The sequence below is a fragment of the Tamandua tetradactyla genome, chromosome 22 (assembly GCF_023851605.1).
Source record: "Tamandua tetradactyla isolate mTamTet1 chromosome 22, mTamTet1.pri, whole genome shotgun sequence".
Classification (NCBI taxonomy): domain Eukaryota; kingdom Metazoa; phylum Chordata; class Mammalia; order Pilosa; family Myrmecophagidae; genus Tamandua; species Tamandua tetradactyla.
The window spans coordinates 47,536,598-47,680,776 of NC_135348.1; the positions used below are offsets into that span (position 1 = coordinate 47,536,598).

A 144,179-nucleotide genomic window follows, 5' to 3' on the forward strand; every position below is an offset into this window, starting at 1 on the left:
GGCAGACTGTGGTAGATTGAATTATGTAACCCAATTTAGATGTGCTTTTTCTTAATCTTAACCCTCACTCCTGTGGCTGTGAACCCATTATAAATAGGGTCTCTTCAATTTGTGATTTTTAGCTAAGGCTGGCCTAATTGCATGAGGGGTCTTACTATTTATCGCTGCAGCCTTATAAAGAGAGGAAATTGGATTTACAGCAGTGAGCAAAGGTCACAGGGACAAGCTGGAGGTCCACGGAAGCCAAGAGCCGGAAGAAGAGGACATCACCGCATGAAAGTAGATGGAGACACAAACCAAGAAGCCCCAAGCACTGCTGGCAGCCAGCACCAGAAAACTGCAGGCTCCAGGAGAAAGCAAGCTTTGCCGGTATCTTCATTTTGGAATCTTTCTGGCTTCAAAACTAAGAGCCAATAAATTCCTGCTGTTTAAGTCAAACCATTGTGTGCTATTTGTCATAGCAGCCTGTAAGACAGAAATCTCAACATTATAGATAATATAGTAATTTGGAGCCAATAAAGTCTTTACTTTAGCTGAGAAGTGCTTTATCTCATCCAAATAAGGCCAACTGGAAAACTTTTGAGACAATTACCATATTTAGCATCTAATCAACTTTAACATTGTGTGATATTCCAAGACACTCACTACCATGTTACTAAAATGTTAATGACATATAAACAAAGACATGGAGCACAGGGAAAGTTCAGTACTAAATGGGGAAATTTCATTAAAGTATCATTTTAATTCAACGAAGGCATTGCTATATTAAAATTACTCTAGAAAACTTATGACATGCACAATTTACCTATAAATGAATCAAATCTTTAAATTTGAGATCCTAAAATATGATTTTTGTAAAATTTATCCTAGAGAATTTTTTCCTGCAACCAAGAGTACTGAAGGCCATCCTAAAAGTAGTAGTTCTTAAAATTTGAGATTGACCCTGGGAATTCCAGAAGTTGAGGAAGTTGGATGAAATGGTGACTAGAAATGTAAAGGGGAAGAAGCCAGGAAAACCAGAGGGCATCTCCTCAGACACTCTGCTTCTTTACTGCCACCAGATATGCTGCATGCTGATCCTGTCTGCCAAACGTGGAGCGTCCCAAGAACTTAAAACAGCATTATCAGAAGCTGAAACATAAAATATTAAACCAATACGGAATTTTTAATTATATGCAATTTATTGGTACCAAATAATTGAAGAAATGTGACTATATGTTAGGACATGAAAAATAAGTTTTATGCTGCATTCTCTTTTAGAATATTGTAACCGAGGAATCAGAATTTAAGGGATGATTTTGATATAAACATTCCTTTTTTTGCTTTCTGGCACATTGGAGTAGACAGAGGGAGATCCCTGAAATGTCTGAACTGTGTTCCAGCTGCCACCATCTCTGATAACAACTGTCCAGCCCTTATCTTCTCCCCTGTGGTGTGGAAACCTTGTGCTAACCTCCCTCTACCCAGTTACCCAGCGTTTCAACGTTAGAGTCTCGTGATCACTAAGGACAGTCCCTAGAGCTCATGCAGGAAGGTCTTGGTTTGCCCGAGCTGACCCACCCCACGGCCGGTTATCCTGATGACCGAGACCGGACCTAACCGAAGTGGGCCCGCTGGGCTGGCGCACGAGCTCAGACTTTCACCTCCTAGTGACCGAGACCCCTGCAGCTGTTTCCTTTTGCACGCCCTGTGACCCAGCGTGCGTCCGTGAGCGTGCGCTCGGAAGTCACATCGCTTCTAATTACACCCTCTAGGCCCCTGTGCTCGCCATCCCAGACCCTGCCCAACTTGCGTCCTGTAAAATACCCGAATCACTGCAGTTCTGCGAGACAGACTCTGGGCCGTTAGAATGTCTGCTCTCCTGTTATGCACCTGGTATGAACTCTCTCTCTGAAACCCCGGTGTCTCAGGGCTCGCCTATTGCGCGTGTTGGCACTAGAATCCATTGCCTTCGTCTGGTAGCAATGTCATTTACTGAAATTATTTCTTTTCTGTTGTATTTAAATTTCCTCTAACCTCTCAATTTAATTAATAGTCTTTTTTTCTCATTTTTCTTTGAATCTTTCTCCCATCTCCTGGAAATTATAGAAATTGGTATTTTATTCAGTCTACTACAGTATGTTAAAATATTTCAGCATATAACTTGTAAAAGAAAGGGGAGAATCAGAGGGAGAAAGGTTCTATGTTTGTTTCTCTAAGGCAGTGGCCAGGGCAGGCTCTGAGCTTAGCACAAATGGAACTCCGTTTCTGTTCCCTCCATGCTCTCCTAGGCAAGAACCAAATCCCGAACGAGCATATGGAGCCTTCGGAGACAGTGTAGACAGATAGAGTCACATCTAACCCATCAAGCTCACTTCTCATGTCAGATTTTTATATAATTACTTACACTTTAATTGCCCAACAGAAAAAGCAGTCATAATACTGTTTCCCACAAAATCATTATCTGTTATTAATTCCTTCAGGCATCAGAATGGAAGCGCACAGCTTTGGGCAATTCCCCGACGTCCTTGGTACATGGACTAGTCTAAAGTGTAGCTGACATAGATTGTACATGTTCCTTCTATGACCTAAATGTCTTCTGTTACTTTGAAACTTTACAAACTCTTCTGAGTGTTTTGCAAGCAGTGGTCAATTTTGAGAGATTTAAAGAAAAACATAGCCATCAAAATTCTCCATGCCTCTGCAAAAATTTTGACTCAGGAAGTTAAATGAAATACTTCAACCAGAAAGTGCTACTATAATATGGAGGAAACAAAGTAAAAGCCGTCTTTATGTGATGAGAAAATTTAGTCGCAAAGAAATCTTAGAAATGCCTACTAATTTAATCTTGAACTACGAGTCACCATGGCCAATGACTAGTGAAGTATCCCTCCTCAGCTTTCAGGAATCATCAAGGTAGTTTTTATAAAGTAGTTTTTGTCCTTCCGGAGTAACAGCTAGAAAAGATAAACTCCTACACACATGCGGGCGAGGGAAGGAGGTCACCTTCCTGGTGGGACCGGCTGGCTGTCAGCCACCCTCATGCTCCAGCGCGGGACTCCTCCTCCTCTAGCTTCAGCATTTGCCGCCCACTTCTCAGTTGCTGGGTGATCTCTTTCTCCCCTTTCCTTCTCTTCCCTTCCCTTTCTTTTCCTTGACTTCCCCTCCTTTCCTTTCCTTCCCTCCTTCTTTCTTTCCTTTCTCTTTCTTCTTTGCGCTTTTTTCTTCCTTTCTAAAATTCAACACATCATTTCAAAAAAACAGATTATGGTTCCTATTAAAGCAGCACTTCAGTTTGTATGAAATTGCATCAGTCAGTGGAATGAATTATTAAGATCTTATTCACACAGATTTTATCATTCAATTCATGTGGTTCTGTAAAAATCTTATCGAGTCATCTCATTTTAAAATAAAGTTGCTCTGTCATTCAATATATTAAACTCAGTATTTCATCTGAAATTCTCCAAGGTCCTGGATTATCTCCAAGGAAATAATTTCCATCTTTGTGTCATTCAATTTAAGATTGTAGTTGAAAATTACCTTGGTAGATAATCCACTCCCTCAAAAGACCACCTACCAAATAAGGATTGCTATTCTGAATTTTTTTTTTAACTGAATGAATTAACTTTCAAATCTTTATAAAAATCTTAATTAGCTTTTATCTTATCAAACTTTTGATGTTTGTATAAATGTTTATACAGGTATCTGTGTCTTTATATACTCTGTGCATATGTGTATAAACAACACACACTCGCATATGCATACTTGGGTGAAATGCTCTCTAATAGAGAAAAACGAATGAAATGAAAAATAGAGCAGAAGCCACAGCACATCACAATTCCATGGCTCTTCTCTGTTTTTTTTGTAGTCTGACCGCACTGAGGTGAAATTCTGCCAGGAGGAGACTAGTCTTGGCACCGGTTTCCTCACGAGCCTGGAAAAGGGATGCGGGCCCGCCTTCCTCTCTTTTTAAGAGACCTTTAGCTCCTCATTAACCTGCGTAATTAAACTGCCTGGCATGCGTCTCGTGCAGTCTCAGCAGACCTCCCCGCCACCTGAAGAGGTGCTTTTCATCCACGGGGTTGGGAGGGCCTGTCTGGCCTAATTTCCCGAAATAAACTCCTCTCCAGGCATCACCCCGCGGGCTTTTGCGGGCTCCGGGGTTCATGCCAGCTGCCTCCCGCACGCAGACCTCGGCTCTCAGGCCGGTGTGGCGGCGACGCTGCGGGTGGAGGCGACTCTGGGGACGGTGATCCGCCGAGGTCCCCGCCGTCCAGCAGGCCGTGCCCCCAGCCCCTCGGGGAGGCTGTGCGCGTCCAGTTCCTGCCGCGCCACCAAGACAGGGACGGAATTGGGAGCAAAAATTTACCGAACAGTTGCTGTAACAGAAGCCGTATAACCTCGAAGCCACCTTATAGTCGCTGCTGGGAAACCTCTCCAGCTCCGGGAAAGGCAAACCCCTCTCGGAGAAGCTGAACCTCAGAGTTCCGGCTGGACTGAGAACAGCGTTCTGCGCCCAGTCCAAAGCCCGGTTCTCTCTCGCCGAGCAGGTTGGCGATGGCCCGCCGTGGTCCGGTGACTTCATAAACGCTCTCTCCAGCCTCACGCGCGAGGGAGTGGTAGGAGATGATAACAACGATCGCTTTGAAGACAAAGAAAATGAGGCCCGAAGAACAGAGGTCGCCCTGCTCGAAGACACGGGACCTGGAAACTGCAGGTGTCGGGCTCGCTCACACGTGGACTCTAGATGCTGTTAAAACTCTTCAGCAGTGCTCAGAGCACTTCCCTCAAGCACAGGATTTAATGAAATTCTGGCGGATTGGCAGTGTGAAGGAGGTGGAGGGGTCCTAGGTGGGGAGCACCCTGTGCTCTGCAAAGGCTGGGGGCAGTTGACTCTGAAATGGCCTCTCAGGAAACTTGGAGCACCTGCTGTTTTGCCCCTTGAATTTTTAACAGTTAAAGCTCATGTGCTCTGAGCCCAGAGGAAGAAAATTTCCCTCAGCTAGACAACTGCGCTTGCAGCCTCATCTTGCGGCAGGAATTCCAGCCACTCCTGCCACTGCACCTCCAGTTGACGCGCGGCTGGGAGGAGAGAGAACTAATGATGCTGCTGCTCCTTTCCAGCTCCAGGAAAGTTCACAGTTCCTCTGAGGACCTGGACTCTGAAGGTGGCTGTACGTTTGCAGAGATGTGGAAATTGATGCGTAGGGAGCAAAGAACCAAAGTCAGAACCCGGGGGATCCGAGACCAGCAGGAGAACGACGTGTGAGCGGCATCAGAAGATGTTTATGGAAAGGCCAGAGGCTAAGACCTGCTGGCGGGCAGTCAGGAGCCAGACAGAAGGTCAAGGCAAGTCACTTACTGGTGAGACAAGAAGGGGTGCAAGTTCCACTCCTCAAAGAATATGGGGAGTGATCTGTTGCTGTGTATCGTTAAACTCATTGAAGACAGTACCATTCTTGGCCTTGGTATGTAGATTTTACAACTACTCTGAACACACAGCCATTTTAGTGGCCTACTACTTCACTTTTCCTGTTCCTTCCAAGTATTTGGCACATCATTGTCTTCAAGTCACTGTGTCTTCACCTTCAAGATTCTGCAAGCTTCACCCAGCAAATATAGTGACCAGGATGCCTGCATATTTATGAAATGTGTGCTCTGAGCTGAGAAAATGGAATGCTTTTATGTGATTTTTGTTAGGACATCCCTGTATCCCAACAGGATGATGTGGCCTTCAGGGTCATCAGCACCAGAACTAAGCCATTATGCTTCTTGGTGTAAATGTGGTTACTGAGGATGTACACGTTTTCCTGAGCAGCACGTTCCAGCTCTCCTCTATAAGTGCAAGGAAACTGGACTTCTTAACCCTAAGTTCTCACACCGATAGCCAGCATCTTTCAGCTACGCCATCCAGCAGAACTTCCACAATTACACATGCATATTCAGGCCAGGCAAGCAGCGCTCTCGTTAAAGGAACAGTGATAATACGGTAATTATATCATTTGCTCTACCCTAATGACCGCACATTGTGACTAATCTCAAGTCACCTTCCATTGATCAAAATTACTAACAAATGGCCAACGGACAAAGTCATGCTCACTGAAGGAACTTCTACAGGTCAGAGACTGACAGTGATTCTCAATCTGCTCTTTTTTAAATTTTATTTGATTGATTGATTGATTGATTGATTGATTTTTGGCATGGGCAGGCTCCAGGAATCGAACAGCACAGCAGGTGAGAATTCTGTCACTGAGCCAATGGTGCACCTCTCCTATTTTAATTTTATTTTTTACAATATAAATACTGTACACAATTATTTCATTGACCCTTCCAAATAGTTTCCAATCTACTGTGCTGTAACTGCCGCATTCTTTATCTGGATCCTCTTCTGACAGCTTAGTTTTGCTGTCTAATTCTAGCCGCCACAGCAAGGGGTCAAGCAGATTTTCAACTCAGGCCAAGAACTTTGATGTCCACCAAAGCTGTCCATGACTGTGAGGGTGTGGGCACAACAAAAGGCCCTGGATTTCGGATATTATAATCGTAGTCCTTGACTCTTTTCTTCCTTCCACTACTCATACCAAAAAACCCTAAGCCCCGTCCTCTCTTCACCCTGGGCTTTTCCTCACAATGACGTGGAAATGCTTTCCACTCATAAAGTTACAGAATCTTTTAGAAAGATTGGAACTGAGTGAGGTGCTTTGGTGTCTTGCCTTAAAGGAGTCTGGGGTATAACTGCTTTTCATACACCTGACCATCGTGGCTCATCGACTGATCCCAAGTCGCGACGGTAAGCTGAAACTCAGCTCCTTGTCTGAATGCTCTGGTCCGTCTACCCCTTGGTTCCCATTTCTGGGCTTCTCCAGTAACTGAATATCCTGATTTACAGTTTTGATTGAGTTTCCTGGATGGAAGGTCAAAGCAGACCTCCTGCCCTCACACCGACAGTGCTGACGCCCACTGCTGACCCTGCAGCTCTCTCGGAGTCCTGCCCGCTGAAGTGTGGCCCACACTGAGCTAGACCACTGGGTGCTTTCTGAGTTCCACTTGATTATTGCTACCTTAAGGGAATTATCTATACTTGTGAAATATTATCTTCTAATTGTAAGCATTCAGTTTGCTCTTATTATCCCCTAAATAACTGTTTTTTTCTACATGCAAATTTTCCATCTGGATACATTCTTCAGGAGTGACTCTGGGAGCATGTCGTCATCCTACAAAGCTGCATGGTATTCTAGACGCTGAGCTTCTTTTTCTCCCACTTGTAACCTTCCATGGGAGGTTTTACTCACATATCAAGGTGGAGACGCTTTTCTTTGGAAAATCTATAGGATAAACACAATTGGAGTGAGAAAATAGCCGTCTTCCCCAGGATCATGGGGCGTAGTTTTCATGGTGAGAAAGGAAGGAGAGGTAAAGCAACTGCTGGATCCTCTGGCCACCTCCGAGAGGGTCCCTCCCAGGAAGGCTGCACAGCGCAGCTTTAAGAGAGATGGGAGCTGGGCAGCCCGGGGGGCAGGGCTTGGCAGGGTCCTCAGCAGTGGTCTGGGGATGAGGCAAGAGTGCTGCCTCCCTGCCGAGAGAACGAAAGAACAAAGGATAGAACCGGCTGTACTATTTTGTTTCTTTTTCTTAGAAGTGGTGCTGTGGGAGGCGAGTTGTATCCCTTCAGTGGCTTTCAAAAGACAAAAATAAATCTTAAATTAAGGTTTAATATCTAATAGCTATTATACCATGTTTTTGAGTCTCTGGATAGTCTAGCTTTTAGTTCTTGCTCTGTAGCCAATCACTGTAAAAATTAATGACTGAATAAAATGACCAATTATTTAGCTCAAAATTCTGTAGATTGGAAATTTGGGCTGAGTTCAGAGGAAATTCTGATCCCACTGGACTCCGTATGCCTGCAGTCAGCAGTTGGTGTCTATTACTGGGGGGAGCATGTAAATGGGGCACGTGTCTCTCCTCTTGAAGGGAGAAAGTGAAAAGTCATTGCTTCTCCCATCAAGGTGTAAAGTCTATTTTTCACTTGATTATGAGTTGACCTTGTAATTTTCTTTGACCAATATAAAATGGAAGAAGTAAAATTGTGTTATTTCTGAACCCAGGTCTCAAGAGGTCTTAGATGCTTCAGCAGTCTTTTTATAGAAAACTACCTGGTACCAATGAAACACTGAGGAAATGTCATGGAAATCTGAACTGAAATTTTAGAGAGAATGCACGGTTCAAAACTGGATATTTCAGATAGAGAACCAAAATGGCACTATAATGTACTGCTTCAATAATCTAAAAAACACTCTCTCTTTTATGAAGTTGAAACTTGTCAACACTCTTTACCCAATACTCATGGAGTACCAATTATATTAAAAAGTAAGAAGTATTAAGATTGGTGTCATTCCTGTTTTGAATATTGGTACCCATTGCTGTGCTATGCTGATAGAACATCTCCCTTAGGAGATGGCTACTGCTGTGCAACTCACAACTAAGCAGGGAATCATAGGCACGAGGTGTTTCCACCATATCCTGGAGAAATTCACAGAGGGCACTACTCTGATATCCTAAGGAAAATACTTGAGTCTTGTTAAATACACCAGTGACACAAGGCACGAAAGAAGCTTATGGTCTGAGAAAATCCAACACCTAAATGAGAGATTCCAGAAGCCAGGCCTGGGGTGGTTCGGAGACCCAGCTTTATTCAAGGCATGCGGGGAAGTCTTGAATAAAGACAAATTGTTCCAAAGAAACAAAACAAATTGTTCCAAAGAAACAAAACAAAGAAAAAAAACAAATTGTTCCAAAGAAAACAGCGGCTAACACTCACATGTCAACCACAACATCTCAGGTGGGAAAAGTGATAGAAAGATGCTTGAAGAGTGAAAACAGGCCAGATAGAAGTGGGATATACTTATGGCCAAGAGTGACTGGCAGTCTTGGCAGTTCCCGTGGATGGGCAGTTCTGACTCTGTGGTGAAGCAGAGGAAGATGAGTCTCAGAGGACTTCAGGGAGCAGGTAATGGAAGGTGATCTGATTCCAGGAAATGAAGTGGACTTTAGAGCTGGAAACAAGGTTGTTTTGCCATCTAAGTGAGAACTGACAAACAAGAGCTTAGTGGGTGGAAATAAGCGGGTTCCCCAACTTCGATCAGGAAACACCCACCCACAGTTTACTCCTCCACTCCGCCTCCTCCGGTGAGTCTCGGCCTCAGTGTGCAGTCTACACTCACTGACATCATGACCATCATCAGCCTGAGGTGGGCATGATGGGAAGGCCGCTTGACCTCTGGCATTTCACGGACCCTGCCATGGAGAGCGGTTATGAGAATATCGCCTGGGGAATGTCTTGCTTCTTGATCTGGATGCAGTTTGCACATGTATAGTCAGGTTTTAAAAGTGTGTCAAGCTGTTTACTTATTTCTATATATCATATAGAAATTAAATTTTTGAAAAGGAAAGACTCTCTCCTAAATGCTTCCAACACTGAGGTATGGATACATTTGCATTTACTCTGTGTCATGAAGGGACGTCTAGTGGCAGCCTGGGATGTGATGTTATTTCCCAGAGAAACAAACAAGACCTTATAGGGTGCGCCTCTCCCCAACTGCTGGGAATGAAAAAGGAATCATGCAGACACCATCCAGCCAGGAGTGGTGAGGGGAAGGGGGAGGGACCAGCTGGACTGTAAACAGAAAGGCCCCTAAGGGGAAAATAATCATTGGGATTGTCATTGCAAAGACTGAAATCTATTTTACTAGGGTTTCACCATAAATAGTCCATCATTATTTTCCGTGAGAAGAGCAGTGACAGAGAGAAAATGGCTACATTTCCTGGCGGGTTCTTGCGAGTTCTGTCCATTCTCCAGTGGGCTAGACTTTGTTTCTTGCGCTGAGATACCACCACATACCTCAGCCGATCTGGGGCTCTGGAAATGTTCAAGTTGTTTCTCTTAAATTAAATGAACCCTCAGGAGTGGAATCGGAGGCAACAATGCAGGAAAACTGTCCTGAGCTCCCCCCTTAGAGTCCAGACCCCATAAGGGACCAGCATGCCTGGGCTGCGTACTTTTTCCCAGAAAGAAGACAGGGCAGAGGAGAACATAATTGTAGAGAGGGAAATTAAGAAGAATGAACATTGTACACTGATACTGGATAATTAACCTGTTCCTTCACAACCTCGCTGGAATTCTAGGGCAGAATGGTTCAAAGTGGATGGAAAAAAAATGAATGGGGAGAGGCAACCTGGAAACAAAAATCTTTACAATTTAGCTTTGGATCCACTTCTCACCCCAACCGACTTTATTCTTTTTAAGAGTCATAGTAATGAGACTGGGATATTGGAAAAAGCCTGGGTTTATGTGACTCACAAACCCAAGTATGAGCCCAGCTGTGCTAGCTACTGCCTGATGTAAGGCAACTTGAAATGTTTACTGTGCGTCCTGCAGTCCTCACACCCCTCTCGGCCAGTTCTCCACCCACCGATCGATGCCTGTGCTGAACCATCGCCACATGTTCTGATTATCACCTCTGTCTTTCTGAGCTTTGGTTTCCTCATCAGTAATAAGGGGATATCTTCTTTGCTAGTTACTGCAAAGAGTAAATAAAGTAATGCAGTGCTTCTCAAATTTTTAAATGTCCATTAACGAAGTCTCCATGCTTGTAGATCTTGTTAGCATGCAGATTAAAAAAACAACTTTTGATTGGAGTAACCAGTACACTCATTTTAACCACATTTAAGTATATAATTCTTAGTATCAATTATTTTCACAATTCTGTGTCACCATTACCGATATCCATGGCGTTTCCTTTCTTGTCACCTTAAAATCATCTCAAAATGGAGATTTTGATTCAATAAGTTATGGTGACCTGGGACTCAGCATTTTTAACAAGCTACCTGGTGATGCAGGTGCTTCTGAAGCATCCTGCATGCTACGGGTGATTAAAAGTAACTGCTGATCATCGTCCTTTATCGTCCTCCTCCTCATCCTCATTTATGTGAATTGCTTCCAACTGTAGCCATTATCCAACGCAACAACAAAAATACAAACTGTTGCATTATCTTAATTTATTTTACGACAAAGTTGACTCAATTTCAATGACAGTCTCTGCCCAGGTGTGTTTATTCTTTATATTACATGGCTCATTTAGTCACAGTTTTAAAAACCAGAGAGAAGGATCATTACAGCCTCTTGAATTGGTGTTATTTTTTGTTCTATCCCTTACAGTGAAGGAGAGAGTATAACCTACCAGATTACATGATTCATTGCCAGTAGCCATACTTGTTAACTTTTTCTAGTAACAAGATAGTATTGCCAATAATGATGCTAGTTATATGTATAGAAAAGAAATAATTAGTGGAGCATGCAAAATTTTCTGAAAATGGTTGTCATTTTTGGAAAGTCAACATAATATTAGAAGTTGCTTTTCCATTTTTTTTCCCTAGTGTAATGCTTAAATTTTGCATAAGTCCTAAAATATATTTTACTCCTAAAACAATTAGAGAAGAGAAATTTTTATTTGGGGTCCTTTGGCTGCCCTTGACACCCTAGAATCCTGGAACCTTGTAAAATAGAGAAGATGTTCTTATGAGTAAAGTGCCTCCTCTTAATGACAAATGTGTTTATAGTACAGTGAAGTACCTAATGAGAACAGGTTTGCCTAAGACTTAGTTATTTCTTGGCAATAAATTAGACACCCAGATACATAAGTTTTTAATTGTACTAAGAATCCAACTCTCGTCTTGTTACAAGACAAATCGGAATCGAGTTTCCAGATTACAGCATTTTATTCAGGACATCAAGAGTTTTGCTGCAGCAAGGGAGCTAGATCACTTACAAAAACAGAAGCAGCTCTGCGCTTCTAAGGATGGCAAGTAAGTTTTATAAACATCAAAATGAAGTTAGGGGTGCATGGGTGGTTCAGTGGTAGAATGCCTGCTTTCCATGTGGGAGACCGGGTTTGATTGCCGGACCATGCACCTACAAAAAAAATAGTTAGCTTGATTTTCATTGATTGAATGAGGATTTGTCCATCTGCCAGGGTAGTTTTAGGGCAGATGAGCTTTATTTTGCACTGGGTCAAACATAACTAACTACAGGCTTGATTGACTCTCTGGGCCGGCTGCGTTGGTGGGGATTTCAAATTTCAAAAGATTTCAAGAGGAAACTGAAGCAGGAGTTCAAAGGGCAAGTAGGACATGGGTTTTTGTTTCTTTGGATGGATTTTTATTTTGTTTATTTTGGGGACCCTGAGGGACCCTGGGGCTTTCAAATTTTATCAGTCTGAAAAGAGTTAAAATAATTCCATGGATGAATCGATTTGGACTAGACAGACTACAGAACAGAGTGATATCATATATTTTTCTGAACTACACAAGGGACCTTAAAAGACTATTGATTTCATGCCATAAAAACAATCAAACTGGAAATGTTTTGTTTGCTACTTGAGACGATACCAAATTACAGACTCTGACCTGGGAAGGATTTTTAGGCATCATCCATCCCAATCTCATTATTAGATAAAGGAACTAGAGCCTCCTGAGATTAGAAGAATTTGATTTATAATGAGTTTGTCGGAAACAATGCCACTGGAGAATAATGCGTCGGTTTAAATTAAACTTCTATAAACAGATCCCAGGATTTCTCTCCTTGCTATATAAAATGACTTCCAATATAGGCTTTAAAATAATTTTGTAAGTTTCCAAGTGCTGCAGGTAGAGTTTTACATTAATTATGGGATCTTCTGTGTCCTTTGAAATAAAACAGTGAAGCTCCCCCCAAACTTCTGCAGAGTAAATGACTTTTCCTTAAAATACCCATAAAGTTTATCACTTGAGTAACCGCTTTTACCGTTCTAAAGTAGTTCTGTATTTTTTCTTTCTGTTCCCTAGTACATAAATAGTGAAACTCTATGTCACTTTTTACTTCCAGGATGTAGGAGGTCAAGAGAAATTAAGACCACTGTGGCAATCAGACACCAGATGTGCAGATGGCATCGATTGATGCTGAAGAGATGGAAAAAGCCAAAACTGAACGTCATAAAATAACCAGATACCAGGAAATCAAGGAGTCCCTGTCCATATAGTCATTAACAAACAAGACCTGAGAGACGCATTGTCTCTCCCAGAAACTGCAATGGGGAAACCGAGTCAACTCCCTGGCATTTGCAGCCTAGCTGTGCACAGGAGATGGGTGGAGGAAGAGCTTGAGAAACTACATGATATGATAATTAAAAGAAGAGAGATGTTAACGGCAACAGCAAAAGGCATAATGAAGAATGATACCTTTTATTCTATGTGTGTGAAGTAGGTTTTCTCTGGTCTGATTTTGACAAATGGAAGAGTGTCTGCACCTGGTTTACCTGCCTGCCCTCCTGGATGCTGTTAAAAGCTTAGTTTTGTTGGACAATCAGATGCCCAATGCTGTTGCCTGTTGGAAGATGAGTAAATGTAGAGATTCTTAAAGCAGATTCTTCTCCACTCCTACCCCCAAGTCTTCTGATACTACTGTTTTAGAAGTCAAACAAGAATAGTAAAATAACCAGAAAATAGTTGTGGAAATCTGACCTGAAGGTAGTGAAATAAAACTTTGAAGAATGTCTAAAACTTTATAGATTGAAGTTGAGATCTGATGGGCATAGAAGAAAATTCTTTGTAAAAGAGGGTCTTAGAAGGTGGGAATCAGTGCTTAAGATCAGAAGCTGTTTCTTCATTTTTATTTTTCTGTTTAAAACAAGAAACTGCTGTAAGAAAAATGTCCTTTCAAACATGATATGTAGGACTTTCAGTGCCCGGTATCAGTTTTGACGTGGATGAGGGGTATATAAATTGTTCAACGTTGGTCTACAGAAATGGTTCAAAACCCCTGATTTCTATGTTAAAGCTCTCTGGGTGGTAATCCCTGTGAGTTACGAATGATCAAAGGCAAATTGAATGTTGAAAACAGATATGGTTCCTAATTTGAATGAGAAAAGATATTCATGTGTATTGAAAACAGGAAAGGATATAGTTTTAGGGAGGGTAAGAGTCAAAGGGATTGAACATCAAAGGGTTTCCTTAGGACTTTCCTGTCAACAGCTGGGGCTGCCTTGTAAAGATTGCCACATCTCTCAGAACTAGTTTGTAGTGATATCTGAACTTTGGTCCCAAATTGCTGCATTTCTGATTTATCTACATCCGTGATTCATATTCATCCTTTCATCCATAGAAAGATTTATGCCCTACACTCCTCCCAATTTTTCACCTGATATATCCTCCTTTTGTCAGAATTTTACAGAACAAAAGTTGCTTCCAATACTTATTTGAAAAGCTGTGATATTTTAATGGTTTAAATCATGTGAAAAGCGCTCCTCATGCACTCACAATGGTGGGGAAGCAGCAATAGTGCTCGGAACTCATCAATTCATTTGAATGATAGTTCTATTGAGAAAAAAAGAGTTGCAGACGAAGAAATCAAATCTAACTAATCTATCATAAATGTAACTATTTCCAAAGCTATATGAATGAGTATTCAGCTTTATAAAAGGTGACAAATTATCCATTCTCTATGTCTATTTTAATCCAATCATCAAATAGTGAAACCAGAAAGACACACTCCTGGTTATTATAAGAGTCTGAATTTGAGAAAAAAAAATGACATTATTTCTTATGAAGTAGAAAGCCCAAATTAACACCGGTGACTTCCTAGCAAGCTGAGACTAGGAGACAGTAGAGCCGCAGCCGGTGGGGCTGCTCATAGGGGTTGACATCCATCCAGCTGACGGACGTCAACCTGGTGCAACCATCTCTGTGCTTTGTCTTGTCGCGGGCGAGGCTCTGAGGGCCGGGGTGGAATGTGCTCTCCGGATGCACTTTCTCATCCAAAGGGTGGGGACCAAAATTTGGCAAGAAGCTATGGCCTCCCACCTGAGGGACTGTGGAGTCTGTAGATGTCCCTAATCCACAGAGAGCTCTGACCCAGCGGAGAACAATTCCCGAGGCAGGCGGGCTGTAACAGGTACCAGCAGAATGGCCACCCTACGCTTCGTAAAAACCTTTATGGAGGCGAAGCCTTTGAAAGTGAATTCCTCGGTCCCACTAGCTGCATTTATTGTCTCCACCTAACCTCCGTGTCCTCTCATGATTTGGAATCTGGGGTGGTGGAGGCGGAGAGGGAAAGGAGCCGAGTCTGTGGCAGAGGAGGAGAGGGCCTGGGATTGTACCGCAAGGGAGGCGCTCTGTGTTCCCCAGGACGCTGTGGACAGCTGGCCCCCGAGGCACACACCAAGGCCCACGGGGGCCCCACCAGTGAGTGATGCAGTCAGCTCATCTTCAGAGACGGCTGGTGTTCTAGTTCGCTAGCTACCAGAATGCTTTTTAAAAAAAAGCGTTTAAAAAAAGAACAGAATGGCTTTTAAAAAGGGAAATTCAGTAAGTTACTAGTTTACAGTTCTAAGGCCGAGAAAATGTCCCAATTAAAGCAAGTCTATAGAAATGTCCAATCTAAGGCATCCAGGGAAAGATACCTTGGTTCAAGAAGGCCGATGAAGTTCAGGGTTTCTCTCTCAAGTGAGAAGGCACGTGGTGAACACAGTCAGGGCGTCTCTCTCATCCAGAAAGGCACATAGTGAACACGGTGTCATCTGCTAGCTTTCTCTCTTGGCTTCCTTTCATGAAGCTCCTGGGAGGCGTTTTCCTTCTTTCATGTTCAAAGGCCGTTGGCTGGCGGACTCTGCTTCCTGTGGCTGTGTCATTCTGCTCTGTTCTCTCTGAATCTCTCTTTCTCCAAAATGTTTCCTCTTTTTATAGGATTCCAGTAAATTAATCAAGACCCACCTAATCCAGTCTAAAACCACCCTTGATTGAATCACATCCAGGGAGATGATCTAATTACAGTTTCAAACATACAATACTAAATAGGGATTAGAAGAAATGGCTGCCTTTAGAAAATGGGATTGGGATTAAAACATGACTTTTCTGGGGGACACACATCATTTCAAACCAGCACAGTTGGATTTGCCCTTTACCAAGCCTTAAACTTGAAGACTTCCTTACCTTAGTCAGGTTAATACTATTTTCCTGGATAATGGAAGAAATATTGAATATGACTGGGTTTCTATTTCCCAAACTCGACTCCAAATGGCCTTGTTTTATTTCACCAATCTTGTTCTCTTCTTTTTCTCTTCCTATTCCTCACACACTTGTACCCCTAAGCCATGTGAAATCAATTTTAGATCAATCACTTTAGGCACTAGTCTTCAAGTTTTATTAAAGTTATTCTAAGTCATTTCCTTATTTTTCCCTGAAGGTAAATCATTAAACAAAATGCTTTTTTGTAAGCAGTAGGAATCATTTAGTTGGCAGTGAGCCAGCTTCTGCCTGCAGTTGATATTAAGCAGCTTGGATATCCACAAGAGGGAATATAATGCTCTATAGGCCAATTCTGCCCTTACTTTGTGGTGGCATTTTACAGAAAGCCCAGCTTCCCTTTCACAGGTAAATGGTGGGTTATAGAGCTAAGTCCTGGCCTCGTGTGTCCTGACACTCCACCCCCAGCTTTCCATGAGGCAAATAGCCACGATGTCTTCTTCTATTTTCCATTGATTAGCCACACTAGCCCCACCATTCATTCCCATAATTTGGGGGGGGGAGGCGGTTTGTATGTTTACTTATTTTCTCATGAGCAGGTTTTTCTGTGGATACAAGTTTGAAGTTTTCAAATTAGTTAGGAAATATCTAGAAGTACAGTTGCTAGAGTCTACATTCAACCTTGTAAGAAACTGCCAAACTGGTTTCCAAGGCATCTGCACCATTTTGCATTCCTGCTCGCGTCCTGGCCACCTACTGATGTTGTCATGGTTTTCCATTAACCATCCAAATGGGCGTGGAGTGAAAGCTCATTGTTCTCATATGCATTTCCTTAATGCCAAACAATTTTGAGCATCTTTCCATATTCTTGTTTGTCCCCTGGCTTTATGAATTGTCCATGTTCAGATCTTTTGGACATTTTTTAATTAGGTTGTTTGCTTTTTCATTGTTAAGTTTTAGGAGTTCTTAATATACTGTGGATGCAAGTCCTTTATGAGATAAGTGATTTGCAAATATCTTTCTCCCAGTCTATGACTTGTGTTTTCTTTTCTGAACACTGTCTTTCACAGAACAAAAATTTTTCATTTTAAATAATTTTAATTTATCATTTTTTTTTCTTTCATGGATTGTGCTTTTGGTGTTGTAGGTAAAAATTCAGCTCCAAACCCAAGTTCATGCAGCTTTTCTCCTATGTCTTCTTCCAGGAATTTCATAGTTTGCGTTTTACATTTGTGTCTATCATCCATTTTGAGTTAAATTTTGTGTAAGGTGTAAGGCTTGTTAGCATGTGGATAGTCATTTATTTCAACATCATTTATTGAAAAGACCATCCTCTTTCCATTTAATTGTGTTCACACCTCTGTCAAAAAACAGGTAACTCTTTACTATTTCTGGGCTCTCTCTTCTGTTCCATTTGTCTGTGTGTCAGCGTCTTACCAATAATGTGCTCTTTTCTTTACTGTAATCTTACCGTAAATCTTGAAGTTTTAAGTGTGTTCACGTCTAAAAGGACATCTCCACTGGGCAGGCATCAGCTGAGCCCTCTGGGCTGTGGTGCCGGCTGCGAATGGGGGCTCAGGGACGCACGGTGAGAATCCAGCCTGTCCCCAGCCGCCCAGCAGCTTGCTGCTCCTTTCCCGCCTTTCATTCCAGTTTTGGTCATTTTGGAATAATATTGAAATGCTTCCTCTTATGCAAGATGCTGCCGAGGCATTGTTTCTCAGTCCTGCAGCTATTTCAAAGCCAGCACTTCTGCTCCATGAATGCTCTCTGTGTCATGACCCCTCACATGCGCTGGGGCCCATGACAATGGCTTCCCCAGGAAACGGCTGGATTCTTTATCCTGAGGGATTCTTTCTGTTACTGTTGGAACCAACAGGCTGTACTATTTACATCATCTCTCCATGCCTGGGGGAAAATGGACACTTTAGTATTAGTAAATGGGTCAAATAACCAACCATGATCACTCGGGTACTTTAATCCTAGAGTCTCAATGAGGCCATATAAAGGACACACATATCATTTCCCTTCCAAGTAAGGAAACGCTCAGCAGCTATTTTTTTCAAGAGGTAGTAGGCTTATTTCTAAATTACTTTAAAGGGTGACTGTTTAAATGTTAACCTGGGTGCTGACTCTCTCAGGGAAAGAAATAGGAAAGATGAAACAGAGAACCATTCCTAGAAATGAGTGTGTGACCTATTCCTCCTTACAGTAAATTGTACTAATTCTGCAGTTCTCTTTCTGTGTTGTGGCCCTGTTCAGCTGATAGAACTTTTCCATCCAGTGGGCAGGTGGGTTTCCTGTAGTGCCTGAAGAGGTACATTGTTTTCTTGGGTTTCCATTACAGCATCAAGCCTGGAGGGAATCCTCTGCGGTATGTCACACGGGCTGGAAGGCTGTTATCTGTGGCTTGTATTTCTACCCGAGAGACAAGTATTAACAGCCTCTTTGCAGTAGGATGACTTTCTTAAAAAAGGGGTTTCCCTGTGTATGGGTGGTTTAACCTTTCAAAATACATGTTTCTACTTAAACCACTTAGTTACTGTTTGATTCAAGAGTCATGAAGACAAGCTCTCCCGTCTTCGCCGGACCCTGCAGTGGGCTCACCTAGGTCTGCGGGGACATGCAGGGAGGACATGGTGAGTAGTGTGGGGCCTCGAGCCTTTGCTTTCATTTCACTTACTCACTGGACTTCGCCGTAACTTAATTTCTTTTGAAAATCAGCAAAAGTCTCATACTAAATGGCATTTGTGAGTTTGGTTCCATTAATAGTTCAGTTAGGATTTCATGTATTCCCGGTGGGAAGTCAGAGAGACCTCGTTGCAAATGTACTCATATGTGATGTTTATTTTTTAAACTTTTATAGGTTTTACCAATCACCCCCGTTGCTCACTGCAGATAAAGTAAGCAATTGAAAGGACACATTTAACTAAATAAATGTTATTCTGTTTGCTTTATTATTTCTAACAATTCTGTAATTATTAACTAAATTTGAGTTGTCATACGGTGGCCTTGGGATGCTGGTGTTTAGCGACCTTGCTAGGCAGGGACAGTGTTGAGACCCACACAGCAGGGCCCACTGCTTTCTTCACAGCCCTGGAAAATCATGTTGGGGGAAGCAGGCAATTTCTGAAAGAGTGTATTTCTAAGTATAAAACCATTGGGCTATTTCATTTAAATGGTCAAATTTTCCAAGGGCTATCAAAAAACAAACTTCTCCAGGTATCATTTCAGTACAAGTGGTTCAGTTATCTTCCAAGGAAGGTTTATTTTAAAGGAAACCGCGCCGGACCGTGGTAGACTTGCTGTCTAAGAGACTAAGTGATGCTGTCTTATAAGTCCTGTAACATTACATTTCTGGCCTAACCACAACATTTCCTGCAGTGACATGCTGAGCTCCTTACGTCTTCTTGGCGACGTCTGGCAACGGCTCATTGCAGCAACTCCAGAAGCCCTGTGACATCCACAGCCTGCCCGGGCCCTAACCTCACGGGCAGTAAACAATTATTTGTGGAATGGATCAATGCTAAGGTTTACAGGCTATTTGCAGATATTCTTGTCTCATCTTCTTGAGGCTATTTAAAAAAAAAAACAGAACTATAATATATTTTTTAAAGTAGCATTACCCAGAAAATAAGAAAGGATGCCCTTCATTTACTCCTTTCTTTTTCCTACTTTCTCTTCCTCTCCCTGTCCTTTTCTCTCTCTCACTTTGTCTCCCCTTCCCCAAATGGGCTCCTGCCCACGAAGTAAACATTTCATTAGTATATTGTTAGCTTCTTTTAGAAGTTTTCCATTGAAATGTGCATGCACTGTGCCTTTCCCAATTTTAATGAGATGAATGAGGCATGAGTGAGGAAAAAATCATTATTTTCAAACGTGGGATGCTGAATGTTAAATCGATTTCACCCGTTAAAGGAAACTGAAATATGTAAGTGCCTAGGGGAACTGTGGATTGGTGTGGGAGAGACAGGCAGGGTCCCAACGCCTGCCAAGGCTCTGCCTTGGGCTTGGGCTTCTGGACACCTCTTCTCCCGGCTCCTTCCCTGCGGGGTGCAGCAGGGATGGGAGGAGATGCCCTAACAGTTTTGGGAACTAATGCATCCTGTGAGGGCAGAACCTTAGGCACTCTTTTAAACGTTAACTTTTAAAAATTGTTGTTCAGTGCTTTACTCTTAACTCTTTACTAATTTCCAAGCACTGCTTTTTTAGTAAGGTTAGATAATAAAAATTTTCAAAGAAACTCTTTTAGTCACAGCTGTTGTCTCATTTGTTTTCAGCTGTGACAGTGTGGCCTTTCAGATGCAGGAAGGAGGACTGACACTAAAACAAATGCACATTACAAAATATGTCCTCAAATCTTTAAGAAAGAGGCTAGAACAAAAATGCCTTTCTACTGAAATTGCACATAGTGTGAGTAAAAAATCAATTTTATTTGAAAAAACTGTCAAGATTAAATATTACCATGTTTTTAACATTAAAACAACCTAAGAGTGGAAGTGATTTTAGTGGTTGCAAAGCACAGTTCCAGAAAATAGATACTTTGATTAATATAAGAATGTAAAAAACCTTGAGACAGAGAAACAGTCACAATGGGGCAGTATTAGACAGTTGATAGATTAATGTGATAAGTAAAGAAAATTAATCATTCTTCCTGCCATATAAATTCTGCAAGAAGAAAGGACATATTCTGTAATATAGTATTGTGTCAGTGCATAAAATACATTTGAAAGTAAGTGACCTCTTTCACAGTTTTAAATCGCAAAGATGGTGAAATGCTTCTATTTGATGTAAATAAACAAAGATAAATAGAAGAGGCTGTGGCCAGATGACTTCAGACAGATTGTGTCCTGAAATAGTAAATTCAGTACCGTTTGGTATGTTGCCATATTTACTTTTTTCTCCAATTTTATAGTGTACACTAGAACTTTTTTTTTTTTTTTTTTTTTTTACAAATCCTTTACTTGGAGAGGATGCTGTAAATTTTCTGGAATGATAACTTTTTTTTTATTGCAAAAGGAAAACAACCGTAGATATTAAATAGGGGAAAAACTATTTAGCCTAAGCGACAGTAAAGTATGCACCTCTTTTGAATTTTCATTGTAAAGAGAAACTTAAATATAAGAACAGTAGCAAAACAATAACATTTTATTTGTAATGAAGATAATCATGAACAGGAAGAATTCTCAACTTTAAAATGTTTAATACACACAAATATCATACTGCCTTAATATGGCTGGCAAAAAAGAAGACAAATTTTTAATTAGAGTATAGCTGTTTGTTTAAAAACAAGAAAAATATTTCAAAAGATAACTAAGGCAGAGCCTACTATGTGATTAGTCTGAGAGAATCTTGAACTTCACATTTAAAATCCAAAGGATAGATTCTGTATCTGAAACACAAAGTTGAGGACTAAAGCTTCACCTCAACTTTTGAATATTAGCAGAAAGCATTCATTAAAATCCCAGGCCTCAGTCTTTCATTTATTTTCACTTGAGGAACTGATACAGCATAGTTCCTTATCATTTGTTTTAAGCTGTGAAATTTTGGCCTTTCAGATGCAGGAAGGAGGACTGACACTAAAACAAATGCACATTACAAAATATGTCCTCCAATCTTTAAGAAAGAGGCTAGAACAAAAATGCCTTTCTACTGAAATTGCACATAGTATGAGTGGAAAGTCAATTTTATTTGAAAAAACTGTCAAGATTAAATATTACCATGTTTTTAACATTAAAACAACCTAGGAGTGGAAGTGATTTTAGTGGTTGCAAAGCACAGTTCCAGAAAATAGATACTTTGATTAATATAAGAATGTAAAAAACCTTGAGACAGAGAAACAGTCACAATGGGGCAGTATTGGACAGTACAATATATATGTATTTGTTAATTTGGGTATACTATCTGGATATTAAAATTTCAAGCCAATTTCTGCAAGTGTTTAGATCATAACTGTGTAATTTTTAATAATAAGAAGAGTATACTAGTGTTATTTTCAAAGTATAGTCTCTGGAAGCGTGACCTCTGTTGCTAGCGTTTGGTGCAGGTCACAACACAGTATGCGTTTTCCTCATGGCAGCTCATGATTGCTGTCATCACAGGAGCAGGAAAAATGGTGTGGTATTTATGTGGATGTATAATATCCACAAATTATACATACAGTGTACTGCCTAGATGGGTACAGGAGCTATGGATGGCATTTTAACTTCTGTATTTCATGCTCTGAATCCTAGGAAGGAAATGATGAAATGCAGGTTTGATAACAGAGTATTTACCTTTTTCCCTAGTTTTTACAGAAACTTGTGAACATCTTTTCAGCTACTAATTCAGCATTAAAATTTGAATTGTTTTTGTGCAAGGCTAACTTTTAATTTAGTTTTTACTGGCTGAGATAGATCTAAAATTTCATATGTAATTGAAAAACAAAAAAATTACCTACTTGGAAGCAAATTCTTAGTGAAAAAAAGAATTCTGATAAATTGGCAGAAAGCAGCATTTATTACCATTTCCAGTGGGTGAGACTGTATCTGGAAGAGCTGTAGGTGAGGCCTGTTCACCTACAGTGGTAGGAAAGCTGCCCAGGACATTAGGACTCGCCTGACACGTGCTCACATAAAACTAACAACACATTCTTAGCCTTGCATTCATGTCCCATAGAAATCACTCTCGACACAGTCTTCACAGTGAATTGTAAACGTTAAACAAGATTTAAATTTTACTGCATTTATTTAGAGCTTATAAGCATGTTCCAGGCAACGCTAGATAAATCACCTCACAGCACAGTAGAGCCAGAAGCTGTTTTCAAACAGAATACCTTCTTTGCTCTTTAAGACCTTCTCTTTGGAGAAGGTGCTATTGTCCCAAGTGAAGAAACTGGAGTTCACAGTTTAAATGATTTGCCCAAAGTCACTTACTTATAGGGTGTAAGCAATATATTGAGAAGACACATATTTGACCCAAATCAAGTCATCTTTCCAACATACAAGGTTGAAAGGTGGATTTGTAATTTGAGGGACTCCAATGAAGTTCTTCATGAGAAATCTATACTAAAGACTGTTTCCCCAAATAGAGCTGAATAAAGAAAGACATACTTATATTGTTTATTCCAAGATATATAACACATATGTACATGTGGATTCCAAGAATGGCCAGTTTTTGCATCATGTAAATATTAGCTTGGAGAACCCCCAGGCATTCCATGGTTCACTCTCTTCTCATGTCAGAAACAGTGAAGTGGATGCCCAGGGTGATAAAAACTGTCATCCAGGGACAGACAAGTTAGTGACCCCCTGGTGAAAGATTCTTGGTCTCCTGATTCCTGCTGAGGAATGGTTCCAAATTCAGCTCCCAAATGCAAAGTTGCCAGTTTTGTATGTATAAGAAATGCAGGTGCTCTAATGCCATTGAGCTCTAGAGAATTTGTGGTAACAAAGAATTTGACTTTATTGCTATAAAACAAGACTTCTTACAAGGAAATGGATGATAAAAGTCCCCTGATTTGACATCTTTCTCAGAAATATAAAATGGAAAAAAATATACTGTCATTTTGGGGGGGTATTTCTTTCCTTTGTTTAGCCAAATGATGTGTAGCCAAAAATCTCTTTCTTGTTCTCAATTTCCCCTGAGCCATTACTGTAAATGAGAGTGGTTGTTATTTTCCTCTCCCTCAGTTTCCCCACTTGGGAATCCACACAGTGCACCTGACGAGCATTTGACACCTGTTAGATACATCCTACTTGTTAGAGGAAATCAATGGGTGAAAACCTACAACATATGCTTCATTATTTGAGAAGCATTCTTGTGTTCTTAAAAATATTGAACATTTGCCTAATTTTGCATAGAAATTGTCTTAAATCTTTTAATAATATCTTAGTTTTGTGCACAAAAATTTAGTTTGATTTTATAATCACCTGATATGCTCTATAGTCCCTTCTTCAGATTAAGGATTTCTTTTTCTTTTTCCTTTTTTTTAAGTTTTTAAGTTTTCTTTTCCCTTTTTTTAAAGTTTTTCAGAGGTACAATAATTTTGATAGGAACTTTATTAAAGTTTATTTAAAGTATAAAAAGTAAATTAGACCAAATTGATTGTTGCAGATATTTTTAGGAAACCATATTCAAGATACCCTATTAAAAATTTGTACATTTCCATGTACAACTACCTGCTAGAAAATTTAATCTGAAACTGATTAATTCATTCAATGTTGAGTCAGCATTAGGTGCACTTCGGGCTGTGTATTAAGAACTGGGGATTCAGTTGTGAACAAAACAGGCTCAGTCTCATGGAGCCCATAGTCCAGTGAAGAAGAACGGACAAAGGAAATAAGGCTAATAAACACATATCAGTATAATGAAATTACAGCTGTGATAAGTTCTACAAACGGGAGGTACAAACAGTTCTAAATGTGAATATTAAAGGAATTTGTACAAGTATGGGAAGTCAGGAAAGATTTTATTTTCAAGACAAAGAACATTTCAGGAAGAGGTAACATCAGGTTCTAAATTCAAGGAACAGACAAAAAGGCTGATGTGGCTTCAGGGTAATGAGAGAAGCTGGAGAACACTTTAGGACCAGTGGGGAGTGGGAAGCATTGTTAGATGTCATAACGATTGGTACTAGAGATGTTAAATGGCTAATACTGAGAGAGTTCCCATGTAACAATGAACCATCGCATCTTAAACTCCCAAAGAGGCTCCTTTGAGGCGTGCTAACAGCACAACGGGGCCAACAGGGGCCTTTTCTATTTTGTAGATCTTGGTGATTATAATGTAGAGTCAGGAAAGCGTTTCCATCTAGGGGCAAGCAAAGGGGTGATGCCAAGAACAAGTGCATGTTTTGAAAAGAACATGATGACTACGAAATGGAGATCAGATTAAAAGGAGCCAAGAATGAAAAGATGCAACTCAGTGAGGATGCAACCCAATGGTCCAGGAAAAGTCAATGTATTGTGGTTTAGTTGAACAGGATGTGGGGTGAGATGCTCCAGGGTGCTACTCCCCCAGGGAAACTGAGCAGCCATGTAAAACTGGCAGAGCCATCTTCCTTAAGATTCTGGAAAACAGTTCAATAGCTACAGTAATTGAGTGAGAACCAAATCAAGAAAACAGGCTTTCAAAATGGCAGGAATGTGCTGTGCTGCTTCTGCTGGCCTTTCCCCACATGTCCCCCATGTGGGTGGAACCAGCTGCGTGACCACTGAGGGCCCCGCACTGTTCTGGAGGGAGAGGGGTAAACACTACGTGCGTGCTGGGAAGCTTGCCTGTCAGAGCCAGTTTGTCTAGTAGCAGATTGAAAGGCTGAGCCAGGAAACTCACCTCTCATCCCCACAGAGCTCACCCTGCAGCCAGAAGCAGCTTGCAAAGAGATATAACATTCTAAGAAGTAATTAATTCAAATCTGCTTGGGGCGAAAGCTAACTGGCTTTAAGACTTCCAACAGAGAGAGGATACTCAGGACGGGAGGGATTGTCTTTTCATAGGAAACACAGGGATATTCCTATTCCAGCAAATGGGGAGGTCTTAAGGCTGTGAGTGAGGAGCCCAAGACAAGATGCAGTCTCAGGAAATATGGAGGCAATCCTGCACTTCACTAGTCCCTCAGGCCAGTGTTCCGCACAGGACAGCTAAACTCTGAAGGGGAGCACCAGCCAACACAGAGCCAATTTGCAAGGATTATGGAAGGCATTTTTGTATTGGCTTGTTTATGTTAGCTCCTGGCATCCAGGGAAATCTCTGTTAAATCACTACCTGTGTATAAACTTAAAGAACAGATAAACATATCAGGGACTTAATTCCAGAGTTAACGTTTAAAATATTAAAATGTAAAGGTGACACAAAAGAAAATGTTAAACAAAGAAACAGGAAATGATGGCCCATCCAAAGGCTCAACATACCAATAAAGAAATCATCAATAAAAAGACCAAACTAGAAACACACCTGCAAAGACTTTTTAAAAAATGATCCTCAACATGTGCAAAGACATAAGGGAAAGCACAAGGAAAAAGCTAAAAGATATCAGGAAAATAATGAATGCATAATATCAGAATCTCAATAAAGAGATGGAAGTATTAAAAAGTGACCCAATAGAAATCCTAGCATTGAAGATGACAGTAACTAAATGAAACTACAATAACTGTGACTGAAGATGGTTTTAATAGCAGAATGGAGCTGGGAGAACGAAGAATCAGTGACTTCAAAGACAACACAGTGGAAATGATTTAGACCAAGGAGCAGAGAGAAAAAGAATGAAAAACGTGACCCGAGCCTAATGGAACTGTGGAACAAACCCACAAGTATTCCAATATGTGCAGTAAGGGAGTCCCAGAGGAACAGAAAGAAAGGAAGGGACAGAAGGACTCTTCAAAGAAGTAATTCCAGAAAACGTCCCAGATTACTGAAAGGCATGACCGTGCACATTCCAGAGACCCAATGAACCTCAAACAGTATAACATGAAAAGAGCCACACCCAGACACACAGCAATCAAACTGTCAAAACCCAGGACAGGGAGTCCTTGTACTGTTAAAGGGGTGAGTTCAACAAGAAGATGCAACAAATATAAATATGTGAACATTTAGTAGCAGAGTTCCAAAATATATGAAACAAATACTGACAGATTTCAAGAGAGAAATGGATGGTTCTGCATTCATAATAGGAGACTTTACAATCACTTTCAATAATGGAAAGGACATCTAAATAGAAGATCAATAAGAAAATAGAAGATTTGAACCATATATAAACCAAAAAGATCTAACAGATGTATATAGATGCTTCGCCCATCATCAGCAGAATATACATTCTTTTCCAGTGCACATGGGTCATTTGCTAATATAGACTGTATGTTAAGTCACAGAATAAAAAATAAATTAAGAATATTGAAACCATACTATGTATTTTCTCTGACCACAGTGGAATTAAGCTAGAAATCAATAACTAGAGGAGAACTGGAAAATTCACAAATATGTGGAAATTAAACAACATGCTCTTAAACTAGTAGGTCAAAGAAGAATTCACAAAGGAAATAAAGAGATATTTTGAGGTGAAAGAAAATAAAAATGTAACTTTCCAAAATCTGTAAGATGCAGAAAAAGCAGTTCTGAAAGGGAAGTTCACACCACTAAAGGCTTACATTAAAAAAGAAGAAAGATCTCATATCAGAGGTCTAACCTCACAACTGGAGGATATTGAATAAAAGACTAAACTAAACCCAAAGTGAGCAGATGGAAGGAAACAGCATAGATTAGAGCAGAGATAAATGAAGTACAAATCTTTTTTTTAAAAACACATAGGGAAAATCAATACAACCAAAATTCATTTTTTGACAAGATCAGTAAAATCAACAAACTTTTACCTAAACTGACAAGGAGAAAAAAGAAATAGTACATACGTTATGAAAATCAAGAATGAAAGGGAGGGCATTACTACCAACCCCACAGAAATAAAAAGTACTGTAAGAGAGTATTGTGAACAGCTGTATGCCAACAAACTGGATAAGTTAGATGAAGAGAATAAATTCCTAAAAACACCCAAACTACCTACACTGATTTAAGAAGAAATAGAAGATCTCAACAAACCATTAACCAGTACATAGTTTGAGTCGGTAATCAAAAACCTTCCAACGAAAGGAAGAACCAGATGGCTTTACTGGTGAATTTTGACAAACATTCCAAAAAGAGTGAACACCAATCCTGCTCAAACTCTTCCAAAAACTTGAAGAGGCGGGACACTTCCTAACTTCTTTTATGAGGCCAACATCACAAATACCAAAGCCAGACAAAAATGTAATAACTTTAAAAAGTGATAGGCCAGAATCCTCAACAAATTACTGGCAATTGAATCTAACAGCGCATCTAAAAATGTATGCATCATTATCAACTGGGATTTATTCCGGATGTGCAGGGGTATTTCAACATAAGAAAATCAATTAATGTCCTACGTATGTACCTAAAAGAATTTAAAGCAGGGACTCATACACAGATGTTTGCACACTGATGCAGCATTATTTGCAATTGCCAAAAGATGGAAGCAACCCTTGTGTCTATGGTTAAAGAAAATGTGGCGTGTACTTACAATATTACTCAGCCGTCCACAGGAATGAAGTTCCAACACATGCAACAGCACGGATGAACCTGAAGGCATCATGTTGAGTGAACTAAGCCAGACACAAAAGGACAACAACTGCACGATAGCCCTGATGTGAAGTAGTTAGAATAAACAAATCCATAGAGTTAGAAACTGGAATACAAGTTTCCAGGGGCTGGATGGAGATAATGAATGGGGAGTTGGAACTTAATGGGTGTGAAGTTTCTGTTTGGGGTGATAAAAAAGTTTTGGAGACAGATCTTGAAAGTTTTTGTAATAGCTTTTGGTAATAGGTGAGGCTAGCCAACAATACGAATGTAATTAACACCACTGAATTATATATTTGAATGTGGTTTAAAGGGAGTAATTTTAGTTTGTGTATGTTACTAGAATAAAGGTTAAAAAAAACATAGGATGAATAGCACAATCCGTGAACCTTAATGTAAGCTGACTACTACAGTTAATAGTATAATTATATTTGCATTGTGTTATCAGTTGTAACACAGGTATCACACTAATGCAAAGTGATAATGGGAGGCGTGAGTGAAGAAGGGTATATGGGGACTCTGAATTTTCTGCATTATTTTTCTTTAAACCTACAACTTCTCTAATAAAAAAGATATGAATGATATTGTCAGTGGTTTGCAAGCATTGGAGAGCACTTACTGAATACTTATTCCTTATTAGGCTTATGCTCACCATGAGAGCATTAGGCATAAAAAAATGTTTGTTTTACCCTTTAGCTCCCCGATTAATTCTTTAACTCTGTACAAGTCTCTCAATTCTACTTTAAAGAGCCAAACATGTAGAATAGGGCACGGCTGTCACCACCCTGCCCGAAGCTTTGACCCAACCACAATGCTGGCCGCACTCCCCAGCGCTGAAGGCAAATATGTGATGGAGGGGACTTCCGGATCATTAGAGATGATAAATTACGGCTGGTTCTTCAGAAGATCATACAGCTCATATCTGGTTAATTTAAGAATTGAAAAAAAATATCCAAAAACTAAAAGATCTTCTATTTCTAATTCTGTACCTTTTGCTTCACATTTCTTTCTTACCAGTAATAGCAAGGATCTCAAAAATGTTCGCATTATTATCCATGTATCCACAAATACCCCATGCTTTGGAAGTTACAGAAGGCCCTGGAAAACAGGCTGGTGACAGTTGCTGTGTGTCAGCAGAAACATTTCTCAGAGCATGGTGTTTGGTTGGCTCACATCGCTTTTATAAAAAAATTAATTTTTGTGCCTTTAGGCAAGACATTCATTCACTTGTTCACCAAGTTAATGTTACTTATTTATGTTGGCGCCTGACCCTGCAGGCTTTCAGCCACTCCTGACTGGAATTACTGCCCTCTTTACCAGCCTCCTCTTACCAACTCACACGTGAGTAACCATGCTCTCTACTCCCTCGGGAAAACAGACAGACTGACATTCAAGACCCACTGATGGCGCCTAGCTGACAGAGCACTTGTGAGCGCATTCACTTATTTCTGCCTCCAGAAGTTGAGTGGGAGAGTCAGGTTTGTTTGCTCCCTAATTTATTTATGGCCATTTTACTTTTGTTGCAGGTATATAACTTTAAAAAATTATGTAAGCTGGTAATGCATGCCTGCAAAAGACAAAAGCATTGTTGTTTCGATGCAAACTAATTTGAGTCACTTGAAACACCTAATAAAAGTGAGTTCCCCAAATTAAATCAGATGTGGGTGAGGCAATTATAAAAGATTGGGAAAATATCATGAAAATCTAAAAGCAGTCTATTTTCAGACTATTATAAATGTCGTCAAATCCGTGCTTCCTTATAAAGAAACTTCAACTTGAACTCACAGAGAATTCTCTATGGGCCAGAAAGTGCCGGCGAAGCACAGTCGGTTGCTCCCTGCATGAGAAGGAGGGTTTGGCAAATGATGAACACTTCTGGAGTTTAAGTTAAATGAATTAATGTGATATTAGTGTATTATTTTTCATGAGTTTCAGTTTTAACCTTTTTTTTTCATTCACTAACCACCTATAGGTCTCTTGACCAAAAAGAAAGTTTTTAATGTATTCTTGGATACAAAAATGTCATTTCTAAAAAGTGCTTTTATATATGTAGGTTTGTGAATATACATGTGTGCATGTTTTTTAGCATGGCATCTCATAATATCTTTATTATTTATCACATATATTGGGTACATGGCAATAATTTATCATGATGACTTAGTCCTTTCCTAGGACATTTCATCCTAAATGTTTTGAACCTAGTTAACATTTGATTTTTAAATTACTGAAGGTGGAAAATGAAATGAAAGTAAATTTCTAGGTTAAATATTAGGAGTTCTTAATCGTATGTCCCAGAGGTAAGAACAAAAATCACTCATCAACTTTAAGTCTTTTCTGTCTGAAGTAAAGTTTCCATGCTTTTGATTGCACTTATATTTTGACATATTCCGATGCTGTAACAGACTCTACCAAATAACAAACTTTCACCTGGTGGAAGAATTCTTTGGCAATTGAAATGTGATTTTCCATAAAACCTATTTTTGTGGAGTCCAAGTATAACTGGTAATACTCACACCCTACAGCCCTTGAACTGACTTTAGAAATCTAAGTGTATTAAAAGCTGTCACCACACATGGCAAAAAATTTCATAAAGTTGGGTTTACTTCCAAAAGTCTGTTTATCCTCTAAAGTTGTGTTATTTTGGAACTGTGGATTGTGTAAATTTTGCTTAAACAATCAAACAGCTTATGATCTCATCTCCCCTGATATACTGAAATCTGTCCAAGAACCCAGGACATCTTTGGGTGAGGGTCAGAGCAACAGCAGCTTCTTTAGCAGTTATTTGGGAGCTCTTTAAAAAGAGGAGGACACGGGGCAGGAGAGAAAGAAGAACAAGAAAATAAGCAAATAATGGAAACAAAGAAATGTGTTTGCTTTGATGGTGCTGTCAGCCAATGAGCTCTCACGTCTATGGTTTTAATTGTCCATCTCTTGTTTCCCAGAAATTGTTTGTCATTTCTACTTGTTCTCCTGAAGAAAATAAAATTATAAAACAGCTGTAAGTAAAAATTTATACCCTCTGGTTTTTAAATTTCCTTGGTATAGAAAAGGCAAAACTAAAACAACACAAATAAAATTTGAGCAACTAAAACAAAATTGTAAGGGGGTGCAAGGGTGGTTCAGTGGTGAAATTCTCATCTGCTGTGCAGGAGACCTGGGTTGGGTTAGCCCAAGATTTAGTTCTTACCCTGCAATAAGCAAGCCAGCTTTGAGAAAGCTGCTATTTATCCCTGTTTGGAATCTCCCATGGGTGGTGCTGATTCTAGCAGTTATGGGAGGGAGAGTGATTCTGAGCTTTGCCTGGAGAGGACAAGAACCAATCTCCTTTTCATCCTTATCTCAAGTGCATGGGTTGGGTTCCATGCACTTCCCCAAAAAACCAATAACCAACCAAACAAAAATTCATCAAATGGTGCCGCAATAATGGGATAGTCACATGGAAAAAGAATGAAATGCGACCCCCGTCATACAGCATGCCAATATATATATATATATATGTATATAAACACCTATTATCTTGAAAACTCTTATTTATTGTGAATCCCACTATTTTTTTACTTATCATCTGCTGTTTTGTGCAGTTGGGTATCATTTCTTCATTCTTCTATTCTTGAAATATTAGCTGGTCACGGCGAGCCAGATTCTATGCTGGAACTGGGAATATGAAAATAAGAAATATCTTGTTTTTGGCCTCAGAGGCTTGTCATCCAATTTTGTCAACAGGATGGTAAATTCTTTGAAGACGGGCACCTCTTTTAATTCTAGGAGTCTAAGAATCATGGAATTGTAGAATCCAAAGTTGCCATGGGAGCGACGTGTGTCTGTCCCCCAGACACAAGCTGCCCTGAAAGGTTTGCCGTCCGCAGCATGAGACAGGGTGTTTGCCTCACCCCCTGTGAGACTCCATGAAAATGATTTCCATGAATAATTCCAGCGTCCCAGGCTCTACTGTACAAATTGTCTGTACATCAGCATCCATGAGCCTCGTTATAGCTCTATGAAGCAGGTACTGTTATTACCTCCATTTAACGGGGAAGGAGAGAGGGACACAAAAAAGTTACCACCTCCCTGACTGAGTCCCTTTGAGAAGAAGGAGTGTACTTTGGCAGGTGGCTTCTCGCCTACTTTACATCATGGGTTCCGCTGCGTCTGTGGGTACAAAACAAGGCACTTAAAAAGGCAGTTTAGAGCAAAGGAAAGGAAGACAGTTCCATTATTTTTCATCCCATGACACTTCTGTACTGCCAATATTACTTAATTTGATGTTTTCTACTATATTTACCCAACTGTAACCTGATAAGCTAGACTTTTTTTCTAAAATTTTCTAGAGAATGTGCAGAGATTCTAGAAGCAATTTCAGGAGAGGGATTTCAGTGTTTAATCCACGGTAGCCTTGTTGGAATAGGGACTTGCCCTACAGTCATGCCTCTTATTTATGACAACGAGTCTTTGTCTCTGGACCACATATGGGAATTTATCTTTGACCTTTCAGGGTGAAGGATTAATGTCATGCCATGAGATAAAGGAAGAGATCTGTTGTCTTTTCTCCAACAGCTGTCAGAAATACAAATATGGCAGGTAGACGTGTGTCACAATCAAGCAGTAGAACTTGGTGAAAATTAAGCACATTCAAGACGAAATGTCTGAGCAATCCACTTGAATGGGAAAAGGTTAAAAGGATGCAGTACTTTATTTTTTCCTTTTTCTTTTCACGTTTAGAATTCAGATACAATTTGCTTTTATGAGAGTCCAACTTGTTATGTCTAACTTGGTTGTTCCGTTTGGGAACTGTTTGAAATATTTAAAATATTAAGCAATGTGGAAATGTTTTGAATGATATTTTATAAGAAATTGATAAGCCACACTCAAAGGCAACTTTAGTGTGTTGCTGTAATTGGAGCTCTGGCTGCAAGGTGTTCTCTGGGTTTGTCGTCTCAGGTACTTTGATGCTGCACATTTCCGTGTCTCCAGAGCTGTCATTAAAAACTCAGGAAGTTGTGCCCACCCCATTGGATTGATTTTGTGCTTTTGCCCAATGAAAAGGAGAGAGCACTTCAGCAGAATTCCTTCCCTTATGGTTTAATATCATCCTGACTTATACTTAGTGGAAAGATTTAAGCAGGCACACAAATATTTATTAAGCCTTAAGAAATTTGAAGCTGTTCTTTTTCTCAAAGGTTTAAAAAAAAAACGCGGCAAAGGTATCCAGAAGGTCTTATGCCTTCAGAGTTTGTTTGATTTGATTTATTTACTTCCACTCGAAAGAGAAGCCCTTTTTAATCGATGACTGTCTTTTTCTGATTGCCTCCTTTGTTATGTTCTGTTGAAAAACATCACCACCTGTGGAAATGAGAAGAATTCTAGTGAAATGGACAAACTATTGGAAATTATAATTATGACTGGGCTATTGACTCTCACATTGTTTTGACTTCTTGGGTAGAATAATAATAAGTGTAAAATTCCATCAATCAAGAGACTATTTAGAAAGGAAATACAGTGTTCAGGGAACTAATATCTTTGAGACAATACCTGGCTTGTTTCTTTCCAGTGTCTCAGAGGTATTACTAGTGAATCTTAAAACTGTAAACTTTTGTGTCTGGAAATTTCACATGCTGTTTTTTTGGTTGTTTACCAGCAGAATTCAAATACTACGTCATTTTCTAAGAAATGTCATTTTATGAGGGTTCATCTGCATCCTTATTTTAAAATATCCCTGTATGAAAATTAGATCTCACCTTATTTCAACCTTAAAATTTCATCTTATAATAGAAAATTATAGACTAGGAGTCAAATGACTTGGTGCCTTATACTGTATCAGCTATTAATTAACCACATGATTTGTCCTCTCTGGACTTCTATTTTCTCTCTTATAAAATGGTGATTTCATCATCCTTAGCAAATTCGCTAAGATCTCAAAGCCTATGAGTGCCTGATACTGTGGGATCACGTGCATAATTTTAGATCTTCTGGAAAGTCACCATTTAAAAAAAATTTTAGGATTATTAATTAATACAAGACATTTTGAAAGAAAACCTTCACTACAAGTGCATTTGATTTAATTTATTAATTGAACGTTAAAACCTCACCTTCCAGCAATGTTGGATGGGCACGTGTCCAAGCCCCTCTCTGTGAAGCGCGCGTCGTTTGCTGGCCTCTCCAACGCCTCTGCACAACTGTGCACCACCTCCTCGCAGTCCACATAAAGGAGCGGGGGCTTCTGCCGTTTTGCCTGGTTAAAAGAAGGTTGCCTTGTTGGTGGTCCAATTTCTATAACAATCCTAAAAGGCCTTTTCTTTCATCTGGTAAGTGGCTACCATGGTGGCAAGCAGATGACTTTTAAACAGCTGTCGCAGCTGAAAACAAAACAAAACGGAAAAGCTGCCCTCCCACACTATGCATGGAAGTCTTGCCAATAGCTGAGACAAATCCTCCTCAGAGCATTTTAACAAACAAATTGTTTTGGCTGTCATTACAATTAAACAGAAACTCATAAAACCCAGACAAGTTGACTTTGTGCTTCCCCCAGAGCTGAACTGCCTAACTTTTCTAATGGGATCACAGCAGTGAGTGGTTTCCAGATGCATTTGTAACATGGTGAGTGTCTGCAGACACTGGCCTGTGAAGCATCCGCAACCCTTCAAATGTCCCAATGTCAAGATTCGACCAGAAGCCCAACGTCTGTGTAATGTTTGAGCACATGCAGTGCTAAAGTTGCCATTCATATTATGTAGAAAAAATTGAGAAAGGGAAAAATTGTCCTAGCACAGTTTTTATTCTTAATTTCCTCCTATTTTAATTGTCACATTCAGTTTCCCTTGTTATCTTGAAAATCCCTGGAGAAACAGCTGTGAGGAATGTGCTCTGAGAAGAAAGCTGTCGATGGCGTTGCATCAGAGAAATCATTTCTGGACTGTGGCTAACTGAATTACAAACATGTCAGTCTGACAACTTCCAACCGCTTATGCCTTGGATGTTGGAGTTTACAACTTTCTTTTTCCTGCTCCTGGACAATTTCTTCCTGTCCCAGGACTCTTCCTCAAGTGAGTGACTGAGTCTGTGTTTACACCCAGTGCTTTCCCTTTGGTTGACACTAGGCAGAAGGCATGTCCGTGGTCTGTCTTCTCCTTACCTGGTAGGACTGAAAACAAGACATGCGGATAAAAACATGGCTTTCGATGAAAAAAATGCATTTAGCAGATGTTTTTCCCCTCCGGTGACTGACAAAATGATCTTCCCTGGAGACATGTGGTTGCCTCACGTCCTTTCTGTTTCTCTCCTTTAGATTCCACACGGGCAGCTCATAAAGCAGGGGGAAAAGCACGGGGAGAAGCTGGCCACATTCGCCAGTCAACCTGAGGATTACGAGAGGTAAGGGAGGCATCTCATTAGAGGACGTGTGTCTCTAGGAACATCCTAATTAGAGCACTTCCGCTTTCAGGGAGGGCTGATGAGTTATGAAGAATAGATTATATAGATGATTGGAACTCCATGGAATAGGTAAGGAAAAATAGCAGGTGGCCTATTTGAACATATGTACTTTCAGCATCTCAGCGGAGGTGGGAGAGGAGAAGGGAGATGAGGGGAATGGGCAGGAAGAGAACCGCCAGCGCTTTCCTTTCCTTCCCTTTCTGAGGAATCATTTAGAGTCTGCAGAGGTGAAACTTTTATCTCTTGAATGCATCAGTCTTACAGTTACATATCAAGCTTCTTTCAAAGTAAACATATAACGAAGAGGAATTTTGAGCTTTGATTCCCAGTGCGGGGGAATGTCAAAGTAAATAAAATATCTTACGGTTTTTTTTATTCCTCTTTAACATGACCTTGAAGATGTTTCAAAGCCAGCTGCACTCCACAAGTATGATCCTGGCAATCGCATTCTTTTTTTTTTTCCCTTTTGAGGTACTCCTACAATGCCATTACCCCATTTTAATTTTTCCCAAAGCAGATGGCTTCCTTTTCTTACCACAGTTATTTTAAGAAGTATAGATACAGTAAAAGCACGGATCACGTATTTGAAAATTAAAATTATAAACTTGCATGGAAAACTATTAGGATTCACGTCAGCCTCAGGTAGAGTTCATGTCAGAAGAATAAAATGAAGCCAAGTTCTCATGAAGGGCCCCTTTTACTTTAGCATTAAATTCATCCAAAAAAGGTCTCATATGTATAAATATGATCGAGCACAATCTCACCATACTTTGCCTCTCCAGTGGTTTTCAGATGCTGTTAAGGGTCTTTTCTCCATATTCAAGGCATTCAAATGTCATTATGCAAAATATTGGTATACATTAATTTAAGAAAATTAGACAATTAGGTTTTTTTTGGCTTTGTTTTGTTTTTTCCCACGTGAATAGCACACTTCCCTCTAGATGCAGCATTTGGCAGCCAAGCAGCTGCTGGCTATTAAAAGTTTCTTAAAGCTCCATTTTTCTACTCATAAAGGGAAGTGTGGGGACGTTTATGGGGCGTCAGGCAGATGTTTTAGTTGGAGTAGGACTGCATATGTGGTAAGCAAGAGCTAAAATAATCTCTTTTATGATATCATCAACATTTTTGCAATTCCTTTGGCCTCTTTATTCTTAACCTACTTTTCTGTTTTTTGTTGTTTTTTTTTTGCATGGGCAGGCTCTGGGAATCGAACCCGGGTCTCCAGCATGGCAGGCGAGAACTCTGCCACTGAGCCACTGTTACACCATTACACTTCTAACCTGACCTTCAATTAAAGTCTTTTGAAAAGCATAGCTGCTGTCCAAATTGCGGAGAAGTTATTGCCATCTTCCCCTTTTCCGTAAGAGGCAGAGGCCTCTATATTCTCTTCTATCCACATGCTATTTTGTTAGGTAGAAGAGAAAGATTTTGAAGGCTAAGTAGTGACACACAGAACATCAGAGATTGAATTGTATTTTCATAAATGGTACTATTTCTTAGTAATGTTTTAATTTAAATCATTTTTAGTGTGAAGGCTTGCAATACACATTTGACAGTTTTTCAAAAATTACATTTCTTCAAACTAATATATATCAAAGTCAAGTTGGGGCTCTGAACAACTCGATTAAATCTCCTCTCTTTCCAAATTTAGCAAGTAGCTTCTCAACCATGTGTTTATAAATTATAAACACTATAAATTATAAACACACTAAATAAAATTAACTTTTATTGGACAAATCAATTCACAGAGATTTAAGACAAGGCTTTTGGATAGCTTGTATTTTCCACCGGACTCTAGAAAGTATTAAGGAAAAGCATTTTCCATGCAACCCCACCTATAGGATAAAATCAGGCCTTCCGTTTTCAGAGGCCTTGTTTAGACAGAATGTCTAAGAAGATGTCTGTATCATCTCTCTCATTCTGTCTGCTTTTAATAAACTCTGTTCAACTCAATTCAGCAATCACTGGTGAAGCTCCTACTGTGTGCTGGGAAATGGTTAACAGATTGGTGGTAAGAATGCCAAATCAGAATTTCACAAAGAATCAACCTGCCATTTGTCTGGAAAGAACTGCTTTCCCACAGTGCATCCCATGGGGAAATGTGTATATCCTGGGACAGGAAGTCTGCCGGGCAGCCCTGTGGGGACGGCCTGTGACAGCAGGGGTGGCAGGAGGCACGGCGGCCTCAAATGCAGCCGGCCCCAAAGAGCCCAATGTGTGCAATTCCGTCCTTTCTGCAGGCGGCAGCTCTAAGGTTGGTCTATTTTTGGGAGAAGGCCCAGGATTTCTGTTGAAGACGGCTCCCCCAATGTGATAATTTCACAGGCAGATCCACGCAGGGCAGGCCCTGGGATTCCTTTACCCACTTCAGACCTATTAACACAGCCAAGATACCATGTTAGCAAAATTCCAGTGTTCAGGACAAATTGGAAATGCCAAATCACGGCTAGCTCCATGCTCCCTGACAGGGAGTTATATCAGCATGCCAGGGAGGAAACATCCGGGAAACAATGAAGGGACTCGATCTGGAAAATTCAACTTGGTTTTGGTTTGGCTCTTTGATTTCTTCATATAAGTGGATCATGTGCATTAAACGCCCTCAGAGAAGGGGTTTGCATCTCCGGGATGGTTTGCTCAGTACGTTACCCGTGCCTTCACTCTCACCCGGGTTCACTCCGACAGTAGGCGTGCTATGCTGAGAATTTGTTTGAAACAAATTTTATTCTTCAACTTTGGTATAATTTGCTACTTATATTGACACAGGGCTCTAGTCACTTCATAGGCTGAGTCTGCATTGCTTTCTTAGAGAAGATTGTCAGTAGATAAATCAATCGTCACCTCACTTTCCTATGCGACTGGACTAGAGAATCGTTTCTGTTCCACACCTCGGAAACGTTTAAATGAAAATTGAAATTCATTCTAAGATTTAAAACACCTGAGCAGCTTACCCTTTTTAGTTTCATTTTCCTCCATGCTAAGTCACACTTGCGTTTATTTAGAACACAACAGAATGCTGCTTCCTGATTGACAAACAGGAAGCTAAATGTAAATATTAGCAGCTCAGTGTAAATATTTAGCACAGTTTAGGTGTTTCATGGCCCACTGATAACACTTGAATATGGTACCACTGGAGACGCTAGGATTTATCACCAGAACCTACATCCATGTGATCTTTGTGTAGTGTACGGAGTCTTTTCACATCTATATCGAAATCTACAGTTACAGGCTACAAAGAAAAGTCAACTTCAACACATGGTTTCTGATTATTTCCAATTGCTTCTGTGTCTTATCTGTTGATGGGTTCGTTGCTCTTTAGAGGAAAAGAGCAGACCGCAGTGAGTGGCACATGGTAAGTGCTCTGAAAATGTCTGTCAAATGAGTGTATGGATGGAAACCAGTTTCGCCAATAGGGGTGCTCTACTCCTTTGATAAACAGAATACTTCTCTGATCAAACAAATTAAACTGCCACTGTGCCATCATGTTATCCCTCTCGTCTTTCTCCTTCTTCTATAATTTCCTTTATTTTTTAATTTTAAAACTCAAGCTATCAGTTAGAAATCAGTTATATTTGCATCTGGCAACTCTAAGAAGTGCCACATTTATGCAGAAATCTTTAGTATTTGTGATATATGGACAAAAAGAAAGAAAGCAAAACTCAGGTTTAATCCTGTCATCCAAAATAATTACTGACTGTATTTTTCAGCTCTCTCTCTTTATTTTTTTCCTTTAAAAATGGGGCCATGATAAAAAGGTTGTTTTGAAACTCTTTTTTTTTTCAGGTATATTATGAACATTTTTCCAAGCAGATATTAATCTATATAGTATCCAGTTATGTAGGTACATATTTATTTAACTGAGTCGCTATTTCAGACAATTAGGTTGAATTTAGTTTCTTACTATCAGGAACAAAATGGTAACAAATATATTTGTATTTAGTTCTTTTTGCAAATTCATTTTTATTACCTTAGGGTAAGTTTCTAAAAGTGGAATTGTTGAATAAAAATATAGAAAAAGTTAAGCCTTTGATATGTATTAACTGATGCTCTCAAACAAAATATCACCAGTATACCTTCCTTCAAGGAGTAAGGAGAGTAATTTTTCCACATTATTATGACTGTAGGGATATTATTCTCTATTGAACCAAGTAGTTCACTCTGATTATAGTTTCTCTCATTAAGCAGTGCTATTCTGTCACTGGAGTTAAGAACTACTCTTACTTCCGTTGCGTTACTTTCTCCATGTTCCTCCAGCCAAATGAGACAAACTATTTATAATATTTTTCAACTGTCGATCTCACCATTCGTTATGTTTTTTCTGACCCCCTCACTCCTAGAGCTTTCTGTTGTTCCCTCAAATCCGGGATGCTATTAGTTGGTCTGCAGTGCTTTTTTCCCAAGAAATTTCTTTAGTACCTCATAACTTCCTTTCACCAACCTCCGTTAACGAATTGCATTTCCCATATTCCAATGTTAGTATTTTCTCCCTCTTTCTGTGGGAGCACATTCTCCAGTGGTTTCTTAAGAAAACATGATGAGAGGCGAATAAATTCAGTCTGTGCACACCTGGAAATGTCTTTTCTCCTATCCTGCTCATGATTGGTAATTTAGCTGAATATAGATTTTTATGTTGGAAGTAAAATAAAATTTCCGAATGCAAAACACCATCTCCTAGTCTCCTATAATGAAAAGTTCGATGCCATTAAATTTCTGGTCTTTCATATATAATCTTCTTTTTATGTCTAGAAGTTACTAGGTTCTTCTCACTGAATACGGCATCGTGAAATTTCATCCTGGGCTCCTCAGCAGTTTGTCTGTTTTTAAATCCTTACACAGGGCACTTGGTGGATCCATTTGTTCTAGATCTTGATTTTTTAAGTTTTGAAATGTTTCCTGTATTAATTCTTTGATAATTTCTTCTTTTCTGTTCCCCTATTCTGGGACCCTTATTGGTGAAACGTTGTATATCCCCGCCTGATTCTCTTTTTCCTCTTTTATTTATTCTGTAGTTTTGCATTTTTATATTTCATGGTGGGGTGGATTCCCTTTACTTCCTGTTCTAATCTTTTATGCTGTCTGATTCAGTTATAGTTATATTTTTAATTGTCAAAGATTGTTTTTTCCTGATGTTCTTTTTTACTTTCTTTATATTAATTTTATTTCATGAATATGATTCCAATCTCCTTCTCTTACGATGTCACTATGGGTTTTGTTGTTTATTTTAAGTATTCTCCTCTTCCTTTGTATTATTTCTTTCTTTCTTGGGGGGGGTGCATTTTTCCTATGTTTTTTTGTTTATTTTTAATTTGGATTTTTCTTCCAGTTTGGGTTTTTTGGTTTTGTTTTTTCTTTTAACGTATAGTAACCCTTGACTGACCAATCAGAGTTTAGACTGGGGCACTGAACAGTTAGGAGCTATTTTATGGGATGGAGCTCTGTGATAGGTGTCCAGAGGAGGGAGAGATTCCCAAATGTACATATCATCGGATAGTTTTCCTAGTGAAGATTTTTCCAATTTCTGGTCGTGGAGATATGACTGGTTGTAGTATTTAGAGCAACAGCCGGGTAAGAGATCTCAGCCCGTCACAGTCCAGCATGCGGAGTCTCAGAACCCTCTCCCCGAGCCCACCCTCCTCTGGGCCTCCTGTCCCGAGCCCAGAGCTTTGGGTGTCGACTTCCCAAGAGAAGAAGCCCCGGGGCGTTAGCACCAGGGCCCGGCTCAGGCGGTGGGCAGCCTCCGGGCGGCATGCCTGGGCCTCGAGACCAGGCCAGCCGTGGTCCCTCGTCTCCAGCCTCCGTTTCCGTCCTGCCTTCTGGGAACCGGCACCTGCGAGTGCTCAGCCCCTTGGAGAGTGCATGCGCAAGCTGGCCGAATTTCTCGTCGGCTTCTGTCTAAAAACATTTCGGTTTTCATTTTCTTTGCTGTAGTAAGTCAGTTACAACTTTTGCTTTTCTTCTTCCAAAAATTTGTTGAAATAAATTTCATCCAACGTTGTCTCCTTTTCCATTCTCTTTGTCTCATAATTTAAAAATATAATGGTTTAATGGTTTAAAATAATAATGGTTTAAAAAATCAGTTTCTTGGGATTTTAGCAGGGTTTTGAAAAAGTTGAGTTAAATTCATGTGTTTCTAAATCTGTTTATTATTGAAATACAGCGTATTAAGAACAATTTTCAGAATTATTTTGCAAGCGAGACAGTGTTTAAAATTATGAGAGCTCACGTTTTCTAATATTTTCAAGTTAGTGGTTAGAATCTTGGTAAACCATCAAGTGGGCTAACTTTCAGTCACCCTCATGGAGTGTTGGCTTGTCTCATTTAATGCTTTGCACCTGGATTCCACTTGCTGACCTCCGTATCTCCAATCCTGCTTGCTTATCCTTCACATTTGTCTGGAGGACTGTTCTGGTTTCCTAGCTGCTGGAATGCAATATACCAGAAATGGAATAGCTCTTAAAAAGGGGAATTTAATAAGTTGGTAGTGTACAGTTCTAAGGCCGAGATAATGTCCCAGTTAAAACAAGTCTATAGAAATGTCCAATCTAAGGCATCCAGGGAAAGATACCTTGGTTCAAGAAGGCCGATGAAGTTCAGGGTTTCACTCTTAAGTGAAAAGGCACATGGCGAAGAGGCGAGGGTCTCTTTCTCATTTGGAAGGGCACGTGATGAACACGGCGTCATCTGCAAGCTTTCTCTCTTGGCTTCCTTTCATGAAGCTCCCCAGGAGACGTTTTCCTTCTTCATTTCCAAAGGTTGCTGGCTGGTGGACTCTACTTCTCATGGCTGTGTCGTTCTACTCTCTCAGAATCTCTCACAGTCTCCAAAATGTTTCCTCTTTTTAGATGTAATTCAATCAAGACTGGTTGTTAAACTGGATTAGATGGAGACGTGTCCACCTAAATCCAGTAAACTAATCAAAACCCTCCCGAATGGGTGGAGGCACATCTCCACCTAATCCATCTTTACAACCACTCATGATTGAGTCACATCTCCAGGGAGATGATCTAATTATAGTTTCATACATACAGTGCTGAATAGGGATTAGAAGAAATGGCTGCCTTTATAAAATAGGATTAGGATTAAAACATGGCTTTTCTAGGGTACATACATCCTGTCAAACTAGCACATTGACTTAAGCCAATTCCTTATTTTCAGCCTCTCTAAATCACCTGGCATAGGTGTGTGTGTTCTATTCAACATCGATTTGGGTCTTGTTTTATAAACCACAGTGAAAATCTTGTTCTTTGAATAGCTGAGTTTATTCCATTTACATTTGTTGATATGACAAACACTTCCTATTTCAATTATGTCTTATTATTTGATGTTAATTTTAATATTAGATTTACTATTTTTCTTTTTCTAGTTGGTCTTTTTTCCCTTCATTTGTATTTAAGAAAGTTTGTATTTTTGTTCTAGTGGTTGCCTTTATGTTAATAACTTTTTTTTTAAGTCCCTTTTTAAATTAGTCCCTTTTTCTCTATTTAGGTTTCTTCTATTTGTTTTTTTTTTTTTTCAGGTTAAAAATAACCTCTTCTGATTCCTATCTATAACCTATGAGCTTATTCTACTTTCCATTTTATCTCTTCTCCAGTGTTTTTATTATTTTTTGCTTTGTCCAAACATATATCATTTGGATAAAAATTCTTCATACATCTTCTTATTTTTAGTCTTGGAGATACTTTTTAGATTTACTGTTTTAATATTCATCAGTTGTTCTTTTGTCCAGTTTCCCCCGTCATCACGTAGTAGCTAAAACTTGGCCTATCGAAGATCCCATAGGAAGTGCTCGTAAGTAGAGAATGCCCTGGGCTCCTGGGTGTTTAAAACCATTTTCCCTGAGCTTCAGCACAGGTGAAGGCTGCTTAGGTGGATGCTAAACTTATACTAATGCTCTCTTTCCTGAAATACTTGTCAGTAGACTTCTTTGTTGCCTTGGCATTGTTGATGTTGCTATCAAGAAACTTGTAAATTCCCTGGTGTTATTTTCCTAGATAACCAGATTTGTTCTTCTTTAAAACGGAATCATCTTACTCAGCTCTGAGTTGTAACTGACAATTCAAGGCCAGTTTTCCATAGAGCAGTCCAAGCCTTCTCAACAGTAAGATTACGGTTTCACTCTTTTTCTATGAAGTTTTTTTTAATTGTGGCTTTAATTATTCTAGTTCATTGTTTTGTTTTTCATATTCTAGAGAATCCGACTATATGTGAATTGAATACCTTTTGCCATTCTTTCATATCTGTCACTTTCTTACTGATCTTATTTAACTTCTTAGTTTTATGTTTTCCCTCAACTCAAAGTCTCTGACTATATAAGCAGTCAAATGAGCATTCCTTGGATACTTTGAATTTGAGATGCTTTTTTACCTTTTTTTTTCAATTTCTTTTCTAAAGTTGGCCATATCTTTTCTTTTAAATTGTGATTTTTTTGTCCATTTCTGTGCTGGGTTTTTGAATTTATGATTTATGAGGCCATATAACTTTACCTGTGAATATTTCAGGATGTGATTCTAAAGGATAAAAATTTCTTTTTAAATGCATGTTCACAGCACCATGATCATTCCTAAAATATTTAACAATAATTTACAATCTTAATGTCACAGAATATCTGTCCAGTCAGTGCTCATATTGCCCAAACAACTCATTTCTACTTACAGCTTATTGAACTGGAATCCAAAATCTCAACTAGTTGATCTTTTCACCTATGAACTCTTCTCATCTTTTTTTTTTCTTACAATGTTTTTCTCCTTATTAAAGAAACTTGGTAATTTGTTCTGTAGAGTTTTCCAATTTAACTGACAGAATTCATGTTGTATAATTTAATATATATTCTGCTTTCCACTGCATTTACTGTAAGTTGCTCATTAGATCTCAAAGCTTGGTCAGATTCAAACTTTATGCATCATTGGGCAAGTTTACTTCTAAGTCATGGTGTGTATTTAATGTTTGTTTGCCTCTTTTTTTGTGATGCTATTAATTAACTTCTGATGATAAATCTAGATCCTTAATTCAACAGTTGTTTAAAAATGGCAATAGAGTATTCTAATTCTATCATTCTTTCTGTGTTTTTTATGAGTACAATGATAAATAAAAACTTCCACCATCAACTATTTAACTATCCTGAAATACATAGTATACAGGACAAATACTCAAATCTTTCCCTTGATTTATCTGTTGTGTTTTTTTCAAAAAAAACAGAACTCTTTTTCTGGGGGAGATTTTATTGATGTTCCTCTCCCACTAGACTCCATGGTTTGTTCCTTTTTTTTCCAACCCAGATGTTAGCTGACCTGCTGTGGTCTGGTGGACAGGGCTAGCTGGGTTGAGTTTGGACTGCAATCTTAGTGTTTTCTTTCTCTGAGTTATGCTACAAGTGCCTCTTACGGATTTCATTTGCTCTTCTTGACCACAAGGTTTTATGGAAGATGTTTAGAGGAATTTGGATTAGGCACCTACCTAGAAGTCCAGCCTATATACTGGGAAGTAATACCCCAGAAAACTGGAAATTCGTTTATTATCAAAAATAAGATTACTAAACCAGGTTCAATTTAAGACTATTAAAAATGTCCCAGGGCACAAGGGTTTATTTGATCTCTCTATAGTGGTAATCCTTCCTTTCTTGATTATATGGTATAGTTTATTAGAGAACAGTGAAAACACTTCCCATCAATGGCTCAGAGTAACTGACATGTACTCTTTTGAAAAAGTAGAACAAAACTCAAAAACAATATTGTGGTTGAGAGTATGGAATCACTGCCTCAGTTCAAGCCAAACAAACTTAGTTCTGGTATAGAAAAAGTTTTGCCTTAAAAAATTTTCAAATTGCAAACATTTTTTCTTTACTTAGAGGCAGTCATGTAAAATTAGGTCCAATGCTATATAATACCAAAAATGGACTGCTGACTTGTATTTTATAATAAGAAATATACTGTAAGGAATAGCTAGGACTGTTTTTGGTTTTATTTATTTGTTGTAGCAGCATCAATAAATATGTATTGAATACGTGAATAAAAATCACACAAATTATGTAACAGATATTTATCTCATCACATCTGGGGTCAAAAGGCATAGATCTTGATTCTTCTGCAATTATTTTATGGAGCCTCAGAGATGCAAATGAATGTATGAGAAATACCATAATATTATTGTTCTGAGTTCACAAGATTAGTGTGGAATCTTTTAATCCCCTCTGGGCTCTCTCCTCCTTCCACGTATAATGGGACTTGGTTCGAACAGTTGACCTCACACCTGGTCTGGCCTCGTGTTCTCGGGCTCTTTGCTGCCATCAGCTGCGCGCGAACCATCTTTGCCCCCACCCCTTCACTCTGCAGTGCTTATCTCAGAGGTCACTTTATTAGCTTTTCTCTGATTTTCCAGGGACTTTTTAATGTCTCTCTGTGATTTAAAATTTTTGCTTCTTAGCTGTCAAAGCCTGATGCCTTCCTTATGTTCTGAGTTAGGGTGCATCATTGACCATCGGGTATTTTTTATGATATTAAGACTGTTGTTCTCTGAACTTCAGAACAATTCTTTGAAGATTTCCTTCTTTTCTCCCTCATTGTCAGAAGTTAGCAACAGTGACAACAAAAAGAAAAACCCAAAAGACTAAAACAAAACAGAAACTTGGCCATATGGTAAATTCTCAGTAATGTGACCTTCCATGACAATTTTTTTTTCCAGTGAGAAGGTATTCCTCCACCTGAGTACCTCTTCTACGCTATTAGCTCTTTGGAGCTAATTATTTCTATTTTGAATCAAAAGGTTAAGGTGCAACCCTATGAAGATGAAATTAGAGGCAAACTCCCCAAAGACAACAGAGGTAGCTCTGTACTCTCAGGGACTTACCCCAAGAAAAACTCAGCCTCTGCCCTCACCCAGCATTCAGCACCTTTACACACATAAACAGCAAAATGCTGGGGAATGTGTCTATGACATAAATAATTTGTAGGTTATTATAGGGAGGAGGTCATCATTACACTTAAATTCCCCACGAAGGAGGGGAGCCCAAGAGGAGATAACAGCATTGTCCATACTGTGGAAGATTAAATGAGATAACACATGTAAAGTGTTCGCCAAAGGCTTACGCTGATTAGGATTTGCATATGCATCTATGTTCTCAACACCTGTCCTTGGGAGTCCAACAGATACACCAAATAAAAAACCCACAACCAAGCACTGAATCTCTCTAGTTACCTCAGGGGCCTCGCTCAGCCTCCTTGTTTCAGTAAATGACAACTCCATGTCTCCAGCAGTTTAGGCTCAGAGAACTCAGAGGCATTTTTGAGCTCTCTCTCTCTCTTTCTTTCTCTCTCTTTCCCTCCCTCTCTCTCTCTGCTCTCCTTTTGCCAATCGGTCTCTCTATCTCTTTCTTTCCCCTTCCCACAGGCTAAATTCAAGTTTCATGCAGATCCAACTTTTTCTCTCCACTTCTACCATACCAACTGCTCCAAAGACTACCATCTTTGGCTGGGTCAGTGCAATGATTTCCTAAGTGCACTCCCTGCCTCTGTGCCCTACAGGTCACACCCAGGAACCAGAATGAGCCTCTCAAAACATGCCACTCCTTTTCACAAAACCTCTGCATTCTCAAGAGGAAGCCAAAGTTTACAGGGTCCCCAAGCCCTCCTTGAGTCTCTCTGCTGTCCCTGGCGTATCTGTGCAACCCCGTCCTCACTCCCTGTACGCAAGTCACGGTAGTCTCCTCGCGTTTGCTGGAGCCGCTAGGTATGCTCTAGTGTGGCCCTGGCACTGCCCCCCTGCCCGAGAACTCCCTCAGCTAGCTGCTGTACCCCTAAAACTCCCGCAGGTCTTGTTCACACATCACCTTTTCAGTGAACCCTAACTTTGATCATTGTTCTAGTTTGCTAGCTCCTGGAATGCAATATACCAGCAACAGAATGGCTTGTCAAAAAGGGAATTTAATAAGTTGCTAGTTTACAGTTCTTAGGCCAAGAAAATGTCCCAATTAAAACAAGTCTACAGAAATGCCCAATCAAAGGCATCCAGGGAAAGATACCTCGATTCAAGAAGGCTGATGAAGTTCAGGGTTTCTCTCTCAAGTGAGAAGGCACGTGGTGAACACAGCATCATCTGCTAGCTTCCTCTCCTGGCTTCCTGTTTCATGAAGCTCCCCGGGAGGTATTTTCCTTCTTCATCTCCAAAGGTCACTGGCTGGTGGACTCTGCTTCTCGTGGCTGTGTCGTTCCGCTCTGCTCTCTCTGAATCTCCTTCTCTCTCCAAACTTTCCTCTTTTATAGGATTCCAGTAAAGTAATCAAGACTCACCTAATCCATCTTAACAACCACTTTCAATTACATCACATCTCCAGGGAGATGATCTAATTACAGTTTCAAACATACAGTACTGAATAGGGATTAGAAGAAACGGCTGCCTTTACAAAATGGGATTAGGATTAAAACATGGCTTTTCTAGGGTACATACATCCTTTCAAGCTGGCACACTTATCTTATTTAAAATTGTAATCCCACCCCAACTCCGATTCCCCTTAGTTCACATCTTGCTTTGCCCTATTTTTAAAATAACACCTATTACCTCATAAAATCTTACTTAAACAAACTGCTACAAATGGGAAAGAGAAAAGATACCCATAAAGAAAAATTGGTCAAAAACCAGAACTGAACAATTACAGAAGAGGAAAAAAATGAATAAAAATGATAAAAATCATGAGTTACTAGGAAAAGACAAGTTAAAACAACAATAGAATATGCACTGTTGTAAAAGATGTCAATAACATACAGGCTGAATTTAGTTGGAGGAAAATAGAAATTCCTACACAGAGTTGTTAGAAATAAAAATTCCAATAACCAAGTTGAAAAGCAATCTAGAAGCAGTATTAAAAATTTAAATGTTCAAATATTTTGTCCCCAAAATCTAATTTCATTAAATTTATTTAATATAAATAAAAGGCCAATATATAAGAATATAGAGAGACATGTATTACTATTACGGCCCTGATTGTATGACATTAAAAAAATTAGAAACAACTTGAAAATCCATAATGTGAAAAGATTATTCAGCTATTAAAAATAGCTGGTTAGAGCTGTATGTTCAGATCTGGAAGGATGCTCAGAAAATGTAAAATAAAGAAATAATACCATATCTTAATTTAGATAAATAAATGATCAGAGTAATTTTTAAATTTTCAGAGTATTTTAAAAAAGGAAGAAAGGAAGCAAAGAAAATTCTATATTTTCACAAATATGAATACTTATATTTTTATGAATAGAAGAAAAATACGGAAGATGTAATAACACTAATTATTACAGAATACGAATCTTATTTACTTTTTTAACATTCTTTGATGTTTATCTGTTAAAATGGGTATGCCTTTTTACTGTAAAAAGTTCAATAAAGAAAAAATTTAAAAACATTAGCTATTATTTGAAAATACCTCAATACTCAGAAAAACAGTCAATTTATGTATCACATCAGATGACCTAGGTTTTTACCTTAATTCTACCAAAAAAATGTGGCATTTGAAATCATTTATTTGATTTCAGCATTGGCGCTGCTCTACGGCAGTTACATCCTTTACTAAGGGGAAAGCAGCCGATTCTGGGTACGTGGCCGCCGGATGCACGGATGAGCGCGCTGGGCCCTCCCCTGTCCACAGCTGGCAGGGGGCAGCGCACACAGCCGCTCCAGGGCTGTGATGGCAGGTCCAGGGCTCTTTTCATCACGGCCCATAGCTTGGGCAGAAATGAACCCAGAGGGAAGCATCACAAAGTAAAACTACTCCTTTGGATCTGCTAGGCGAGAGCGAAAGTAAAGGTCACTTTTTAGTAAGAACCTCTGAATCTTAGCAGAAGTGGGGCCGTGGGTTGGGGAAGAGAGTGGGAGTTAAGGTCAAGGGGGAATTTGGTGGGGCGGTAAGTGCGGTCACTATGTGGACGGGCCCCGCAGCTCCCAGCGGACGCCTCTGGATGGGGCGGGGCCGGCAGGAGGTTTTGGGGTGTGAGGAAAGTCCAGAAAACATGCTAATCGAACGTTCCATGGGAGGGACAGCCGAGCTGCCGCGCTGGTGCACGTGGGGCTGCGAGGGGCCGCAGGAGGCGTCACCCGGGAAGCCGCCGGGACGGCGGGGCCACGGGGCTGCGGAGCGCGCACCACGTCGTGCGCTCCACCTCTCCTGTGCTCGGAATACGTTTCTGAGCACTGTTTTATGTGCCGCAAACAAACAAACAAACAACAACGAGCTCTCCAAAGCCTAACTGTCCTTCACTGTGAACAATGAGCCCCGTGGTTTTTGCCTTATTTAGAGCTAGAAAGTTCACAAGGAATGTTCTAGAGAGCCCACCGTTTCTTTATGAAATACGCCTCATTTCCACCTGGCTCCGCCTCCTGCCGGCCCCGCCCCATCCAGAGGCGTCCGCTGGGAGCTGCGGGGCTGTCCACAGAGTGACCGCACTTACCGCCCCACCAAATTCCCCCTTGACCTTAACTCCCACTCTCTTCCCCAACCCACGGCCCCGCTTCTGCTAAGATTCAGAGGTTCTTACTAAAAAGTGACCTTTACTTTCACTCTCGCCTAGCAGATCCAAAGGAGTAGTTTTACTTTGTGACAGAGCTTCCCCCTGGGTTCATTTCTGCCCAAGCTAAGTTATTTTCCAGGCTCTGTTAGCGCCCAAGCAGAGCGCTCAGAAGGCAGCTAGGCTGGGGCTCCAGACATCTGCTGGATAAAGAGCAGCAAAAAGCACTCTGAGCAAGGAAAAAAAAGCTATTGGGGACCATACAGCCACGGTACCTGATTGCTGGCAATGATACCTGGTCATCAAATCAATAAATTTGGCAGTGAGTGGTTAGCTGTGTTTCTCTTTGAACCAGCTTGCTGGGTCATAGCGAAAGGACACCTTCTAATCAGCAGTTTGAGGGTAGCTAAAAAGAAAAAGAAAAAGTGCAGGTCTGGGCATGTGCTCAGGAGTCTCTCCATGCTTCTAGAGGTCGCCAGCGACAGCTGCCAACTGCCAAGTCTTTGTGTAAAGATGAAAAAAGTTGCTCAGAGGTGTGGAAAACCCCTTCAGCCTGACATATTCTAGTTAGCTACAGTTTTGAGAAATTGGGTCTAAATAAAGACGGCTGAGGGCCCTCCTAAGGAGTGTTTGCGAATCTTGGACTGTAAAGTGTCCTGTTCCATGTTGAAGGGAATGTGACATTTCTGTAGCGTCTTCTTCATAAAAGTTCTGCAGCTGCCCCAGTGAGCCCGTGGCTGTGCCCTCTCAGGTGTGGCTGGAGTTTCCCAGGTAGATGAGGACAAGGACAGAGGAAGTTCTCTTGACCCATCCACATCGACCTGGGGCAGTAAAGCAGCCAACTGCAGGTGGCCATGGAGCTCAGTATACCCAGAGAAGAAACGCTAATGCCACCCCAGGCCAGGCAGGCCGGGTAAGGGCTGCGCCTCTGGAAGAGTCTTCAGAGGCGCAGAGTGACCAGAGCCACCGTGAGTCCATGTGGCCCCTTTGGGTGGTTTAGAAAAAGGCACTCTCTCTTCCGGATGTTTATAGCCCCCCACTGGCTGGCCGGGGACAACGGGAGGCCACACACAGCACAGCCCCAGGCCTGCTGAGCCACATGCCCTCCCCTCCAGCAGCCCCTCAGTGGCACTCGCTCACCTCCTCTGAAGGCACCTCAGAAAAATCAAGGTCCTTCCACCCAGTTATTATCTGAGGACACTGCAGGGACGCTGGGCCTCTGGGCACGGATTTGGAACTTATGATCGACCTTCTCTCCTCTGGGCACGCGTCTCCTGCTCGGTGCAGCTCAGCACACACCCTCAGTTCCAGCTGCTCTGGCAGTAATTCGGGGGTGTAAATCAGTCGCGTTACAAGCCTCATCTCACATCTCTCCGCCTGCCCTTTAGTCAGTGGTTTCCAGTCGCCACTTCCTTTTCCAATCCACTGACCCCTGCTCATGCCAAGAACCTTGGCACATTTCCTTCTTCCTTCCAGCTCCTTCATCCTGGTATTTCCAAGCTACAAAAATAGCAACATTCTTCACAGGCCTAAAGCCCAACTTCTTTTACTTTTCGATGAAAACTGCTGTCTCAGCCACAACCAGGTTTGTTGGCAGCTTCCAGCTCAATGCCCTGTAAATACATTCCTGAGCTCTGCCCAGCTCTCTCATTTACCCCGCACTGATTCCCTGAGGTTGTGCCCATCCCTTCACAAGCACTTTCCAGCCTGCCTTTTCCCTGGATTGTCCCTAGATTTTTCTTTTCCTGTTCTTTGTTTTGAGCTATTCCATCTCTTCCTTTTTCTTACCAGGGCCTTCAAGTAAACCTGCTATGTGACATCTGCGTGCTCTCAGGACTTGTTGTTTGCGTGCTTGTTTTTTATTTTAGAGTTTCATTTAACTTCCTCTTAATTTTTGATAACTTTGTACCTCTCCTGTCACATATACCTGTTTTAAATCATTCCTTTAAAATTTTAATACCTTGCCCTCTCCCACAATTCATCATTGCTAATAAAAAAATTAACTTACCTAAGAGCTATATGTATGCTTAATGGCACGAAATACTAAATGTTCATCTGGAGTCACAGCTCAGACTATGGTTACTTTAGGGGAGAGGCTGTTCTCACAATACGTTTCCTGATTTTGTCAGCACCTCTCTGAATCTACTTATATCACCAGCCTGATGTACCAACTCCTTCACTTTACTGTAAGGCAGTCAACCTCCTCGATCAGTTTATCACTAATCTTCCAACCTGTGCTTGCTAACAAAGTTGCCTGCAGATGCACTATAGGTTTCTTAAGAAACAGAAAAATGCTGTCATTTTCATTATTTTAAGATATCCTGAATGCAAGCCCACAGGAGCTGGGATTTTTGTGTCTTTTACTCATTGATCTATTCCAAGCACCAGGAAGAAGACCTGCCTCGTAACTGACATTCAGTAATTATTTGTCCAATAGATGAATGGTAAAATTAGTCATTTTAAAATCCTGCTTTTATCTCATAGCATTGTGGGGGGTGAATTCATAAGCAGTGTACAAGGCCTTGAAAACCTTTTTGTAACTGTCAGTTTGACTCACAGGTATCAGACCTGTATCTGTGAGCTTTCTTTTCTGTCAGTGCAAATCCTTACAACGTCACGTGCTACTTTTCTTTCTGTTCCCACAAGTGTCAGCATCTTCCCTGCAGCTATTCCTTTTGCTTTAGCGTTTTGGTTTGAAAAGTTTTCAGTGTCATTACTTACTTTCCCTTTCAGACAATTTATTTAAAAATGAACAAATGAAGCCTCTTCTAGCCCAATTCCCCAGAGAAGCCAGATATTTAATTTCACTCAGAAAGAAATATGTCAATTATCCATACCCTTAATTCTTTTCTGGAATATGTGTCTAAAAACACAACAAAAACTTTATGTATTTAATCGATTTTTAAGTTGCCTTTTGCCTGTAATCTTAATGAAGAGTTCACATGTAAGTTTATTTACATGTATGTTTCTTCTGTAAAGAGAAATCTTGATTTCTTTCCACAGCTTAAGTTTCTTATACTGTAATGAATCTACACCATGACCTTGCACTGCTCGAGTCTTTGATTTTCCTGTATGGCTCTTATTATTATTAATGAGAATAATATCTGTAATCTGCATTTCTCTTTCGTGGTGGCTGATGTATTTTGAGCAAGACTCCTACATTTGCCTTTACATATCTTTGTAATTCATAGATGAATCCCAAGTTGTGTTTATGTGGCTTTTTAGCTAGGTTTAGCATGGGTCCTGTGTGTATTTGAACCAATACCGAAATCTTTAACAGTAAAGCAAAATCCACAAGTTTTCCCAACTCTTAACATCCAGCTGCTTGTCCTTTACGAGTTCAACTCGTGAATAAAGAGTCTCACCACTTTTTAATTGATTTGGCCCTCTTTGGTATACTTAAATACAATGTATTTCTAAAGCTCATTAAGTGTCATATGTTAAGACTATTTGTGTTTGTTATATTTTAAATTGAATTCTTATATCTATGAATCTCTTATGGAAAGAAAGGTAGTTAATACTTTGATAATGCATTAGTTGGAGAAAGTAAAATATAAGATTTGGTATACGAACAACTCCAATTTAAAAACATATATGTACATAAAAATGTATTTATGCTAATTTTGTGTTTATGCTATTTTTTACATTGAAGCTGTATTATTATGAAAATTATTTTAAACACCTTCATTATAAAAGATTGGAATACTTGCTATCCCTATTTATTTACTTAGCCGGCCTTTGTTGAGACTTTCTAGTTATTCCTACATCGTTTTGGCACGAATGTACATTTGTAAGCAATTATTAATTTCTTTCAACTTCAAAACTACATACCTTTCCCTGGGTATTTTATAGGCCCTTTTTCTAAGCGTCTCTGGAGTTGAGTTGGTGGCCGCTGGGATCTCCAGCACCGGTCGCCCACGCGTCCTGCCGTCCGCGCCACTCTCCGACTTTGGCTCTTCGGGACCGACAGCCTCGGTGCCCTTGTCTTCCCCCGCGTAGCGATACTGGCCCCACCGGCGCTGTCCGTGTGTCCCCTGCCCTCCTGCGGCCTGCGCGACCCCGCGCAGGGCGGAGGGCGCTGCGGCGTGTTGGGGCCGTGGCCAGGGCCCCGCGTGGGCAGGGTCGTGGCCAGCCCCTGCGGAGGGAGGACAGCGCACGCCTCTCCTCTGCAGGACCCGCTGCTGGCGGCCGCCTGTCCCACCCCCGCCTCCCCGGACCCTCCTCCCACCTCCAGGCGGCCCTTCACCCCCTTTTCTCTGGAGTGCCAGCCCCAGTGAAACCCTCCTTTGCTGCCAGGCCCCTCCGTAGGGACCCTCCCAGCCTCTGTGCAGTTGCAGAAGTGCACGTACGAGACAGGCTTTCACGTGGGTCGTCCACGGAAGATGCAGGAAAAGCCGATACATCAAGTCTGCTTTGCTGGCTTCTCCCGTGACCTTGAAAATCCCCATCTGAATTCAATCATCTGATATTTTATACCAACTCGGGAGAGCCCAGTGGCTTTTCCCCCTTTTCATCTAGGAGCAAATGACCCATTTTCAATATGTAAAAATAAAGAAACTAGGTCCATAATCGTTTTTATAGCTTGTGTTTCTAAAAATAATATTGTGGTAAAATCCATTTTAAAACAGGGGGTGTTCTCTGATGCCCTCACATCATTGTTTAATTAAAAAGGAAAAGAAAAGAAAGGAAAATAGTGATGAGTGAAAGAAAAATATCCCCTCCAAGATACATTTCTTTCTGGAGCCTCATCCAAAACCATGAGAATGCATTATGGGTTGGTTCTCAAGTTTAATGGAATTTACTTAAAGAAATGTGAAACAAATATTTGTTACATTTAATGACTAGACATTTTTCTGAGTTTTTCCATTGTGCATGGATTTTAGCACTGACCCACGTTTTCCAACGGAGAATTCTACAATCTGAGGATTTTTACAGACTTTAAACAATTATCATGAGAAATCCACAGGGAGGCAAAATGCCAGCTACTCAGATGTAAAGGTGAAGATATTCGAGGGCTAGGCGCTTGGTGATTTTATGCCGTGTTTCTGTTTGGTGGGTGGGGCTGACGGTTTTCTGGGAGTCTCAGACCAGAACAGACCATCCTGGTAGCTGGTCCCGCAAAACCTCCTCCTCGGGGGAAGGAAGCACTCCGTCACCTTAGTGGCTTTGATATGTACTAACTTCACAAATCTGCAAAGATTTACTTGTCTGTCTCTTAGTTCCTACTACATTGTGAAATGTTCATTTCCTTTTTATAGAAGAATTCCTACATCAAGCATGAAATAATTTATTGAGTTAAATTTTAATTTCTTTTTCATTTAATATATAAAGTACTGTTTCTTTCCATTTTAAAATACTTTCAAATTTGCTGAAATGTCTAATAAGCACATGAAGACCTTTGTTTTTCCTGGGCCATTTAGAACTAAGTTGCCACTGGATGCTATCGTGTGCATTTCATACAAATAAATATATTCTTCTACATAACCACAAATAACCACCAAAATCAGAAAATTAATATTGATACAATATTATCAGCTAACCCTCAAATCCCCCTCAAGTGTGGCCACTCCACCCCTTAATGCCTTTCATAGCATATTGATCCAATCTGGAGTCGATTAGTTTTCATGATTTTAATCTCCCTCAATCCAGGACAGTTTCTCAGTCTTGGCTTGACTTTCCCAACCTGACATTAAAAGATAGTAGGCCCGGTTTTGTAAACTCTCTCTCATTTTGCTTTTGTTCAATGTTTCCTCATAATTAGAATCAGGTTACTCATTTTTTGGCAGAAATACCACAGAAAGGAAGCTGTGTTTTGTTTTTAGTGTATCCTGCCAGATGCTCTTAATTGGGCTTTGTCCTATCACAGGTGATTTCGACCCTGGTCACTTGATTAAAGTGACACCTGCCAGAGTTCTGCATTGGAAAGTCACTCTTTTTCACATTGTGTTCACTTAGAATTGGGGGGATGGTACTGTGAAATTATGTAAATATCCCATTCCCCATCTAAATTTCAGCCGCAGTGTGAGCAGCTGTTGGCATTTCTTGGTTGAATTAATTTTTACAATAATGACTGCCAAATTGTGATTTTTCTAATACCATAGTTTCTTCTACATTTGGCCTTTCAATGTAAGGGAATGTTTCCTGCTATCACCATTTACGCTTATTTTAGAAAGTTTTATCCGTATGGATTAATGAACTCCTACTTTAATTAATGAGTTATAATGCCTTGTCATCATTACTTATTTGGATGTTCAGATTGTCCCATACTTTGCCAATTCTTTGAATGCTTCCCGTTTTGAAGTGAAATCAATTCCAGGTCTGTCAATTCCACATCTGTGTGAGCAGCACGAAAGGAAAGGAAAGGTCGTGGTTGGCACCATCTTTGATACTATCTCATCAGTAGAGGGGAAAATACATTTGATGTAAGTTATTACATAAGCTCCCAGCAGTGATTGCAAGTTAGAAAGAAGCATTGTCACTTTATTAAATGTATTAAATAAGTAGAACAGAGGAAGTGAACTACCATGATTGCATACGCACACACCACGCATTCTCTCCTTGACTCTCTGTCCCCCTTCCTCCAGCGCAGGCACACCGAATGAGAAGAAACTCAAAACGAAAAGGAACAGAAATGTGAACACCATCAAAACTTTTTTCTACCTGAACTGAGTACAGAGTTCCCTCTATAGGCCACATTAAATCAGTGCAGTATATCCAAGCAAATGAACATATTTAAACCTCTCTCTACAGAAGCGTTTCAGAAACAGTTCTCATTAAAAACATAGAGTTACCCTGCACCTAAAAACAGCTGACTTTCTCCCCCATATTTGACACCATCTTTAATAGGTTTAAAGCAAGAAATCCAACAGAAAGTTCTTATATGGAAAATACTTTATATTTTATATTACACAAAATACAAATATACATGGATAATATGCATAGTGTACACATACAAGATATTTTTATAATGGCGTATATAAATTTGATTCACTTGATAAATGCACTAGTAAGCTAGAGGGAAGCATTAAGATTTTCTCACCATAAGATGAGGAAATATCTTAAATTGTAATATATTAGTTTATGAACTTTGCTAAAACTATTATGAAATCTCCTAAAAGTTCCACATGAAGGAATGTCTTCAAAACTTATTCTCCTTATTTTCCTAACATTCATAGACCAATCTTCAGATTGTGAAGCTTCCTCCCCTTGCAAGTATTTATTTGTCTTTATTCCTCCTTTGTATATACTCCCGCAATCAGAAAATCCTGATCTTCTGTAATCATTTCTTGAAACAAATTCCAATAGATGCAAAAAAGATCATGTTTAAACTGGTACTTAATTGATTAAATAGAAAATAAAATATTTCTATTATAAAAATTTAAATATTGCACTCAAGTATATGGTTTCTAAAGAGTTTAATATCTCAGATATAGTCATTAAAAGTACTAATGATCTTTGTTAAAATTTAAAAGAACTTGAATACAAATTATTTTGGTAACCCTGTTCTTTTTTAGAAAAAAAATGTCATTTCAAATATTTGTCCCACTGTAATCCAGTTTTAGCAATATTGATTTGAGTAAAAAGAATAGTTCCCAGGTGGTATTGTTCCATTATTTTATGCTATTTTAACTTAAATTCATGGTCAGTAAATAAAAAGAGACAGTCTTCCCATCCTTCTTGGGGAATATCACAAATTGAAATGTTTTCTGTCCACATCCAAGTAAAGTAGGGATTTGAAAAAATCATTTTCAAAGCTTAAAGGGAAAACCCTAACTGCACCAAGGATATTTTTATATAAGATGAGTCCTCCAGACCTAAATGATATACTTTACTTCACTTTTTCAACATAAACTCACCTGTGAAGTGCATGATTTAAATATTTATATGGAAATGCTTATTTCCAAGAATACTGGTAATAAAATATATGATTTGTTGTGCATGTTAATTTCACTCTCTTCCAGATGTTCATTACAAACCTTCCATATAAATATACTTTTCTCTTCAGGACCGTGGTGCTAAAGCATTAGCCACGTAATTCAACAGTTAGAGTGTGTCAGTGTTTTCCTGAGCGACAAACAGGAGCTTAACCTTGTTCATGATACTGATTAAGAACTATATTTCCTTATTACCTGGATCTTTAAGGTTTTTCACTTTTCATAGGCTCTGTTTCTTCAAGAGAAAGGAATTTTAAATAAATAACAAAACAATCTTGATAAAACTATACCATACTAAAACAACAAGAAGAAACACCAAGGAATCTACCTGTCATTGACCTACAAAGCTATTAAGCAAAGTTCTTCCCGCGTCCTTGTCAGAAGGTGGGGTTTTGTATAATTTTCAACTTTTTAATAAGTGGTAGAGAGAGAAGCCATGTTTACCGGACCTCTAGGTTCTCCTTTCTCTTTCCTGCTTCCTGCAGCAGCGGAACTTGCATCTTACCATACCTTGGCCTTCGGGACTCACCCTGCCCATGAGAGCTACTGCAGGGTCATTTTTCTCTTAACCAGAGCTCAAGGTGGATTGTCAGGAGACAGTTGCAGCACTTGCCTTCAGCTAAGGTTTTATCCTTACTCATATTTCTTCTTGAGTGTCTACCTGACTGTAGAGTGAATTCTGGGGAACTTGGAAAGAACTTCTGAACTCCAGAATACGTCCAGAACCTTGCTCGCTAGTCCTGAAACTGTGGCTTGTAGCAGAAAGGCATGTCCTCTGTCACAAAACTCAGAACTGTTCAGTCTTCTTCAGTTCCTTTTTCCAGACACAAATTTATTAAGATTGAGGAGGGAAGAAGTGACACATGGGTCCAGTGGATGGAGTGCAGCTCAGGTGGACAGAGGAACAACCACCGAGACTAATATAAGCTTCACCCCTTTCAACAGCATCTTGTACCCTGTTAACTTTAGCTCCAGATGTTCTTGACTATTACTTCTTGTCATACATTTAGTAATGGTAAGCAAGCGAAACCTGCCGCTGCCTCTGTGGGGTTTATAATGTAATGGTGAAAACATGCAGCTAACATATAATTGCAATAAAGTGTAATAAATTGCATAACGGGGGAAATGCAGGCTGCTATGGAAGTACGTAGGTGCAACGTCTCACCCAATCTAGGCTTTGCTTTCCCTGAGGAAAAGTCACACGGTTTACACAGTGTGTTTTCGTAGACCCTGTGTTCTGACTCAGTCTGTTACTCTGCCCATGAGATTGCTGAGCTCACGCAGAATAGTTCCAATAAGTAGGTCAAAAACTATCTTAGAAAGATGCATGTAGAGGAATGTGGTTTGCTCCAGAGCTCTGGCCACCTTCCACTGGTGCATAAGCCAGCCCCTGCAGCCCCCCTCTATCTCTGCTCCATCTTTCGCCTCTGCCCGCATGCCGCCTCGATGTGTGACCACAGCAGATTTGGCTCTGGTGTGTGGCATCCATGCAGCAACCTGGCACATCACAAAGGCAGAGAGGAAATGAATGGTGATCCAACCAAGAAAGTAGATCGAGGACAATGTCAGGATGCTTGTTTTTAAGAAATAGTCCCCAATCTCTGGGCTTTCATTTCAGACGCACAAAAACAAACTTTTAGACGCTTATTTAAATTATTAAACCACATAACCTTGGGTAAAACTCTATAAATATTCTTTCTTGCCCAAAGCCGATACTACTTTAAAAATTCTCTGAGCAAACCTCTTGTCTTCTACCTCCTAAAGCTACAACTTTTGAAGTTCCCACTTACTAAAATAATTGAGACAGCAGAAGAACTTATTCACCCGAAGCATATATGCAGAGACTAATTTCTTTATCAGGTATTTTGTTTCTCCTAAAAATAGCCAGGAGCATACTCAGAATACTAATCATGATAATAAAAGGCAAACCTAAAAATGACAGCTCGACTGCACTTTTCATTCTGTATCTTTGAGCATCTGGAAGCATTTCCAATGCAGAAGTACCGGCTCTAGATTTCTCCTTGTCTCATACTTGCAAAAGTGCTTTGTTCCTCGGAACCTCCGAGAAGAGGCTTCTCTTAGCACTGAAGATCAAAGCGGAGGCTGTGACCTTGGCATGGCCTGGGCGGAGCTGGGGGTGTTGGAGGCGGGCTGTGCAGGAAGAGTGCAGAGCTCTGACTCTTGCCCTGGCTTTGCGCCATTTAGCCCCTCGGAGCCCCCTGACTCTGTCTTCTAAATGTTGGAGGGAAATTACATTGGTCTTTAAGTTATTTCAGAGACATCAGTTATCTGTTTTGCCTAGTGAATGTAATTGTTTTTTTTCAGGAACCTACACTGTTTGTCAATACTAATGAGGCAACTTCGCACATAACCATAAAAAACATGTTTTGTTTTGTTTTGTTGTTTGGGTGGCATGCTCACTGTGAATCATTATTGTCCACTAGAAATTCCGTGGTTGGAAAAAATAGATATCCAGAGACATTAATGTATAATTTTCAAAAATTTAAAATCCTATTATAAATATAAAATGAACATTTACCCAAGGTTTTATTCAACTCATTAATGAAAGAGAACACCAGAAATATAGTAAAGTTCATCAGAGATCAATTAAAAGCTAGCTATTGACAAAGCAGAATAAGACGGCTAGGTTAGAAATGTTTGGGGTTATCTTTTCTATGGGACAAAGAACTACTAGTTAATATGTAACTTCAGTGTCTAGAATCTAATCAACTAGTGAAATTTAGATCATCAAATAGTCCTTGAAAGAAGCTGTTAAACAATGACATTGAAAGAATGTTCCTTGCTTTATTACTTTTTCTTGAAAATGTAATAAAAGTATGAGAGCTACAAAATACAGTTCTGAGCCATTCACCTCTGTCCTTGCTCTCCTTGGCTGCTTCCTAGGGTCACTGTGAAGTTTACCCAGTGGTGGTAACGGGAAAATCATTCCCACATCAATACAACTTCAGCACAACTATTTAGAAAGCAACAAAGCTTCATTGTCACACTGGCTTTACCCATTGTCCTACCGGTAAATTCTAGCTCATATTAGTAGCATTTTTGTTTACTTTCTATGCTGGTATATCCTTGTGAGTGAACAGTAGGAAGTTGGAATGACAGTGAAAGACATGTGTATCACTGTGAGCTTAAAAGAAACTTTGAATAAGTCAAGAGCCCCAGAGGGATTTACGTGGGTTTCCTTCAATTCTGTCACTGTCTTCTGAGTGAACCCTAGGGGCACTCTTATTCAAACAGTATTACTTCTCAAATTCTCTGCTCACTCTCCGCTAAGGAGACCACCTCAAGGACTTTAGTAACAGTATTTGATGTAAAGTCATTTCTGAATTATCAAAGTTTCTCTATGGTCAAAAACAAAAGTGAGTGTGTACTCTTAGACAAAGGAAGCCACAACAGGATTGGACTTTGAAGCGGTCAGTCATGGCAGTAACTAACGTTGGACCAGTAGCTCTTACTTTCTGGCAGGTCAAGAACTTAACAAAAACCACGGATCCTTTCTTTCTTCAAGAAGAGACAATGAGCACATAGCACCTGTGTTATTATCTATTTGGTTTGTTTGGGGTGCTTCATGTACCCCCGAATCCCATCCACGGCCAAAGCCCTGTAAACCCACAAAATAAGAAGTCACATGAAACGGTGACATGAATGGATGACCTGACATCCATATCTTGTCTTCAAACCTGTCCTGATATCTGACTTCCAAAATCAGCTATATTTCAGTTGTAGTCACCAAAAGACTGTTTTCTTTGAAATGGAAGCAGGAATCCATGGCAGAAATGCCTGTCAAAATGGAAAACCCTAAAGCCAACTACTTTGAAATAGTGCAGTGTGTGGTCCATACCATAATACTGTATTCCTAAAATCACTGGCCGTCCAATCGTGGAGTAAAAAGTCATTAACTTCGGAGTCCCACCCCTGCCCTATCCCTTATAAACCACGTGGCTTTAGAGCCGTTCTTACCTGCAGAACAAAGGAGAGTAATGGGGTCACTGCAGCCACAGCTCTCACCTAATCAGCCGAGGCGATTCAGAGAACAGATCCCAAGGGGAGGATATTATATAGAGTCACAGCAAAATCAGTACAAGGATTATGTAGGGTTTGTTCTATTTGTATTTGAGTTTGGTGGCGTGTTTTTCTTTTTTTAATCTGCAGACTGTCTCAGGTCATAAAGTTAAGGTCAGAGAATAACTCCATTGGATGCAATTATTTAGTTATCTAAAGAGAAAAGCAAGGTTACTAACTCTAATTCTGCCTCTCAATTGTCAGAATATTGAGGAGAGGTAAACCTTGATAAAGATTACTTTTACTTGTGAAATATGTTTTAGAACAAATTAAACTTCATATAGCATAATGATTTCACTAATCAAAAAGAATGTAGCAATAATTTCATCCACTAAATTCCTACATTGATTAAAGAATAATCTAAATAAATTTTCTAAGAATGTTATAAAAAACAAATAGGTGATAGGGTTATCTTTTATCCAAGGGATGTCTACATTTTTGGATTATCTTTTGAACCAAAATGACATTTTGTTGTGAGTTTTAAGGATTTTTCTTTTCATCTCAGCAGTATACTAAATGTTTGGCTCCTACTTTCCAGACATTTGTTAGCATGTTTGCTAACGGGCAGACCCTTAGCATGATAAGTGGTATCACTTATTGAGCAGCTACAGCATGCCTGACTCCGTGCTCAGTGCTCTGCATGTGTTAGCACTAGTCCTGCCTGCACCCTCACACTGTATCGTTATTCTTCTCCTTTTACAAAGCAGACTGATAAGGGTCAGAGAAATTAAAGAACTTCACTGCAGGGCTACCTGCAGCTTGTTGGGCCATGAGGATTTACTCTGGACCATTAGTCTGTATTTTTGGATGACATCACACGTGGGACATGAGGCACAGACATTTCATGGCCTGAAAGAAACAATACATATAATATATTTCTCTCTCTCTCTCTACATATATGAAGGTCAAGGTGCATTATTAGGGATCTTTGATTATAACATGCAGAAACTACGTAAAGGTAACTAAGAAAAGAAAAAGTGAGAGCTCATCATTAGAAAGCCATGGGCAGTTCACAGAGTCCGAGGGCTAGAATTCAGCCAGGCCCGGGACAAAGCTGATTCTGAGCTAGGACGTTCTCAGGGTTCTCTCCACCCTGCTGTCCATTAGCTGTCTTCTTTGTCCTCAGACCTCTCTTCACTCAGAGGAGCATCTGCTGGCCAAGCTGGGTCAGTTGCTGACTGTTGGGGTGGTGGGTCACCACCAAGGAAGCAAGGTCAACGGGGAGGAAGCTGGGCAGGCCCCGGCTTCTGCAGGAGCCACGCTCGGGCAGCACATGCCACACAGACGTATTAAATCACCCAGCTACATGCTTTTTTACTTGGAGATAATCCTAAAAAATACACACGCAAGACCCTCTCCTCTGACCAAGGGGTGATTTTTAGGAGATGGAAGGCGAACAAGACAAAAGCCATGTAAACAAAATCACACAATAGCTGCAATTTAGTTGTGATTTCGTGCTTTTAATGAGAAAATTTCTCAATCATGCCAACATAATATAATGGGGAGGAAGACTGGACTTGACTCAGAGGCTCTGGCTTGAATCTCTTGCTATGACCTGACAATAGGTCATGTGACTGAGCAATTCTGCTCACGCTAAATGCAGCATTTGGACTCAAGTCTATCGGAGGTGGCTTCCAGATACTGTTTGATAATTTCCATTTGGTCAAACAATTGCTTAGGGAATTATTCTCAAGTTAATTTAAGACATACAGGAAAAAATGCTTAAGAAATGGCTATAGCATCCTATTGGTTTGGTTTTGAGCTTGGCCCTGCCCACCATTAGCAGTTAACCTCATGTTAAGATAGTAAATGGTTTGATTTCCATAAAAGCCCAAGTGTGCTCACCTGCAACTGTAGGTAACAGTGACTACTTCAATGGGTTTTTGTGATACTGAGTAAGAAAATGCAGGTAAAGCACCTGGCTTGCTGTGATTGCCCCAATTCTTGTTTTTATTATCAGACTATGAAAATTCCTAAACTCGTCTCTTACTTCATTCCCTTGTATAAATGTACAAGTACATATAAATTAATTTCCAATCCTCTTTTTCAAAAAGAAGATGGTCTGATGAAAATAAAATGGGATTAGAGATCTGGAGATTCTAGAAAAATGTGCACAAATAATGAATGCCTGCATGTCATTTGCAAACCTACTGTGCGCTCAAATAACCTAATTAGCTTTGTAAGATGTGCCTCTCCCATGTCCTTCCGGGCAGATGTGAAAGCATGGAGCTGGACAGTGAAATCCGCGACCTGGTCGAGATGAATGCTTCCCGTGATCCAAAAGGGGTCACCCGAGAAGCCATGCCCAGCCACCAAAACTCATATTCTCGAAAGGTAAGAAAACACCTTCTTTCTAATTTTTCTCAATACACCCTTAAACAGTCTGTTCTCTTATAAGAATGCCTGGGGACAGTCCCCAAGCCATTTCCAGTCAGTAAAGCACTTCCTTGATGGCTGAGAGGATAAAGCAAATGAGCTAGTATAAAATGTCTCTCTCAGTCACTTCCTGTTACTAAAGAAACCTTTCAGCAGAGGCACTTTCCTGCTTAACGCGCGACCCCAGGCAGCTGCGACTACAGGAAAGGAAGAGGACGTGTTATTGGAAAGAATGTTTAATACAAGTGACAGCTCGTATTGGGGGTGGGAGAGGTTTTAAACCCACTTGGATTTGTTTACTGGAATCAGCACAAGTAATGGTTATGCTTTAAGGAAGAAATGAGGTTTTATGATGAAAGGAGCTGTTTGACTGAATTTCCTCTTATCTCAGGATATTCATCTATGGTGCTTTATGTCAGCAAGTGCAGCCCATGGGTAAGCATGAGCTAGGAATTCTGTAGGTGACTTTCTAGAAATGCATCAGAGATGACAGCATAAACTGTTAATTAAGCTTTGTGACCCCCTCAAACAGAATCTGTTTTTAATGATCATTACAAAAAATGAACATACGTAAATTTGAGAGCATGACTGGCATAAAAAATTGTGACTCCGATTTCTATTTTGGTTCTTATTTCTTAATCCTCATTGTAGAAAGAGATAAGCACAGGGATGGCTCTAAAAATCACCTAGAGACAGACTTACTGTGGAGCTAATGAAGCTTGGGTTCTCCTAAACAAATATTTACTTTTGTACCCAATTTGCATTCATAACATTGTATCTTTTTCTTAAAAGAGATCCATGATTTGTATAAGACTTGGGCCTCATTAAACTTAGTTCTCCCTCTGAAGTCACTTCTAATCGTAGAATACTCCTAGGAGGGCAACTTTCAGCAGTTAGGTCTCTCTGTTTCACTTCCTGTCACACCCACACACCTATTTGTGAACCTACCTTCTTGCATTTAATAATATATCGGGGATACTTCTCTTCCTTATCCATTCATTCATTCAGTAAACAAATAGTATTGTATGCATTGTGCATTTAGGTACTTTTCCTGTTTAGAAACTCACTTCTTGGAAAAACTGTCTTTATTTTCAAGGTTACAAATGAATGTTAATAGTTACCAGTAGAGGAAGACTTCTTTCTCCCCTTCCCTTCTCCACTTTTCCCACCAACTCCCAGCCCTCCTTCTTCCCCTCCGAGTCCCCATTACAACTTTATTCCTCTCTGGAAATGTGCACTTTAGCCAGTGTCATTCCTGTCTGACTCCGGAAAGAGATTTAATAATGAAAACTGTATACTTACGAGTATTCTGATCCTAATATTTTCTGGTTATCATCTCCTAAAGGCTATTTTCTCATAGGTAACTTGCTTCTCCATTCTGTTCATTCTGTCTTCGAGGAAAAAAAGACCTCTGCCAAGGCTCCATTGCCACTCTTTTGGTAGTAAGTTTCCTCCACTTTGGGAACTCTAAGTAACTTGGGTCCCATTTAAGATAGCCATTCCCTATGACCTCCTTGATGAGATTTGTTCCTTCTCCTACACTCCAACCCCCCAGGAAAAGGATAGCAAATTCTTAGCTGATACCCACTATTTTTCTTGTAAAGTACAAGCTAAAGATATTTACAGAAAGCGAGAAGGTTGAGAGAAGTCTGAGAAGATACAAAATGACCATTGGGAGGCAGGGAGACAGAAGAGTTTATCAAAACTAATATGAGTTGTTGAGCACCAGTGAGGAGCAAATTTGGTTTGAGGCCCACCATATGACGGCACCGATCACTCAGCAGTGTTTGGCTCCTGTATCTTCAATATCTCCATCGACTCTGACCAGGTCGATTTTCTCCCACCTTTTAATACAGAATTATAGAGAACAAGATGCTGCATTATTTTATGGGTAATGTTCTAACTTACTTTTATGTACCATAGCCAAACTATTCATCAGAGCTTCCAAGATTTTCCCTCTATCCCTTCATTCCCTGCTAATAACCTCTAACTTGCTAAAGCCAGTGGTTACTTTGCCTCTTACTTTTCCACTTGTCCTCTTACTAGCATTTGGTACTGCTCTGTAATTCAACTTCCTTGAAATTCTTTACTTCATTGACATCTATAACATTTATCTCTCAGTTCTCCCCAACTCCTTTCCCTCTGGTCTCTCCTCATGCTCCTCCACTGGCTTCTCTTGCCTGACCTTCTGACATGTTCGTGTTACCCTGGAATCGAGATGTGCCGAGGACTCCTGACAAAGATGCCGACTGGACACGGAACTCTTTTCTCCATGCACATCAACTTCATGCAGTATTTCCAAAAGCACACCCAGAATCTCTCTTGCAAAAACTGCTGATTCTCTTTCCGAATTTCCTACTGTAACCATGAATCTATATTCCAAACTGGGTGTCGCCCTGGATTCCTCCAGGGTCCCAGGCTGCGTAGCTCCAGGAAGCACCCTTCGCTAAGTTGTGCCTCCTTTACTCCGTACCCTTCCCACCGGATCTTCCATGCTTAACTTTTTAATATCTCTGGGCTTCTCCCTTTCCTTCCGGGCTTCCTACTATACCTTAGTTCAGATATTCACCCTCTTTTCCTAGCCGATCACCAGGGGGTGGTTTTGCCTCACACTAATCCATCTCTACCAATGTAAATCTTGCTAATGTACAAATTTGGTTCGTTCTTCTGCTTAAAAATGAAGAGAAAGACCCTTTGACCTGCTTCATAAGGTTCTGACTCCTTTGTGCGGTCTAGCACATGCCAGCATTTAGAGCCAAAAATTAGAGAGAAGATCTTATATTTGCTGAATGCGTATCACAACACGTATTGGGGTAAATATTTTATCCATATGTAACTTGCCTTAACTCCTTTTCCACATGAGGAAACTAAGCTTTGTGGACATTTTAGAATGTGCCTAAGTTCATGCAGTGGTGAAGCGCTGATCTCCAAATATGAAGCCAATTGCACGTTTTACTTTCAGTTTCATGCTGTATTCTAGATATTTCCCAGAACCTCACCATCTCACAATCTCTCAGCAGCCCATGCAATGTCATATCTGTGCTGGTTTCCCTCTGTGGGAGACCCTGGCCTCCTGGCTCGCTGGATGAACCACCTTTCACGCCAATTCAAACCTTCCGTGCCCTTTCCTCTCTAGCCCTACATGGAGTTACTCGAGCCCCTCGCTGCTTTGTCTTAAACCTTTTCCTTCTAAGGCAGCCGTGTTTAACAGCTTGCTTGATTCTCTGAGCCAACTTGGTAAAGCTAGAGTTACAGGCAACCTATCTCCAGAAGAGATCCAGAGTCTACAAGAAAATATGGGTGGCCCACTCCTAAACCCAGGCTCTCGTCTCTCGCGTGGCAGCCTTCATTTGGTCTCACCCACTCTGCTGCTTTGAAGCCATTACTGCTGAGACCTCGCCTGGTGGTCGGTTGCTTTCCTGTCCGTCTGTTTCTCGATGTCGGCTGCACTTGCCTAGGGAACAGTGTTGTAGAACAACCTGGCTATGCCAGGACTGCCTGCCAAGGCATCTAACCTCCAGAGGCTCAGGGGAAGCTAAGCACTGCTGCTCTTCCAGGGACGGGGCACACTTCTTCTCAACCTCGGCTACCTGGCCCCCTGCTACCTCGGGCTGCCAAGGCCTACCAGAGACAGAAGTCACAGACCTTTCAGTTTTCCAGCCTCTGAGCTTTAGCTGCCATTTATTGAGTGTTTCCTTAGGGCTGGCACTTCCATACGTTAGTCCGCTTAATCCTTACCTCCACTGATAGAAAACCGAGATTCAGTGGGACTAAATAACGTCTCATGATCCTACAGTTAATAGAAATTGCAGCCTGGACCTAAGGTCAGATCTGTTGCCATAGACTTCCTGCTCTTACTTCCCTCTTCCCTTCCAACATAATCATTTGAGAACCTGGCCAGAGCTCAAGCTCTTGTCAGGAACCGTGCCTTCATCCCTGGAGCCGTCTGCTCTGCCTCTACTCTCTTTCTAGGGATGCATTTCTCTCTGGAACAGCCCCTGGGGATCTCCGCTCTTTATCCCGGAAGACCTCTAGCATATATAACTCATAGTGGTTATATTTCATAATATCACCAGGAACAAAGAATTAGCAAATGCTGGGCCATCGCCCCAGGGGCAGTGCAGGGTGAGGTCCCTGGGAGCCTCTCTGAGCACATTCCCCAACCAATCAATACTCCCTTGCCTTATGTGTGTCTCAGTTGAAAGATACCGTGTATCTTTTACTTCCTCCCTAAATTTGCATGCTCTGATTCCCTGGGAAGTTCTTTGTTTCACCAGTCTCTTAGAGACTGCCCTGTATAACCCCATCTAGAAACCCTATCATTGACTTCGGAACATTTTGAGTAGTATTTAAACAAAACCTCCGAACATAAAGTTGGCAAGTTTAATCATAAAGCTCATTGAAGGATAGCTAATTGGAGCACATTAATAAGGTGTTGATTCATTAACCTTGAACTCAGTAGACCTCAGGCTTAAAAGAATTTAGCTAATGTGTGTTTTCACCCTAAGGCCTGCCACAGCCTTCTTGTCCTTGGGAACCATTGGCAGTGCTTCAGCAATGCACCTGGGGGTATTTTAAATAGCAGATCACCAACAAAAGATACAAAAGTGTAAAACTCACTGGACTAAAAGCACCAGGCAAGAGGCACTTGTTTGCACAGAGAGAGATGAAACAGCAGCAGAACACCCCTTGTTCAGTCTCAGCTGGGTGTTTTTTGCTGCAGTCCCCACAAAGGGCCGGGGAGGCACTGTGTAATTGATTTGGGGGGGTCACAAATACAAGTTGGTGAGTAGGTAAATTCACACACACAGAAGCATGAATAACAAGGATCCACTGTACTGTTCAATGTTTGTCTCTAAATGTTTGATTCCTTGAGTAAACACAGCTTAGTTTCAAGCTGGAATCTCTGCTGGACTACCATTTATGTGCTAGTATGCTGGAGAAGGAAATCCCACACTCAAAACAAAACAAAAAACTTTGCATTCTTGCTGAGATACTGATAGACCTGAAAAATCTATAAAGAAATTTCTGTTTGGGTAAGTCAAAGGTGAAAGGGGCTGTGAAGGGCTTCTCTTTCCCACTAATGAAGTAAGCAGAAAGGTGATAAGGTAGATTCCCTTTCCAGTAGCAGGAAATGAATTTCTTTATGATTTTACGAGATGGGAGGGTGCGGCTGAATAAGAGATAGGATTTAATGAAAGGGCCTGAGACATATGTCAATTTCCCTTTTGCCCAGCTGCCTTAGTTACATTGCCAAGAATAAGCAAGAAGGAAGAATTGCTACAAGAGAAAATGAGTAGGGTGACTCACCGATTTGAGGAAACCCAAAGTCATTATGAGCAGGAGGGACTCTGTCAGCGCGAAAGCAGGCTTTAAAATTCCAGAAGAGTTTGAAGTACAGAGTTGGTGGAAAAGGATAGTTAAGGCCGTGCAAGCAAAAGAAAGAAAAAAATTGACTAGGTGAGATTATTTAGATTCCAAAAGTAATGATAAATAGAAGTTACACTAAACGGGAAAATTGAAGTATGAACACTAATATATGACTCCGTAAGAGTTTTACTTCAAATACAAAGAAGGGGATAGGTGACATGTGTGTACATTTCAAGTAATGCTTGGAAACAAGGATGGAACTTGGAGTAGGAAGGAAAAGCACCTAAATTAGATAAGATCCATCAGAAATGATTTTGCTTAAGAACTTTGTCCTTGCTCTGGATTCTATTTTGTTTTTCTAATTTTACCCAAGACCCAAATTTGACTTTGAATAACTTTGGACACAAGTCGAGGGGGTTTCTCAGTCACTGGGAACAATCCCTTCATCTGTACACTCTTCCCGCTGTCTGAGCTCTAAGAAAATGCTTCAGTCATCCAGAGAGTGGCACGAACTTATGACATTTTGAGAGACTATGAGGGAGAAACTTCTGGCCAACTACAGTAAGTTGACACACAATTTCTGTAACCACACAGTTGAAAAAATGAAAGATCCAGTTTCCCTTTCCTTATTTCCCTTTTTTTGAAAGCTAAGTAGCTTTTCTGTATCAAAAATGAAAGTTTGATTATCAAAATGTTGTTTCTCATGTATATAAGAATATAAAGTGGGTGAAAATGGAGAAGCACTTTGTTGTTATTATTATTACAGTATTAGTGGAACGAGCTTGAGCCTCAAGATTTTCTTTAATTTTTGTGTACTTACTACCATTTGGCAAATCTCCACAGTTGATGGCTGATTTCCTCTTTGAATTCCATCATCTAATTTGGGGGGTTATAGCTGTAGGATATTTTATGCTTCTTTTCTCTATTAGAAAGAAATTGTTGCATCGTTATGTGAGACTCTGTTCAATTTTGGTTCAATAACGACTTCAGAGTTGGCTAGAAAAGCACAACCTGCAAGTTTTCAAGCAACGGCAAGGACCGTCTTAGCTTAGCGCCATGTGTTATGGCATTTGAAGCTCCCAGTTTGCAATCAGGATAAAGATATTCGAGTGAACCAGGTATCTTTCTCTTATCTGTAGAGGTCAGCCATGAGCTTTTAGAATTCTAGTCCTCAAAGTACAATTAAACCTTAAAACTGGACATATTAGCAGAAAAGGCAGGTTGTTTCCCCAAATAGCACCACACAGTTACCCTGATCTCTTGGCAACCTGTGACATCACTCCTCCTTCCATGCACTGCAAGAATTTTAAAAGGCTTCGACTGCTCAGGCATATCAGATACATGTCAAGATGAGCTCTCGCTGTGTATGTTTGCCTTGAACTCTTTTTTATAATAGGTATGCCACCAGGCATTGCAGTAAAATAAATGGGTCTGTAAGCTAAAATTTGGCCAAATGCATAAGAATTAAAACTCCTAAAAAAGGCAGAAAGCCAAAGGCATGCCGTGACTTTTGAGAGGCGTCTCCTTGTCTGGTAGAAGATTCTCTGCAGGGAGGAGAAGGGAGGCAATTGGGCTGTAAAGCAGGACAGAGACGCCTTTGAAAAGGACCTTTTCTTTCTTACCCAGAGGTTGTCTCCTCCTGGAAGAATTTATCCCAAGTTCCACAGGAGAGAGATTTATAGAAAATGAAAGAAGCAGACTGTCCTTTGGAAGGTGTAAGCGGTAGATGGACACACACTCCACGGCCTCGGTGAAAACGATAGTCCTGGCAGTCCCAGGTCACATCACAGGGTGGCCTGGGCAACCGCGGACAGGGCGTCGGCAGAGACGACAGCGTCTCCCCAAACCACGGAGACTAGGGAGAAAAGTGGCATCCGTGTGGAAATCACAGATGATTAAGAGTGTGAGAACAGATGCCCATTAACAGAAGAATGAATGAACAGAACATGAGGTGTCCCTACGATGGCACCTTATTCAGCCACTGAGAGGAATAAAGACCTGATACATCCTGCCACATGGATGAACTGGAAGACGTCATGTTGGTGAAATAAGCCAGACACAAAAGGACAAGTACTGTATGATTCCACTTAGGTGAAATAACTGAGAATAAGCAAATACATAGAGAGAAAGTAGAGTAGCGGTGACCAGGGGTTGAGGGTGAGGGAAAAGGGGAGCTGTTGCTTAATGAGTAATTAATGACAAAATGTTATAGCAATGGAAGAATGTGACAGTGGTACAACATTGTAAAACAATGAATGGCATTGAATTGTATACTTAAAAATGGCTAAAATGGTACATTTTACATATATATATATAAAACCGCAATTTTAAAAATTTGAAGAAACGGATAGGAAAAAACCTATGAAACTCAAACTTGGCAAAGAGAAAAAAGAATCCCAGGTCTCAGGGCTACTGCTGAGTAGGCGCTTGGAGCCAGAGGTATGATGTGGAAATATTAGTCCACCTTGGGTTGTTTCTCTCTGACGTGTGACTTGAATAAGTAAATTTGGAAAACTATTACATATTTCTTCCTTCTTATGCAAGAAGGGCGTAAGGCTGTGGGTTTAGACATCTGTAAACTAGCGGCAACATTAAGGACACAGGATATTTGGCTTGGAGGATAACGTGAATAACGTGTTCGTAGGAGTTGTTTACAAATGTGTTCCTTCTGGTCTGGCTTTGTTTAGCTTTGTGACAGGATGTGGCTCTCTCCTAGGGACTCCAAATCAGAGCTGCCTTTTGGAATCTAATGTCTCAATAAGACTTCTTTTTAAACAAGCCTCCCCATTTCTAGCTCGGTTGAAAACTTTTTTTTTTTTTTGCTGAGTAAAGGGAAAGTATGAACAAAACGGCCCCGTCAGTGTCACAGGAGAATGCTCCTGACTCATGAATGCCCACCTTCCAGACGAGATGCATTGTAAACTTCTTTTTATCTTAATTTGTATTTCCTCTCTTCTCCTTCTGCGACTCCCGTAATGTACATATTGATATGCTTGATGAGATCTCACAGGTCTCTTAGACAGTATTTTCTGTATTCATTTTTCCTTCTGCTCCTCAGCCTGAATCATTTCAATTGTCTTGTCTTGAAGAGCACTGATTCTCTCTTCTGTCAGCACCAAATACTGTTTAAACCCTGTAAGGAATTTTTATTCCAGTTATTGTGGTCTTCTATTCCAATATTTATGAATGTTCCTTTAAAACATTTCTGCCTCTTTGTTGATATTCTCAGATTGTATCTTCTTTGATTTCCTGACATCCTTTAGTTCTTTCCTTTTGTTTTCCCTCTTCTCCTTGAGCCTGTTGAGGATCATGTTTTTAAAGTATTTGTCAAGTGTGAGTAAGGTCTGGTCATCTTGTTTAATGGTTTCTGGATTTTTATTTTGTTCTTTTGGATGGGTCATCAATTCTTGCTTCTTTGTGTGTCTTGTAACCTTTAAAATATTTTAATATTTTAAAGTATTAACTCTGAGATTTAGACACCTAGGTCTGTATACACTAATGAGAAGGCAGAAACACCCTTGATTGCCAAGAGCTAACAAAACACACCAAGCAATGCAGTAGACACTATGCCCAGTCCTTGCAGCTCGGCTCTGCCTCGGCTGGTGCGTCCTTCAGCATTGAGCCGTCCTGTCAGTATCAGCCCAGAGTGGTGTGAAGGGCAGGGTCCTATCCATACTTCATGAACCTGTATCTTACCCTGAGCTTGTGCTACTCATGAACTTCAGAATTCCCTCATTTACAGGAATTCGAATGCCCCTCTGCTCGCAGCCAAGGAGAAACTTTCCTACCAGTCTGACTTCGAGCCGTCCCCTTTGCCCGGGGTCTCTTTGACTTCACTGTTTCTTACCTTATGCGGGCTGTCCAGAACCTGCTTCTGCCTACAGGATGGTGCTGTGAGAGTGAGGCCCAGATGAGTTTCCTGGTTCCATACTTCAAGCTGCTATGCATGGATTGGCACCGACATACAGGCACCCAGTGTGTGCATAGGGGCTACTCTGTTTCCTCCAGGGACCCCCCAAACTGGGTTCGCACTGTCCTGGGGAGGAGGTGGGGGAAGGGCCAGGAAGGTGACCAGGATTCCTCCCACTGCTTTTAAAGCTGTGCTTCCTGATTTGGCTTTCACCCAGTTTCTGCAACCCTTTAACTTTTGCTGGAGTTTTGAGGAAGACATCTCTGCCGGCTTTTGCTAGTTTTTCAGAGATCCTATGGAAAAACACGACCATAGCCAGCTTAGGCTGCCTTGGTCCCAGCTTTTCCCCTAATAACTTTTTAAAATAAATTCCCCTTTATCATTAAGGCTCATTTAGCAAATGTTCACAATTTTTAAGCCTAGCATATTGATAGATTTTCTGTTGGATCAGGCTCATTTTGCACAAAATGCTTCTTATAAGCACTCTTTGTATCATCATGTTTCCATCAGGTTGTTACCATAGTCTTTTGTTTTTTCTTTTTATCTCCTTTATAGGCAAATACTTCCTTAATTTTTCATGCATAAGTCACTGTTATTTAAAATCATGTCTAATTGTAGGGACGTGTTGTTGAACTGTGTTGCTTTAGGAAGAAGGGAGTTTTCTTTCACTGGAAAGACCAGAGCGTGCTGGTCTGGAAAACCGCTCTGCAGGAGGGATTTCCTCATCAGTAAAGTTGTCCTTCGAGTTCAGATTTTTATATTGACAGAACAGAAGATCTCTCTCCATAAGTGAGATACCTATTTTTCATTTTTGCATTCTAGTACTTAGTACAATATCTGATTCACAATTCAAAATCAATAAATATCTATTTTAAGAATTAATACATGAATGCAGGTGAGGTCAACACTTAAGCACATTCCTCCTGAAAAAGGATGAAGAAAGAAAGTGATCTCAGCTGATGTCAAATGGTCTGAGATTGTTATCCTTTCAGGGAAGAATTTCTTTTTTTAAAGTTCAAACCTAGGAATACAGTTTCTGAAAGCTACATTTCTCTTTCCTTTCTACTCATCATTGATAGCAGAAATTATTTTCTTGACCAGCAATGAGTGGAATCGGTAAGATTTGTTCAGTTATGCCCTTGTAAATTAAACCAGTTCATATCTAGCCCTCAAGAAAACTCAGTCCCCACAAAACTTCCCTTAAATTATATTCCTTCATGGCTCAGACTCCTTAGTAATTATCAATTACCAACATCAAACAAGTAAATTATGTGTTGCCCAATAATTTTTAGGTTTTGGTAATTGGACATTTCGGTAAAATGTTCTTTGGGGAAGGGAAAAGCAGGGTACTTGGTGACTTCCGGTTCGGCCTCCACCGCGCTCCCGTCTTGGTCCACAGACGGTCATTTAAGGTGCCTGACTTCGTCTCGGTCCTCGTGAGCCAATGATGCCTCTACGACAACCTCACGGGTGTGTTAGGAAGACCACACTGAGGCAGGTGCAGTTGCAAGTCACTGAGCTTGTGCGTGCCAAACCGTAATTCCCTTTGTTTTCTACACTGCACTTAGTCTCAATCTAGGACCCATCCTGCCTCTGAGAAGGGAACCTGATCGCACCACTGCAGGAAATCTCAGCCACCTCAGTGTTTTCTCAGGCGATTTACATTTTCAGTGTAGTCATACTCGGGAATCCTCTCCTTTCCCTCCTCCCCATAACGACAACCAGAGTCTGCAAAGCAAATTTTGTGACTTAACCCAGGTGGATTAGGGGGTTGTCAGATGTTACAAATAGAAATACAATGTGTCCAGTGAAATTTGAATTTTGGAAAAGCAATGAAATTTTGCATTATTCACCATCTATATGAAATTCAAATTTAAACTGGGTGTCATATTTTAGCTGGAAGTTTAGGATGAAATCTGAGCCTAGTAACCCACCATTTTATGGTGCCACGAGAACTGACATCATCTGCCCCTCATGATTTTTCCTTGGCAGATATCCTCATTGGCAATAACCAAAGCTGCCAGGTCACTGGCGTGTCTCCTACCCTCAGGGCTGTGTAGGAAGCACTGCACCCTCAATTTGACAATAAGCCTTCTTTAAATCCATTAAACCTCCGTTAACCACCTCTGCATCCCTCTCAATAACACAGGAAGCTTTGGGCCCTGTTTCCACACCGCTTGGGTTGAGGTGTCTCAGGATCTCTTACCTGGGCTTACTGCAAAGCCATGTCTTATCTGTGACTGTGCACCAGGCTCTGTGGGGACAATTCTCTCCAACACCTGCCACTTGGTTAAGCCCAGTGAGCAAGGCCCAAGTTCTCCTGCTCTTTGATGGTGAATCTAGTGATTATATCACCTTCCCCACCTGTGATGAGTCCCTAGAGACAGGGGACCAGAGCTCAGTTCCCTCACAAGGACTCAGGAACACATATGTCTTTTCCCCCATGATTCTTTTCTCATTTTCCCCCGTGTGCTCATTTGAAACTGTTATGTACCTGAGAAAAGCCATGTCTTTCATCCTAATCCTATTTTGTGGGGCAGACATGTTCTATAATCCTGGTTCAGTACTGTAGAGTGGAACCTTTTGATTAAGTTGTTTCCTTGGAAATGCGACACACCCAATTGTGGGTGTGACCTTTTGATTAGATGGAGATGTGACTTCACCCATTCAAGGTGGGTTTTGATTAGTTTACTGAAGTCCTTTCAAAGGGGAGACATTTTGTAAAAAGCTTCAGAGCCAACACAGAGACATTTGGAGATTCAGAAAGAAAACACCCCTGGAGAAGCTACTGAAACCAGAAGCCAAAGGACCAGCAGATACCAGCCACATTTCTTCCCAGATTGGCCATTCTTGAGTCAAGGTATCTTTCTCTGGATGCCTCAGTTGGACATTTTTATGACCTGAGAACTTTAAACTTTTAACTTAATAAATTCCCTTTATAAAAGCCAACCCATGTCTGGCATATTGCATTTCTGGTGTTTGCATGTAATGCTGCATTTCTGGCAGCATTAAGAAACTTAATCATCCCAGTTATGTGAAACTTCTCTCTAGTCTTTTGTGGCAAGGAGAAGTGTTCTTTTTATTTTGATTCTCCATCTATCCCATTTTCTATCAGTTGTTTATGGCATTTCTAACATTTTAAAAATGAAAATTTCAAACATACAGCAAAGTGGAGCACACTTAATGGTGAATACCATATGCTGCCCCTATATTTTGCCACTAGCATTTTACTCTACCTGTTTACCACATGCTATCCCTTTATTTTGTTATCAAACCATCTTATTTTTTGAGGCATTTCAAAGTAAATTGCACAAAAGGAACTGGACTTTAAAAAATGCTTGAATAAATTAAAAAAAAAATTTAGCCCTTACAAATCAAAGGTTCAAGTTTCAAGAAAGTCTCTGATAGAGGTTAGAGAGTCTATTTTAAAATTTAATATTGAACATGGACTACTTTTCCCTTTGCATTTTGTGAATATTTTAATCAGCCCCGAGGAAAGTATTGGTTGCATAAAACAAAGAGGATTATGTGTTTTGGATTTGGGGGTGGTCATAGGTTAATACTTCAGGACATTAACTTATCCCACATCATAAATCATTGTGCAAATATAGGAATACTATTGAAGACTATATGTATACATTTTCTAATTTCCCCATAACATATTTAATAATTTGTATTGTTTATTGAATTCTAACCATAGTAAAGGAACATTTAAAAACCTTTTGTATGGAGGCAAAATAATATTGATCACATAACCAAAAAGGGAAAGGGTGACCTATTCCTCTATAAAGTGAACGCAAACAAAATACACTGAAATGGAACATCTCTTTAAAAGGGTTGACACCCCTACGTGATCATTTCTAGTTTGGAGGAAGGAACATAAAACTTTGTGTACCCCTGTGGGTATTCTCTTCTAGGTTGTGTTCTGAGAAGCAGAGGTGTGCGATGATTTTCTACTAAAGATTTATACATAAAGAGATTCATTCAATAAAAATGTATTGTGCACTGCTCTGCAACAGGTGCTATGTTAGCTCCCCAGCTAAAATGATAAGCTGTAGTCCCTCCCTCCAAGAAGCTCCCAGCCTCTCAGGGGACAATGGTGCATGCATCTAACAACAGCCTACTTTAGGATCAGTGCTAAGGTTGATGCATCACGAAGTGTTGTGGGTCCTCAAAGGAGGGAGCACTTCACTCTGCTCTGAAGAAGCAGAGACCCTTCAAAGAGGAGCAGGTGCTCCAGTGGAGTGAGACTGCTTCAAAAAGGAGCTGGTGCTCCAGCAGAGTGAGACTGCTTCCGGCTTTGTGGGGTGCTGAGACATCTTCTGACGTGGAAGTTTTGAAGAGGCATAACGTGTAGATTCCCAAACTACTCAACCACAGCCGGTTTGCCCTACAATGTTCTGATGTAGGCTTAAAATTAAAACTGTATTGTTTAAACAGGCCACAAACAATGTCATTACATCACATGGGAGAATTGTTTCAGAGTTACTGCGCAGAGAAGCTCAAGCACATATCCTCCATGAAGCTGCAGAAGCTGGGACACCCCTTTCACCTGACGCTTTTAGGAGAAGCTCAGGTTTCAGAGACCAAGAGGAGGCGATATACCAGTTTAGGAGTCAGGAGATTGAGGTCTGGGATCTTTAGATATCTTACAATCTCCTCAGAGCGTGTCTGATTTAGAAGGGCATAAGTTTGGTTTTGGTGGGAAGGATGCTTACGTGTGTCCACACTACATGTGCATGCACGTGTGTAGACAGGTGTGATGACACACTTCCACCTTCTGTCTCTCAAGGTTTATTATGAAAAGAAATGGAAGAAATTTGAAGTGGGAACTGACTAGTAGGAAAAAAATTCTAATAGGCGAGAATGCCAAATGCCAGTACCATTGAGCGAAGCATGCACTCTACTCTGGAGACTTATGTGTTATTCTAGCCTGTTGTTTCCTGAATATTTTCTCCAGGACGCTCTTTCATTGGTCTGGTTTTCACAAGCTCAACACCTTCTCAAATGGAGACTATGCTGTAGAAGTTTTCTATATCTATATTGAAAAATAAAGCATTTTCATGTGACAGGTAGAGATTCAGTTTACCACATTTCAAAAATAAAAGCTCCATTTTTGCTATGTTGGGTATTTTACAAATTCATCAGATTTAATCCTCATAAATGTTAAGAGGTCTTTCTCCCTGCATCTCTCCAGCTTCTGCAGAGAGCTGGAGAACAACCAATGACATGTTTATTTCCATGTGCATATGTTCAATTCAGTATCCACAGTACCTAGCAGAGTATGTGGCAGAGCAGATACTCAACAAATTTTGTTCAATCAAATACACTGCTGGTGACTGAATCCTGCCCCCATGAAGACATGTCCTGGACAATCTTTTCAAGTATATTTGTAGAAGAAAAGAGTGTCTTCCTCCAGAGAAGAGGCAGATTTGTGTGATGCCCGGTATGATAAAGACAGTATTTCCCTCTGGGACAAATGCTGAGTAGGTTTGCTTGCAGCCCGTTATAAAAGACTTGGTTTTCTAAACATAGGGTTTCTCAGCTCGACTTAAATCTATTGTAGGCCCAACATTCATCTGAGCCTCTTTGACGATGCGAACTTGGGGGATGATGGGGAACCAACGTGAACATGAAGCTCATGCTTCTGGCTGTCCTGAGAGTAATAAATCCTTTGTCTCTGATCCAAGAACCTCATATCTTCTGTCAGCCTCCTGTAGTGAGCTAACTTGTTAGGTGGTAAGTTGGGTGAAATCTGAGACTTGTCACAGTTCTTGATGACAGTTGCCTGGGAGTTGGGTGATATTATCTCCATCTTACATATAAGGAAGCCGAGGTCCTAGGTCACCCTGAGAGTGGCTGAAGGAATAAAACTGTGGTCTGAGGTGTTCTATGCCCCAAGGCCATAAATGGCCCACTGTGACTACTTCCTCGATAACCACGAGACAGCTGTAGAAAGGCAATAAAACAACTTAAGTATGATGGGATATTTGAGATGTTTTTAGCACCTATTACTTCTTAAAATGTATTATTTATAACAGACTCCTTATGTTATCTAATGACTCCTTATCTGATTACATTGCCCCAGAGAACCACAGATATATGTTCATTATTTTATGTATTCAACACATTTGCTCAACGTGTACTGTGTGGTAGGCACTATTTTAGCCTGAAGAAATACGGAGTGAAAACAGTGGACAAAAACTCCTATTATTGAGTTTCCATTCTAGTGTAGGAGACAACCAATGACACAGAAGAAAAGCATGTAGTAAGTTATATATAGTGCTGTGGAAAAATAAAGCAGGAAAGGTGGGTAAAGAGTGCCAGGGTAGGAAAAATTTTATATGAGGAGGCCAGGTAAGGCCTCAATAAGCAGATGACTTTTGGCATTTCTGGGCATCTGGAGGAAGGATATTTCTAGGCAGAGGCAAGAGGATATAAGCTCATGTATTCAAAGGGCAGCAGTGTGCCCAGGACATAGAGCACTGGGCACATGGGAGATTACTGGAAGAGAGGTCAGGAGGTCTGGGCTGGGTTGCTTTGGCCTTTGAAGGCCATGGGAAGGTCTTGTGTTTTCACTCATCTCAGATGGGAAACCACCGAGAACTTCTGAGCAGAGGCATAGTGTTAAATGGCTCTAAAAGGCTCACAGCGTAGACACTGTTATCCAGGCGAGAGGGGACAGTGGTTGAGTCAGTCCAGAAATGCCCAAGCTCATATAACTAGTAAGAGGTGACACAGAGTCAGATCTCAACCACTGCTGGACACTTGCTTAAAAATCCACATGACTGGGTGGGCCATGGTGCTTCAGTGGCAGAGTTCTCGCCTGCCATGCTGGAGACCTGGGTTCGATTCCTGGTGCTTGCCCATGTGAAAAAAACCCATGCAACCAAATCAGAGAGCAAATGATGAAAGTCCCCATTTTGAAAAAGTTGTAAAGCAGTGTGGTTATTTCATCTTGCTCTCTCATTAAACTGGAAAGCCCTTAGGCTTTAGTAACAAAGACCTGCTCTCCTTTTTGGATATATATATATATATATTTTTGCATAGGCAGGCTCTGGGAATCGGACCTGGGTCTCTGGCATGGCAGGTGACAATTCTGCCACTGAGCCACCATCACACTGCCCTGGATATATTTTTGAAGTGCCAACAAAATGTCCTGATGAATTTGATACAGGCTGGGAGAGAAAATGGGGACTCAAGTTTTGTGACGAAGATCCAGAAATAGATTTTAGACAGGCAAAAAAGGAAGGACGTCTTAGCCATTCAAGAAGGCAATTTACATAAGAGTCCAGAGTGTCTGGGTATACTCCCCTCTGAGTGGCCCTAATGAACTAAGTGTTAAATACTTCAATTCCCACAAGTTTTTAAATGTTTTTAGATTACTTTTCAGAATATTTACTAACTGGTATTGCAGCTGCCAGCCTCTCTCATTTCATGTATAATGCACATCTCCAAGTTTAATTTTATTAAAAAAGCTGCATTGTTCATGAAATTCCTTTATTCAGGGGTCTTCAGTAGCTCCCCATGGCTCATACATAAGGTCCAAATTCCTTACTACGAAATTCAAAGCCTTTCACAATTATATCTGAATCAACTTCAGATAGATACGTGGAGAGATAGAGCGATAGATGAGGCCCTAATCTAGTTATGCTGGGTTTATAGAATCTTCGTCTTCATACTGAGGTTTAGCCATTTCTTTTCTGTTTTTCAGTTGCTCTCCTTACATCAATAGAGCTCACCTTTCTCCATCTGTCAAATTCCTATCCATCCTTCAAGACCAAATGGAAATTCCAACTCCTTCTGTAACTATTAAAGCTGAGAATGAGCTCTCTCTCTTCCGAATTCTTGCAGCTTTTATTTTTTATCATTTATTTTCTGGCTTTCATTATTATTGTTTTTTTTTTTCATATTATGTATGTATTAATTTCATTGGAAGTAGTGACCTTTGCTTGTTCCTTTGGAACCCATACAGTGCTTTTCACTTAGCAAGTGACATAAATATTTGTGGACTGTTGGCCCTTTCCCTAAGACATATTTTTTGTCGCATAAGCATGTGGTCAATGGCCCTAACATTAATGTCGTATTATTATCATCTGAGAACTTGCATCACCACAGACAGCAACTCTAGGTGGGTATTGCTGCCACCTCCCCGTGGCACGTGCGGAGGCTGTGTCTGAGGGAGTGTTGGCATCTTGCCTAAAGTCACAGGTAATGAATGATTTGGGATGTGAATCCAAATGATTTCACTCCAGAGATCTAGTCACAACTAGATGCCCCATCTTCTACCTAGATAACACATTTACTTAGACATTCTTGGAAAAGAGATCTAGGAAGCATAGCTGACTTTTCAACTCTCATTCTTAAAATATTGTTAAAGAAAAGTCACATTTATTTCAACCCCTGAGGAATGCCTCCAGTATTTGTAGGAATGTGGTACTCTTTCTTGGACTAATTTTGAGAAAATTATTGTCAACTCTAATGATATTTACAGAACAGTGCCTGGTAGTTCCCTGTTACTTTCACTTTGTTAATTTTGTCCTCTCGTGATATTTTAGTCACTTCAGAAATGAGGACTCTTCTAAAAGCCTAGAAAACATGGAGCCACAACTCTGTTTCTCTGAAAGTTATCTCAGCTAGTAAGACTGTTCATGGCAAAACTTCCCTAAAAGACACAGAATCTAGAAGTGTTTAGCACACGTGGAGGAGGTGAAGGTGAGGGGAATAGGGCATCTGTAACAGAAAATACCCAGTTCATTCCTGGGTCTGGCCTATTTGAACTTCCATTCTTTCTCAAACCAAACTTGGGATTCTCTAGAAGAGTTATTGTTTATTCATAAGCCACCACAAGCCTGTTTGGAACTAATAGAAAATCTGGGAGTGTTAAACTGCATAGCAGAAGAGGCAAAGATAACGTGATGAGAAATGCAAAGGTAGAGGACTTTTGTTCAATGGAAGCATCATACCTAGCAGTGATGTACGTTAGGATTCTTCGCAGGGTACTGACTCAAAAAACAACAACGCCTAAGGTAGTATTTCCTGGCAACTTATTGTTCTTTCAAACCATTTCTCTAGGTCATAGTTATAACATCCATTAGGTTTTATCATGGAATACCTAAATAAGGCTTAAGGGAACCTCCAACTACATTTAACCAAGTTTCATTTTTACTGGAAGAAAAATATTTTTACTTTAGAGTTTTTTTTTCTGATGAGCAAAGTTTAGTGTTAGTAAGGGCCAGTCCGCAGAACATCTGAACTTGATATCATGAAGTGAGATCATGTGTGGGTCATAACTTTTACTTCTAGAACTCTGAATGAACAATTTGATTCTCATCTGTGTTTTTAGAGATTGCCTTCAGGAAATGTCAGTGTCAATACTTTTCACTTAAGCCTAACCCAAAAGAGTTCAAGAACCTATCAAAAAGGAAAAAAACACAAAAACTGGTTGAGTTTATAAATGCGGAGTGTGTCTTCACAAGCTGCCATGACAAATGCCACACAACGAGTGGGGTTAAAGAATGGGAATTCATGGGATCACATTTTGGAGCTAGAAGTCCCAAACCGGGCCGGCCACGCCATGCTTTCCCCGAGCCCGTGGCGCCCTCTTCTCTCTGGCTTCGTCCCGTTGCCGTGTCTGAGGGCCCGCGTCTGAGTTTTCTCTCTTTGGAAGGCCCCCGGTCATATGGAAGCCCCATCCCGATTCAAGTTGGCCAAACCTCCTTCCTGTCTCCACGGGGGGCGTGGCTCAACCCCGACAGTGTGTAGTAGGGTTAGGGTTACGTGGGTTTTCGTGGATTGAACAAACTTCAGCCCTGCGGTGTTCTCGGCCGGCGGCTGGCTGCAGAGGCGAGCACACGGGCACGCGAAGAGCCCACCGCAATGCGTGGTGAGCGGCTCTGCTCGCCGGCCACAGAGGGTCAGTAGAGGTCAGAGGACAGGAGGAGAGGTAACTAGCTTTTCTGGGGGGACGGGAGGGGACGTGCTAGGCCAAGAGCAGCACACGGAGGCTTGGCGATGAAGGGCGCGTCATTGGGGTGGCTGGAACCCAGGCTCAGAGCTCGGGAAGTGAGCGGGCGAAGGGGAAGAGAGAACACCAAAGCTGAGACATCTGCTCTGCCCTGCTGAAGAGTTTGAATTTCTATCTGGTTTATATAAGGTTTTCTCATAGACAGGTCTAAAGAAAAATGTAAATTAATTTACTGACTGCACATTCTTCCTATTCTCCTTTCAGCAACACGTCCTCCCCTCTGGGGCCCTTGCCTTGGCCCTGGGCCCCGAGCCCAGGTGAAGGGCTTCGGCCTCATGCGGCCCATCTGGGCAGCTCCAAATCGCTGTCATTTCCAAGCTTGTTTGCTGCGTTAACCTCTCTAGGCCCCGCCAAGTGGCAGTGCTCAACTCACTCAAACAGAACGTGCAGGAGGAAACGGATTTAACCCCAAGGAGGCAGGGAGCACGACTGATTCAAGTTATGGTGAAGTTTCAACCCGAGGAACACATTGCCATCCATTCAGATGAGCTTTACGAACAGTGCCCCATTTTCCTTTGCCATTAATTATTTTCTCTTTTGGTTCTGTGAGAATTAGTAGCACTTATAGAATTGTGTACGATTCATTATGTGCTGCACAGCTAAACTCACCTTCAGAAATTTATGCCAGAAAATCTTGCCTTTAGGAAATCAAGTAATCATGGTGCCAAAAAGCCAACAGTTGGCTAACTGATCTGGGAACTACAATAAAGTATGGGCAGTTGGGCCGCTGAGGGCAGAGCCAGCGCACCAGCCCTTCCCTGCAACTTCCTCGTCCAGCGGGAGAAACTGCCAGTAAAGGAAGAATGACAGTTCCCATACCACAAGACTGGCCTGCCCCTCGCCTTAGTCACAGCCCGCCTACTTGAGACATCCTGGGAAATCCCTGTTTGGAAGAGAAGAAAAGTTAAAATCCCAGTTGCTGTGCTTGTCATCTCATTCTGCGTGGCTCACATGCAGCCACCTCAATTCCCTGTCAATGAAAATTATCACTGTTCCTTTCTATCATGAGCTAACTGTGGGAACTTTCTTTTTCTTATTTTATATATTTGGTCTCAGCCTGAAGAACACCATAAGAGCATTTTTTTCTTTTTCCTTCTGCTTTCCCAGACTCCAGGAAAAACAGCTTCCCCAGCACATTTTGCACTGGTAAGAACTAGAATGAGTGCTGCAGAGGGTTCTACGGAGCTGACAGAGGTAAGAGCACATTTCTAGGGACAAATTGGCATGTCTAGCATCCACGGCATTTCTATGGTGGTGTAACAATTAATGAGAGTAGAAAATGGCTTGTTTGCTTTCTTTGGCTGAGCTGCTCTATATTTTTAATCAATGTTATTTACTGATGAAAAAGTACATGGGTGACCATTGAATTTCCTTTAACCCCACTGGGCTGTTTCTTCTTTCACAAAATGAAAGGATGAAATCTTCTCCAGATTTCTTTTCAGCTCTCAAATTCTATAAGCTCCACATTTGGCATTTAATTTAGAGGAGTTTGCCTAAATGCCAAATTAAAAAGAAACCAAAATTGTGGTGTTTGGATAAAGAACATTTTACAGCATTAGAATAGCTGTAGCAAAATATTTACATGTACATGACTAATACAGTGGGTTTTGTTCAATTTCTGCCCCTTAGTAGATTATAATCATAGTACGTATGTAATGAATAAATAAATGAAAATGCTTAATGTTTTTTAGAGATAGCCAAGGTAGAATGGGAAACTTAGGGGAACTCTTCTGTTCACTTAGGTATTTAATTGAGCAATGCCAAAACTTGAAAACCTTGTAAGTTGTTATGGGTATATAGTAAACAAGAAAGAAATGCCCAGATACAATTATAGAAATTATACTTTTTAGGAGCAACAGTTCTGTAACCAAGCAATGACAAAATCTTTGTATTTATTAAAATATCAGACACTTTCTATTAGCAACTGGAAAGCAAAGCCAACATAAATGAAAAGTTTCCCCAAACTTTTGTATTTGCTTGATTTTACCTCATTTTCTTCACACCTGAAACACATAGGCCTTGTTGAAATGTTGACTCATCTCAAGAGAAATCCTTGGTGATATATTATGACTTACAAGCAATTTCTAGTTACTAGGTTTTCTGTCCCACTCCCTTTAGAATGAGGATTGCTCTGAGTTTCAGAAAAATATTTCTTCTACAGTTACAAATAGATTCTTTTCTAGGTTTAGTATCTAACATTTCAGAACCATTTACTTATAAGATAAAAATCTGGAGTCAAGATATTTTATCTTTTTCAGAGAAAATGATCTATGACAACAACAAAAATGTGCACAGTCTGATTCAGGGGCACAGAGGTATTTGCCGGTCACACATTCTGCCTGTTATTAATAGAGAGGAGACTTTTGGGGGGCAAAAATACTAATGTTGCTGAGCACAGTCTGGAACAGGAGTCCTGAACTTTAGTATGCATCACAGTAACCTAAGAAATCTGGTGAAAGCAGAGTGGCCCTTGCCCTACTCTTAGGACCGACTCCCAGGCAGGTAGGACCGACTCCTGTGCAGGTAGGACTGACTCCCAGGCAGGTAGGACCGACTCCCGTGCAGGTAGGACTGACTCCCAGGCAGGTAGGACCGACTCCCGTGCAGGTAGGACCGACTCCCAGGCAGGTAGGACCGACTCCCATGCAGGTAGGACCGACTCCCATGCAGGTAGGACTGACTCCCGCACGGTCTAGATCATAGTGTCTTGGGTTTTCTCTGCTCCGATGCAGAATGGGTCAGTGTCCTGGAAACCCTCCAAACCAAGGAGAGACCTGGGTCCTGGACGCAGCACACTCGTCACCTGGGTTTGCACGTCACTCTTGGCGATCAGCCAAACCAGCTTCTTGAGGTCAAGTTCGATTATGTCCATTCAGAACCAAACGGCCCATGGAAGAACAGCTCCTTTAAAATGTAGCCCCGCTTCTAAATAAGAAGCTACGAGAACTAAGGGCCAATATCTAAAGGCTTGTAAAATATCGTCAGGCACTATAAAGGTGATATATATATTAAGTAGAGAATAGATAGAACATGAAGTTTTACAAATCATTTCTAAGGAAAAAAGTCCTTGAAATCCCATGATAATTGCAAAAAAGCTACCTCTTGTAAAGCCAAAGACCAACACATTTTGAAAATATTTCTTAACTGTTCATGAATATCTCTAAACAATTTCATAGTCCACAGTTACTGCTGAGCCTGAAACTGGACAGCAGAGTTAGGTCCTGCCTCGGCGTTTGATTCATTTTTCTTTGACTCAGATGAGATAGTAGAAAGGCCACTTTCCGCTTGAGAGAAGGGAAGCCTTCACCTAAAACGTGCATGGTCAATGTCAGCAGATTCGAGGCAGATTTCCGGCTGTTTTGCTCTTCTCTAAATTAACCCCCCACCCCTGAGGTGAAGAAAACTGGTTAAAATTTACTCTGCCAAAGATTGATCATTATTCTAAATGTGTAACCCAGTGGCTTAATTCAAATACTGGTTAAAATCACGAGTACCAGATAACCCGCACCCACCTAGCCAACTGTACTTGTGTTCTGGCCGTTGACGTTAAAAGTTTACTGTAGCCATGAAATTAATTTGCCACATTATTGCTATAAATGTTGTCCATTTTTCTTGTTGGTTCTATCACTTTTTTTATTTTTGCCAGGACCACTATTCAAAATCTTTCAAGAAACATGTTCATGGGCACCTGTACAAAAATGACTTTTTAGAAATGTTTATTGTGTAAAAACCTAAAATATATCCATGCAACCTACCTGACTTCTATACGCCATTATACTGTGAAATGGCATTATTTTGGAAAAATATTGAAACCTATATTCATGAAATTCTAATTTCAAGCTTGCCTATTATAAAGTTACATTTATAATCTAATAGAAAATTATTTTGGTAATTAATTCATGTAAAAAGTCTAAGACATTGATCCACAGTTTTTTATAAAATAGCTGTGGCATGAGAATTGATACTGCTGGAATAAGATATTTTTATAAATAACATTAGAGTTGACCAAATGCATGGGGGTTTGCAAAGGACAGTATTTCTCCTGTTTACTTTGGAGTAATTTGTTTCAATCTTCTTCTTTAAAGTGTGTTCAATCATCAAGAAAAAAGAACTTCACAAATTCTCTTGAACATAGGATAAGGTGTTTGGAAAAGCAGAGAAAAGAGGTAATTTAGAAATAAAAGTTGACCCCAAATGTGGCACGGATTAATGCTGAGTGTAAAATAGAGAACGTATAACTTTGCCTTTTATTTTTGTAATTGGTTCATAGAATTAATGGAGATAAATTGTGTTTGTAATTTCTAAGGCAGATGCTTTATTCCTATTCACCTACGTACCAGCCATTGGTTCTGTGCTTATGCACTGATGAATGAGAAATGACAAAGTGATAAACCCTGGTAATTATAATCCTTATCAACACTTAGGTCTTTCCCCTCGTGGGTCATGTCAGCTTATCATCTGTTTTCTTTACACCTTGCAAATTGACACACCTTGAAACTCAAATTCTCAGTGGCTTTAAGTGCAGTTGACTAAAGGTGCTATAACTTCATAGGCTGTGTACCCAAACCCAGTATTGTCATAAAAATGTTTATTTCTAAAGAGTTGTTGGGAATATGACAGATATTATACTGTTTGTTCTGTGGTTTTTTTTTTTTGAGTCTAATGAATACTAGAATCTCAATTCTTTTTGACAGAATAGGGAAAAAGTGTAACAATTTTAGCACTGTATATGCTTCCACTTTTTATCTCCTTTAATAAATAATTATTTGTATTACATCCTTCATGTTCTTTTCCATGGGGCATTCTACTCCTCTCTGCTACTGATTAGAGCATTGTGCCCTCCTGGAAAATTAGTGAACTACTTTCAGAGTAAGGTTACTGCAGCATAGAAAGGTTAATTCATAAAATCCTAACAGATCAGGAACCTTTATATAATCATGTATCGCATAGCCTTATACTAAATATCCAGACCTGCTTCCAGCATAGTTACCTAGTAACTGCTTAAGTTCTATATTACGCATTTTGTATTTCAATTAGGAGAGATTCTTGTTATTTTTTATCATTGTGACTATCTTCTGGGTGCTTGCCCATTTTGATAAGGGCTAGAATTTCTCTGAATGTAGGAAGTCACAAACTTCCCATGCAAGAAAACTATAGCACAGACCTCAGTGCATTTTGTTCTTTTCATTTAATTCATAATTTTAAAACCTTCAAAATATTTCTAAATATTTTCTTGTGAGAAAACTATTATTCACTGAAAATTTACTTACAAAAAGGTGATATTATCCATTAGAATATATATTACAAATCACGGGCTGTATTTTTAAAAGCATACTAATGCAAGCCATTAGGCATCAGTTAATGTGGTCTGGAATCTGTTAATATAAATTGTGTTTTGAAAAGCTGGAAGAAATATTTCATTCTAATAATAATGTTAAACACATAGAAAATATGGAAAGAGCCAGCAAAACAACTCTTCATATATTAATAAATAATATGGAAAACCATCAATACTTACAAAATTTTTACCGGTTTCTGGCTGGGTTAAATAAAGAAGATGAAAATTCAAATAACCTTGAAAAGTTAAAAGTGGCTCATAAATCGTTCAGCTGACTAGTCAAGGTAAATATTTTTATGCAAGACTTAAAGGACTTAGAAGTTTTTCATACGTGAACTAACTGTGAAGGCTTCTGTCCAATTCAGTCACCCAGACTGAACCCGGACTTCACCAGATGAAGACTGCCCTTGTCCACAGTGTCCAAAGCCTCAATAACCTCAACAAGTGGTTTCATTTTGGCCAAATTTCCTAATGGGAAAAACTATTTTATTGATTGATTCAATCTTAATAATTTCAGCTCCTGGAAGTGAACCAGCAATGGGATTACCAGTTTAGAAGTATGAAGGAGTTATATGAAGGAAAGGTAACTGCCTCTTTCTGCCTGATATTCGCCTGATATTCGCGTTTTATCAGTAATCCTGGTGGGACCGAGCGTGCGTGGACTCTCCTCAGTTTCGGCCCCGCGAGGGTGTCTGAGGATGTGCAACTGCTGAGAAACGCGGAAGGAGATGCTGAGCACTTCACGGGTCTCCTAGCACTGAAGATTAACGAGCAGTGTCAGTGAAATGTCTTTGGCTTGGCTAAGGAAAGGAGCGAAAAATAGGAGACAGCTATCTCAGGGGCGGGTGCCCATTTCCCCCAGCGGCTCCTGCTTCGGTCCCAGCAGGCACACACGCGCGCGTGGCATACGCGTGAGGGAGGGTTAGGGTTCCTGGTGGATCTCCCGAGGCTGGCTCTTGATTCTTTAATTAGGTGTATCAGTTATTTCTCACACTAAAGAAAGAAAAAGTAGCAGTGGAAGTGTGAGGGAAAGGGGCGCCCCCTCCTCTGTAAAGCTTGTTCTCTGCCAAAGGTTTCAGCTTTGGCAAGAAAGAACCTCTGTTGGAGAAAATGACTTTAAACAGGTTGAGTCAATTCATAACTCAAAGTCAGTCTATCACCGAAAAGAGGGAAAAGAGAACGACCCTTCCCCGCCGTAGTTCCGGCCCCTGAGCATGTGTGCGCAGCAGAGCGGCGCTGCCCGGGTGTCCGCGCCGGCAGGTGCAGGGGAGACGGCGCGCACGAGGCCGGGTGCTGGGGCCGCGCCCGTGGCCTGCGGTCTGGGGCCCCGAGGGGTCGGGTCTTCACGGGGACCCGAGGGCCATGCGCGCGGCCCTCCGGCCTGACTGCGCGCGGGCGGGCTGACAGAGGCTCAGCCCGAGAGCGCGCCCAGGGCCCCTGTGCTGGACGGCGGGCACCGCGCGGGCGCCCAGCTGGCCGGGGAGGTGGAGCCGGGCACTGCCTGCGCGGGAGCGCGGCGCCCCTCCGCCCCAAAGCCCCGCTGCCCCTCCGCCCCGCTGCCCCTCGGCGCCGCGCCGGGCTCCCGGGGTGCAAACGCGACGCCCAGCTGGGCGGCCTCGCTCCACGCCCGAGGGCCCACCCCTGCGCAGGTGCGGCCGGAGCGCAGACGGGCCCGGCCGGGCGTTTGCTTCTCCCCGCCCGCGAAGCGCCAGCCCGGCCTCGGCCACCGGCCTTTCCGCGGGGCGCGCGGCGTGGCGGCACTGACTCTGCCCCTCCCCAGGTCGCGGAGCTGAGAAGGGACCTGCACGCGGCCCAGCGGCTCGTCAGCCTGCGCGCCGGCCAGCGCCACCCGTCCCCGGACCAGCTTCGGCCGCTCCAGGTGGGCGGCGCGGGACCTCAGGGCCCGACGGAACCCGGGACGCACCCGGGACGCACGCCCCTGGCACGCCCGTTTCCGCCTTCCCCTCCCCTCCCCCTCTCCTCCCCCACAGACAGCCCCCAGTGTGCAGGTCCGCTGGGAAAGAGAAAGCCCACCTGCAGATGTGGTGATAGCTTGCCAGGGCATTTGTGCTCAGGAGAAAAGGATTTTTTTTTCTTTTGCTTTCATCCGTTTATTTTCATCGACAGTGTCAATAGTAATATCACAAATACTTGCATTTGAACAGCAACTTTTCAGCTTACAGAGAACTTTGAGGAGTGTTACTTTTTTGTAATCACAAAGATATAACACTTTTTAAAGTACTTCGCCCCCCCTGTTTGCTTGAACATCCCCAGCCACCTATAAGGCAGTTTTCCCATTTTAGAGATGACAGAGCTGCAGTGTGAAGAACTCAGATGATTTCACAGTGCGACAAAGCAGCACAGGGGAGAACGGGGCTGGAGCCCACTCTCCAGATGCGGAAGTCCTCTTAACACCTGCTGAAGACAAGCGAGATGATGGTGTCTCCTAAAGCAGACTTCCTCATTCCAGTTTCACTTTCAGTTATTGGACTTCATGGTGATTATGGCAAATAGAAGGAAAGTCTCAAGCTCTACTGGCCTCTCATTTCAAAAATATGAATTAAGGAAAACAGAAGGTGTAAATATTCTCGGGCCCAGTCATTTTACGGATCCCATGAGTCATGTGGCATTATTTTAAAGCGTGCGCAGTCTTCCCACAGTCTCTTCCCCCAGACAGAAGGCCACTCCAGGTCCCATTCCTTCTGTGGCTGTGCCACAGCGCGTCACAGGAAAGCAAGGTTTAGCAGCTCTGTTACTACCACAGAACAGTTATTTCCTTTTCCGTTTTCACCGTGACCAGGAATCTTAGTATTTTTTTCTTCATACAGAAGTTAGGGCCACGTTCTTTCTACTGGAAATCATTTCCTTTTACATTATGCTGAGTTAGAAGATGATTGTCTTGTTTTCTAAGTGTATAGATCCATTCAATTTAAATAGAAGCAATTGGAAATATTTTCACTTTTAAAGAAAACGAATTACCTAACATAGATTTCTTTAATAATTTGTATTATATAATTGCATTAGAAATGTTACTTCCTTAAATAACCTACATTAGCACATGTTATAGCTATTTTCTCACCTTGATTTTCCTAAATTATGGAATCTTTATTTTATTAGGTTAAAGTGTTAATCTCATTCATCACCAAAGACTCCAGTTCACTCTATAGTATGGTTCTAGTTTGCTAGCTGCTGGAATGCAACACACCATTGGCTTTTAATAAAAGGGGATTTATTTGGTTAGTTCTTCGGAGGAAAGGCAGCTAACTTTCAACTGAGGTTCTTTCTTATGCCGAAGGCACAGGGTGATCTCTGCTGGCCTTCTCTCCAGGCCTCTGGGCTCCACTTTCCCCGGGGTGATTCTTTTCTGCATCTCCAAAGGCCTGGGCTGAGTTAAGAGTGCTGAGATGAGCTGTGCTGAGCTGCTTGGGCTGTGCTACATTGAGTCTCTCATTTAAGCACCAGCCAATTCAATCAAACATCATTCATTGCAGCAGACACGCCTCCTAGCTGACTGCAGATGTAATCAGCAACAGATGAGGTTCATGTACCATTGGCTCATGTCCACAGCAACAGAACTAGGTGCCTTCACCTGGCCAAGTTGACAACTGAATCTAACACCACAAGTATTCTCTCCAGAATATAGAGTTAGGAGATGGAAGATAGATTTTGTCTGAATTCAGAACCTGGTAGATCTAAATACACTCTGTAGATCAACTAAAACATAGATGAGTGTTGGAAATTGGGTTGGTTGATCACTACCTTTTAAAATAAGAATCACACTAAGATAGGCTATGAATGATTATCTGTCATAAAAGGTCTTCTTAGCCGGAAAATTTACTCTCTTCTCTTTCACTCTATTGCGGAAAGGCGCAAGAGTAGGTTTAGAGAAATGTTATTCTTTTATTGCAATAACACTTTTTACAAAGAGCCTCCAACTATCGCCGAATCGGGCACCCATCAGCCTTGCCGGAGCAGCTTCTCCTTCAGACACGTTTGACCCTGGAAAGTGAATGAGGGATTCTGGTTCCTTTTCCTGGGGTCACCAAATGTCTAGGTAGCGCTAGGGTGAAAGCACAGTTTCTTCACTGTTTTTCCCATCCTCCACTCAGAGAACATTGCGCTAAAGGTACACTGAGTGAAAATCTGGCAGGTTTATTAGGGCGATGCCTGCAATATGATCTGCTCTGTACTTTTTGGATATTGATTTTGCTCTTTTGCTCTTTACTTTAGAAGGAAACGGAAAACCTAAATGAAGAATTACACGAATTAAAGAAAGAAAATAAACTTTTGAAGGAAAAAAATGCTCTTGCAAACAAGAAGAACGAACATTATGAATGCGAAATAAAACGCCTCAATAAGGTAGGAAAGCAGATCTAGCATGAGATAAGAACCCGAGAGTTGTGCAAAGGCTCTGACTGAGTCACAACAGAAGCCGTGGGGCACAGCGCCCCTGGCCTGGGCACTGGCCCTGGGCCTCCCCTGTAAACTCATGAATTATTCTGCCCGCCTCTTTCAGCCACACTGGGTTCAGGAGGCTTAAAAAGTGCAGGTTCCTGCACAGAGGCAGCAAGAAAAAGAGAAATGAGGAGAGATGATAGAGGGCGGTGAGCAGCAAGGCTTTAGTTAGAGGAACCGCTGAAGTCGGTGAATATTTGCGAACAATAACACATCTCTTGGTCAACCGCAAAAGCTTCCTGAGGAAACAAGCTGCTCTTTAAAATTATCACCACGGAACCAGGGGTGGGGCACGCCGTATGGAAGTGCCCTCAGTGCCAGTCCCGAGGCTGAGACAGGGGCTTTCCGAGGCACAAGCCTACAGCCCCCCTTCAGTGACGAGGGAGTGAGAGCAGAAGCCGGGGTTGTTAGGGAGGCGCAGTGGGGTCATGCCTTGCTCCGGTTGAGCTGTCCCTGCGCTGCGGAAGGATGGCAGTCTGTACGTGTGCCATTGTTTGTTGGCTTAGAGAAGCGATAGCTAATTTGTTGAGGGGAAAAAGTTAACCCTCTGCTGTAAACTTTTCCAAGACCCAAATCATATGCGGAGTTCGGGAACCCTTCCAGCCCACGGCCGAGAGCAGGAGCTCTGCAGCCCTCACTGCAGCCTTGAGAGTTCCTTGCAAAGTCACGGAAATCGTCTTCTAAAACGAGAGTGGGCGATTGGCCTTGAGCACGTGCTCAGGCCTGCGTGGTGGGCTGTGTGCCACCTACGCAAACCGTAGTTAGAGTTAACGCGCGCTCAGAGGTGCATTTAAAGATTTCCAGAATGTTGAGTGTGTGCCTGGGGGGTTGACACGGCGCTTTACAAACGGTGATGTACATTTGCTCCGTTTGTGGGACAGTTATTCTTCAGGAGAGAATAGGAAAGCAGGGATTGGCTTTATAGACGAAGAACTTCTTTGGCCTCTAAGATAGAAAAACAACGTTTAGACATGAAATTGAGAGCAAATGTGTATTTTTTTCCCTTTTGTTCTTTACTGGAAAATCTTCCACCAATGAGGTAAAGGAATTAAGGATAATTGAGATTATATCTGAAATCCCTCCCATCTTAAATATATTATTGTGTTTCCTTACATTCTGTTGTTCGCTTCCCTAACTGCAGGCTGAGCCAGGACATCAAGCCTGCGAAGTCAGAACAGCCATGAACTCTGCCTTTTCAGGTCATGTGCCTGCTACCCTTTGGGGATGATATACTGATAGCCACAAATAGGAATTTAAAAAGTTAAAAAATACCAATTTCATAATTCTTATGTTTATAGTCATAAAATCTAAATGAGAAAAAATAATCTGAGTGAAATTCAGGTCTTGAAACAAATGTCACCTTCTCGAGTAAGACTTTTCTGGCTGTCCTCCTTAAAGTTGCCTAATCCGACCCCTGACTTTATTTGCCCTCAGAACTTATTACTATATAATATGTTCACTGTGTCACCTTCCTTTAGCTTGTTTTCTCCCTCCCAGTCTTGATTGTCAGCTCCCCGAGGGCAGAGCTCTTATGGGGCCACCTTCCTAGTAGTGGGTTGAGGTCAACGCTTTTAGGCCAAACGCATTTTTAGGGGCCCCTAAAAAAATTTAAATTATTTTTTTGTGTGTATGTTGCATGGTGGGGGGATCACTTTTCATTCTTTTTCCATGTGACTATCCAGTTATTGCAGCACCATTTATGGAGTATTTTTTTGGGGGGGCAGTAAAGTGCATGGGTTGGGAATCGAACCCAGGTTTCCCACACAGCACATGAGAATTCTACCACTGAACTACCCTTGTACCCCAAAATTTAAATTCTTTGAAAATGAGAAGAGAAAAAGTGAAATTTTTGGTTAAAGAAAATGTTTTAATATATATTTACATATTCAACCTTTTAACAATGCAATAGTAAAATATAACTTAATATATGTTTTTTATGGAGGAAGGGATCCAAAAGGCAGCAGTTGTAATGGGACCCTGGCATTGCTCTGTGTTGTTCCATGCTGCATCTCAAGTGCCTAAAACAGGGCCTGCTCACAGTGAGGGCTTAAATTTTTGTTGGCTGGATGGATGGATGGGTGGATAGGTAGATGGATGGAAGAATAGATTGATGGATGATATAGTTAGTAAGTACATAATATATTCAATAGCCAATTCTGGATCTGAGAGTCATTCCTTAATAGTCATAGTACATTACTTGTGAAAAATGAGGAAAAATAAAAGGATACTTAAAGCCGGGAAGAAACTCATCCCTGACATCTATACCTTAAATTGTCGTTTATAAAACATAGCTAGGGAATGCAAGGGCAGTGCAGCGGTAGAATCTCAGGTGCCGTGTGGGAGACCTGGGGTCAACTCTGGGCCCACATACTTCCCGCACCCCCCAAAAAGCCAACAAATGGTGGTGCAATAACGGGATAGTCACGTGGAAAAGGAAGGAAATGTGACCCCCACTATACAGCACACACAGAAAACAAACAACAGCAAAAAAACAGGGCAGGCCATGGTGGCTCAGCAGGTAAGAGTGTTTGCCTGCCAGGCCCGAGGACCCGGGTTCAATTCCCGGTGCCTGCCCATGTGAAAAAAAAAAAACATACTGCAAGTGATGGGTTATGAAAGGAATTTTTTTCATTCAGCACTTGTATTAACCTAGTGAATGAAATGTGAGAAATTGTTTTTCTTCTATTTTATACTGCACATTTTTCATCCTACCTGTTTTAACCACTGTAATGGATGTGAAAGTGTTGGTTTGAGTGGCTGACTGCACACACCATTCTCAGCATGGAGCTTTGGGCCTGCCCAGCAAGCTGGCACAGTCTGGAAATCTGTAATGTCAGCTTAATAATGAACATATGGTTTTCAGAAGTTCACACAGCTGGGCTTCGCTGTGTGCACTCAATTCAACTCTTATTTGCTTTGAAGAATGTACCCACGGGCATGGTTCTCATCAAGCTCTTGAAAAGAAGCCAGATGTTTAACCAGAATTAGAGAAATTACCTGAGGCTAGTCAGCTAGTGATGCTCATGGGTAAAATTAATTTGTGGGACATCTCACCCCTCTAAGATCTATTTAGCATTTCTGTTCTGATGGTAAATAACTCTCCCAGAATAGGTTACAGGTATTTGGTCAAGGAAGTTTGAAAACACCAAGGTGGAATAAACATCTATTAGACTCACCTTACATTTATGACTCATTTGCAAAATTTCTAGAAGTCTGAATAGCATGACAGGTAGTCCAGGAAATTCAAATATGGCAAGACGCACAGGACTAGTCTATTCATAGGGACAGGAAGTGGAACTGGAGTGTTTGTTTTCATTCATTTGGCTCACCCCACCCTAGATTCTTCCTACAATTGACACATTACAATAAAAGAGCCTTGCTATTATCATACTTCTTAGAACCATGCAGCTCAACAACAAATTTTAACAAAATATAAATCATTAAACAAGTTTTGTTGTTTCTTTAAATTCTTCCTGTAGGAGCAAAAAGTTCTTGTTTCTCTTACAACTTCCTGAAAAATGATAGTCCAGGCATACTCGACAGTGTCAGTAGATTCTAATCAGGAAAGTCCCAGTCTGTCCACCATTCTAAAGACCATAAATATGCTTTTCCTTTCCTACCTTTACAACCATGTGGCACTGTAATATGAGGGACTGCGTTACTAATAGTATCATCAAACAGTCCTAACTAGACCTGTAAGGATGTGCTCACAGCGGCCGTGGATTCTTCTGGTGCTCGGAATGGGAAGCTTTCCTGTTTACACAGCGTGCCCATTTGATAACATCTCATTGCTCCTACTATGGGCTCCCAGGCCACGTCAGGATGAGGCATGTTTTGCCGTAATTCTTGGAAGCCATTTTACTGGATTCATCTCGTACAAAGGGTCTTCCCCTTTGCTAGGTGAGGTAGAGCATGTGGGACCATGCACAAGAACGGCGATCAGGATGGTTAAGTGCCTCCCACAGTCTCCACCTGCTCAGCCTACGGTGAAAGCACCAAGTTGTACTGGATTTCAAAAACCGGAGAACTCTCCCTCTCCCCCTGTGCTGAGCTGATGGAGGCTTTAAGAGAGAGTGAATGGATTGTGTCTAGACCTGGGCATGATGTGCTGAGAGAAGACAGGGCACACCAAGCCCAGTGAATCTAACAGATAAGAAATCTGCTTGGTTCACACCCCTCTCCATCTCCCTGTTTCCTAGTGGGGCTATGGCAGGGATGTATAGCGCAATATTTCTCAAAATGTCATCTGGGACAGAAAGCATCTGGTTTTTTTGTTTTTTTGAGAAATGACAATTATCCTGCCCTGCCCTAGACCTATCAATTCAGAACCTCCGGGGCAGCGCTAGCTAAGTGTAGTGATTCAATGCTCACTAAAATTTGAGGATCTTTGCTAGATTAACACAGTGGATTGACAAAGAGAATCTGGAGAGAGCCTACACGCATGTTTTCCTTTCATGGTTAGGAGGGCGGAGAGATCCAACACCAAAACGCTCCTAAATAATAAAGAGAATATAAACATCATCGTGGAGAAAAGGTAGAGATTCTGAAAAAACACATAGATGCTGGGAAATCAGAAAGAGGGAAGCTTTTCAGTCATGGGAAGTAGCATTAAAAATGAAGTCATTCTACCTTGCTGGTGAATTTGAGACTGATCGTAACAGCTATGAAAGATTTCATGTGATGTGCCAGGGTAAGGTCCTCAGTGTGTGTATCTGATACCACAGGCTCTTCAGGATGCCTTGAAGATAGAATGTCCTTCACTCTCCACGGATTTATTGGGCACATCTGAAATGAAATGCAGCCATGAGGAGATGAGGACTGAAATGGAAGTTCTCAAACATCAGGTGAGAAACTGGAAGTAGCAGCGTCATGTGAGAACATAGGACCCATTATTCGGGATTCTTTGGGTGTTTTTGGATGACTTACTATTTGAAATGTTTGCCAAAGCGTTTTGCATTTATTTTAATTAGAGTGATCTAAGTTTAATACCTGGTGAGAGAAAATGTATCAGCTAGTCCAACTCCCACATTTAATCAAAGAGGGAACTGAGGCCCAGATAGGTTAAACTGCTTTCCCAAGATCACACAGGAGAAAGGGGACAGTACTAATTAACCTTTCCATGAGAACCTATTAGTGCTGGGACTGGAGGTTTTCATGTCGACACAGTTCAGTTAGAAAACACTATTAACCCCTAGTCTGGACCTCTTAGAAGAGTGGCAGACGCCCTAGCAGCGGGCTGTGATTCTGCAGCTGCTGCCTCTCAGTCCTTGAGCAGTGGAGGCAGTTGTTACAGGAATAATCTGCAGTGATTGTCGTCACGGACAGCCACACCTGCTCTGCCACCTCCACCTCCGTTGGCATAGGGGGGTATTGCTGCCCAGCAGCTTCCCCCTGGCATCCCACCCAACTCTCTCTCACTGTTGCCAAGTGGATGGCAAGAGTTAAGAAAGCACTCTGTGGGCTTCTGCGTGAATTAGCAGCATAGGACGCTGGTGAAAGAGCGCAGCCTCAACTATTTGGGTCCAAGCTTAGTTCACCCAGCTGGGGACTGCTTAGCTGAGGGACTGCCATGCACATCGCATCTCTTTCCCTGCGAGGAGTGAAGTAAATGAATACAGGCGAAGTGCTGGAGCAGTGCGTGCTGACACTGATGTATTAAAAAGTACATGAAGGAAACCCAGTCCCTGAAGCTCACATTGTCAGTTGTGTGTTAGGGGTGGGGAGAGGGGGTCGTAGAGCCAAGGGCTGGAAATATCATTGTTTTGACGTCCCTGGGTAGTACCTGTTGGCTGTTTTGCACTGAGCAAGTGCCACTTACAAGGATTCTTGATGCAAAACACAGAAGAGTTGAGCAATTGTGATATTGTTATTTATTTACGCTAGTGTCATTACCTCATTGGAAGTAGCCCACACATAAGTAGAACTAAAAGGTTCAGACAACTTGGTAAATTGGGTTGTCTCTTCTACCAACCCCATTTAAATAATTGACTCCATTGAAACATCAGGAGCAGATATACAGCTTCAGAAATAAATGTATAAAAAGAGTAAGAGTAATCTTCAGAGTTTTAAAGCTCTGCCAAATTCTCAACCCCTAAGGCACTATTGGCATTAGCCAGGATTCCCCTGAAAAAGGACCTGCATGTGTTCAGACCCCTGCTTGTCCCTGACCTCACGGAAAGCACCACTGCCAGGAGCCACTTGCCTTAGACATGGCACAGGCACCACAGGCTTCCTTTGTTCAGAGTCCCCAGTGGGAGTGGACGCTCGCTCCTCAGCCGTGTGCGGTGCTGCTGCTGGACTCTGCACGCACGCTCGGATGAGGCACGTTTCTAATCCGACTCCCCTAACAGTCGCCAAGTGCCGAGCAGAACACTAAAGGATTTCCATTCACAAAGAATGGAAAAAGAATCCTGACCCCTTCTGAATGAAGTGGTGGCACAACCGTCCGCGTGGGGCTGGTGAAGAGTGCCCAGTTCTGATCTGAGGAGCTTGTCCTATTTAAAACACCTCTAGCCACTGCTTACAGAGCATTGACTGGGTCCGGATGGAACCGCAGCTCTCAGTGCCCCCCCAAAAAATACCAGCATGACTGAGGGTAATTTCCATGCAAGACTTCCTGAGAATTAAGTCTTACAAATAAAATATATTTATCTGCATTTAGATCTTTAAATGTTTAATTTCTCCCTCTTTTGCATATTGCATTTTGTTCAATTCACATTGATCTAAAGTTGATAAAACTCTAGCTAAAATGTGTTGCATATTGGTGATGAAGGTGCTTTAGAGGTAATAGACAAAAACCTTCCTACTATGTTCTAATATCATAAGCAATTTATAGTTTAGGTCATGGTCTTACAGGAATTCATTTGCTTTGTAGGGTTGAATGCTTTACTCTCTAAGTTTCATTTATTTTAATTCCATTACATGCTATTCTTCAAGCCACCAGTTAATGCTATGCCAATTAAGAACAATAACAATTAAAGCTGTTTTTCAATTTTAGTTTGATAAGTCTTCTGGGATATTTGGAGTACTTCCCAAGAAGCATGCCACTAAGATATTGCCATATTTCCTTTTCAATGATATACTCCCAAGTTTATAAATTTATAGGATAACCTTGGCGAATAACTTTTAACATCCTTGTTTTAGTTTTCCACGTGCCTTAGCCTTTCATTTCTATTTTGTGCTCAGTTCTTAATTTATATTTGCAAATTCCACCTGGCAATATTCAGTGGCTTCATTTAACAGCCATTGTCGGTGAACCATCATTTAGAACTTCAGGCAGCATTCATGCATCAGAGCTTGTGTTTGGGATGGATGATCTGCTCCAAAATAGTGGCACTTAACACGAGGCAGGCATCAGCTCAGTGATGGAAAGGGTGTCAGAAGAATAATGGATGAGGGGAATTTTTCCAAGTCACTTATGTTATTAGTTTACTTCTGAATTTCTGATAAATTTTCAAGGGAAAAAGTTGAGAATTCCCACTTTAAAGAAAGTGAAAGATAAAATCAATGTCATCGACATCAGAACGGAGTCCCATCATGAAGCAGTATTCATGAAAATAAGGAAGGAGCCCATCAGACCGCAGGGGCCGAGACTGGACAGCAGCTCGTTTGAAATCATTTAAATGGGTTAAGAAAAAAAGGAAGCTGATAGTAAAGCGAATTGATATTTCCTAGGTGCAAATATATGAAGAAGACTTCAAAAAGGAGCGGTCCGACCGAGAAAGACTCAGTCAGGAGAAAGAGGAGCTGCAGCAGGTTAACCAAACTTCTCAGTCCCAGTTGAACAGGCTGAATTCTCAGGTACAAGTCAAAACAAAATGATCTTTGCCAGCACAATGTGTATTTTCTTTTTCCCCCCATTTAAAAGAAACAAGACTTTTTGGCTTCTGTTAATTGAGAGGTGGGCACCTGGGAGGAAATCATTCTTCACGTAGGGAGGTGGAGGTGGCAGGATGTTTCTTTTAAGTATATGAAGGGGTTGCCCAAGAAATTGGATTCCAAAGGGTGTTATAGATTCCAGTCCTTTTGGGTTTTTTCTTATAATATTTATCCTGGTGGGATGGGATTTGAACTACCTACTACTCAAATTCAAATTCAAAATATCCAGTACAGTGAAGTAGTTTCTGACTTGCCTTTGTCTCTGAAGTGCTATGTCGGAATGCTCTTGTCTTCTGAAACCAGTTCTGAAAGCACAAATATATCTAAATTCCATTTATATGTCCTGTGAAATCAAGAATTTCGTTTGGTGGGTTCGCAGATTTGATGGAATTGGGGCACTCTCAAGGAAACTAGATCATATTGACCAGTTTATTGGAATGGGTATATTAAATAAAAACAGAATAAAATGAAGTATAATTGAGTATATTAAAAGATTCAGATCTTTTCCATGACGGACAAATATTGATACTAATAAAGGAAAATGTAGCCAACACAATTTTGGCTTAAAAATAGAAAATAACCCACAAAATTTTTGATTCACAAAATTATGCAGTACTTTTCAACAAATAGGAAATTGTCGTGGGACACGTTATGGCAGACTTGTAGCTTCGAGCTTCTTAGTCTTGGAAGAATTAAACTATTAATTAATTTAATAATTAAACTTTAAACTATTAGTCACTCTCTTCTTCCTATTACAAAGTAGATTATGTTATTAGTCTGACAGTTTTTTTCAGGGATCAACTTAAAATTCCTAATTTTACATGGAAAAACTTTTTTAGCAGAGTTTCTTCCTCTCTAAGAACCAGGAAGGAATAAAATAGTGTTGATATATAATAAAATAATTTTCTCAAAGAAATTCATACCACCTACAATATACAGCAATGGATGAGAAAATGTCTGATTACTCACTCTTGGCAAGCAAATCACTCCCTCAATTTTTATTTATTTTCTGCAAAGCTGCCTTAATTTCTTTTGTCACTATAAATTACTTTACTTCTCACCAAATTTTAATCTTAGTCATTCCATTATATTTAGTTCAGATTGGCGATGTCATTACAGAAGTTTTAGTCCAATCAGGAACACATGTTCATCTACTTAAGTTAAAGAACCATAAAATTCACATGTAATTTTCATTCCTGTGTCATCTGTGAAACAATTTTGATTGATGTCAAAATAAATGTACTGCTTGAGTACAGTATGGTATAATTATGCTTATTAGCAAAGTGATACGTACATTTTATTATCTTAAAGCTATCAAAACACCTTCTCTAAAACAATGATAATCCAGTCATTTGCTTCTCTGTGGTCTCACTCACTCTACTAAGGAGATGATACAAATTCACAAAATTCATTTTATGCAGATGGTTTAACAGTAGTCTGTTAAATGTACCAAAAGCAGATTAAATACTATGATATAATAACAAGAACTGACTTTACATCATTGAATAGCATATTATCTGTTAAACAAATGGACTCTAAAAGGAAGTTTTAGGTCGGATCAGTCTGCGCTTGCTGCTCACGTAGCAGCGTGGGTTCCTTCTAGCACCGAAGACTCTCTCAGCTCACGGCACTGGCAGGAGAATCAGTGGTGGGAGAGACTCTGCGGTACAGGATGTGGTGGTCAGGCCTCGTGGGCTGACCCTGAACAAGTCAGTCAACTCTTCTCTGCTGCCTCCACCTGTAAATGAGGAAGCTGGGCTAGTGGATCCAGAAATGTTTTTATCCCTCTAAAACCTCTATGTTTCTAAAAATCATTAACCTCCCTCAGTTTACTCACCTGTGAAGTGTGGGCAAGGATACCACCTCACGACTTCACAAAGCCATACTCAGGGTTCAGTGAAAGAAATTCTATATAAAAGCATCTAGCCTCGGTCATAACTCACAGGTGTTTTAATAAATAATTTTGGTTTATTGTATGGGTCACTTTTTTTTTGGCATGGGCAGGCTCTGGCATGGCAGGCGAGAACTCTGCCATTGAGCCACTGTTGCCCGTCCTTGATGGGTCCCTTTTAATTGTTTCATTCAGCTATAGGATTAGCAAGCTATATAATTAGCATAATCTAACTGTGATGCTTACTTTTTGCAAGGCACCCTGCTGGGTATGTCCACAAGACTGCCCTTGCTGTTCATAGACTCACATCACCATGAGGGACAGCAGATGCGCAGCATGGCCAGGCCTTGAGGTCTGGGGAGTGACCCATGCTGATGGGGGACTGGACAGAGAGAAGAAGACTGCGGGGGAAGCTGTAAGGCATCATGCAGGAGAGGCCACTCCCCTGGTAGGGCTGAGGAGCACAGGATGTGGGGAGCACGGCGGCAGGCTGGAGAGTCAGAGAGGAAGCACTTCCTCTAGCTGTGCCAGGAGGGGCAGGCAGGTGAGGAGAAGAGATGGGACGGTGAGACGCCATAAAGTGTAGTAGTGCAGTCTTGTGCAAGTTATCCAGCATCTCCGCGTCTTGGTGCCCTCATTTGTAAAATAGAGGTAATAATACTGTCACACAGAGTGCCAGGAGGAGTCACTGGGTTGTTATGTGGACTGCGCTTAAATCAGTGCCTGGAATACAGTAAGTGCACACACAGCTTCTCAGATGTATTGGGAACCCTTAGAATGCCAGGCTGACCAATTCCAATTGTGTTCAGTAGGCAGAGGAGGCTGTCTCCATGTCTGCATTTGTCTGTATCCAGATATACACACAGGTATAAATATTTCAACCTAACACTGAGAATTAAGATGACTTCCCTAAACTAGGATAACAATTTACAACTCTCCAGGTTCCCAAACTTCGTTTTGAAATTTCAATATAGGATCACTGGATGTATGGGAAAAACGAAACGTGCCCATTTTCATCGCGTCGCTGCTATCCATCCCGCGCACCCCTGCCCTACCCCCAAGCCTCCCTCACTCCCAGCTGTGGGGAAGGTCCTGGGCAGTGGGGCTAGAGTGCCTCTGAAACGAACTGTTTGAATTCTTTTTGCTAAACAATGTCTTTGTTTGGTCCACAGATAAAAGCTTGTCAAATGGAGAAGGAAAAACTAGAAAAGCAGCTAAAACAGGTACGCTGACCCTTACCTAAACCCAGCCAGGCCTCTTGCCATAGTTGAAAGAGCAGCTTTAAGTTTTGCCCACACGTCCTCCAGTGCACAGCAGTTCCTCGTGGTCTCAGCAAAAGGCATTTTCAGGCTCTGCAGCAGATGACCTGGTTCAGCCCATGCTTTTCATTATCGATCGAGACATCAGTGAATAGATGGGGCTCAGGAACCACCAGGCTGTCGGTCCTAACACTCACGAGGCCACGTGGCTGGCAGAGTGTGCTGCCAGCAGCACAAGGCTTCGTGTCTGTTCATGCAACAGGGATGCCTTCCTACCCCCACAATTATCTGGGAAATACATTTCCTTGGTATTTCTTGTGGTAGCTTACACAATTTACAGTGGAAAACTATATTAAAGGTTTCTGCTTCTTTTGAAAACAATCGGGCATCTTTGGCACAGAAGAGGACCAGTTCTATCCCACTGGTCCTCCAGTAGCCTTAAAGAATGACGTTTGCTTCGCGTCATTCCCAGTTTTCTCCCTGGACTTCAGGTGACCAATAAGAAAGCTTATTTATGGTTCATTGGGTGGTTGTTAGACGTGCACCCTCTGTGAACACAACTAGGAAACATAAAGTTACTCCACGTATCCGTCCAGTGTTTCTGATTTCTTCCAAATGGAAAACCAGGTGTGGTTTCACCTCAGTAAGACGTGGCTATGAGCCTCATCCACGTCAGCCCACAGTCGCACCTGCACCCCCAGTCCTCTCTACACCCACAGTCGCACCTGCACCCCCAGTCCTCTCTACACCCACAGTTGTACCTGCACCCACAGTCGCACCTGCATCCCCAGTCGCACCTGCACCCCCAGTCCTCTCTACACCCACAGTCGCACCTGCACCCCCAGTCCTCTCTACACCCCCAGTCCTCTCTACACCCACAGTCGCACCTGCACCCCCAGTCCTCTCTACACCCCCAGTCCTCTCTACACCCACAGTTGTACCTGCACCCACAGTTGCACCTGCATCCCCAGTCGCACCTGCACCCCCAGTCCTCTCTACACCCACAGTCGCACCTGCACCCCCAGTCCTCTCTACACCCACAGTTGTACCTACACCCACAGTTGCACCTGCACCCCCAGTCCTCTCTACACCCACAGTCGCACCTGCACCCCCAGTCCTCTCTACACCCACAGTTGTACCTACACCCACAGTCACACCTGCACCCCCAGTCGCACCTGCACCCCCAGTCCTCTCTACACCCACAGTTGCACCTGCACCCCCAGTCCTCTCTACACCCACAGTCGCACCTGCACCCCCAGTCGCACCTGCACCCCCAGTCCTCTCTACACCCACAGTTGTACCTACACCCACAGTCGCACCTGCACCCCCAGTCCTCTGAACTAGAATCATGCCAGCTTTATCCTGAACCTTAAGATTTACACCCAAGTGTGAGCACGACTCCCCAGTGTCACCCACTTCAGCGAACCCCCTGTGTTGTTCTCCCCAGATGCATTTCCCAACCTGTCACTGCGACGTGGGCCGGGGCCACCCACAGGTCCACCGGGACGAGCACCCAGGCCAGCCAGCGTGTCGCTGGGGCCCGCCACATAGCGTGGCCGACAGGAGGAGCCTCCAGCTTGTCTCCTCGGCTAATTTACAAGTCACAGCGGCCAAGGTACATCGTAATGATCTTTCAAAGGACACACAGGTGTGCATCAATCACTGAAAGGAACCAAATGGAACTGTATCTCCTCCAATGAAAATGTTACATTTTATATGGGTCATTTTTAACGGCATACCTAACTTTATCCAAAGGACATTTTTACAGATAAAGAAAAGGAAAATGGAAATAGCAAAATGCTCTGGGAGGTACCGCAGTGCAGCCTCTATCAGTCGTAAACTTATATTCAGCTAACAGGGATATCATTACAACTGGGCAAAATAATTTTTGACATTTTCCCATGGAAAGGATTTTTTTAAAGGATCCAAGAAAATGTGACCCACTGAAGTTATTCTCCAGGGCGGGTCCACCCAGCAAAAGGAAATGAACAGTTGAGCAGTTATTTGTGAGTGAAATTGATTGGGAAGCCTGCTGAGTAAGCCCTGCCTCTCCTCCCCTCTCCTCCTCTACAGCAGCTTCCGCCCACCTCCTCTTACCCCTTTTCCCTTTTTTGCCTTCTTAGACAAAACTTTTATCCATGAAGAAAATTATGCATTTTTCTGCATTTTGGCTTTGTGCAGACAACTTCTGCACACTCCCTGATTGCTGTTTCCTGTATTTCTAATTATGCAAAGAATCTCTGAGACTTTAGCTGGAATTTTCCCAGCAGAGCAGTTCTGTCTGTTGCCTGAAACCACTTTACCTTTGTCGCTGAGTGTGACTCACAGCCACAAAGGAGGACGTCGTGTCTTCGTGGGTGTTAGAAGGATGTTAGAATTTAATACGTGTTTTTTATTTGGCCTGGTGTGACATAAGCATGGAGCTGAAGATTTGTTTTTTTTCTGGTGTTGTTTAATTGCTGTTTCTGCTTGCTTTTCCTCCCCCATTTTCTTTTCTTCCTTATCTCTTTGCTTATTTTTCAATAATCACTGGAAACAGTTATGGTAATCTCCAAACTCAGGTATCCTCTTCAGTGTTTTCATTTATTCAAGAGTGTGGCATTAACCTAAGATGGCAGGACACACCAAGCAAGAGAGATTTACATAGGAGCCAGCCCTGACAGTTGGGGGAGTGTAGAAATATTCCTGTAAAAGGGTAACTATTCACCCAGAGTCCCTCAAGTTATCCAGGAGGAAAATGATTTTCTTCACACCTGCTCATGGAAAGAAGGAAGGAATTCACCTGCTGTCAGAGCTCATCAAACCCCCTGTCATTTGGAAGACAATCCAGATTACTGCAGTTGTCGCCCAGCGAAGGCCTGGATTTGAAAAAGGGCCCACGCAGGTATAAAGGCCTGCATTTCCAGGCAGGATTCAGTTCAACAAAGGCTCTGTAAAAAACAAAGTTTAAAAAAACCTTAGAGCTAATTGGGAAAAAAATGCATGTTTCATGTTTATATCCAAATCTGACTCCAATCATATGCAACAGTGTTTGTAAAATTAGTCTATTTACCTTCTTTTGGCAACTCTCCTGGAGTACTGAGCCGAGGCCCCCATCGCTTATCTCGTGTGATATTTGAGACATCCAAAAATAAACGAGAAGATGAAAACAGAGGTGGTCTCGTTTCCTCCTTTAGCTGCTTCGTAGGGCAGAAGGAGCCAAGAGGCCGGGCGCGGGCGGCCGGGCGCGGGGTCCGGGGCGGTGAGGCCGGGCGCGGGGTCCCGGTGCGGGCGGCCGGGCGCAGACAGCCCGTCAGGAGCTGGCCTTGCAGGCTGCCTCCGGTGCTCCGGCGTCCCTGGGACTGCCCCGGCCCGGCCGGAACGATAGACCGAACCCCGGCCCGGCCGGAACGATAGACCGAAACCCGGCCGGGGCGAGGAGGCGGCTCCTGGGGCGGGTGAGACCCACCGTACCCAGATGGATCCGGACAGCTGCAGGAGCTCGCGCGCTCAGACAAGGCCTGGGACTGTACCTTGATAATTCAGGTCCATGCTTTATTATTCATTCAACGCAATTTGTTTGACATATCCCTGAACGTCAATATCTAGCTGTTCTTAATTGGTTTAAACTAGGAGACTGTCCCGAGAGAAAAATCCTTCCCTTGCCCTCGCCACACTCCAGCGAATCTCTGGCGCGCTGAGAATCCTTCTATGGAGCGCCGCGTGATGCCTTTCTCCATTGTCTGAACTGCTATATACCATGTCCCCATTTATTGGCTTAGATTTCTTCCTTTTCCACTCAAAAAAACATTGACTTTGTTTTCCTGGCCTCCCAATTGCCTCAGTAAGAGGGTTTAAAAAGAGTATTTGTTGATGGTAAATTGCTTTGCTTTATTTATGAATCATAGTAAGTTTTGCAAAAGTGTTTATACTTCTGCAGATATCTAAAACACATCTGTTTTGGGGGAAAAAAAGGAAAAACATAACACAACACCAAAGAAGTAGAATTCTGACCAAAGGTGGATTTGCAGACGGGCAAGGGAGAGGGCGGCAGTGACCAGGCGGAGGGAAGAGCAGGAACAAGCTTGCCAACAGGCTTGGGTAGAAATCACGTTTGTGTTGCCTGCATAATAAAAGCCACCTTGTGCAGTCGTATTCTTAACATGCGGCTGTGCTTTGTCTGAAGTCCCTCTTGCTTTAATAATGGTCGTTGTTCCACGCGGCCAGGCCACCCGTGCCCACCCCTGCCCAGCCTCCACCAGATGCACAGCGCAAGGCGGGTGGCGAGGCCACAGCTGCGCAGAGCAGTCTTTCATGCTTGCGTTTTAATGGGATCTCTTTGGGATGTTTACGCAATGTACATTCGTTCGTACTCAGGGAGGACTTACTATAAAGTTGTGCTGTGTACACAGCTCTAATTTGATGCACCTGGTGTTAAATTGAAGTCCTTAAGAAAAAGAAAATGATCGAATACAGAAATGCATGCATCTCCATTCTGGCTTCTGTTCCTATTCCAGTCTCAAAGTCAGTATTCCATCTGGGGTTAGAAATGAAAACTTCAGCAGAGCTGTGCTGTAACAACAACAGCAAAGCTCTGTGATTCCACTACAAAGGACAGATGCATGTGCACTATTCCAGGTTGGGTTTGCTAGACCAGATGTTTTAAATGTCACTGGCAGACACACAGAGGAAACCAGAGGCTCAGAACTGTGTTCCCTAGTGACCACATGTCAGGCCCACAGCTGTGCTCCTACGCTGGCCCGGCACCCACCTTGACGTTTGATCCAAAAATTCAAAGTCACCCAGAAAGTAAGTACCCCCGCTGAAGACGACGCTCTTTTTCAGTGATGTACTACTTGCCCGCATCCTTCCAGAGTCTGTTAGTCATTCTCCTGCTTGTTCCCCTGGTGGGGGGCCACCCAGGGCTGGGTCACAACCATAATCCCACTTCTAGAGTCGGCAGTGTCTGTTACAAACGTAAAACCTCAAATAACACACACCTGTGGCTCCATCCAGTTAATTCCAGAGACTTGAATCCATCTAGAAATGCTGACGATGAGAGATCTTCTGATTTGGGGCCCTACTTGAAATTTGACCTTGTTCAGAGTCAGCCGCGATCACTGTATTCTAACTTTTAGTACGTTATGGAGTGAAGTGGGGAGCAAGGGCCACCTCATCTGCTCCAAGTTAGGAGTGTGAACTCCTCTCCAAGAGGCCCTTTACTGCTGGACAGTGCACACCCTGGACAGCTGTCCACAGCACCCAGGAGTAGAGAAAGGCCACGGCATTACAAAGAAGAAACATGAAAAGTAAGAAATGTAAAATAAGACATTCAGGTTTTTATCAGAAACAATAGAGCTTTCTTTTTCATTTCTTTCTTCTACAACCACAGCCGTTGGTTTTAATGAAGCCCTTGGGCTGCAGTCACAGTGAGAAACTTTCACTTAGACAGGCATGCTGTAACCATAATGATTCTTGCATAATGCCTGTGTTTTTGAAATTTATTGTTGTATAATAGCTGAATTGTCACCCAGTTATACCTTTTCATTCTATATTGGTCTAGAATGAATATTAAAGATATTTCTCCCTGAGTTGGAGTTTGAGCACCAGAAAAACCAGTTTCTCAGTAGAGAATTCAGTAATATCCTAAGGACACTTGTCAATCACTGTTAGATTCTTCATGGACCAGTGTTATAGAAGCTAACGCTTACATGAGATAGAAATGAGTTGTGATGACCTTCAGAAACTACATCAAATACATAAAGATGAAGTTTATTGTCAGTATATGTGACCTACTGCTTTTGTCGGCTTGAGAAGAAATATGAGCTTTGTGATGTATGAACCCAGTTGCTGAGAATTCTTGTAAAATAAACTGGTGGTATTGACTATTAAGCTGTTACATGTTTAAAAATCTTTTGATTACACAGATTTTTGCATGACAGCAGTCATTGCATTATTATAGGACTAATATACTTACTTCTCCCCCACTATTTAAGAATATCCTGAGGATCAGTATACCCTATGTTTTTAGTTGGAAATATTAAAATGCAAATAATGAAAAGAAAAATGAGTGGAAAAATTACACTGTCTGTAATAACCTGTAAACAGAAGGTATCCTTCAATTCTATAAGTTGTGTTGTTGTAATAAATTCAAACAAGTATTTTACTTGTATTTAAAAGAAGCAGCCCTTTTAGAAAGGTGGATGTTTCAATTAATATTAATTAGCTTACTGTACTTTATAGATTGGCCCAATTCTCTGTTTTTTTAATTCCCTGTGACTGTCAAATTTGTTCTCTGACTCAATAAATGTAGCACATTGTATTTTCATCCTCGAATCTTCCCTTATAATTACTCTTCTTACGATAATTTAACCTGAAAGAGGAGTTCTGCTGTCTATACATTGACTATTATAGAGAAGTAGCTTTGTGATTTTAAAAGATGTGGCGGGAGCAGGTGATTAAAGGGGAAAGAGGCCCCCAGACCCTTCTCTAGCATTGCCCAGGCCTGCAGCACGTTCACAGATGGAGACCCGCCTGCTGCGTATCTAGTAAATGTCCGTCCTCCAGCCTTGATGCTGGTTCTTGGAAGCTGGTCTTGAGTCTAAGAATTCTTGCAGCCCTCCCACTGGGTGCCCAGGCCTGGTGGCATGGGAGACCCAGCCTTGGTCTCCTTTCCATCCTCCCACGAGATAGGCCTCGCGTGTGGTTGTTGTGAACTTGGGGACAGCCGCGCGGACCCCAGATCTTGTTCAACCCCTTCACCACGCCGGGAAGAGCGTCCCTCGGACAGCTGGCGAGCTGGACACGACACCACGTGAAGCCCGAAACCAGAGTCGCTGGCTCAGGGGACGTGGGGTCCGCATGCGGGCACAGGGTTGTGGATGTGAGGTGCGGGCGTGGGGTCCGCGTGTGGGTGTGGGGTGCGGACATGAGGTGTGAGCGTGGGGTGTGGATGGGAGGTGTGGACGTGGGATCTGCGTGTGGGTGTGGGTTGTGGACGTGGGGTCTGCATGTGGACCGAGGGCTCGCTGTGCCAGGAGCAGCCCCACACTGCGGGAAAGGCGCCTTAGTCCCTGGCACACCCATACCAGAGCCCACAAACGGTATTTACGGCACCAGACATTTCTGGTCTCATCGTTCTGGGAGCGGTGACATCAAAGGGTCATCAGGACCATGCTCCCTGGGCATCCTGTAGGGAAGACTCCGTCCTTGTCTCTTCCTAGCTTCTGGCGGGTGGGCAGCAGCCTTTGGCAATCCTTGGTTCGTAGCTGCAGCCGGTTGATCTCTGCCTCAGTCTTTCCACGGCCACCTTGTACCTCTTGATCATCTGGGCCCTGTCCTCTTCTCATCGGGCCCCCGTCAGGGACTCACGATTCAGAGTCTATCCACTCCAGTGTGGCCTCATGCTAACTAATTCCATCTGCAACAATCCTCTTTCCAAGAAGGTCTCATTCCTGGGTTCAGGGGCTAAAACTTCAACACCTCCTTTTGGGCAGACATAACTCAACCCACCACCGAGGGCGTGGCTGGAGCTGCTGAGAGCTGTGTCCTCCAAGGCATGGGGGCTACAGAGGGGCCTCCAGTGAAGGTCTAAGGGCGGCAGACACTGAGAACCACATCAAACAGTCTTCAGTCGACTCATTCCCAGCTTTCCCATAAGTTATTGACCATGGATATCTTATAACATTTTGGGTATGCATGGGAAATCTACTGCTGTCTTAAGAATTAAAGATTTAATGAATGTTTTCAAAGCACTTAAGACTTACTTGGTTTTTTATCTATTTAGCATTAAAAATGATATTTTTAATATGTTGAAATCCACATATGTTCATGGGTTATAATTTCTGTTTAGAAATGTAGTTTTACAAAGAACATTTTAACCTTGTGTCATATTGTCAAAAATAGATGCAAGTGAATTCCATGTTTCTAGAAAAATTATGGCATAGATGAGGTACAACCTTGAAAAGATGTTGTTTCTTCCTTTCTAAAATGTCAAAAAGCTATGTTTTCTGACTACATTGCATGTAAGTCACTTCTGTACATTTCAAAATTTTTCATATGGTGTTGAGTTGAACTTTATCTAAAAAGCTGGAGCACAATTCTTGCATATTTGGAAAGGCATGAAATGCAGGCATATATGACTGAGTTTTGGACAAACATAATTCTTTCTCTATGACATAAAAGATCAAAACCAAAATATTTATGGCTGCCTGAAAATAACTAATTAACTGAGTACTGATTACATGCCAGAAACTATTTTAGATGTTTTATACATATTACCTCATAGCAGCCCTATGAAATGAATACTGCTATTGTCCCTCTTTCATAGATGAAGAAATTGAGGCACAGAGAGATAATGTGACTTGTCCAAGTTCACACAGCCAGTCACTGGGTGGGACTTAGACAGCCCACCAAATGTGACTCCAAAGCTGACATGCCTAAGTACTAAGCCCTTTGGTCTATTTTATACTGCAGATTAAGTAAAATATAATAGTATTGCAGTCGACATGTATTTTATTCAAATGAAATCTTATGGTTCTGCCCTGAAACCTGGATTCTTTCTACATTTTTGTTTTTTTATAATTGTCATTATATCTTAGCATTACAGATTATTTTATGTTGGGTAAATGGCTGGAGTAGTGGATTATTTTCAATTCCTGGTAGTATGAAGAGGTAAAGGAACCTGAATAAACAGCAAAAGCTAATTAAGAGATAGAAGAAACAGAAGAAATTTAGAGACTGTAATTAGCATAATTTTCAATACATAAAGTTTTAAGAACACTTTTCATTTATGAAATACATTTCTCTGCCAATTAATTCACCAGTGGTTGGTTGATAAAGAAAATTAATAAAAAAAAAAGAGAAATATTTTTATGCTTATTTCTGTGTTGTTTAAAGGGAGTGGAAAACTGTTATTGGTGATTTTGCTAAGGAAACGTTAAATAAAGGTCAAAAGTATATATATTTGTACAGAAACATACAAGTGGAAAGTGTATTTCTATTCAGTTGTGGATTTTACGACCACACACTAAACATTCTGATTAATAAATACATATAAATATAGCTTAGATTAGAAACTGCCCACCAGAAGCCTGGAGTAGCCCACACCCCACTAGGGAAACAAAGCGGCCGCAGTTCTCCCAGCTGGAGGACGGCAGCTGCGGGGCAGGACTGCTCGGTGCGCGTTTGTCCGCTCGCGCGCCTCCGGGCCCAGGCACGGCAGTTGGGACCGCGGTGGCAGCAGAGAGACCCGCGGGTCCCTTTCCCCTTCCAGCCACTTAGGCGGCAGGTGCGGCTCCCCCAGTGTGCGGGCGAGGCGCGCGTGTGCCCCGGCGGCGGGGCATGCTCGGAGCGCTCCGGCATCGTGGCTCTTCCCGCGCCTCTTGGGAGCGTCCTTGGACGGAGGGTGCCCGCCGCAGGCCGCCGATTAACCACCAGGCGTCCAGTGCGTGGACACAGCTCTTCATCAGCCAGCAGACGAAGCCGACTTCTTCCAGCACGGGGACGGCGCGGCGATCCCTTGTCGCGTCTCCCTTCCCCACCCCCACGTCCACGCTCGGGGAAAGTCCCCTCGCGCCCCGTGCCTGGGAGGCCTGGGCTGGCTTTGGTTCGCGGTTGCGCTCTGCCACCACCTCGCCCTCCAAAGCAGGGGACGCGACCCCCGTCTCTCATCCTACTTCGAAAGACTGCATGAAAAAGGAATTGATTTCACGCTGATAAAAGAATAAACAGCGTAAATGGACTGTCTGCAGCGCTGGTGGGTACGTCCCGGGGTAAGCCTCGTGCGCTCTCTCCCTGCTATGTATCCTTTCAATACGATGACTGCAGTGCTCAGCCGCTCGTTCTTTTACCTGGAAAAGTACCGTATTATCTTTCGGGGTTTTTTGTATTACCAAATCATTAGTTTATCGTGTTTTTTGATATACCAAATGCAGGAAAGCAACGGTAAAACATTTAACATAGTTTAAGTTACTGTAATAAAGAAATCATCATTTCTTGGCATTTCTATAATTTTTTCTTTTGCCATAAGTCCGTGATTTTTATCTCCCATGACATTCATTAGTGTCATTCCATCCTGCTCTTACTAAAGTATATCAATTTTTTCATAGTGATCATCAAAAAGCATTATCACATTTTAGTGATAACTAAATGTGCATAAATGTGTATTCATTTCATAGGTTGCTGTGAGGTAATATGTATAAAGCATAGCTCTTCCCTGTGGCCTTGCCAACGATACCCACAAGCACCCAATGTTAAAGGAGGGTTTATTTGGCAAGTTGCCTTTTTGCAGGAAAAGATTTACTGACCCTAATAGCAATGTATGGCTTAGTTCCCCAGGCAAGTGCCTCGGCCATGGGAGTGCCTGGAGCTTCGGCCCCAAAATAGTCAGCAGCTGAGGTCCTGACCCACCACTCCCGCTGCCACTTCTCAGTGTGCACTTAGGGACACCCGTGGATGATGTTTCTCTTTTCTTTGCCATCCTAGAACTTCATGTCAGCCTTAAGCCAGCAGAGAAATGAATTTTTAATTTTTAATCTGAGACATTTTCAGCTCTTTTTTTCCCCATAGGCTTCTCTTCTGAAAGGAAACTCAGTCCGTGGAAGCATGTACCAAGGAGAAGCACACGGGGGGAGAGAGCTTGGCCCTTTTTCATCTTTGCTGTGGCTGGTTTCCGCCACCACTGGACTTCATCTACTCTATTATCTGTGCCTGGAAATGGTTCCCTCCAGCAGGGGTAGAGGAAAAGGCCTCTGACAGCTGAGCTCCTCATGAAGCCGGCTCAACCAAACACAGCAACTTCGTTTCTTCCATAGGAGACTTGGCGGGCGGATTGCGTGCTACGCCTTTCCTTGAAACTCCCTTCAGTGCATTGCTGTTGGATTTACGAAGGTGATTCCATGATTTAAGCCACTCCACTTTTGCTGCAGTGATATCATATGTAGATTTAAAATATGTACATGCATATTCCCTGGGGGGAAAGTTTCTGCTTATTCATTTTAAGGCAGCTCCCATTTTTTTCCTTGGCCTTAATCCTTGAGTTGGTTTGTTTGACCAAATCTTTTGTTCATCACTGTGACCTCACTGAGACCACAAGTAGGACTGAAGACGGGTCCCCACATTTTAAATTAAATGAATGCTTAAATCTAAATAAAATGGTAAGCTTAAAACAGATCATTTCTGTAAGTTAATGAGAAACTGTGAGGCTCCCTCATTTTCAGATAGAATAGACTATGAAAAATAACGTCCTCATGTGAGGTGATGGCTTGTCATGTCCACATATACTAAGAAAAAACCTATTTCAGGAATATATGGATTGATGGTTAAATCTCTGTTTTCCCTTCCCACGGATTTGTTATTAATAACAAATGACTCTGACCTCTCAAGTTAATTAAGATGGAAAACAAATACATCCAAATGTTATTGCAGTAAAATTATACAGGGCCAGGACAGATGTCTAAAGATTAAGTGGATTTAAAGGCCTTAAGTTCACCCACTTAATAAGGATTGTGCTAGGAGCACCAAAGCTCCTCCCTGTGAGAAGTACAACAGGAGAGGGACAGCCAATGATGTCTGTGTTTCACGAAGTACCTGAAGCATTTCCAGGACCATCAGCTGAATCTGCAGTCAAAAAAAAGCCATCTAGACAATGACGGAGACCACCCGGCCAGAATTCCAGACGTTACACTGCTTAATTCCAATGAAAGCTCATTTTGTTTTAATTTCTGAAGCACATGAAGCTTTGTGTAATGGGATGTGGTAAAGCCTGGGGGAACCAAATATTTTGAGGCTCAGTTTTGGCTACTCTGGAATTTAATCCTTGAGAAAAAATATCCCTCTCTCACATTAATTCCCAAAGCTCTGTTTTTGCTACTATTTATGAAAAAGACAAATGATTTTTGAGCAATACTTCGGGATAGGTGAATCAGCAAAACAACAGAATTAACAAGTCAGCTGCATTGAAACATTTTGGACCATTCTTTCTTCAACTTCCACTCCCTTAGGTTAGCAAAAACATCTTTGCAATATCAACTTGTAGTGGTGAATTCAGCCTGCCAACTGAAGTGTGTCCCCAGCACAATGCACTAAACCCAGAGCAGGCCGTGTGATAAACCCACTACAGGTCAATTCAGCAGCAGTAAAACATGATTCAGCCATACAGACGGAACATATCCTGTTGCTAATTAGCAAGTTGCCAAACATTGGCAGCGCTGTGCAAATGCTAATGTAATGGAAGAAAGTCCAATTAAAATGAGACCTAATTTGATTCGAACTCCCGGGGTGACTACACCTGTGGAAACAGGGCCTGCCTGGCTGGGGGTGCACCACCGCTCTGCAGAGTTCCTGGCCTCCAGTCCTGGCGCCTGCCCGCAGCCTCGGGTCGTCCCTCTCTTAGCATCACTGGTTCGGGGACTTCTCTGGCTCAACTCGTCATAAGGACTATGCTCCTGGTTCTGGCACTTCCTTCACTATCACGCACAATTTACAGAAGTTGTGTGAGGAATAGCTGTGTCCCTTTGAGAGGAGATGGTGTCACATCGTCCCTCTTATTTAGGACATGTAAAACTAGACGTATTTTAGTTTGGGGGGATCGTGGAGAATCTGAGCTTTGACTTGAAGGCATCACTCGAGGAGAAGATTGGCTCCCTTTGTTTTGAGTGTTTTCTGTTGTGAGCTCAGAAGGAGCCCTTCCTTGGAGTCCGCTCAGGTCCGAGAGTAAGGCCTGTCTCTACCGCTCACTAGCTCAGTTTTCAGACCCCATTTTCCTTACCAATAAAAGTAATACTTTGGACTAAATTGCTAATGTTATTGAGCACAGCCTAATTTCCAGATGATTCTTCCGGGAAGAGAGGTGGGCCTACCGCTGTTACGGCTGATTAATCTGATTCAGTGATTTCCCCCAAGACCTCAGCAGGTAAGTGGCAGAGTCAGGATTCAAAATTGCCTGGATCAGAGCTGCTCGGCTCTTTGCATGTTCCTGCTCTGCTTTCTAGGTTACCTGGCACGTTCTACACCTTTATGGCTATTTCTTTAGTTTTTGAGTTTTCATCAAGTTGTGTTCCAGGAGGTGTGTATCTATACCTTTATAACGTGAGTACGCTGCACGTTCCACACCTGCAAAGACTATACGTTATATGGAACATGTACGTTACCACCTGAGTTAAGAGGAGTATTATCTCATTTGAACTTACGCATGAGAAAATAAAAATCTACATTTGATCTTAAAGCTAATGGTACAAATGCGCCTGAATGATCGCTGTCACTTGTCAACTCTTTTAGTGTAACTCTGTCACCAGCAGAATCAAGTCTCACAGTTTCACCTCCTGAGACAGTCTAACATTTATTTTTAAGACATGCACTTCTCTTCAAACATTTCCAGGGGCGCCCCCTTTCTCCCAAGGATTGCAAGATTGAGGAAGAGTGGACCTGGCAAGGGCGAGAACGATGGCCTCTCGTCCCTCAGCTCAGGTCACCGTGTATTCCTGCTTTCCTGACAGTCCCTGAATTTTTCTCTAGGCCAAACCCATAGTCTTTTCCACCAAATGTGCTTTATTTCTTTTTTACACTCCTTTTGGGGGATTGAAATTCGAAAAACTCAGCCCCCGACATCTCACAGTGCATCTGCCTCTGCAGGCTGTTCTTGGTTGACTGTTTTTGGTGGCGAGGCCACAGCCACTTCCCAGCCATCGTTCTCCGCAGCCTAAGGGGCGCCTTGCCCACTTGCCATTTCTCCCATTTCTTCTCCATACCCCAAGGATCCCAGAAGTAACCCCCAGAGGAATGTAAAAGCTGTGCTGCTCTTGCCGTCACCCTATGGTCCTTTCCTTGGCTGATAGCTGAGTAAGCCCCAACTAAACAGCTTGAAAGAAAGAAAAGTTGTTTCTTAAAATATCTACCTTCAATAATTCTTAAAACAATTCCTCTTGCCGCTTCCCTTTCTGCAGTCTTCTACTCCAAAGAAGAGCATGCTGTGGGCGAACATTTTTCCCCAGCCTTTGTGATTCCGTAGGAAAGGAAACGTCTGTGACACATGCACACACCACATTCACATTCACACAAATACAGAAGCACACATCACGTAGGCAAAGACAACGTCCTGACGCTACACACATCACATTCACACACCACACACACACAGCACACATACCCCTTACACACACACCACATGTGAAAACCGCAGACGGACATCACACACACTTCACACATGTGCCACACACGCAGCACACACACACCACACACACGCATTATATGAAAGCACACACCCACGTGCACACGGGCCCCTGCCCGCCCAGCCGTGCAGACCACGCGGGTCTCTGCTGTTTTCCACCTTTGGCTGCGTGGATTTCCTCAAGTTGGAAAAGCGTGTGTAACAAGGCTGACTTGTTTCCGTTTCGACCTAAGCCCTGGTCTGTATAATACCCTGGCAGGAGCTGACCAGCCGTCGTGGGGGTGATCTGCGCTTCAGAGCCCGGCGTCCTGGGCAGTCACAGCAGCCCAGCGGAGGTGGTGCCCCGGGCTGTGGGCGGTGGGTCGGGCTCTGCCCTCCTCGGCCTGCACTGTGGCCCCAGGTCCGAAGGAAGTGCGCAGGGCATGGGACTGTCCTCTGTGTCCCCCCGGGGACAGCGTGCGCCCCCGGATCACCGGGAAGGGACCCCTCGCCGAGAGCCCCTGCCTCGTTCCCTGGCTTCCTGGGCTCAGCTGTACGGCCCTCAGTTCCCCCCAAGCCGGGGCCGCGGCCCTTGGAGGGGGGAGGGGAAGGTCATGGCGCAGCCCAGCCCAGCTGTGAGAAGCGGCTCGGCTGGGCCTGGCCCACGCGCCTCTGGGCCCTGGGGCGCGGCTGTGCTGGGTGCGCTACTCCGCGTCCCTCCGGCGCGCCGGGCTGTGCCTTGGCCCGCGCAGGGGCTGGGGAACATGGGTGGGAGACTGACCTGAGCGAGAGGCGCCCCCTTTCTCCCAAGGATTGCAAGATTGAGGAAGAGTGGACCTGGCAAGGGCGAGAACGATGGCCTCTCGTCCCTCAGCTCAGGTCACCGTGTATTCCTGCTTTCCTGACAGTCCCTGAATTTTTCTCTAGGCCAAACCCATAGTCTTTTCCACCAAATGTGCTTTATTTCTTTTTTACACTCCTTTTGGGGGATTGAAATTCGAAAAACTCAAGCTGGATATTAGGTAGTGGAAAGCAGTAAAACCCCAAGTTCGCTCAAGAGAGGTGGCACCGCGCAGTGGGGTCTCCTGGTTCCATCTCTTCATCCACGCTCCCTCCTCACGCCGGAGAGAATCCAGCACGTCTCCGGCTGAACCGATGGGGCTCTCCATCCGAGGCAGGCTCGCCGCCGGCTCCTCTCTCCGACGCAACTGCCTCTGCGGCTCATCACCAAAATGCGAGCCCGTGAGAGGCAACCGGCCGCGCTGCCCGCACTTCCACCCCTCACGGGCCTTCAGCCGCTGCTGTCTCTGCTTCCCGGTCCTCAGGCGCCCCCTCCTCCTCCCCAAACCCTCCGCCCTCGGCCCGGGTCAGGCCTGCGCCGCCCGGACCACAGCTGGAGTCCCCGTCTCAGCCGGGCGCCTGCCCCGGGACCCCGAGAGCTCACCAGTGCCTGCCGCTTCCCGAGGCCTTGGGCCTGAGCCTCTGCTCCCGCCCAGTGAGCTCGGCTTTGTGGGTCATCTGGCACTGCCTCTGCTCCACCCAACCCCAGGCACGGCCCTTCGACCTGGTCCCCTCAACCCCCTCGGTAACGCACATCTGCGCAGCAAATGGCTCTGCAAGATGGCAGTGCTTTCGGGAGACCAGTCAGGGTGTTACTCTAGTGTTAGCTGAAGAAAAGTATTTTTCATGGCCAAGACTCTCTGTGATTAGTTCAGCCTCTTAAGGGACAGTGTGGGAATATAATTCATGGCAGTGAAAAGACAAATCCTTGTGTAGCTTCTATCCACGCATAGAAAGCAGAAGAGGAGGAGGAAAACGCGGGGAATGAATTTCACAGAATGGACCAAATAGTCTGCATTCCACCCTTTGGCACACAATAAAGATGGTAGTTTCCAAATTTCCTAACAAAATTTGGATCAAGGTTCTTCCAACTGCGTCCAACAGAAATTCTCCCTGAGCGTCCTAAGAATGACCTCTAGGGATCCCTGAGCATCCTAACTGTGACCTCTACAGGTCACTGAGCAGTCCTAAGAGTGACCTCTAGGTCATGGGGAGGCTGGTGATCAGGGCACCTGGTCCTCTACCCGTTTCGCATAGGTACTTCCACTTTCTTCCGATTTGTAGATTAGAACTCCATTTAAAATGAGCTTTGACAGAAAAGGAACAATGTAAAAAAAATTTGAAAACCAATTTCCTGTAGAATAAAGCACATATTCCTTATTATGGCTTCCAAGACAATTTACAATCCATGCTCTTCCTTGAGTCACAAGACCCAGTGGCTGCTTCCTGAGCTGCTACAGAGTGTCTCCGCGGAGAAGGCTTCCCTAAGCACTTGATCATTTTCTCTTCTGTGCTACCAATGACCTCTGCTTTATACATTTACCACCATTATATAAACGATGTGTTCACATGCCTGCTTTACTTCTTGCCTCTTAGCACCTAGAGTGCAGGAACTCTTCATTTTTATATGTTCAACATGTAGCACAGTAAGTAGCATCAGGAGCTTCACCAAGGCATTTAACCTCTCTTAACTGCAGGTTTCCCTGGGTGTGTAACCCAGGTATTAGTTGGGGGCTTCCAGTCCTTCTGATCTGGCTGCCTGCTCTGCTTTAACATCTTCCCATGACCCTGAAGCCCTAAGGATGCAAGCTGCACACAGATGTCAGAACCTTTAGGAGACGCCACAAGAAGTTCAGGCACACCAATGATTTAGCCATAGTCTGTACAGTCTGTCCTGAGATTTCTAGGGCATGGGAAGAATTGCTTTTGTGGCATTCCACAAAATTTCCTTGTCTAACATTCCTGTGTCCCCACTTTCACTCTACTACAACTGTGATGCTTTGTTATTTTTATTTTGTCTTTCTCTTCTGCCTTTCTCCACTCAGTGTCCATTCCTTGACCCTTTCCCCTAACTCCCGATGCCTTTCCTCTCCTTAATCACAATAACGACAGGCTCTTTGTCATAACCATAGCAGCTCGGTGACCACTGCTTAATTCCTGACTGTGTCATTAGGTCTTACACTCTACACAAGAAGGTTATCAGTGAATTCCATCTCCAAGAGATAACAAATGAAAAGTAGGGGTGCTCTCTCTGAGAACCCTAATACAATTAGATTTTCTCCAAGTGCTAAAACATAAAACCAAGATAATAGTACTTAATTCATGGGTTTATTTAAAGTTAAATGTGGGATGCATGTAAGCTGACTAACACAGCAGTTGGCTCATGGTAGGCACAGATCTATAAAGAAAAGTGTCAGTGCTGAAAAAACTTAATAAGATACTGTTGCAACCTGTGAAAGATCTGAGATTTTATCTTACAAGCTCAAAAGTTAGCCCACCACAGCTTCATGGATGCTGGCAGAAGATACAAGGCTCTTGGGTGGGAGCTTGAAGACTCACAGCAATTGCAGCGAGCAGAGTATCAACACTGTGCGAGTGTGTGCGTGTGTGTGCATGTGTGTGTGTGCATTAATTCCCACAGCATGGAGAAGGCCAGGTGGCACCTACACACACAGTGCCTGCATTACAGGGAATTAGAGAAACCAGATCTGTAAGAGTGGGCAGGAGACATCGTCCTGATTTCCCTGGACTGTCAACGTGTCTGCCCAGAGTGTAGGAGACCCTCTCGTCTTCCATGTCTGTTCATTATGAAAATGCTTCTGAAAAGATAAGCCAGGACCAAGGCAGCCAGTTCCTCTGATTGAAAAGAGTTCCAGGGAGAATTCTGACGAATATTTGTGTAGAAAATCAATCATTTTTCTAAATACCATAAAAAGTTTCCCTTTATATTTAAAGTTTCCCTTTATATTTAAATATTAAAACTTGGGTTACTTATACAGTAACAGAACTTCTCTTGGTCTTCCCTTACTTTCTCATGTTATACATCTACACTTGGGGAAATTTCTTCCCCCAAAATTTCCGGGAGATCCTGGGACCTGTTGGACACATCGTCCAAGGCTTTCTAGCCCCAGAGGCTGTTTCATTTACCGCCTTCTTCCTACGTCTTACAGTTCCTTGGAGTCATATGACATTTGCTACATATTAGTAACTGGGAAGTCAGGAGGCCTATTTCTGTTAGCTAACTCTATTACACACACGCACGCATTCTTATACTCTCTTTGACCCTGTACTTCTTCATGAATAAAATGGAGATACTTCCTATTAATTCAATGTCAAAAACCCCTTGTCAATTATATGTTTTCAACTTAGTTGCTGGGCAATTTAGTCCCTTGTGTATCTTTGGTTTATATTGTATGTGCATTGTCAAAGGATGATGAAAAATAACTGGCTTCCCTGTTCTCCAAGGAAAGTTTTTCTAGCCTAATAAAGGCATCAGAGAGATTTTGTTTTCTTGCTTTCAAGGTATCCATTTAACCTTCCTTTGAAAAAGCAATTCAATGACTTTTAGGGAAATCACCTCTTTCCCCACTGGACCTGGTTTGACTTAAATTGTTCTGCCCTGTTCTCGGAAAGGGACAGCCGAGCCAATGATGCTGCTTTGCTGGACTTTGAATTCCTTGGAAACTTGAGGGGCCCCAAGGCCTGTGGTGCAGCGTTCCTTCTCTGTGAAGTGGCCCAGCACCTCTCCAAGCAGCTCTTTCCTGATCTTAATTAACCACAAAAGAGGAAATTAAAGATGAGAGAGTTTATGTCAACGGTATTGTGAAGGCTGCATATATCCACATTCATATACATGGTTTTTCTTTACAGTATCTGTGAAAGCAGAAAGCAGACTGTAGGTAGACTTACAAGAATATAACCAGGTCCGACATGATAAATGAGTTAGCCAATTCAAGTGTTATCTCGAGGGTCTGACAAAATATTAAGTTGGATCATTGGGCAGTACATTTTAATACATTTTCAGTGGGAAACACCATAATAAAAAATAAAATATAATTCTTCATTTGAATTTTCTCCTACAATTGATAAGGTTCCTTAAGAAGATACTTTAATGATGCAACCTTGGAAAAGTTCCAATAAAGACCAGCAAAGCACATGTCTAACTTCCTTATTTCTTTTGCTGAAGTGCTTAATTGAATATACTGATTTTTTATATTGTGACAGCTTGTCAATAAATAAACCATAGGAAATAGAATTCCTCTATGTAGGAACTGTACCAAATGAGTTCTGCTTTAAATCAATGGGGTGATGGGATTTGTTTTTTAGCAAAGTTAAACTATAGCATTATAAAGTAACTTTAAATTATTCTGTAGCCAAACGTTAGTTCAAATACAGAGTAGCTCCACAATGAGAGTTGATGGTAACATGCCTGAAGGATTCTAACTTTTCTGTTAATTGATGCATTTGTGAACAACTAATCAATTCTACACACACCCAAATTCTCATCTTGGTCAGTTATCTATTTTGGACGTTATTATTTGTCAAACTCATTTATTAGAAGATTCTTTTGTTTGCAGAAAACTGTGTGTGCAATGATGGGATAATACAAAAGAAACAGACATACTGCCGAAGCTTTCTATTGTCTAAGAAAATGATCTAGCAGCTGTGGCTAGGATGAGCTAAACTAGAGAGAGACTGAAACTCTTTATGATTCCCAGCCTATCTCTTGGTCTCTCAGTATCTAGCAGTATCATCCTCCTTTAAAAAAATCACAGAAGACGAACAGTCAAAGTTCGGTGTTCCTCAAAAGAGCAAAATATTTTAACCTTCAAATGTTCTAAGAAAATGTTGTTTTTAAGAGAAGTGTATTATTTTGATAATCAGGAAAACCAAGAACCACTCTTTCTAACCAGACAGCTAGCCTTTACTTTATTTTCATATTTTTCTAGTTCCATAAACTTCTAACAGCATGACAGAAATATCTTTCCCATAGAATCTTAAAGGACAATCCAAGAACATAGACTAAGTATTAGGAAAAATTTTGAATAAAGTTGAAATAGATCTTTTTAAATATAAGAAAGTGAAAGTCAAGATTTCTGACGTAAGTTCATTTTAAGTGTTTTCAGTTTTATTACGTGTTTCTCAAAGGAAATATATTATTAACGAGTGGCAGTTCTCCAGTACGTTTAACCATATTATGCTTTTCAAAGATCAGTTATCATCCCAGGACACAGAGAATTCGCTTGGAGGATGGGATAGGCTAGAAGAGAGGAAAAGGGATGTACCCAGCTGGGATGGGTGAACAGACATTTATATATTTACTTTTTATTTACATTCAGTCATATGCTAGTAATCATTATGTAAATGCAAAATGGAATTAAATCATATTAAAAGTTATATAAATGGATCTAGAACATAATTTATGATAAAGAAATTATAAATTCCCTATTTCTTAGTAATATGTATTTACATTAAAACCAACCACATTGAAGAACTGCCGTATATAAGGTTGCCAGAGCACAGCAGTGGCGTGATGCAAGGAGCCTCCTTTCTGAAAGTTTAGCTTTGAATTTTGAAACTCTGAAAGTTTATTAAAGTTTACAATATGTAGATCATAGTTCAAAGTCCAGAGCTAGTGTAGTAAGAAGTATTTACTCTAAAAAATTATTAATTTTTATTAAACAAACTGTAGGTTTACAGAAAAATCATGCAAAAACACAGTTTTCCCTATTATTAACAGTTTGCCTTAGTGTGATACTTTCGTTAGCATTGATACTACAGTATTATTATAATTATACTGTTCACAATAGTCCATGTTTCACCTTAGGACCCACTGCCTTCAATGTATAGTCCTATGATTTGTTTTTGCTTTTTTTTTTGCATGGGCAGGCACCAGGAATCGAACCTGGGTCTCTGGCATGGCAGGTGGGAACGCTGCCCCTGAGCCACCTTCGCACTACAATTCTATGATTTTTTTTTAAATTTCTAGTAACTAAAATTTGAAACTCAGATGTCCCCTTTTAACCACTTTCAAATATACATTCAATACTGTTAATGACATTCACAATCTCATTGTGAATCTCATCACCCCACCCATTATTCAAACTTTTCCATTACCCCAAACAGGAATTCTGTACACAATGAAATATTCTCCCCATTCCCTCCCTGAACTCCAGCCCCGTGACCTGTTTTCTAGTTCCAGACTCTAAGAATTTGCTTATTCTGATTAGTTCATGTCAGTGAGATGGCACAGCGTTTGTCTTTTTCTGTCTTATTTCCTCAATAGATGTACTCAGGGGTCATCCATATTCTCCATCCATGTATCAGAACTTCATTCCTTTTTATGGCTGAATAATGTTCTGCTTCATGTATGTTTCACACGTTGTTTATCTGCTCACCTGCTGGTGGACACGTGGGTTGCTTCCATCTTTTGGCATCGTGAGCCCTGCCGCTGTGAACATCAGTGTGTGAAGATCACCTGTTCGAGTACAAGCTGTCAATTATCTTCATTATATACCTAAAGGTGGGATTGATGAGTCATATGGTAATTTTTCTTAGCTTTCTGAGGAACTGACAAAATGTTTTCCACTGAACTGCACCATTTTACATTCCCCCCAACTGTGAATGAGTGTTCCTATTTCTTCATATACTTTCCAACTCTTCTAATTTTCCATTTCTTTCATATAGCCATTCTAATGGGTGTGAAATGGTATCTCACTGTGGATTTGATTTTCATTTCCCTAATGGCTAATGATTTTGAACAAATTTTCTTGTGCATATTGGTCATTTGTATATCTTCTTTGGAGAAATGTCTATAAAACCATTTGCCCATTTTTAACTTAGGCTGTGTCCCTTTGCTGTTGAGCCATAGGCTTTTTTAAAAATACATTTGGATATTAAACTCTTATTAGCTATGTAGTTTCCAAATATTTCTTCCATTCTGTAGTTGTCTTTTAATTTCATGATGAAGTCATTTGATGCACAAGTGTTTTTCATTTTGATGAGGTCCTATTTATCCATTTTTTTGTTTTGTTGCTTGAGCTTTTGATGTAAAGTTTAAGAAACCATTACCTAACAAAAGGTCCTGAAGATGCTTCCCTATGTTTTCTTCTAGGAGTTTTATAGTATTAATTATTATATTTAGGCCTTTGGTCCATTTTGAGTTGATTTTAAAATATAGTTTGAAGTAAGAGTTCACCTTCATTATTTTGCCTGTGAATGGCCAGTTTTCTTAGTGCCATTTGCTGAAGAGACTATTCTTTCCCCATTGAGAGGAATTGGCACTCTTGTCAAAAATCAACTGGCTGTAGATACGAGCATTTATTCCTGAATTCTTACTTCAATTCCTATGGTCTATATGACTGGCCTCATGCTGATATCACGGGGTTTCCATAAGAGTAGCCTTGTAATAAGCTTTGAAATTGGAAAGTGTAAGTCCTCCAGCTTCATCCTCATTTTTATCAAGATAGTTTTGGCTATTCTAAGTAATTATATACTCCATATAAATTTGATGACTGGCTTTTCCATTTCTGCAAAGAACTCGAGGAATTTTGATTTGGATTGCAATGAATCTGTAAGTCAATTTGTATAGAATTGATATCTTAATATTTAGTCTTCCAACCCATAAACATGAACTATTCTATCATTTATTTAGGTCTTCTTTGGTTTCTTTTAGCAATATTTTGTCATTTCCTTGAATAGTCCTTTATAGTTTTGATTAGATTTTTTCCTAGACATTTGATTCTTTTAGTTGCTATTGTAAATGGAATTTTTCATGACTTCCTCTTCGGATTGTTCAGTACTAGTGTATAAGAACACTACCGATTTTTGCTTGTTAATCTTGTAACCTACCACTTTGCTGAATTTATTAGCTTGAGTAGCTTTGTTGTGGCTTTTTCATGGTTTCCTATATAGAATCCTGTCATTTGCAGATAGGGGGAGTTTTGCTTCTTGCTTTCTTTTGCTTGTCTAATTGCTCTGGCTAAAACTTCCAGTACGAGGCTGAGTAGCAGCAGTGACAGTCGGCCTCATGTCATGTTCTTGATCTAGGGGGGAAAGTCATTCGCCATTAAGAATGATGTTAGCTGTAGGTTTTCCTATATGCTTTTAGCATGTTGAGGAGCTTCCTTCTAGTCTTGAGGTCTAAATGCTCTTTTATCAAGAAGGGTTGTGGATTTTGTCTCATGTCTTTTCTCGTCAATTGAGATGATTGTGTAGTTTTTTCTTTCATTCTATTAAAGTTGTGCATAGCATTAATTGATTTTCTTATATTAAAACGTCCTTGCAGACCAGGATAAATCTTACTTGATCATGGTGTAGAGTTCTTTGGATGTTCTGTTGGATGTGTGTTGCTCATGTTTTACTGAGGATTTTGCATCTATATTCAAAAGGGATTTTTCTCTGAAATTTTCTTTTCTTGTTTTGTTTATCTGGCTTCAGATTTAGGGTGATGGTAGCCTCATAAAATGACTTAGAAATTAGTCCTTCCTCTTCAACTTTTTGGAAAAGTTTGAGCAACATTGGTGTTAATGCTTCTTGGAATGTTTGCTAAAATTTACCAGTGAAGCCATCAGGTCTTGAAGTTTTCTTTGTTGGGAGGTTTTTGGTTATTGAATTAATGTTTTTCTTGTAATTGATCTGTTGAGATCTTCTATTCCTGATTGAATCAGTGTATATTATTTGTATGTTTCTAGAAAAATATCCATTTCAATTAGATTACCTAATTAGTTGACATATACCAGTTCATAGTATCCTCTTATAAACATTTTATTTCTGTGGTAGTAATGCTCCTTTTCATATCTGATTTTAGTTCCCTTCTTTTTCATCAGTCAGGCTAAAGGTTTTTCTTTTAATTTTATTGATCTTTTCAAAGAATGAGCTCTTGATTTCAGTGATTCTAGCTCTCTTTTTAAAATTCTGTTTTTATCTCCACTCCAATTTTTGTTATTTTCTTCCTTCTGTTCGCTAACAAAAACAAACAAATCAATGCAACCACCCATTTCCCAATATTTTGTGCATTTGCTCAGCGTTGGCTGGTGCACTCCCTCAGAGTTTAGCCTTCCCATCAAGAAGGACAGCCTGAGATACAGCGAGCTGCGAGGTCATCTCCAGCTCTTCTGAGCTTGCCTTGTCCTGGGCTTGTGTTTGCTCATGGCCTTGTGAATTCCCCCTTTATAGAAATCCAAATCTCCCCTCTATTGCCTGTGAAATAGGTTTCTCCCCTTCTGTGTGCCCTAGTTTATGTCTTGGAGCTGATGATCCCTTTCCCCAGGCTTTAACTTCATTGTCTTCTATATGCCGTCTTCCTGCAGAGCAAGTTCTGGGAAGGTGACCCAGAGATTAAATTTCCGGGTTCAAGCGCTCAGGCTGCCACCCAGTAGGTTGGCACTAATGATGGCACCCCAGTGTGCCCACAGGGGGTACTTGGCTCCTTCTGGAACAGCCACAGGGACCCACAATGGGAGCACCGGCAGGGGTCAGCAAGGACACCAGGAGCTTTTCCTGCCATTTAAAAAATAGTTCTATTGAGATATCTTCACACACATACAGTCCATATGTGGTGTACAACCGATGGCTCACAATGTCTTCATAGAGTTGTGAATTCTTCACCATGATCATTTTTAGAACATTTGCATCACTCCAGGAAAAGAAAAAGAAACAAGAAAAATCTCATATATACCATCCCCCTTACCCCCCCATTAACTACTAGTATTTCAATATACCCAGTTGATTTCACCCCTTATTTCCCCCATTATTTGTTTATTTTTTATCCATATTTTTTTACTCATCTGTCCATACCCTGGATAAAAGCAGCATCAGGCACATGGTTTTCACAATCACACAGTCCATTGTAAATGTTATATCATTATACAATCATCTTCAAGAATCAAGGCTACTGGAACACAGCTCAACAGTTTCAGGTACTTCCCTCCAGCCACTCCAATTCTCCATAAACTAAAAAGGGATACCTATATAATGCGTAAGAATAACCTCCAGGAGAACCTCTCGACTCTGTCAGAAATCTCTCAGCCACTGACACTTTATCTTGTCTCATTTCTCTCTTTTCCCCTCTGGTCAAGAAGGCTCACAATCCCATGATGCTGGGTCCCAGCTCGTCCCAGGAGTTGTCTCCCACGTTGCCAATTTCCTACCATTTTTCAAGTTGTGTTTTCCTGATTCACCACTTGCCCAGTTACTGCAACCATTTAATTTGCCAGAGTTTTGATGAAAAGTGGCTGTGCCAGTTTTTGCTATTTACTCAGAAGTTCTGTGGGGAGCATGGGCACCCTAGAGTGTCTTATTCCACCCTCTGGGACAACCGGAGAACACAGGGTTTACTTTTCACATCTAAACCATTTCATCTGTTGGCCAGTGCACAAACCGTTATATTTTTATAATTACCTTGGAATCCTCCAGTATTTCAAATAAAACTCAGATTCAAGTGTTTTCTAGCTTCTCTTCTTTAGAAAAACAATTTCATTTAAGGGAAATCTAAATCACAGATGGGGATATAAAATGCTCAATTTAGCAGAATGATAGTCTCTTATTTTATACTGTAGTTTGTAGACAACTTGTTGAAGCCAAGCATTCCCACATTACTTTATGTTGATCTGAAATATTCCAGAATAAAGCAACTTCAGGTACATTATTGACATTAATGTCTGCAACTCATCTTCCTTTTCCAATAGACATGAGTTGTCCATTAGTTTCAACAGAATATGCACACTAGCTCTTAATTAGATTAATTCAAACATTAGAGGTACAAATACTCCAAATATTTATCTTAAGGTATTGGTTTAAAATACATAAAATTAATTTTAAGAACCATATGGCCAATATTTTTCCTTTGTGGCAAAACTGAAGAAATAATTTTCATAAATATATGAAAAATAAAATTCACAGTCAGTTTTAAAACTAGAATTGTCGTTTAGTTAATAAATCTTAATTTTACATATATATTAATTTCTGAGCAGAATTTAAAGTAGTCAGATGGACAGTGAAGTATTCTAAAAGAAATTTAACAAAAGAAAGACATACTAAGCTGTTAAAAAATGTTCTGATAACTTCCAGACAGAAAGTTCCTTTTGCAGAAATAAATTGGCCACCAAAGTGCATGTCAGATTCTTTTCATAAGGGATACCCAAATGAGTTGCTAAGAATACTTTATTAATTCCTGTAAAAGTTAGCAATAGTTATGTAGTTATATCATTTGCTTGTTCCTGCTTGCTTGTGGATTGCTAGAATAAGAAGTAAAACTTGGAATTTATGAGCTTTAAAAAGTTTTCTTTTCTCTTGTTCTCATCTAAGCTGGCCTCTTTACAGTTTTCTGATTTGACTGTGGTCTGGGAATATGGGCAGGAGGCGGTAGGCAGAAGGAGGAAACGTGGGGGCTGGGGGGCCAGGTAGAAGAAGGGTACAGCAAAGGGCACCCATCCGCTGACACTCCACAAGCAAACCCAGCCTCTTGGCCAGAAGCCATCTTAAATGTCTATGTTTTTGAGACTTTGGGGTCTCTATGACATTTGGTAAATTAGCAGCTGCTAAAGCTACAACACAACTATCCACCAGGTCAGGAGAGAACCGCTTCTAAAAAGCGCTGTCTGTTATGTCTCTCCTGGAATAAGAGTCAATAAGTTCTTTCTGAATCTCAACACATGGGTCATGGCACAAGGAGCTTTTCTGTATTTTTAACCAGGCTTAGTTCAGCTCTGAGACTCTCAAACAGAAAGAGGTCTTTACCTGTTAAACTCCTGGCCTTCACTGAATTCACTGTATTTTCTTCTTTACTCTTCATGAATTAAAAAAAAAAAAAAGAGCTGCTTCTTTCTTCAATTTTTCATCCACCCTCAATCATCGTCTTCCATTGTTTTTTAAAGGTGATAGTTGGCAGAGTATGCCCCAGCAATGTTGGGTCATGCGCCCCTCTTGCCCTGGGATGAACTTTCCATCTGGCTGACAGTACCTCTCTGCAGCCACGCTGCTCCCAAAAGCCAGGGAGAAACCCCACAAAGTTTTGAGCAGAAAACATTGCGAACCACTGTACCCGCCAAAACCTTGTACTATGCATGATTGCTCATATATGTAGGAACTCAAAAAACACATCAGCCATCTGTCCTTCTAAACAAAGGTATTTTAAATGTGTACCACAGCTAAAGAACATATTATAAATTAAAATGTAAAATAAAAATATTAAACTCTAAAAGTTGTATTTGAATATAGCTGATTAAAAAAATAGAAGAAACAACAACCGAAAACATCAATAGATTTGTCCCACAAAATGCAAAAGTTCTAAATTTTTAAGAACTTACCATAATATGTAAATATAAACTAGGAAAAAACTAGTTATATATATATATACATCAAATATGATTGACAATTGGCTAACATCCTTCATTAAAGAGCTATAATATTATTTTAAAACACATTTATTTAATAAATATTTGTTAAACATTTACTTTGTGCTAGGCACATCATGGGCACAAGTTGAAAACTAACAAAATATATAAACAAAATATTTTCAAAAAGAAACATACAAATGGCCAATAAACAGGTGGGAAAAGTGTACTTTTTTTTAAATTTATTTTTGCATGGGCAGCACCAGGAATTGAATCCGGGTCTCCAGCACGGCAGGTGAGAACTTTGCCTACTGAGCCACTTAGCCCAAAAACGTACATTTTAAAGGTACAATTTCACAAATAATAATATTAACTTCTTCTCTGTTACAATGGAAATTATTATATAGAGAGCAGTAAGTCTGCTTCTGGGAATTTAAATTACACATTCAGCAATGTAGTCAAATGGTTACTTACAGGATAGTCAATACTATGAGAACATCCATATTATGAGCTATTTTGCTAGTATTCAAATTGTTTACAAAAAATTAGCATGAGAAGATGTTAACATAATGCTAAGAAAACAAACAGATTTTTTAAAATATATACCCAGGTTCACACTCCGTTATCTGCCATTCTTCAAAATCCAAAACCTCAGAAAACCAAGATACTGTTTTGCAACTCAATTAACAGCAAAATAAGACTTTAACTGATATGAGGCTATTTATAGGCTTTAGTGCTCTCATCTACTGTTAACAGACACTTCCGTGTTAGTTTGTTTGATTGCACCATCCTTTCCCAAGCCACATGGCGGTATTGTGTAATGTACAGTTTCTCGGCCATAGCATCTTTTTATAGTCCGTAATTTCTCAATTCCAAAGTGCATCTGATTCTAAAGTTTCATGTAAGGGGTTCAGGACCTCTGCATAGCACAATTTATAAACATTCTAACCATTTGTGTAATTTTAAAAACTGTATCTCGATGGATGAATAATGCGTGAAAGGAAGAAGGAAGGAAAGAAAGGAGTGCAGGAGGGAATAAGGAAAGATGGAGGGAGGGAAGTGGGAGGAAAAAGGGAGGGCTGCAGCCAGGAAGAAAGGAGTTTTTTTTAAATAGTAAGGAGTTATCTATGAAAAGTGGGATTGTGGGTGATTTTTATTTCTTTATTTTTTAAAAATATTCTGAATTTTGTAAAATAAGCAAGATTTTGGAATCAAGAATAAAATGTAAAAACATTGTTTTGGGAAGTCATTGTACACTATTAAAGGCTCCTTCTTTAAGAAAAATACAAAGGCAAACTTTTCACCAATGTGTGAAATATCACAAGGACAAAATTGGTGGGAAATATTAATGGATTTTTAGTGTAAATATATACTTCATATAAAGATATATATTTGGTATTTAATTTTAATTTAGGTTGCACTTCTGGACCCCGTGGATTGGTTATCTAGTATTTATGCTATAAGTGCACTGTTTATGCATTTACTTGCTCACTTACATACACAGACATGCACTTTCCCTTCTCCAGGTCCCGTGTCCGCCTCACTTCCAGTGGCAGCAATGTTTCCCAGCCCCAATGCCCTGACCCTATCTGGTTCCCCCATAGCACACGTCACCGTCTATCATACAATGTAATTTATTAATTTATTGTTTGTCTTTCATTTTCTGTCTTTCTCCTATAGAATATACCTCATGAGACTTGAATCATCAGTTTTGTTCGGATACATAGTCCAAGCATGGAAAACATTGCCTGGCCCGTACTGGGCACTTAAAATAGATTTGTTGAATTAGTGAATATATATCATTTTGAAGTACTCAATAGTATTGAAATACCAGACATTAAATAACTGAAAGAACCCCAGAATTTTCAGAATCATACATAGCGTATTAAGTCTGAAAGGAGCTGGCGCTTTCTTTAGTATAGCCTCCATATAATGATTTTCTGACATGAATTACTATTAGATAGCATGCCTAAATACAGCTTTTCTTTTATGCTAAGAAATGTATACCACCAGTTCTCTTAACAACAGATCATAAGGTTTGCTTTTCTTTAATGATGTTCAATTTTTCCAAAGAGAAGATTAGGAAATGTTTTTTAAATTATTTTGTCAAGTAATTCTGACTTAGTGATTTATTAAAATAATATCCCTCTGACTCTTCATCTTGTCTGAGGAAAAAAAATCTAGCTTTATAGGATAATGTAGAACATATTAAAAATGTACATTATCAACTATATAGACTTTCATTATAGTACCTGTAACATCAACATTGTCCAACAGCATCCTAAATGGAGTTTATAGAACCCAAAGAGCTCGCGATTCCTCCTGGGAGCAAATGGCTTCCTTCTCACCTCCTGTGTCCACCCTCCCTCCTCCGACACCGCGACCCCAGGATCCAGGGCCTAGAAAGCTAGATCCTGCCATCTGGAGCTTGCGTGTGTTTAATCACAAGGACCCAGAACCTTCTGGGGAGGAGGCGGCCAGACTAAGGCTCTCATGCTCTCCCCATACTTTGCAACAAGCTCTGGAAAGTGGTCATAAGATGGTAAGACTCCCTTTGCCTTTGGTGACCTGGCATTAAAAACGAAATTTCCAGATACAGAAGGGATGTAGAGAAATATTCCCTTGACCTTTCTCCTTTCTTTAGTCCCTCTAATTGTATCATTCACTTATAAATTCTCTTTTAGCATAGTACTTTCCATACAGAGAGTTTTCTTCCCCGGTCTTTAAAGCTGTTAATTTCTGTTATTTTATAACGTACCATGCAGCAGACACTTGGTTGTCTATGGAAGAGACCCTTTCCTTATTTTAGAACCTAGATTTGGTGCAGGTATAAAGTGTCAGGGAATTGGTCCTGCCGCATTATCAGCTCCATAGGGTGAGCCTTGGTTACCCTAAAGCAATCATTCCTCTTGCCAGTTTGAGATTGGGTTGGAAAGGGGTCTCTGATCCAATTTTGAGTCATATAACTTGTGTGGAAATCTTCTGGGGTAGCTTCTTAAAAAGAGGATGAGAGGAAGAGAGCTCTTTTGTTTGTTTTGTTTGCAGCTGGCCATTGGGGTGTGAGGATGTAAAGCTTGGATATAGAATCATTTCACAAACATGAGAGGGTCTAGCCAAGATGGCAAGATTGGCCAAACAAAAAGAATGGTTCTGGGTACTTAATTGTATCACTGAGTTAACAGGCCCTGGAGTTGCTCTACATCTGAAACACTAACCATGTGCAACAACAGTGTTTCCATATTGACCAAGTCAGTTTGAACAAAAGCCAAAGTTAGGCCTCTTCATCAGTGTGGTAGCAGCTAATTCACATCTTTTTGAGCCAAGTTTCATTGTTTACTATTGTAATGTATTCTTACATGCTTTCAGTTCTTACTTTAGCCATCATTGGTCTTTGCTTTCATTTTGAGCCATCACTCGGAATTTTATAAGTGGTTTTCATATTGATAGGCTAAATTTAAGTCCCTTTGCTTTCTGAGAAAGCAAAGTAAAACACAAAAGGCATGTATGAGAAAATAACTGGAGATCTGGAGATCCTTTGTCATGATATATATATTTATTTCAGCATGTTGACTGTATCATAAAATAAATATGGTGATTTCCCTGTTGTTGTATGTTATAAAAGTAAAGGCATATTCCTAACCAAAATCTCCTTTAAAAAGAATTAAATTAAAAGCTTCCAGCAAAAGGGCCAAGAGATTGATTTAAGCCAAAACTAGTTTACGGTATTTGTGATCACAGCACAACAAACTAAAACAATAAGAAATGGAGCTTTGGAAATGGCTTCCCAGCTGGGGAAATGCTTTTCCTTCCAACAGAAGTCCCGCTGGTATGAAAGGTCAGATAGTGGCAGAGAAGCCAAGGTAGAGAATGTACCCTTCATAGCTCTCTATCTCAGCCCATGTCAGCAACTGACTGAAGCCATGTTGACAAAAATCTATTGTGGATCACCTGGCAAAAAAATATGATGTCAACGCTCTGAATTTATCAGTTCTGTTTCCACAGACCCCATCTGGAAGTCTTTTCAGATGGCCTTCACATTTTTTTTTAACCATGAATGTCTAAAATCTTGACTGCTTAAAGTGAGATGTTGAAGTATGGAAAAAAGCCACATACTTGCCTCTACAGGATGGTTTGGCCATAGTAGATTTTATTAAACAATGTGTCTTCCAATCCATTCATTTCAGAATCTTCGTATTGAAAGACCTTGTTCATTTGTAGCCTTGTATCTTGAAACCTCGCTGTCTCTGAGCCGGTGTTCCGTGGTGGTGGTGAGGATTCTTTTACTATTCGTAAAACAGGAGAAGCAAACTCTGCCTGAACTTCGACTCAGCTCATGGGTCTTGTCCTGCAGTGGCGGCCTCCCGATGTGGACTCTCTTCTCCCTGGACGCACTTCTGACGAGACCTCCTTCTGAAGGTCAGACAGCAGGGACCACATTGGGGGACCAGATGATCTTCCACGTTTGGGAAGCCCCAAACACTCGGAAGCACTGAGGACATGAAAGTGTTAGCATGTGGCAACCGCTCAAAAGGATGCTGCAGCCTGACGGGAGCAGGGTGTCCCCTCCACCTGGGGACACCCAGCTTTACCCAACTGCTGAGTGGGGAGCGGCACCATCAGAATAGTTCGTCATAGGAAGGGAGCTGATTGACTTGCCTTTGTGTGCACAATTCAACACCAGTCTACGCGGGTCTTGGCCTTTTGCATTTATATGGGCACATTCAAGACATTCCCGCCACACAGACAGAGCACAGCACAGCTAGTAGGGGACAAACAGATGTTTTTCCCAGTATGATAGAGCCATAACCAAAGGGTGCTGCGGAGTCTCCCTCACATTGATCTCAGCTAGTCTTTCTTTTACCATCTGGCCCCTTTCTAAGGCGCCCTCAAAAGGGCTATTCCTAACTAACCCACCAGGGCCTTCTCTCCCACGTACCGGTCCGCGCAGAAACACAAAGGACGCCGATTGTGCTGGGTTTCTGTATAAGCCCCATACCAGGCTTGTTAGCAAAAGCTTCATCCTTCATCCAGGCTGCCTGACCTCCCCTCGCAGTCAGGAGTCTTCATTTAAGTCCCTTTTAATGAGAGGAGCTAAGAGGTAACTCTATAGTCTCAACCTTTTCCTTAAGGAACTGAGCCCCACCCCCCACCACAGCTACTCTCGTCAGCATTCCTAACGAGACTCTGTCATGTCTTCCTGTGGTACTTATTTGGTGCCTACACACTCTATCTTCAGAACCAACAGTGCTAGTTTTCAAAGTAACTGCTACCTGATGGGATCTGCTTGAGACAGGCCTGCATTGCCACTTGCTCCCCCCAATTCTCTTGATTACTGAAGGCTGCACGTGGGTGTGATATGCACTAGTGAACAGCTTACTCACTCACAGGTAAGTGCTGCAAACCCCTCCCCGCCGCCAGCTGACTCTGCAGCTCTGGACTGCTCATCCTTTCACAGGGGAAACCTGTCCACTGAAGAGAGGCGTTCCACACTCAAAGAGAGAAGATGGACCACCAGAGGGGTTCCTGTTTCCAGTGATTTTTGGTAATTTATTTGGGACTCAGTAAGTGACTGTAATTTAGGAGTGCTTAAATAATGCCAGGGTGAGTTACAGATTGCTGGAGCTCAGTGCTGGCTTTTCTGAGTTGAGAAGGGTCCCTCAGGGCCCCGTCTTGCTTGAAAGTACCCCCCAGGGAGCCTGTCTGCTCTGCTCTCTGCCCTTGTTTCCCACGGACAGCACTCTGCACCCACAGAGGGGCTGGTCAGAAGCAAGATGCAGCCCAGCTTTCACTGTGACTTACAAATGACGCAGAAAGATGCCCTCGAGTTCAGCTTTAAGAAATTGCTTTCATCATCTAACAGAAAATGTAAGCCCACGTATGGATATTCTCCAGCCTCCATGGACTTGCCCCGACTCCGGCCGTGGGAGCCACAGCGTTCCGCCGCGGTGCGATCTCCGGCCTCGGCGGATGGGCACGAAGGCGTCGGCTGCTCGCTCGGCCGCTGTCCCACACCTCGTGCCCTGCCCCGCGCCTCGGCTGCGTGAGCCTGGGGTCCTCTCTGGGAGGGGCGCTACTCGGTCCCCTAACGTGGCGCTCACGCGCAGCGTCCGGTGGTCCGGGACCGCGAGGGACCTCAGCTCAGTCCACGCGGCTGCGGCACGCGGTGCAGGCGAGGCCTGCTCTGGGCACACTGCGGGCACACTCGGGGCGCACTCCGGGCCCAGCCCCGCTCACAGCCCCACAGCCTCTGGGCCTCCCAGGCCAGGCCCCAGCAGACGCGCCCGCGTCACGCACGCAACTGCGGCGCAGAGGAGAGCTGTGTGCGGGACTCGAGTCCCGGCAAAACGCCGCAGCTTTCCCTCACAATCCCCCCGCGCTAGGTCTTGTCTAACTCTCAACTCAGACTCACTGTGATCAGGACGCAATAAAAGACCTGAAACAATCTGGAAGCATTTTGCCTTTACTACAGAGTATTGAAATTTTCAATATTCTCCTTTTCCCACGGAAATCAGTTTCTGCACATTACCCACATTCTGTAAAATTGACAGCAGTTTTGAAACAAAGGGTGAGCAATTGTGGTGCAAGAGGAAGTGGAAACGTCTTAGATGTGTACAGCACGATTTACACGAAATCAACACGTTGCCCATCTTTTAAGTATCTTTAAGGTGAGACCCTGGCTGTAAGGACCCCTCTGCCTTCATCACAGGTGCCAAACGTCTTAAGCAGCACTTATCTTGCCTGAGGGCTCTATAGCCATCCAATCAGCTTTTCTCAAGCAAACAGTTAAAAAAAAAAAAACCCTCAGGCCAACTCTAAATTCAGCCGATCAAATAATCGTTTTAGCTGTTGTTTATTACTCTGATTGGCCAGTAATTTCCTTTACTCTTTAGACATTAAACCTGAATTTCCCATCTTCATCTCCCCCAGGCTGCTTGGTCCCATGTGCTCTTTTCCTTTATGCTTTCACTCTCTTCCATTCAAGCTTGTATTTTATTCATTTCCTTTCACTCTCTTCCACTCAAGCTTGAATTTTATTCATTTCCTTCAACAGATCCTTGAATCCCTGCGGTTTGCCTTCTTCTGGCATCTCCTCGGTGTCTGATAACACCAGCAGGCCCACGATTAGGTAAACTGGGGAGCTGTCGGCAGAGACAAGGTGGGCGCAGCGCAGCACCTGGCGCACAAGCCGCCTTTGCAGGAGCGTGGAGGGGTCGAGGCTCCCGCGCCCAGAGACGCAGCACGTCGGGTGGCCAGTTGGGCCCGCAGCTGCCTCGCTTGCTTGCTCTCGGCACCCAGAACCGTCTCCGGCTGTCTCGCACTCCCGGCTTTGCAGGTTGTCCCCCAGCCTCTGCTGGCACCCACCATGCCTTTGTGCAAGCCACAGAGAAGATGGCAGACCGATAATGAAAAGACTGGCCCACAGGAGACGACTTATAAAGGGGACCCTGTGCCAGCAAAGTACAGACCCGGCCCCTGCCCCGTGGCTGATGGGGCCTCAGGGCTTGGCGGGTGCAGGGAGAGGCTGGACTTCACTCCTGGTCCCCACCCCACAGCCCATCCCGGGCCTTTGTCCAGTGAAAACTGAACTGCCTGACCCATGCCCCCCACCCCCATCTGTCTAAAGCAGTGGCCCTCAAAGCACCAACCCCAGACCAGGGCAGCACCCTCCAGGACACTTCTAGAAAGACAAATTCCTGAAGCCCTCCACACACCTCCTGACTCTACAAGCAGGCTTCTGTTTGCATAGGCCCCCCAGATGACAACAAATGAGCTACATTTGGAGGGGTGCTGAGTCCAGCACCTGACAGGCACTAGGTAAATGCTTGTTGGTTGGGGGAATGAATGAACCTCTTCTTGTCCTTTAAATTGAGCACTCAAGCATCTCCTCCGTGAGAACGGCCTTCTCCCACCCACACCTCGGCTAGCTGTTCCTCCCTGGCATCCTTGCAGACCAGCGCGCATCATGTGGAGCGCGGCTCGGTGCCCTCCATTGGGTTTCTGGGCTCTTCCCGTGACCAAGGCTGGTACTTCTGGAGGGCAGAACCCGTGCTGCCCATCAGACTTCAACTCTGTAGTCCCCACTGCATTGTCTGGTCCCCACAAGACGAACTCAGTTCACATAAAAGAAAACAAATAAGGAAGACTCAAGAGAGCAAACAGGCAAAGAATTGAGGATGTCACTGCCTGGCATTGGTCTCTGCCCAAAGGCCCTCGTGCTGGAAGTTTTCTTTGTATACAATTTCAATGATTAAAAAACCCATGCTCAGTAATGATCTTTTCTTATAGTGACTGAAATATATACTGTTAACTCTTGTTCTGTTGCTTTCCTTTCTCATAGTTCAATGTAAAATTTCTTTATTAAAATATTTAAGCCACTTGTGATTTATCAAGGACAGCATTTGTTTCCATTTCCAGACCTGCATGGAAACTGGGACACAGAATGGACTTGAATGGATCCCTAAGATGTGGACAAGTCAGCAGCCGAGGCCACAGGACTGGGCGGTTGAACGAACGTGGGTGCGGCTCTAGGAGAGAGAGCCCGTCACCACTGTGGACGATAGTCCAAGCACCTTCCTGTCTAGCCGCTTCCCAAGTCAACCCAAAGGCCATTTTGTTCAGGTCATCGGCCTTTAGTGTCCTTCTTTAGCACAACATATGAAATGCTCCCTCTTAAATCTATAAAACTGCTCTAGTGTACTACGACTCGAGAGACAAGTTCACATGGGAAGGCAGAGTAGCATGTCTCCTGTTCCTGAGTTTAGGTTTAGCCATTAATCGGGAGCTTAGCAGAGAGATGCCTGTTTTAGGGGCCTGGGCACTCTGTCCATCCATTTTCCCTTGATGGTCTGTAGCGGGTGTTGGCTGGAGGCCTGGATGCTCACCAGCCCCAAAACACCCAGGCTCTGGTTTTCCTGTTATACAATCCCACTGTGAGCCTTCCATCAGTTCCGATTTTAACCAGTCTTTAATCATCCCCCTTGTATTTCTTATCTTCAGTACAACTTTTGCTATCTAGAGTAAAGCAAGGCTTTTTAAACTACTTGCTATGAAGCTTCTTTTCATCTGCTTTACACATAGGCATTGCATTTGAGGGTTAAAAACTATTTTTGAAGTAGACTAAGTCCAGGCTTTTGAATCATGCATTAAGTGGCATTTCTGCCTTGTGTATTCTGTGTCACCTCATGCGATTGAATGCCTCTGTGCTCAGTCTCTTCAGCTGCTAAATGCAGCAATGCATGATGTCTGCTGCCCAGCTTGTTGTAAGGATGGAGAGGACAACATCCAGAGCCAGGCCCTAGGGTAAGCACTTGGTCAGAGAATGGTCAGAGAATAGAAGTGACAGCACCAGGGTTAGCTCCAACTGTCGACATATTCATGCTTCTTCAACTTTCATCAAATCACTTTTCTTTAGCCTATTGTCACATATCTGGACTTTGTACCCATTTTTTTCTTCTAACAGGAATTTTATTTCAATACCGTGCATAAATCACAACACCGCTCTCCAACTTTTTAACTTGGTGTAACATTTCATTCTCAAAAGGCCTGTTTTACTAGGTTCACCTCCATGCCTATTTTGCAAATTCCACTATCAAGAAAGAACATCAGAGAATGTGATTTTAGAAGTTCAAGATCATTTATCTTTACATTACTTTGTACCTAAATAGTGGCAAAGATATTTGCTAGGACTTGTTCCATGCGTGAGAATGCATGAGAGTGGTGAGCATCTGAGGCCTGGGAAAAAGGTAGAGGACTCATGTTACTGCATCCCTGTTCTGTGATTGGGACGTGGCATTTTGTCACCCTGGAGATTTACAGGATTCCCTGGAGCGATCCTAGCTTATACCACTAAATGCGGGAATAACGTTGGGCAGCCCTGGCTGGGGCCCCAATGTATGGAGAAGAGATACAGGGACCCCACTTATCCTAACTTGCCTTGTAAATCAGCTCATATGCTCCAGGTTAAACTGGTTATTGTCATGTAATCTAAGGGGAAGGAGTGAGCCAGAAATGTCCTGCCTCGTCCCAAACCCCTTGTTGCTGGAAACCCAATTTGCACATTATGAAAGTTTCACTTAGAGTTTAATCGTTTTATTTTCCAACCAGAATAAAAGTAAATAATGGTAGAATCAACCAGTTTTAGTCATCTGAAATAAAATCGATTTTAGATCTACTTGACGGCTAGTCATTCAAAGAACTTTCAAGGCCATGAAAAGTAGGATACCAACGGCGAGCTGTGGGCCTCCAGGCTTACCTTATCCCACAAGTGTTGAGAAGTTCCCTCTGCAGAGGCTCCAGTCTCTGGAGAGATAATGTAGTCTGCAGTCACTGTCAAATCAACCCAAAGTTCAACCACCCTGATCATTTGAAATCATCCAGATGACTAAATTTTGACTGAAACATCTGAATTTATTGGTGGTTTTGCTACTGTGTTGCAAATTAGCCCCATTATCGGAGGTCAAAGTTAGCGTATCTCTGCTAGTTCACTGAGGACTGCCAGGGAGCCCCTGGGGAAGTATTAAACACGTCAAGGTCCCAGATGCTGGGAAGTGGCTAGCACATAGCTGAACCGCAGCAAATGTTGCTGAAATGAATAAATGAACACTATTTTTGCAGGCTTTCTTAATAAATCAATTTTCGAAAATACAAGCTGTATTTTTTTTTCTGGTCACAGTCACTCCAGGATCTGTTATTTAGGGCAGGTTCTATACTGATTAAATTGGCCAATTTTTGAACACATTTCTAGTGCTGTCTTTTTTCCTTATAAGCAGACATTTGCATTTGCTTTACAATTTAATAATTTGATTTCTAGCTTGTTCCTTTAAACAAGTCACCTCTGTTTACTGTTCTTGTTACTTTATTTTAATGCTAGTTGACTTTAATAAAAGAAAGGCTTTCTCCAACATTTGGAATCAAGTTTGTTTCTAAATAAATTGTCCACTAGATGGAACCATTGCTTCAAGAGAACAAGGGGGATACCTGGAAGAGGACCAATTTCTAAAACTTACTCTGAATGTTACATCATTAAAACTGATAAATAACTCCTTTATTTTACTATTTTTTTGTCTTTTTCATATAATTAACATTGGCATTTAAAATACATGCCATTTCTCCACTTATTCTAAAACCTTTTGCATCTCCATTAAGACTTTATTTAGTCAAGATGTTTCAACACTGAGTTCTCTTTTCAAAACTTTTTTTTCCTGAATGCTTCACAAGTTTAATGACAACAATGAAAATACCTTTGTTATAAAATATGCCTCAAAACCAGAGTCCTGAGAACTTACTTAATGAGTCAGAAATAAAAACTACAATTCATAGAGATTTAAGTAAAAGTTCTAAACCTAAAGTGCTTAGCAAAAAGATAATAAAACCTAAAAAATGTGGAAAGAGACACACACAAAAGCTTAAATGTGCGTGTCTGTTACTCTTAGGCTCAGCTGTCATTCTCAAAGAAACAATATAATCGTATATTCACATATTCTGGCCCACAAGCACAACCATTTTTAAAGTACATTTTTTACTATTTTCTAATGCAAATGACATAGTGAAGTTGCAATTTGCATTCTTTCTGTTTGCAGTTGCTGACATAAAAGTAAAAATTCTCTTTATTAACTGAAATTCGTCAAGCTCTGCCCTTAGTTTGGGACACTTATGGCAGCATCTCAAACAATTATTTGTTTTCTTGTTATGATGTTTATGACTGATATTTTAAAATTACTTTATGTCTTATGGTACATTATGTTTTATAATTATACATGGCTTTGGAATTAATTATTAAAGATTTTCTGAGGAAGCAAACTTATGATGCAATCTAAAATCATTTTAGTTGGAGGCTTAAACCTTCCGACCTAGTGACAAGCTTCCTGCCCGTGTCTCCCCACAAGTGTGTACTTTCAGCAACTGATAAAGAGACATCAGTCAGTCCTCGGCAAACTCTTTGAGGTAATAATTAAAAATATCAGAGTATGCCTTTCACAAAGCAAGTCTCAGTCACTATGATGTCATTGAAAGTAGAGCAATTATTTTTCTCTGTAAAAGTTGAGAGGAGATTTAAAATTGAAATAACATAATACTGTCTTAAAGTTTTTTAAAGTCTCCGGGATTGAAAAATATTTAAGTTTTGAAAGTAAGCATTCCTTCTTACATAGTTTACTTACTAAAATTTAGCAAAGAATTGAGGTTCTCCAAAAATAACAATGCAATTTTATATTCATTATTGTAAATTATTTATCGAAATGAAGTCTCAAGCACGCGGTTTTGTTTTAATATCACATACAAATACAAAAGCAATTTA

At 41.6% G+C, this 144,179-nt stretch overlaps 1 protein-coding gene across 2 annotated transcripts; it reads left to right on the top strand.

Annotated features, from left to right (window-relative positions):
* The first annotated feature begins 18,501 nt into the window (after positions 1-18,501).
* On the top strand, positions 18,502-107,731 carry TNIP3 (TNFAIP3 interacting protein 3). Of its 2 annotated transcripts, XM_077140167.1 has the most exons (12): positions 18,502-18,671; positions 35,438-35,523; positions 64,294-64,414; positions 84,871-84,957; positions 87,849-87,929; positions 89,619-89,684; positions 90,882-90,980; positions 93,332-93,460; positions 98,281-98,400; positions 101,231-101,356; positions 104,498-104,548; positions 106,032-107,731. In XM_077140167.1, exons 1-12 carry the CDS (start codon positions 18,669-18,671, stop codon positions 106,248-106,250), a joined length of 1,188 nt encoding a protein of 395 aa, XP_076996282.1. In that variant the 5' UTR covers positions 18,502-18,668; the 3' UTR covers positions 106,251-107,731. The 2 variants fall into 2 exon arrangements, with proteins under 2 accessions (XP_076996282.1, XP_076996283.1); XM_077140168.1 differs by lacking the exon at positions 87,849-87,929.
* The last annotated feature ends 36,448 nt before the right edge of the window (positions 107,732-144,179 follow it).

Excerpts from the sequence above, each read along its gene's own strand:
- TNIP3 (XM_077140167.1), top strand. Across the intron at positions 87,930-89,618 it reads TGGAAAAGCAGAGAAAAGAG|CTCCTGGAAGTGAACCAGCA; the intron begins GTAATTTAGAAA and ends TAATAATTTCAG. Across the intron at positions 89,685-90,881 it reads AGGAGTTATATGAAGGAAAG|GTCGCGGAGCTGAGAAGGGA; the intron begins GTAACTGCCTCT and ends GCCCCTCCCCAG.